Genomic DNA, 144,179 nt, shown 5'->3' with positions numbered 1-144,179 from the left:
TCATCTTGGTTGTCATTTCTTATAGCACAATAATAGGCCTTTATAATCATACAGCTTAGGGCAGCTAGTTGGCACAGTGGATAGAGCACTGACCCTGGAGTCAGGAGGACCTGAGTTCAAATGGGAGCCCAGACAGTTAACAATTGCCTAACTGTGCGACCTCAGGCAAATCACTTAACCTTAACCCAATTGCCTTGCAAAACAAAAAAAATGAAACAAATAAAAATCCCCAAGCAATCATACAGCTTGTTCAGTCATTCCCCAACTGATGGGCATCACTTCTATTTCCATTTCTTAGCCATCACAAAAAGAATTGCTATAAATTTTTTTTGTATAAATAGGTCCTTCTCCCTTTTTGGATAACATAGGAATATAGACCTAGCAGTGGTATTGCTGGATCAAAGAGTATGCACAGTTTTATAACTCTTTGGGCATAGTTCCAAATCAACCTCCAGAATGATTGGATCAATTCACAATACAATCAACAATGCATGAGTGTTCCAGTTCTGACACATCCCTTCCAACATTTTTCTTTTTTGTCATATTGGCCACTCTGATAGGTGTGAGGTGATACCTCAGAAATAACTTAATTTGCATTTCTTATCAATAGTCATTATTTTATATGACTAAAGATAACTTTTATGTCTGTCTGAAAATTTCTTATTCTTATCCTTTGAAAGATAATGATAACAATGATGATAATAATAATAATATTGATATTTGTCCTTTCTTCTCAGAGAAGACCATGATATCGGGGAGGTTTGAGTGAGAGGTTGCTGGGCTATGTCAACAAGCTCACTTTCTTCTCTAGAGTTATCTGGGTCCAGTGGCCAGATATGCATCAAGATAACTGGAGATGGCCCTGGATGTAAGGCAGTCAGGTTTAAGTGACTTGCCCAAGGTCACACAGCTAGTCAGTAAGTCTGAATTCAAACATTGCCCTCTTGACTCCAAAGCCAGTGCTCTATCCACCATCGAGTTCCCTTTGACCATTTATCAATTGAGGAATGACTTATATTTTTTAAAATTAAGTTACCTTTCTTGAAGCTATTACTGATACATTCCATAGAGCAGCCTATTGTCATCACTGCATCACTATTATCCAGTTGTAATCTGTGAAGTATTTCAGTTCTCTAGAACTCTATTCATTGCTATACTACAGAGTAAAGAATTGGAAAGAAAGGAAGATACAATGAATCACACCTCTATTCACATGACCTAACATCTTTTTTCCTTTATGAGAAGTGAAGGCTCTCAGGCTCAAAATTAGTCCCAGTAGGAGGGTAACAACTCACTTAGTCTCCCCTCACACACTGTTTTGAAAGAATGGCATTGGTTCTATATCATTAGTGGAGAATGCCCTGAAGGTTGCCCCTAGACTCAGCAACATTCAAAATGGCACCAACCAGTGTTGGCCACTTCTGTCAATCTTTAGAGACAGTTATTTAATTAAAATGAATGTTTCTCCCTTGAATCTTACACTCTATGTCAGCATCTTTGATTTGCCAAGATTTTTTTTTCAAATTTAGACAGATGGTCGTCTCTATTTGAAAGACAAGGCAAAAAGCCAAAATAAAAACTGCCAAAATGGCAGACTTCTATTAGAAAGGGAAGTCTGGGATTTCCTATTTTTGACATGTATTATCTGGGGGCTCAAAATAGTCTTCATTTTTTATGAGATTAGGAGTTCAAATTTATAAAATGCGCACTCATGCTTTGTTAAACCTCAAGCTAGAAACAATGTTTTTTCATGTGAATTGTCAGTTCCCACAAAAGGCCTTAATTTAAGGGATTTAGGAAAAGAATAAAAAAGGGAAAAGTTACTTTGAAGGTCACAGCCCTACCTAATTCATTCCATATGACCACCTGTCCTATGAGCAGGTGCAAAAAAGCCAATTTGGCCAGATTGCATGGAGGTATTTCATTTTGTGTGATTTTTTTCCCAATGAAGAATGTTTGTCCATTTGGACACTAGCAAAGAGAAATCTTGAACCTGATCAGAAGGAAAGGTCAGAACAATCTCTCTTAGAGAAAGCAAATTCACTGTATAAAAGAAGAGCTTTATTGGATTATTAAAATTCCTTGGAAAATTTAAGCCTCACCCCCCAATTATATATATTTATGTACATATAATTAGAATATATATTCAGATGTATATATACGTATATATGTTTATGTATTTTACATAGATACATAATGGTATAGTGGGGAGAATGCTGGGATTGGTATCAGAAAGACATAGGTTCAGTACATTTTATATTTTTACTGGCTGTCTATACCTGATCTTCTCTGTTCCAGATCTCTTTCTCCTAGCTTCCCTGGCTCCCTTCAGTTCTCAGTAAAAAAAAAAAAATCCCACCTTCCTCAAGAGATATTTTGCAAGTCTCCCGCTTCCCTCCCTACATCTCCCCCTTCTTTTAACTGCTAATGCCTTCTTTGAGATACTGTCTATATCTTGTTTGTATCTAGTGACTTCAATGTCCTTTCCCTCTTTAGTTCATAAGCTCCTTGAGGGCTGAGACTGTTTTTTTTTTACCTTTTTTTGTGTGTTCAGTGTGTAGCACATGCAGTATCTGACTTGTTGCTAGCTAAACATTAATAAATGTTTGATGTTAACTTGCCCAAGTGCCCAAGGTCACACAGGATTTGAATGCAGACCTTATGACTAAATCTAATGCTCCTTCCAACTTCATCCAGTCAGGTTTCACATTTTGAATTGTGTATCTAAACATATAATTTCATGACAAACCCATTATGATCTCAAGTCATAACTCTGACACTTTCAAGTAACATATCTAGGAGCATGTCATTTCAGCTTTATGCACTTCAGTATATTTATTTGTAAAAGTGAAATACTGATACTTTGTACTTGGAAAAAGCACAGGGGGAGGACCTGGAGACCTGGGGACTAGTCATGACTTTCACTAGCTGTGAAATTCTGTCAAATGTTAGGTTTAAAATGGACAAATTAATAATTTATCAATTAATACCAAATTCATTTCTGCTCTATTTTCTTCACAGGTTTCTTATAAGGTCAAAGAAAGTTCCATAGGTCTGAGAGTGCTCTGAAAAGATTACAAGTGACATGCATATAGCAAGTATTATTGTTAATAGTCATTAAAAATATATTGATATGATAATAAATACTTATTCCTCATTACTCTGAGAATCTATAATAATTTTGTAGATTGAGCCCTGTCCACAACTTAAAAAGATGACCTTGGGGGAGTTTCCATGACCAGTGTAGTGGTTGGTATATGCCAACATCCTTAGACCCATTCTCAGGTAAGAGGTATTTAGACTCTCCCTGGGTTTCGATTTGAGCTATTACCAGGTTAATGTCATAGCACTCTCCTGGCTATACCATAGAACATCCATGGTCATGTCTGCATTCCATGCAAATTCATAAAAAATTTCTTAAGGCCTGGGATTCATGAAACAAAAGTGTAGCCCAACCAGCTATATATATTTTTTATCACTTTGTGACTCACATCATTTGATTTTTTTTCCTTGTCCTCTAATATGAAGACATCTCACATTGGAACATCATTTTTTTTTACTTTTGGGCTATTAGAGGTGGCCTGTGGTGCTTAGCACTTTAACAGAAGCCTTTTGGACAACCTGCTGGTAGTGCTTTTATCATGTGTTGCTGCTTTAAATAAAACCAATTTCCACAACTATTCTGAAGTTTTGTACAAAGGACTTTACTCATGTTGTTTTTGGTAGATTAGGACTAGCTGGTTACAAATCTTCCAGTATAATTTTTGCCTTAAATGGAAGTTATTAGAGTGGAGTCTATACAGTGCTAACAAAACTAACTGAAAAGTGAACAATTTTGTCCAACAATTTTGTTTTCTGATTCTGTGACCCCAAGCTTTTGGTTTTTCTCCTGGTGTCATTAAGTACAGTCTACCCATAGGAAATGGTTTTATTCTTTATTCTTCCTAATTCATTTATTTTCTATAAAGATATTGTGATGCAGAAGTCCATTGGAGGGTTGTAAAATTGTACAGTAAGGAATGAGTTCCAAAGAAAAAAGAAGACTCTGCCACATCTGAGTTTTGAATCTTCTGCAACTCCAAATGTGATTCTTCAACAGGTTATGTTTAATTTAAAACAAGAGTTAGATTGTCCTGTTGATGGCAAATAAGCAACATGTAATGCTTCTGGCAAAGTTACCATTTTGACAACATGAAATTTTCCCATCCAGCTGGTCATTAGGCCTTTCCAACTGTCAATGTCTCTTGCAATCTGCTTTAATAGTAGCACATAATTAGCTTTATACAGATCAGAGGCATTGGGGGGTAATATTCCAACTCAAATATCAAAATCCCAAGAAAGTTAACTCAAAGAGACATATGTCTCCACCAGCCTTCATGACTTAGTCTTTAGATCTAGAGACTACAGCAGTTGATTTATGCAAAGAACTTGGAGTCCATATAAGAAAATATTGTAATTAAGTACTTCCTGGAGTTCTCAAAGAGATCTACAGGACGATGATATAACTATCAGTATGCTATTGATCTACATGGTTGTCTCCTGAAAATGTGATTTAACAATTAGAACATCGATGTGCCAAATATTCATGGAGAATAATGAATTGTGTTGTCAGGATATATTATGCTAAATTAGGACCCATGGTGACATAGAATATGACCAATAAAGTTATACATATGATATGCTTACTCTTACGAACTTCTATGTTTTTTCATGTGAGAAGAAAAATTCTTGTATTTTGTATATGTGTGTATGAGTTTGTGTGTGGATGTGGTATGTGTGGATATGTGAATGTGCACACAGGGCTGTCATTCTTAGTTTTAAAGTTAAGGAAATCAACATATTTACTTAGATTTCAAGGATCCTTTTTATCTCCTGGACTGGCATTGTGTGTGTGTGTGTGTGTGTGTGTGTGTGTGTGTGTGTGTATATGTATATATATATATATATATATATATATATATATATATATATATATATATATATATATATCAACCAATGCCATATATATATATATATGTATATATATGCATATATATGTATATATATATATATATATATATACATATATATGTATATATATGCTATAAAATCCCTGGACAAAGCCCTGGAATATGGAAGATTTATTTCACTTGGCTTTTCTCTCATGAAAGAAATAGTCACCACCGTGTGGGTCCTTTCTGAACCTTTTAAAAGCTCCTCTGCAGAAAACTGACTTGAGGATTGACAGTGGTTAAAGATTTTTGTTAAGTAAAAAATCTGATCTATGAGCCAGCAGATCTGTCTAGGAAAGGCTTGATGTTCAGTGGAACAAATCCAGGATTACAACTGGGTGTCTCAGCTCCTAATTTGACAGGACCTATGATTCCAAATTGCATGAGGCTGGTGATTTCACCATTCACCAAAGATTTCAAGACATCTGCTGACAGATAGGCCAATAACCAGAATCCATTGGTGCTAGGAAGGAAATGGCAGCCTAGGATTTCCATGAATATCTTAAGTGAAAAATGTTCCCCAATAAAGTTTGAACTAAATGTCAGAAGGGATTTCTTTATTTCTTGGGAGCATTTCATAAGCCCATGTTCTGTACCCAAGAGAATCGCCAAGAAATTCCTGACTAGTACTTCTTATTTTCCAGCAATTTATTTGAGTCCCTTGGTGATTATATCCCTTCATAAAATAAGACTGTGTTCCTGGCTAGGGATCTTTAAATATTTGCTTATAAAACTGTTTCTCTTCTTCTATCAGCCATATACTGCCTCTCAGTGTCTCCAGTGGACTAAGAAAACTTGAAGAACACCCATCTTTTCTCCTTTACCATAAATCTCTCACATTTGTCCAACACGTTGCCGTATATCATTTCATCAGATCCTCAAAACATCTCCGGGCTGTGAATAAGGCAAGTGTTATTTTTTTTTTGTTTGACAGATGAGAAAACTTGTTTCTCAAACTGTGACTTAACCACTTTCAAATAACTATAGTTAATAACAATATTCATAGGAACTCTTTATAGTGGCGAAGAATTAAAAATCAAGGGGATGTTCATCAGTTGGGGAATAGCTGAACAAATTGGGGTATATGTATGTTATGGAACACTATTGTTCTATTAGAAATCAGGAAGGATGGGATTTCAGAGAAGCCTGGAAAGACTTGCATGAATTGATGCTGAGTGAGATGAGCAGAACCAGAAGAACACCATATACCTTAACAACAACATGGGGTGATGATTAACCTTGATAGACTTGCTCACTCCATCATTGCAATGATCAGGGACAATTTTAGGGGATCCCTGATAGAGAATACCATCTGTAACCAGAGAAGGAAGTATGGAATTTTTAAATGAAGACTAAAGATTATTATCTTCAATTTTTAAAAAGTTGTCATATATTATGTAATTTTGCTATTTCTTATATTTTCTTTCTTCCTTATTGATATATTTCCTCCCCTCTCAACACATTCAGTTTTGATCTATGCATATCATGGAAACAAATTTAAAGACTATATCAGATTACCTTTTGTTGGGGGGAGGGAAGGAACGGAGGGGACATAAAATTGTAAAATTCAAAACCTTGCAAAAATGATTGGTAGTATATAATTGGTGTATATAATTGGAAAACAAATACATTATTCATATAATAAGAAAATAACTAGTTAGTAACAGAACTGAAACTAAAAGAACCCAGGTTGCTACTCTTTGGTAGGATACAGAGATAACCCCTCCTCCTGGATCACAGCCTTGATGGCAAAGGGGCTCACACGGCTCAAAGAAATTATGAGCTATGATAAATTAATATGACAGAAAAGGCATATTATAAATGTTGGAGGTGATGTGGGAAAACTGGGATAGGAATGCATTGTTGGTGAAGCTGTGAACTGATACAAAGATTCTGGAGAACAATTTGGAATTATGTCAAAAGGGTTATAAAACTGATCATAGCCTTTCACCCAGTTATACTACTACTAGATCTATGTTCCAAAGAGATGATAAAATGAGAAAAAAGACCCACGCAAACAAAAATATTTATAGCAGCTCTTTATGTGGAGGCAAGGAATTGGAAATTGAGGGGATGCCCATCAGTTGGGGAATACTTTCTTGAATTGATGCTGAGTGAAGTGAATAGAAACAAGAAAACATTGTACACAGTAACAGGAACATTGTGAGATGATCAACTATGATAGTAAGCTTTTCTCAGCAGTATAGTCATCAGACAATTCTAAAGACTTATGACGGACAATTCCATCCATATCCAGAGAAAGAACTTTGGAGTCTGAATGCAGATCAAAATATACTATTTTCACTTTTTAAATTTGTTTTTTTTTTAGTTTTTTCTTTTTCATGGTTTTTCTCTTTTTTTGATTCTTCTATTATAGCATAATTAATATGGAAATATATGTAACATGATTCTGCATGTATAATGTATGTAAGATTACTTGCTATCTTGGAGCAGGGGGCGGGAATGGTGGGAGGGAGAAAACTTTACAAAACTGAATGTTGAACTATGTTTACATATAATTAGAATAATTAATTAATTACTGATGTTAAAAGAAAAGAAATTATTAGCTATGCTATTCAGGATTATCCAAGGCTTCATAGTAGGAAGTTCTGACAAAAGGTGGTCCCCTGGAGAAGGAAATGACAAACCACTCCAATTTCTAATCCAAAAAAAAAAACCCTTCAACGGTACAAAAAGAACAGAAGAGATGACATTAGAGATGAACCCTTCAGGTCTGAAGGTGTTCAAATCTACTGGGGAAGAGCAGAGGACAACTATAGGTAGCTCCAGAGTTGGGCCAAAGCTGAATGCTTAACTGACTATGTGTCTGGATACAATGATGTGATGTCTGGTGTTCAAAAGAGCTACATTACATAGGAACCTGGAATACATGTAAGTTCTGTGAACCAAAAGAAGCTGGAAGTGCTTAAACAGAAGATGAAAAGATGAGACACATGCTCTTCTGTCTTTTACTATCTGTTAAAGTTTCTCCAAGTTCATGTTCATTGTTTCCATGACATTATTTCTCCATCTTGTCCTCTCCCATGCCCTTTTCCTTTTGCTTTTAATCCTTCCCATAATCAAGGTCTTTTCCAAAGGTCTTCTCATTATGTGGCCAAAGTATTTAAGCTTCAACTTCAGTATTGACTTTCCAGTGAATAGAATAAATTAATTTCTTTAAGTATTGATTGATTTGATCTCCTTGTTTTCCATGGGAGTTTCAAAAGTCTTCAGCATCTCCATTTGATAGTGTGGAATCTATGGCACTCAGCTTTCCTTAGAGTCCACCTCTCATAGGCATATAATGCAATGGAAAACCATAGCTATGACTACACGGACCTTTGTTGACAAGGTGATCTCTGCTTTTTCATATGCTGTCTAGATTTGCCATAACATTCCTTCCAAGGAGCAAGTATCTTTTAATTTCATGGCTGCAGTTGCTGTTTGCAGTAATCTTTGAACCCAAGAATAAAAAATCAGATACTGCTTCCATCTTCCATTTTGTCTATCTCTATTTGCCAGGAAGTGATGAAACATTTGCCAAGAACTTAGTTTTGATATTGAGTTTCCAACCTGCTTTTATACTCTACCCTTTCATTCTCATCAAGAGGCTTCTTAATTCCTCTTCCCAGAATCATCTCTCATGGACATGAGAGATGATTCTGGGAAGATGTCAGAGTAGGTTCTAAAATTCCAAGCTCTCCAATTTTCCTTCACAAACAAGTCAAAAAACACCTCAGGGTGAACATACAGTGACATAAAATAAAGAAGATTTTGAGCAGAACAGTAGTCCTCCTGGGACATCTGGTGAAGCTCTGAAGCAATGGAGGATGCCAACTGTATCCTGAGAAAGAATTGTGGAGTTTGAACAAAGGACAAAGACTATTACCTTTAATTATTTTTTTGATTTTTCAAGGCAATGGGGTTAAGTGGCTTCCCCACGGCCACATGGCTAGGTAATTATTAAGTGTCGGAGGTTGTATTTGAACCCAGGTACTCCTGACTCCAAGGCTGGTGCTCTGTCCACTGTGCCACCTAGCTGCCCCTACATTTAATTTTTTAAAAAATGTTATCTTATTATGTAATTCTGTTATATCTCATACTGTATGTTTCTTCCTTAAGGATATGATTTCTCTCTCATCACGTTCAACTTAGATCAGTGCATACTATGGGAATGACATAAAGACTGACAAACTGCCTTCTTGGGGGCTGGGGGGAGGGAAGCAAGATTGGGGGAAAAGTGTAAAACTCAAAATAAATAAAACCTTTCTAAAATTAAAAAGAGGAAGATCCAGTACTGAAGTTTGACTGAAATGAAGTATAAATACCTCCAGGTTAACTCCCTGAAATAGCAAGAGGCAAGCCCTAAAGGCAGCAGGTTGAAGCTAGTCTCTTACCTGCACCTCAACCACAGGAAATCTCAAATCCTAGACAGTAGGTAATAGTGTGTCAGAGGGGGCATGGGAAGGCACCTTTGTTGATAACAGACATCAGATCCAACTGTGCTGATGAAGCTGTCCTGAGCAAGGAGGAGCCAGCACTCATCTAGTGAGTGCATAAGCATTGGCATAGAATGGCTACTGGCTGTGAACTCTTATAGAACTGAATTTTCTGTCTTGGCCCCAGGTCAGAGGGGATGACTGAAGGTTATATAGCCACCAGAGGGTTCTCAGGAAGTAAGATCATTTCCAACACAGCCTGTAGAGGGGTCCCAGCTGTGGCAGGAATGTAGAGGTTGGGCCCAGGACAAAGTTCCTGAGGTCAGAGACATCACTTCCCATACCTTGGGACTATAGGTAAATATAATAATAAACTGTTTTTTTTAAATGAACAAGCAAAGGAGAAAAGAACCCAAAGGTTTAGTATGAGAATAGAGAAGACTGGGTGCATCTTCAGAGTAATATATGAAGGCAAAAAGCCTCTTCTACTCCAAAGAGTAATGTCAAATGGCACCGGCTGAAAAAGAATTCAAAGAACTAAAAAATGACTTTAAAAATCAAATAAGGAGATTAAGAAAAATAAAAAAAAATAAGAACAAAAGGAGATACAGAATCTTAAGGAAGAAAATGATTCTTTGAAGATTAGAATTGGGTGGGGTGGCTAGGTGGCACAGTGCATAAAGCACTGGCCCTGGAGTCAGGAGTACCTGGGTTCAAATCCGGTCTCAAACACTTAATAATTACCTAGCTGTGTGGCCTTGGGCAAGCCACTTAACCCCATTTGCTTTGCAAAAAACATACAAAAAAAGATTACAATTGGGTAAGTGAAGCTATAGGAGACCAAGAAATAATAAAACAAAATATAAAGAATGAAAAATTAGAAAAGTGTGAAACAACTCATAATCAAAACAACCCATCTGGAGAACAGATCCAGTAGAAAAAACATACAACCAATAAGATTACCTGAAAGCTATGATCAAAAAAGAGAATCTTTGTACAACAATACAGAAATAATTAAAGAAAAATTTCCTGAAGTACTAGAAGAAGGGAAAGTAGGAATAGAAAAAATTCACCAATCACCTGAAAGAGATCTTAAGAGAAAAACTGACTGGAATATCATAGCCAAATACCCAAATTCCCAGGTTAATGAGAAAATATTAAAAGCAACAAGAAAACAAAGATTCAAATGGGGCAAATAGAATTACATAAGATCTAGCAGCAGCTGCTTTAAGAGACTTCAGTTCTTGGAACATTACATATCTAAGTGCAAAAGAACTGGTTTGAAGTTCAAAATATCATATCCAGAAAAGTTCAACATAATCCTGAACAAAAAAATGGATATTCAATGAATTATCAGATTTTCAGGATTTTGTTGCAAAAAAGACCTGAATTCAATAGAAAATTTGATATACAAGAACCAAGAGAAGTATAAGGTAAACATCAAAGAGAATGAACTCAATAAGAACAATTTTTTTTTATTATCTAAAGTATTGTAAACTGTATGTACAAGTTTGTTATTAGTAATTGGGTAGTTTGAAGGAAAAATTGGGGTAGAGCTAAGTAGGGTAAGATTCTAAACAGTAAAATGATAAAGAAAAAAGATTTTTTAAAAGAGTTATACAAATGTGGTATGAGAAAAATTGATACAGAGGAATGGGGAAGGAGAGTTGGTAATTCTGGAAACTTATTCTCATCAGGAATGGGTTAAAGAGGGAACAATATATATAGTATGTATAAAAGCCTTTTAAATTTAGAAAGAAAGAAGAGAAGGTGATAGGAAAGGTGAAGGAATAGGATAAGAGGCTATATAGAATGGTGTGTAGATTAGTGTGGAGGTGTGGAATAGAAGGGTGTGTAGATCATTGGGGAGGGGGTACAGAAGTAAGGAATTTTTGGAAAGGTGGTAGATTAAGAAATTGGAGTGCAAGTTAGCAAGGAGAAGTAAAGTAGAGGAGTTAGAAGAGGTTGCTGTTTTCAGGAAATATTATAAAAATGAGAGATACACAAGCCAAATATATAGATATCAATGAATATGTATATGTATGTGAATAACTAAATATATGTGTCCATATATAAATGGGTTTATATTTGATTATGTATGTATATCAGTAGATCTACATATTTGTAAGTGTAGCTAGGTGGACAGTGGATAGAGCACTGACCTTGGAATAAGGAGGATGGGAATTCAAATCTGGCCTCAGACACTTGCCATTTGCTGGCTGTGTGACCTTGGGCAAGTTACTTAACCCTGATTGCCTTGCAACCAGGACTATCTCCAGTCATCCTGATTCCAGATGGCTCTGGAGGAGAAAGTGAGGCTGGGGACTTAGCACATCACTCCCTCACTCAAATCCAACTAATGTGCTTATCATGGCATCTCCCCTGATGCCATGGTCTTCTTCAAAAATGAAAGACAAACATGGGTAAGTCTGTATATAAAAAGTATACATATATATGTATGCATGCTTAATTGGAGCTGTCCTGTGGGGAGGAGAGGTGAGAACACAAGTGCACAGCAGAGAACACAAGAAAACCTACCAGGAAGCAAAGAAAAGATAGACAATTTTGAACATAATATATAGTATTTATTATATAGGTTTTTTGAAATGAAAAATTTTGCTTTATGTTGTGAATCTTCTCTCATGTTTTGCTGCATTCATGGTAATTTTTTTCTTTTTTGCATTTAAGCTTAAAATAAAAAAGCAAAGCATTCAAAAGCAAAACAGAGTTGGACATTGAATGAACAATGCAACAACAAAACAGGGACAAATCTAGTATAGATAACTTAAATAAACTAGTTCTATAGAATGTCGTGGGCTCACTCATTCTGTAGAAAACCTCCTGCATCAAAGGAATTCCAAGAAATGGAAGTGTATTATCTTTCACCTAGTCATCTCCTGTGCATTTTCTTCTCTACCTGAATGTATGCGGACTCTTTAAGCCCTCCCAGGAGTGACTATTATAGAGATCACACAACCTGGGAAATAGCTAAGGGTGTGTGTGTGTGTGTGTGTGTGTGTGTGTGTGTGTGTGTGTGTGGACAGAGAGACAGAGAGACAGAGAGAGACAGAGACAGAGACAGAGAGACAAAGAAAGAGAGAGAGACAGAGAAAGAGAAACAGAAGCAAGTCTATTTTAAAATGTATTTATTTTCATCCAAATGCACATGCATATTTCCAAGTTACAAAATTTCTCTCCACCCTCCCTCCCCTCAGCAGGGAATGGTCAGGTTAGCATTGTACATACATATTTTAGTAAATATATTTACAAATGAGTAATTTTGTCATGAGGAATTAGGATTAAGGGAAAGAGATACATAAGAGATAATTCTTATAAAGTGTTCATCCGATTTGGAAGAGCTATTCTTTTTTTCTGAGTATTTTCTTTTGTTTTTCTGACTCTGGATGGGGATAGCATATTTTAGTCCTAATTCCACATTGGGTATTCCCCCCAAAGGCAGTTAGAACAGGTGCATGTGTTATACTGTTGCTCTGGTGGCTGTGAGCAGGGTAGAATTAGGAGAATTGAGATTACTTTGTAAGTATACCCTTGAACCTACAGCAAACTGAAGGAAATGGAGGTGGCACAGACCTAAGGAAGCTGAGGTGGCAGAGAGTGTAGAGGCTCATATTGTTTGTGGCAGTGTGGATCAAACTGGAATGAGCTAGTAGGAATCCAACTTATGGTCATTGCAGTGAAACTGGACAAAACTCCAGTTCTATCTTTCCTTCTTATTCTGCTTCCTCAGAGCAAATACTGAATAAAAATCCATTAATCATTGTTGGGGTTTTAATAAAGCTTGTGTCCTTCCTTTTTGTCCCTCCTCAAACTGACTAGGAGCAAGGATCAGGATAGCTGATACTGCAAATTGTTATTTGAAAACCCTTTGTTTTATTGTTTGCTCATTTTTTTTTAAATAGTCTTTGGTTGAGTTAGTAAATCAAAAAAAACCATTAAGAGTGAATTGTTGAATTCTGTGAATTTGGAAGACTGTCTTTGAAGAGAATGGGTTCAATCCATAGGTTGAGAGTTCTCTGAGTTAGATGAGCAAGATTCTGTGGCTGTGGAACTCTGGTAAAATCATGAAACCTCTTTCAGCCTCAATTTCCTCATTTGTACTGTGGAGATAATAGGACTATGCCTACCTCATATAGTTGTTAGGAGAAAACTACTTTGTAAACTTTAAAGAATTTTGTAAATTGAAGCTCTGAATTTCAGTTAATGCTGACTTGATGAAAGAATTTTTTTTCATGGTTATGAATATCAAAGCAATCAAAGTCATTTCATTAACTCCTTGATGATGAAAATCATTTGAATTCCCACTGATAGGTGTCCACCTGAGGAATAGACATAGAAAGCAAAGAACTAGGCAGAATCAAGAAAAGTTTTAAGGCCAAAGAGAATTGTCATAAAAGGTAATGTTATAAGCCAATTAGGAGAACAAGGAATAGTTTATCTGTCAGATTTATGGAAAGGTGAGCAAAGAAGAGATGGAGAACATTATAAAAAACAAATAATTTTGATTACATCAAAGTAAAATATGTTTGCACAAACAAAACCACTGCAACCAAGATTAAAAGTTGGGAAACAATTTTTTTAACTAGTATTTCTAACAAATGACTCATTTCTAATATATATATATATATATATATATATATATATATATATATATATATATATATATATATATATATTTGACTGAGTTAAATTTACAAGAAAACAAGTTATTCCCCAATTGATAAATGGCCAAAGGATATGGAAAGGCAATTCTCAGATAATGAAATCAAATCTATCTATAGTCATATGAAAAACTGCTCTATAGCATAACTTGAGAAATGTAAATTAAAACATCTCTGAGCTATCACCTCATGCCTATCTGATTGATCAATATGAATAGAAAGGAAAATGATCAATGTAGGATGGGATGTGAAAAAACTGTAATGTGATCCAAACTTGCTGGAGAGCAATTTGGAATTATGCCCAACAAACAATAAAAATGTGCATACTATTTGATTCAACAATATGACTACTAGATCTATATTCTGAAGAGAATCATGAAAAAAGGGTAAAAATCACACAAATACCAAAATATTCATAGCAGTTTTTTTTGTAGTGACAAAGATTGGAAATTGAGAGAATGTCCATCAATTGGATGAAAAAATTGTGTATATGTATGGGATGGAATATTATTGTTATATAAGAAATCATGAGGGAGGAAATTTCAGAAAAGCCTGGAAAGACTTGTATGAATTGATGCTGAGATGAGCAGAACCAGAAAAACATTGTACATACTAACAATATGGGGTTGGGAAAGCTAGGTGGTGCAGTTGATGGAGCACCGGCCCTGGAGTCAGGAATACCTGAGTTCAAAACTTGAAAAAAAAAAACTAACATGGGGTGGTGATGATCAACCATGATGAACTTGGTCATTTCAGCAGTACAATAATCAAAGAAAATACCATCCATATCCACAGAAGGGACTATGGAGTTTAAATGAAGACTAAAGCTTATTATCTTCAGTTTGATTCTTGTTTCACATGATCAATATGGATCTATGTTTACCATGGTTATAAATGTAGAGCCTATATCAGATTGCTTTCTGTCAGAGGGACGTGTGAGGGATGGGAGGGAGGGTGAAAATTGTAAAACTCAAAACCTTGAAAAAAAATGATTGGTAACTGGTGCATGTCGTTGGAAAAACAAGTAAATAAAATATTTTTTAAAAGAGTAAAGGTAGGGGGTGGCTAGGTGGTGAAGTGGCTAAAGCACCAGCCCTGGAGTCAGGAGTACCTGGATTCAAATCCAGCCTCAGACAATTAATAATTACCTAGCTGTGTGGCCTTGGGCAAGCCACTTAACCTCATTGCCTTGCAAAAACCTAAAAAAAAGAGTAAAGGTTTCTTTACACCAAGAATGTTAATTGAGAAGGGAGTAAAAGGTAACATGCCTACGTCAAAGTCATTTTTATGATAATAATAGGAGGGAGGTTTCCAGTTTTATCTAGTGGTGCCTAAGTCAGAGCATATGATATGGAAAAGAAAGGCCCTTCTTTTCTGTGTCACAATTTGTAAACTAAGTATGCTATGTTTTTCAATTGTTACTTACTCAATTAAAGCAACTTAAAAAAGAAAAAAATTCAATTCAATTCAATAATACTTAGCATTGGGAACAGCTTGGTGGAGCAGTGGCTAGTGTACCAGCAGTGGAATCAGGAAAACCAGAGGTCAAATGTGACCTTAGACACTTGATACTTACTTAGCTGTGTGATCTTGGGCAAGTCACTTAACCCCACTGTCTTGCAAAAAGAAATACAAAAAAAAAGCCAAAATAATACTTAGCATTCACCATGTGCAAATAAAAAAAATTTAAAAGAACGAAAAAAGAAGAGAATTATAAACTTTGTTAGCTAATTTCCCAAATTCATTCCCAGTAAGGAAGAGGGATCTGAGTTGAAGTTCTGACTTAGTAAATGCTTCTATAAATTTTCTGTGTATTTGGAGTTATTAAATTAGAAAGCAAGCCTCATCTTATAAACATTATTTGCTTTCTTTCGAAACACATTCTATATGTTGAAATAAATTTAATCACTAGAGTGATGAGTCACACTTGCTTAAATCATCACAATATTGATTTGGGAAAAGCTATTTGATATCCAAGAAGCTTTCTGAGCAGCTTATAATAAACTTGTGCCCCATGGAAAAAATGGATGTTATTATACTTTCTCCATAAATATATCAAATTTCAAAGAGTTGTTTTCAAACTCGGCACCTGTAGATTTGTTTTGGGTTTTGAACTTTGAAGAATGAGCTTTCTCATCCTTAGAAAAGGGTTAAGAGATCTTGGCATGTTTGAATCATATGTGGTTATGCAACTATAACAAACTGCTTATCTTTCAAGTCTCTTGGATGCCCATGCATCACTCAGAAAAATTTTTTCGTTGGCATTTCGGCACTGAGTTTCTAAGTGGTACAAACATCTTAAGTGGCATAGCGCTGTAGAGTGACTACATCTGGGCCAAAATTTACATCAACAGATAGCACAGAGAAAGTTAAATGAAAGATGAAAAAAAGAATTACCTGTTTTGTGTCTAACTGTGTAATACTTTAAAGAAGATATGCTGGGGTGAGGAATGATCCATTTTATAGAAAAAATGATAAATTTATCTTTTTTACCCATCAGAATACCAAAAGATAATATGGTAATAAGAATACTAATAGCCAACTCTTCTAGAAGTGTAGACAAAGGTCGACAAAGTCCTTTGCATGCATTGTTTAGCCCATTACTTTTTTGGCCACTAGGGAATATACCTTTGTTGGCCATAGTTTGAGAAGGAATCTCTGCTAGACCTCTTCCCAGATTCAGTCCCAGCTTACAGGTCATCTATAAGACAAACTTGAAACCATCAGCCAGGTGCAATGGATGTAGAGTTGGGAAGGGACTTAGAAACCATCTGTTATAGGAGCTTAACTATAGAGTTGGATAGTTAGAAAGACCCCTAGAAGTCCTTATTTTGTCAGTGAGGAAACTATAGTAATTGACAGAGTTGGGATTTGAGTGCACTACCAGCCCACATACTTTTGAACATCTTTGAAGGTGTCAAGAACAAATCAAAAAAGGAGAAATTACCTCAGGACCACAGTTGATAAAGAACAACAATTTGGCAATCAGTTCATCAGTCCATCAGTAGTATTTCATGTATAGTGAACACTGTGCTAAACCAGTCCCTACCTCTATAAAGTTGAGGGAAAAAAGGACATAGCAAACAAAAAAGCACATACATCATGATGATGCTTGTCCTTCATTCTCGAAGAGGACTATGACATCAAAGAGGTGATGTCATGACAAGCACATGGATTGGATTTGGGGGGGGGGGGAGGCTGTGCTGTTACTGGCCTCACTATCTCCTCCAGAGTCATCTGGATCCTGTGATCAGATGAATCAGGACGATGGTGATGGCCCTGGATACAAGGCGATCAGAGTGAAATGACTTGTCTAGGATCTCACAGCTAGTAAGTGTCAAGTGTCTGAGAATGGTTTCTAACTCCTCCCCTCCTGACTCTAAGGCTAGTGCTCTACCCACTGCCCCACCTAGCTACCTACAAAATTGGCTATAGAATCATGTGGTTTGGCTTATCTATGCTTTAAGAATTCAGGAGAGGATGATCAAGAGACCTGGGACAGCCAGAGAAGGTTTCTCAAAGACTGTGGCCCTGGAGGGGAGTCTTAAAGCTTGAGGTGGATTCGAATTGACAAAGGGAATGTCATTCTAGATGAGAATAATGTGAGTGAAGACAGGAATGAACATGTTCTGTTTGTGAGTCGGTGAGAAATTGAGTCTGAGTGGATATATGTTGGGGAATAGGAGGAAATAACAGGAACTCCTCTTGAATAGTGTGTCCAGTGTTTGGGTCCTATCATATAGAATGTATGTTGATAAAATAGAGAATGTCAAGAGGATGGCAGTCAGGGTGGTAAAAGCCATGAGTTCTTTGAATTCATGAGGCACATTAAAGGCCATGTCACAGGAAGATCATTTGAAGGAACTTAGCGTCCTTAGTTTGGAGAAGACTCAGGATTGAACTGAGGGGTGGAGTAGGATATAAGAACTGGGTTCAAGTATCTGAAAGGCTCTCATATGCTAGGAAAACTGGACTTGTTCTGTCTGCCCTCAGAGGTGGCAATGACAAAGAGGCCATCTGAAGTCCAATGTCAGGAAAACTGTCCCAGGAATGAGATCTGGCAAATGAAGAAACAGACTGCATGGAGAGGGGACGGCCACATCTTCATAGGGGGTGTTGAGGTGAACATTTCTTGCATGTCTAGACTAGACTTGGAGGCTACTAAAATACCTTTTAGAAACTCAGATTTTTTTGATTCTGGGAAATAATTTTGGATAGACCATAGGCAGATCATAGAGGGCCTCGAGTCAAGTGAAGTAAGTTTTTTCTTTTTTCTTAAAACAACAACAAAGGGGTGGCTAGGTGGTGTAGTGGATAAAGCACCAGCCTTGGAGTCAGGAGTACCTGGGTTCAAATCCGGTCTCAGACACTTAATAATTACCTAGCTGTGTGGCCTTGTGCAAGCCACTTAACCCCATTGCCTTGCAAAAAACCCCAACAACAATACGAACAAAATTTTGTCATACAGGGATGGCTTATTTATTTCTAGGGGGAAAGAAATATTTAGCACTGAAGATGATATAATACAGAAGAAATATATATGTACATATATACTCTTATATGGGAGAGAAAGTGAAGCAAGAGAGCTTGGACTTGATTCAGTAGGCAAAGGGATGCCATTCAATAGTCCTGAGCAAGGGAAGTGAAGACATTTTTAAAGATAAATAATCTGGTTTAGAGAGGGAATGACTTTGGCCTGAGTTCCCTTTCCTTTGAGTGTCTCATTTATCTCACCAAATACACTTAATCACAGGGCAAAAGAAGAAAAATAAGAAGTGAAGATCCAGTAATATTATCTTATTTTCTTTGATACTATCATGCCTTTCTGGGAATCCAAAAAATATGCCAGAATAAAGACATATCACAAATGACATTGCCCATCCATGTTGTCATATCACAACAGTCACTAGTAGTCAAATCAGAGCTAAAGACCACCTTCCAGCTGTCTGAGAATCAAGTCTGAAGGTGCCAAGGTCTTACACTGCATCTTGGGATATCATCAGTCAGTCTGACTTTTGTCCTATCACAGGATTTTGCTGACGCTAGAAGAGAGAGTGATGCTGATAACTTTGAGCAACAGTGCCTCACTTAAATCCAATTCACAATAGTCAAGTCATCATCCTATGATATCATTGGTCCTCTGAAAAAAACCAAAATAACAACAGATTAACAGCATAGACTCTATGGAAAGAATAATTTCACCATATACAGGTTGCTCAGAATTTGCTTTTTTTCAGCCTCCATCTTTTACATACCCTGTCCCTCTTACTAGTTTATGCTCTCCACAGTGTCATCCTGATGGGTGGGTAGAATCCCAGATGATTTTGAACTCCTGTCTTCTTGACTCCAGCCACTCTATTCACTGAATCACTGAGCTGCTTACAGATAGAAACATTATTCATCTAATGGAAAAGTTTGTGGGAAATATCCTCATGATACTTATAAGATCTTCATAGTCCTATAATTCCTACTCAAGGAATTCAGTTCATCATTTATGGAATGTAATAACATATATATTAAGAGACTGCTCTAGATGCTGGGAATGCACAGTTGAAAATGGCCTAGTTCTTGTTCTGAAGAGCCTTAGATTCTATACATACTGTTAATAAGAGGATTATCTTACTACTTCTATGAAAATCTCATGCTTTTTACAAATGAAACACAAATTAATTTTTTCACTCTTTTACTTAGTTCCTCTAAACTGTGCATAGTGAGGATACTCATCTAGTCTAATTTGGCAAAAGCTTCTACTGTTACTCTCAATCTGTTAGTTATACCCTAGTAGGTAGTCTCTATTCCAGCATCTATTTCCAAATTACAAGAAGTAATATGCATTTTAATTGGATCCCTGTTATCTATCTGAAAACTGCAAATGAAATAATTACTTAACAAGATTTTATCCATTTTTAATGACTAAATTTTACTTTCAGGTAAAAAAAGTTCAGCACTTAGCAGCAATTATGAATATAAAAATACAGTCTAATGATGTAATAAAATACAGTACATAAAATGCTGCCGAAATATAACTGGTGGTTAATTAAGAGATAATGTCCATGGTACTGAAGAGTGTCATAGGATAATGGCCTCTTGGCAAAAATGTGAAGGTGTATGAAAAGCTGTAATTTCCTGTACTGGAATGTAGTCTTTAAAAATCACAGATTGATCACTGTTTTGGACCAATAGATGAGAATAATACATTGTAAACTCTTGGAGGGCAGGATCACTCTACTTTGTTGTCTTTGTCTCCCCAGTGTCCAATAATAGGGCCTGGGCACAACATATGCTCTTGATAAATGCTTATCAGTTGAATGAATTAATGACTAAGTGGGAATACCAGGAAGATGGCCATGTCCCAAATGGGAGGAAACTATGACTGGATGTGTAGAGGTGGAGTCTGTTCCTGTTCTACCCTTCAATTGAGTAACTGCTCCTCTTAGGACTCCACTTTCATGTGTAGAATGGAAACGCTAAGCCTTACTAGGCCTATTGGGCGACTTGGGGGAGGACAAAATTGAGATAAAATATGTGAAAGCTCTTGACTATATTTTATGAATTCCATAATTTGGGTTAAGGTAAACAAAAAATGGTGTTCAGAAGACTGGCTTAATGAAGTTATGTTTTATGGGTTTCAGTCAGATTCTAGTATAATCTTCATAATTCTTAATCATCTGAAATTATATTTCATAAATGTATATGCACATTGGGATGGCACTGCAGTAGGCTCTAATTGTTTATATGAATGAAAAGTAGGATGATGATGATGATGGTGGTGGTGATAGTGAATAATAGCAACTTGTCCCAAGATCATTTTTATCTGAATTCCATTCAAACAGATGAGATCAATGAGATAAAATGCCCCCCTCTAAGTCCAAACTATGTTCCATGTCTTGGCAAGGAGGAGAAAGAATAAAATAAACTAATAATTTTCATTGTACATTAAAGATTTTGTGTGAGATCACTGTAATAGTAATGAAGGCCTGGAAAGAGCCCTGAAACCTCAGATAATTAACTGGGCTTTGTCAGTACCTTCCACTGATTGGGTAAGTACCCTAACCAGTGTAACTACTTTTATGACTCTAAGAAACAGAAGGGCTGGCCAGCATGGCAGACTGACACTATTTGGAAACATCATGATGATCAGATTGACATAGAAGGCATCAAGGTAAGAGATGTGTGTATACCACAGGAAGGTAGGACACATCAGAATAAATCAGATTCTATCTACTGGAAATACTTTGGTGCAGATGACACTAGTGGACGAGTCTTATGTGTACATGCCATGGACTAGAGATAGGAACACTTTGATGATATGCTAGTTCTACAGCATAATGACTTTGGGAACAGATCTTACCAGTTATAGGATAAAACTTTATTGTTTTTGTCATTTCTATTTTTGTTCTAAGTTACACAACCACATTTTGTAGGTCATCTTGGAACAAATGTAAGAAATAGCTTCATTCCTAAACATATGTTAGATGAAATAAGACCAGAAGCTGTAGAAGAGGGAAAAGCTGAAGAATGTAGAGGTCACTGTGAAGGACAATTTGAAAGAGGAGCATATTTCATCACATCCCCCCATTTGGGAGCAGTGTGCCAGTCTCAGGGGATGTGTTGTAAAAAAAAGTCAAAATACCTAGTCTCTCCACAAATTACAGGTTTTCATACACCTTAACATTTTTGCCAAGAGGCCATTATCCTGTGAAACTCTTTGGTACCATGGATATTTATCCATCTTATGGGGCATTCATCGATAATTCTACCCACCTGTATCTTCCATGAGAACCAATATATTTTTTAACATTTCAAATAATATTTTATTTTTCCCAATTATATGTAATGACATTTTTTGTTCCATGTTGTATGTTGATCCAAATTGAATTTGATGAGAGAGAAATCATATCCTTAAGGAAGAATCATAAAGTATAAGAGATAGCAAGATCAGACAATAAGATATCACTTTTTTTTCTAAATTAAAGGGAATAGTCCATGGTCTTTGTTCAAACTCCACAGTTCTTTGTGTGGATACAGATGGTATTCTCCATTGCAGACAGCCCCAAATTGTCCCTGATTGTTGCATTGATGGAATGAGCAAATCCATCAACGTTTATCATCACCCCCATAAAGACAATTTTTGACATTTGTATTTTAAAAAATTTTGAGTTCCAAATTTTCTATTTCCATCACTTATTTCCCCTGTCCCTGAAATGGCAAGCAATTTGATATAGGTTATATGTGTGCAGTCTTGCAAAACACATTTCCATATTAGTTATGTTGTGAAAGAAGACACAGACACAAAGGAAATAAAAACAGACTTCATCAGTCCTTTCTCTGGAGATAATATTTACATCATGAGTCCTTTGCAATTGACTTGGATCATTGTGTCACTGAAAATAGCTCGTCATTCACAGTTGATTATCTACAATAATACTGTTACTATGTACAATGTTCTGGTTCTGAACATTTTATTTTGCATCAGTTTGTGTAAGTGTTACCAGGTTTTTCTGAAATCAGCCTGCTTGTCTTCCCTTAAAACACAGCAGTATTAGAATGGGGGCCAAGATGGAGGAGAGAAGACAGGCACAGTTCTAAAGTCTCCTGATCTCTTCCCCATCTATCACATGAAACAAACCTCTTAAAAGAAATCTGAACCAGGAAACCCAGAAAGAAAAGCCAGGAGAGGAAAATCTACCTCAGGATTTGTCTCCCGCAGCAGCCTTGGCTGAGTACCGGCAGGTGAGTCTGAGCTCCTAGGGAAGATCAGCCAGATCAACAGCTGAATCGGAACTGGGACTCTGAGAGCCCCAGAGCCGGACCTGCTGGATCAGCGGTGGGGCTGGACGAAGGGGGCTTGGGTCCGCGGGGAAGCAGAGGTGCTGGTGTTGGTGCTGTTCCCCTGGAGCTTTGGGAAGGGGCTGCAGGGAGAGGTCTGGTGCAGGAGAGCTGCAGACACCATCCCTGGGCTCCTCAAGTCTGAGAAACTCTGAGCCCACACCTCCATTACACTGAGGCCTCCTCCCAAACAAATGCAAATTACTTCTGCCTCAGGCCCAGGTGTGTGAGCAGAAAAACCAGCCCAGCTGAGGAATGACCTCAGGCCAGGGTAAAGCCCACCATTGATTGAAGGCAAAATAATTCAATAGCTCCAATTCCCTCCCTCAAGCAAAGGGAGAAGGCCTCCCAACCAAGGTCACAGACACCCAAGAGAGGGCAACCAGCACCTCCTACTGGCCAGCCAGAGAAACTGCGCTCAGTAAAGCCTTTAGAGATCCCAAGCCCAGGTGAACCAGCCCCCCCCCACCTCAAGGTCCTAGCATGATGAAGAAGGGACAGCAGAAAGGTGGATCCATAGAAAAATTCCTGGAAGGGAAAGACCCCAACCCAGTGAGACCTGGAACATCTGAGGAGAATACAATCTGGTCTCCAGCACAGAAAGACTTCCTTGAAGAAATAAGGAAGGAGTTTAAAAATCAACTGGAAAATTTGGGGGAGACAATTAATACCTTGCAATAAGAAAACAAAACCTTAGAACGTAGAATTGGACAAACACAAAAGGAGAATAAATCTCTCAGATCATCAATTGGACAATTACAAAATGAGAGTAATTCTCTCAGATCCTCAAATGAGCAAATGCAAAAAGAAATTAATTCTCTCAAAACCTCAATTGGTCAAATGGAAAGCTCTTTCAAAAGTAGAATTGACAAATTGGAAAAGGTTAATGAAGAAAATTCCTCCCCCCAAAAAAATAATGGAGTCTACAGAAACTAATGACTCCACGAGACAGCAAGAGTAAGTTAAACAAAATCAAAAAATAGAAAAAATAGAAGCAAATGTGAAATACTTCATCAACAAAACCACTGACCTCGAGAATAGATCAAGGAGGGGAAACATGAAAATTATAGGACTTCCTGAAAACATTGAAGAGAAAAAAAGCCTGGACTTAATATTACAGGATCTAGTGATGGAAAACTGCCCTGACATCATCGAATTGGAGGGCAAAGTAGTTATTAAAAGAGTACATGGATCCCCACCAGAAAAAGATCCTAAAATGAAAACACCAAGGAGTATTGTGGCCAAACTCCAGAACTATCAGATAAAAGAGAAAATCCTGCAAGCAGCCAGAAAGAAACAATTTAAATATCAAGGAGCCACAATAAGGATCATGCAGGACCTGGCTGCATCAACTTTAAGGGATCGAAGGGTGTGGAAGGAGATATTTCAAAGAGCACGGGAGCTTGGAATACAGCCAAAAATCTACTTTCCTGCAAAGCTGAGCCTTTTCTTCCAGGGAAAAAGATGGACATATAAGGAAATGGAAGAATTCCAAAAATTTCTGATGAAAAGACCAGAGCTAAACAGAAAATTTGGATATCAAACAGGAGGTTCAAAGACACATGAAAAGGTAAAAAAAGGGGGGGGTGGTAAAAGGAAAAAAATGCAATCCAGCAAGTTGAAACTGGCTATATCCCAGCATGGGGGGGGGGGGGGGTAGAGACTCTCATAAATCCTGAGAAATGTAACTCTAACAGAGAGAATATACCTAGCCAGAAATGATGGACATCCATGACCTATCCGTGAGACTGATATCTAATGGGATGTAACTGGCTTTAACTCCACTGGGGAGAAAGACTCTAATAACTCTCAGGAATTTTGACTCTATTCAACAGAATATACTGAACTAGAAGGGACAGACACTGAGAATTTTCTCTGACTTAGATAGAATGATCTAAAAAAAATACACTACCTCCCTAAAAAGGGGGACAGGAAAGAGACGGGAGGAGGGAGGGGATTGAATGGGACAAATCTCATTACACTAAGAGGTACAAAAAAACTATGGTAATAGAGGGGAAGAAGGGAGTAGAGGAGAAACACCTGAATCTTCTTCTCATCAGACTTGGCTTAAAGTCAACCTACACATACTCAGTTAACTTATAAAACATCTAACCTTTCAAGACGTAAAAGGGGAAAAGGGGAGGGGGGACAGAGAAAGGGAAGGGGAGTGGAGGAAATAAGGGGAAATAACAAAAGGAAGGGAAGGGAAGAGGGAAAGGGGAAAGAAAGGGGAGGGTGTGATATGGGAGGGCAAACACACTGAAGGGGGTGGTATTCAGAAACAAAAGCCTGGGGAATATGGATAAAAGGGGGGAAAGGAGGAAAAATAAAAACAGAATTAAGATAACACAGAGGGTAATAAAGAATTAGTAGTCATAACCTTGAATGTGAATGGGATGAACTCTCCCTTAAAACATAAGCAAATAGCAGAGTGGATTAAAAACCAGAATCCTACAATATGTTGCTTACAAGAAACTCATTTGAAGCAGAGAGATACATATAGAGTAAAGGTAAAAGGTTGGAGCAAAATATATTTTGCTTCAGCTGAAGTAAAAAAAGCAGGGGTAGCAATCCTTATCTCAGACAAAGCAGCAGCAAAAATAGAAAGCGTTAAAAGAGATAAGGAAGGAAACTTTATCCTCCTAAAAGGTACCATAGACAATAAAGTCATTTCAATATTGAATATATATGCACCCAGTGGGACAGCACCCAAATTCTTAGAGGAGAAGCTGAAATAATTACAGGAAGACATAGACAGCAAAACTCTACTAGTTGGAGACCTCAACCTCCCGCTATCAGATCTAGATAAATCAAATCATAAAACCAACAAGAAAGAAATTAGGGAGGTAAATAGATTGTTAGAAAAATTAGATATGGTAGACTTATAGAGGAAACTGAATGGGGATAGGAAGGAATATACCTTTTTCTCTGCAGTACATGGAACTTATACAAAAATTGAGCATGTACTAGGACATAAAAACCTAATGATCAAATGCAGAAAGGCAGAAATAGTGAATACATCTTTCTCAGATCACAATGCAATAAAAGTCATATGCAATACTGGGCCAAGGAGATATAGACCCAGAGCAAATTGGAAACTGAATAACCTCATCTTAAAAAATGAGTGGACCAAAAAACAAATTATAGAAAGAATTAACCATTTTATCCTAGATAATGATAATAATGAAACAACATACCAAAACCTATGCGATTCATTCAAAGCAACTCTCAGGGGATATATTATAGCTCTAAATGCTTATATGAATAAATTGGAGAAAGAGGTAATTAATGAAGTAAACATACAACTAAAAAAAATTAGAGAAAGAACCCCCTCCTCTATTTCCAATTCTTTGCCACCACCAAAAGAACAGTATATACATACATACATATGTATGTATGTATATATACACAGATATATATTTGTACAAATATGTCCTTTCTCTTTTTTATAAAAATCTCTTTAGGATACAGACCTAGTAGTGGTATTGCTGGGTGGCAAGCTATGCAGTTTTAGAGACCTCTGGAGGTAGTTCTCAATTTCTCTCCAGAATGCTTTGATCACTTCACAACTGCACCAATAGTGCATTAGTGTACTGATTTTCCCACATTCTTTCCAACATTTATCATTTTCCTTTCTGTTATATTAACCAATATGATAAGTATGAGGTAGCAACTCAGAGTTGTTTTAATTTGTGTTTCTCTAATCAGAAATTATTTAGGGCATTTTTTCATATGACTATAGATAGTTTCAATTTCTTCCTCTGGAAACTGCCCATTCTAATATTTGGAGTCTTTATCAATTGGGAACAATGTATAGTCATATAAATTTGACTTAATTCCCTATATTTTTAAGAAATGAGTCCTTTAACAGAGATACTTGCTGTAAAAATTGTTTCCCAACTTTCTGCTTTCTTTCTAATCTTTTAATATTCCATTGGTTTTACTTGTGCAAAATTTTTTAAATTTAATATAACTAAAACTGTCCATTCTATATCTTGTAATGGTCTCTATCTCTGGTTTAGTAATAGATTCTTCCCTTCTCCATAGATCTCACAGGTTAACTATTCCTTGCTCTCCTAATTTGCTTCAGGTAGGGCAGGTAGATGGTGCAGTGGACAGAGCCCTAGCCTTGGATTCAGCAGGACAGAAGTTCAGATTCAGTCTCAGACATTTGCCACTTACTTACTGTGTGACCTTGGGCAAGTCACTTAACCCTGATCGCTCCACATCCAGGGCTGTTTACAGTCATCCTGATTCATTTCTAGCCACTGGACCTAGATGGCCCTGGGGGAGCAAGTGAGACTGTTGACTTAACATAGCATCCCCTTCATTCAAATCCAATTCATCTGCTTGTCATGGAATCGCCTTCCTGGTGTTGTGGTCTTCTTTGAAATTGAAGGACAAATTTGCTTAAGGTTTCACCTTTTACATCTAAATCATGTACCCGTTTTGATCTTACCCTGGTATACAGTGTATATAGTGTATATAGTGTATAGTGTATATAGTGTATGGTGTAAGACATTGATCTATACCTATTTTCTGCTATACTGTTTTCCAGTTTTCCCAGCAACTTTTTTCAAATAGTGAGTTCTTATCCAAAAACTGAGTCTTTGTGTTTATCAAACACTAGATTACTATGGTCATATTCAAATGTATCTTGAGAGCATGATTTTTTTTAAGAAAGATTTTATTTATTTAGAGTTTTACAATTTTTCCCCTAATCCTGCTTCCCTCCCATCCCCCACAGAAGACAGACTGTTAGTTTTTACATAGTTTCCATAGTATACATTGATCTAAGTTGAATGTGATGAGAGAGAAATCATATCCTTAAGGAAGAAAAATATAGTATAAGAGATAGTAGAATTACATAGTACGATAATGGGTTTTTTCCCTAAATTAAAGGAAATAGTCTTTGGCCTTTGTTCAACTCCACAATTCTTTTTCTGTATAGAGATGGTAATTCTCCATTGCAGATAGACCAAAATTGTCCCTAGTTGTTGCACTGATGGAATGAGCAAATCCATCCAGGTTGATCATCACCCTCATGTTGCTGTTAGGGTGCACAATATTTTTCTGCTTCTGCTCATCTCATGAGAGCACAAACATTTTTTTAGTAAAAGAATTGCACCTTGTTCAAGGTCTTGACAGTGAACCTGAGCATTATGCAGTTGTATCTTTATTCTTTTTAGGTTTTTTTGCAAGGCAAATGGGGTTAAGTGGCTTGCCCAAGGTCACAAAGCTAGGTAATTATTAAGTGTCTGAGACCAGATTTGAACCCAGGTACTCCTGACTCCAAGGGCGGTGCTTTATCCACTACACCACCTAGCCACCCCTCATACTGTTATTTCTTTTAACAGTATTCTGGACTGAGATTGTTTCTAAGTGGTAAAATCCTGACCTTATCTCTAATTACTTTCTACTCCCCCCCACTTCTTTGACTTTTTTCAGTGTAATTATAATGCTCCTATTCTTCTTTTTTTAACTTTCTTTTTGTATGTTTATTCTCATTTTGTACATTTAATTTTTTTACATTAATAAAATATTCTTGTTTAAGAGTAAATAAAATACACCCTCCCCCATAAATATAGACTTGCTTGAGCGATAAAGTAAAGGGGAGAGGAAAAAAATTAAAATTAAAAAAATAATAGCAATAATTGTAGGTATGGCCAGGTGGCACAATGGACAGGGCACCAGCCCTGGAGCCACGAGCACCCAAGCCCACATCCGGTACCGTAGACCCAACAATCACCCAGCCATGTGACATGCAAGCCACCTGAACCCCACTGCCCTGCAAAAACCAAAAAAAGAAAAAAAAGACCCAAAATAAAACAAAATAGTAATAATAGTATGGATGGCTGGGTGGTGGACAGAGCATTGGCCCTTGAGCCAGGAGTACCTGGGTCCAAATCAGGCCTCAGACAACCAACGATCACCCTGCTATGCATCTCCAGGCAGGCCACCCAGCCCCATTTGCACTGCACCCCCCCCCAAATAACAATAATAATAAAAAATGTGCTTCAGTCTTTGTTCCAACACCAACAACTCTGTCATGGGTGGATCACATTCTTTAGAGTAAGTCCATCCCTTTTTTTCTATTGACTCCATTTTTACACCATATTTTATCTTTGAATTCAGCTTTCTCCTGTGCTTCAACTATAAAACCTCCCTCTACCTACTCTATTAGCTGAGAAGGTTCATATGAGTATTATGAGTGTCATTTTTCTATACAGGAATACATGCAGTTCATCATCATTCAGTCCCTCATATTTTCCCCTTCTCCTCCACTCTCTATGCTTCACCTGAGTCCTGTATCTGAAGATCAGACCTTCTGTTCAGCTCTTGCCATTCCAAAAGGAACATTTGAAATTCCCCTGGTTCATTGAAAGTCCATCTTTTTCCCTGGAAGAGGACATTCAGCCTTGCTGGGTAATTCATTCTTGGCTGCATTCTAAGCTCTTTTGCCTTCTGGTATATTGTATTCCAAGCCCTACGAGCTTCCAATATAGTTGCTGCTAAGTCCTGTGTGATCCTCACTGCAGCTCCACGATATTTGAACTGTGTTCTTCTGGCTGCTTGTAATATTTTCTCTTTCACTTGGGAGTTCTGGGACTTGGCTATAATATTCCGAGGGGTTGGTTTTTTGGGATCTCTTTCTCGGGAGGATCGGTGGATTCTCTCCATTTCTATTTTGCCCTCTGCTTCTAGAATATCAGGGCAATTTTCCTGTAGTAATTCTTTGAAAATGATGTCAAGGCTCTTTTCCTGATCGTGACTTTCAGGTATTCCAATAATTTTTAAATTATCTTTCCTAAGTCTATTTTCCATATCAGTTGTTTTTTTCAATGAGATATTTCACATTTTCTTCTGATTTTTCATTTTTTTGGTTTTGAAGTATTGATTCCTGATTTCTGGTAAACTCATCAATCTCCCTGAATTCTATTCTTTGTCTGCAGGATTTGTTCTCCTCAGAGAGTTTTCTTATCTCTTTTTCCATTTGGCCAATTTTGCTTTTTAAGGCATTCTTCTCCTCAATAAATTTTCGAACTGTTTTATCCATTTGACCTAAGCTGGTTTTCAGCATGCTATTTTCTTCAGCATTTTTTTGAATTCCCTTGACTAAGCTGTTGACTTCATTTTCATGTTTTTCCTGCATCTCTCTCATTTCTTTCCCCAGTTTTTCTTCTAACTCCCTCATTTGATTTTCAAAGTCTTTTTTGAGGTCTGTTATAGCCTGAGCCCAATTTCTGTTTTTCTTGGAGTCTTTAGATGCAGGAGCTTGTGCTTCCTCATCTTCATACTGAGTATTTTGATCCTTCTCAGGCTCATTTGCAAAATATTTCTCAATGGTAGTCCTCTTTTTTTCTCTGCTTCCTCATTTTCCCAGACTAAACCTGGTTTGGGGGTACTTCCTGAGCTTTTGGGGCACTCCCACAATGGTCTCAGTGTGTGAGGCTCTGTCCTTCCTCCTGGTCTGTGAATGACCATATATGCCCCCCTCTGCCACCGGGCTGAGGTGGTGGTGGGGGGCCCTGATATTCTATTGGGGTGGGGCTAGACTGCTATCAGGATCTGAATGTGGTCAGAGCCCCAGAGTGCTGTTCCAGGGGCAGAGGACAGAGCTCTGCAGTCTCTCTTCACTCCCCTCCCTAGGTTCAGTGGGCTCATGCCCTGGGGGCTCCTGCTTACTGGCTCTGCCTGCTTCTGTTTCCTGGATCTGGGCTGCTGAAAGACCATGCTGCTAGCTGTGTGCCCTGAGGGCTGGGCTCCATGTGCTCACTCTGGCAGAGGTCCCCCGCTGTTCCCCCATCTTGTGTACAGTGCTCCCCGGCGTGTAGCTCAGGAGACTCCCCTGCTGCTGTAAGCTGTGGCTCCCAGCGCCCTGGGGCTGCCTCCGGGAGGCTGAAGTTATTTCGCTCTGGTGGGCCACCGCTCTGGCGGGCCACCCCTCCGGCGGGCCACCCTTCCAACCCTGGGGAGCAGAGCCTTTCTGCTCTTTTCGAGGTTACCTTGAGTAGGAGAACAGCCTCAGGGATTCTGTCTCTCCAAAATTTAGTTAGAGTCCTTAGCTTATGAGTTTTGTAAGAGAGCGCCTAAGACTCGATTCTTTCTTGTTTCCATCTTGGCTCCGCCCTGCTATGTCGCTCCTATTCTTCTTAAAACCCCTCTTAATATCAAGTTTAAAAATATAACAACAGTACTCAAGCAAAGTCAAGTCATCTGATCAATAGAGTGATCCACAACAACATTATTCTACCAATAAACAAATAACAATTCTCTACCTCTACAATTCATCCAAAATACAACAGTACAAATCATCAGTAATGTCAGATATTAACCATCATAGAAAGAAACTTTACTAATAGAATTACATTCCACTACCATTTCAAACAGGCAATTGTTTAGTTGTATTTGGCATCATCAAATAACAAACATGAATATTTTAATTCACTAATATAATGGTGAATGAATGAAGTGGAAACTGATTCTTAAATTTAAAAAATAGGAATATACCATTTCAAAAGAATATAATTGACATTTTAAAAAAGACAGAAAAAAGCACACAATAAAATAGCAATCAAAACAGTCAAATGACTGTTTTCTTTCACTAAGAAAGAAAAAAATAGTGCATATAAGGAAATATACAATCACATGTCAAAATGGAAGGGAAACAAAAGGAAAAATCAAAAATTCAAAATCCAAATAAAGAAATTCAATATTTATTAAAATAGTCAATATTGCACTAAAATAAAAATGTAAAAGAAAAAATTATTTAGTATAAAAATTAAAATTCACAAATAAGATTGTGTAGCAATGCAGACAGTTCTGTAGAAGAGGAAATATTAGAAAGAGAAATATGTTTTTCCATTAAGTTATACCCTGACTAGGTCTCTTATATTGCTTAAGGCAATGACCAACCCTCATCCTATTGTTCGAATTTTTGAGACCTGGTCAATGAACTTTTATTAAAGTTCCTTGCTTCTTCCTGTCAAGAACTTCCCCCAAGCACAAGGTAAGCCCCTATCAACAAAACAATGGATCCCTGTCCTAGACTGGAAGAATTAAGTCTTTGAGCTACTTCCTCTCATCTTCCTGACTTTAATTCATCTCTGTTCTCTGAACTATTGGCCCTCCTTACATAACTTTTTAAAAGCTCACCCTGTACTCAGCTGAGTTTTTCATATTCTTTTGTGAAATTACCTGCTGTTGGGAAGCATGATCCCCAACTAAAATCTTTTGCCTCTATACCAGCCTCATGCTGGCTGACACTGACATTGAAACTACCACTACCACTACCACTACCACTACCACTACTACTACCACTACCACTACCACAACTACTACCACAACCACAACCACTATGAATCTTTCTTTCCCTTAGCTTATGCTAAGCATAGCAATATTTTTTTTTTATTTTTTGCAAGGCAATGGGTTAAGTGGTTTGCCAAGTCCACACAGCTAGGTAATTATTGTCTGAGGCCAGATTTGAACTCAGGTACTCCTGACTGCAGGGCTGGTGATCTATTCACTGCACCTCCTAGCTGCCCCTAAGCATAGCAATTTAAGTATACCTTTTTGTCCCTCAATTGTTCTGAGACAGTCTTTTAAATGAATTGATTCATATTTGTCTGAACCTTGAAACATTTAGCCAACTTTCCTGAGTGGGTGAGCATTAGCTCTAACCCCCAGAGGCCTGCTTCTCAGGTAAGCCATTTCTTGTTGCTTGTTTGTAAGCCACACTCTTCTGGATTTGGAGTTCCAGGGCTGAGTTGCCCTGTAAAATAAGGTTTTTTGAGTTTTCCCTTTTTGGCCAAAAAGGATATGTTGGGGAGCAGTACCCAGAGATCCTGTCTTACAAGTGCATTGAGGCTGGCCCAATTAGGAAGTCCTGCAGGAGCCTTCAGAGACTGGAGGTCTTGGAGGTCCCTGGACTGTTATTGTTCCCCCCCTCCAAGTCCATAACAATGCTTGGGCATGGGGGTAGCAGTCTCAGGTACTTCCAATGATGGGGGGGGGGAGAAGTCTGACATTTGTAAATAGTGCTGAATTTGGCCAGGTCCAACCCACTAGTTTGGAAAAATAACTGTGGGCTATTTTTCTGCTTCTAAGGTTTACAATTGCTATGGTTGTGAGTAACATCATGAATCAATCTAAAATTTGTTTTTAGGACCTAAAGGAAAGGGACAGCTTGAAGTCTTTTTTTTTTTTTTGCCTGGTCCTCCTGATTGTATAGGACTACAAAATTGCTGTGATTTTGCATAAAATAGATTTTTTTCCTGTGTTTTTATTTCCTTCTCCTTCTTTCCCTTGATGAAACAGAGCTTTCTTTTTTGCTTCCTTCTCTCACCAAGCTAAACTTCCCTCTGCCAAGGGGCCAGCTGGGTATAGCTGCTCTCTTCCTTTTTCTTTCATTATGATATATGTGTTTGTGAGGGAATTCTATCCCTCACAGCTTTTCTCAGAAGTTTTTAAAATAAGGTAATTGGTCTTGAAATTTTTTTTTGGTCATGTATGCTGTGAAAACTGGAAATTATGGTAAGAGTAAATTTTTTAAGTTATTGGATCTAAGAATGATATGTGTTAAAATCAATTTGGGGAATCCTTGAGAGGACTGGGCATAATACAAGTGTTGGTGTGACTAGATATGAGCCTAAATTATGAAATTATTGAGTTTTTCTGATCAGTCTTAACTGGCTTGATCTCAAAGGAATTTAAGCCATAGACATCCACTTTAAAATATCTTGTTTGAAGAAATTTGTGTATATTTTTCATTGTTCTTTCTCCTGTAAATTCCTCTCCCTCAATTCCTTCTCACATTCCATGCCATTAGATTGAGAGTGACTCCATTCACCCAATTCTCCAGTTCAGCTCTCTTCAGCTGGTGAGGACTTGATTCTCTGAGTCTCCCATCCCCCTACTCCCTGCGTTTGGACATGCCAAAGGGACATGAGTGTTTTGAATTTATGTAATTTGGGAAAAAACTACTTTAATTAGACAATCAGTCATTTTGTAATATTGTTATGGGTTTCTCAAGGTGGTCAGAAATGTCACCTTATATGTATTTCTCGCATAGGCCACTGCATAACTTCTAGAAATTTTTGCAGTTACTGGTAGTGGAGGAATGAGAGAGCTAGAGTTCTTTTTAAATATCTATATAATATTTTATTTGTAAATATTTAATTTGCTTTCCAAATTATATACAATAATAGTTTCTACCTATCATTTTTTTGGTAAGGTTTTGAATTTTACAATTTTCCCCCCACCCTCACTTCCCTCCCTCTCCCGCCCCCCACAGAAGGCAATCTGATAATCTTTACATTGTTGCCATGCTATGCATTGATCAAAATTGAATGTGTTGAGAGAAAAAAATAAAATATTAGAGATAGCAAATTTATGTAGTATATAAGACAGCTTTTTAAAAAAAAATTGAAGGAAATAATCTTTGGTTTTTGTTTAAACTCCACAGTACTCTCTCTGGATATAGATGATATTCTCTGATACAGATACTCTAAAATTGTCCCTGATTATTACACTGATAGAATGAGCAAGTTCATTAAGTTTGATCAATGCCCCCATGTTGTTAGGGTGTACAATGTTTTTCTGGTTCTGCTCATCTCGCTCAGCATCAGTTCATGCAAATTCCTCCAGGCTTCCCTGAATTCCCATCCCTCGTGGTTTCTAATAGAGTAATAGTGTTCTTCAGCATCCACATACCACAATTTGTTCAGTCATTTCCCAACTGATGGACAACTCCTCCCTCGATTTCCAATTTTTTGCCACCACAAGCAGAGCTGCTATGAATATTTTTCTACAAGTGATGTTTTTACCCTTTTCCATCATCTCTTCAGGGTATAGACCCAGTAGAAGTATTGATGGATCAAAGGATATGCATATTTTTATTGCCCATTGGGCATAATTCCATATTGCTCTCCAGAAAGGTTCGACCAGTTCACAGCTCCACCAACAATGCACCAGTTTCCCAGATTTCCCACATCCATTCCAACATAGATCATTGTCCTTTCTAGTCATATTGGCCAGTCTGAGAGGTGTGAGGTAGTATCTCAGAGATTTTAATTTGTATTTCTCTAATCAATAATGATTCAGAGCAATTTTTCATATGACTATGGATCACTTTGGCTTCCTCATCTGCAAATTGCCTTTGCATATCCTTTGACCATTTTTCAATTGGGGAATGACTTGTTTTTAAATTTGACTCAGTTCTCTATGTATTTTAGAAATGAGTCATTTTTCAGGAAAGACTGATAGTAAAAATTTTTCCCAATTTACATTTCTTTTGATCTTTCTTACAGTGGTTTTGTTTGTGCAAAAGCTTTTTAATTTAATGTAATCAAAATTATCCAGTTTGTTTTTAATGATGTTCTCTATCTCTTCCTTGGTCATAAACTGCTTCCCTTTCCTTAGATCTGACAGGTAAACTAGTCCTTGTTCTTCTAGTTTGTTTATATAATGTTGTCTTTTATGTCTAAATCATGTACCCATTTTGATCTTATCTTGCTATAGGGTGTGAGATGCTGATCCAATCAATGTTCTGCCATACTATCTTCTAATTTTCCAAACAGTTTCTATTGAAGAGTGAGTTCTTATCACAGAAACTGAACTCTTTGGGTTTATCAAATATCAGATTACTATAAGAATTTTCTGCTATCTCTTTTGACCTAGTCTATTCCACTGATCCACCACTCTGTTTCTTAGCCAGTACCAGACAGTGTTGATGACTGATGCTTTATAACATAATTTTAGTTCTGGTAAGGATAAGTCTCCTTCTTTTGCACTTTTTTCATTAAATTCCTTGATATAATTGACTTTTTTTTCATATGATTTTAGTTACAATTCTTTCTAACTCCTGAAAGTAATTTTTGGAAGTTTGTTTGGTAAGGCACTAAATAAGTAGTTTAATTTAGGTAGAATTGTCATTTTTATTATATTAGCTCAGCATATCCATGAGCAGTTGATATTTTCTCAGTTATTTAAATATGATTTTATTTATGTGAAAAGTTTTTTATAGTGGTTTTCATAGAGTTTCTGAGTCTGCCTTGGCAGGTAGACTCCCAAGTATTTTATACTGTCTGAAGTTATTTTTAGTGGGATTTCTCTTTCTACCTCTTTCTGCTGTATCTTGTTAGTAATATACAGAAATGCTGAGGATTTATGTGGACTTATTTTATATCCTGTGACTTTGCTAAAATTCCTAATTATTTCTAATAGTTTTTAAGATGGCTTTTTGGAGTTCTCAGTGTATACCATCATGTCATCTGCAAAGAATGAGAGTTTTGTCCCTTCCTTCCCAATTCTAATTCCTTCGATTTCTTTTTCTTCTCTTATTGCTAAATCTAACATTTTAAATGCAATTTTGAATAGCAGTGATGATAATAGACATTCTTGTTTCACCCCTGATATTATTGGGAATGCCTCTAGCTTATCCCCATTGAATATAATGCTTATTGATGGTTTCAGATAGATACTGCTTATCATTCCAAGGAACAATCTATTTATTCCTATGCTCGCTAGTGTTTTTAGTAGGAATGGGTGCTGTATTTTGTCAAAGTCTTTTTAGCATCTATTGAGATGCTATATGATTTCTGTTAAGTTTGTTGTTGATGTAGTTAATTATTGCAACAGTTTTCCAAATATTGAACCAAACCTGTATTCCTGGGATAAATCCTGCTTGGTCACAGTGTATTATCCTAGTGATTATTTGCTTTAATCACTTTGCTAAGATTTTATATAAGGTTTTAGCATCCATATTCAATAGGGAAATTGGTCTATAAATTTCTTTTTCTGTTTTGACTCTTTCTGGTTTAGGGATCAACATCATATTGATGTCATAGAAGGAGTTAGGCAGAGTTCTATCTTCACCTATTTTTCCAAAGAGTTTATATAAAATTGGAACCAATCATTCCTTAAATCTTTGGTAGAATTCACTTGTGAATCCATCTGTCCCTGGAGATTTTTTCTTAGGGAGTCCAATGATGGCTTGTTGAATATTTTTTTCTGAGGTAGGATTATTTAGGTCTTTAATTTTCTCTTCATTTCACCAGGGAAACATATTTTTGTAAATATTCATCCATTTCACTTAGATTACAAAATTTATTGGCATACAGTTGGGCAAAATCTGAGTTAATACTTTAATGTCCTCCTCATTGGTGGTGAGGTCACCTTTTTGATTTATGATATTAGTAATTTGGTTTTCTTCTTTCTTTATTTAATCAAATTAACCAAAGGTTTATCTATTTTATTATTCTTTTCATAAAACCAGCTTTCGGTTTCATTATTATTTCAAAATTTTCTTGCTTTTGAACTTATTCATTTCTCCTTTAATTTTTAGAATTTTTAATCAGTTTTTAATTTGTTCTTTCTCTCATTTTTAGTTGCATGCTAAATTCATTGAAATCCTCTTTCTCCATTTTATTCATGTAAGCATTTAAAGATATAATATATCCCCTAATAATTTCCTTGGCTGTATCCCAGAAGTTTACATGTGTTGTCTCATTATAGTCATTGTTTATGATGAAATAATTGATTGTATCTATAATTTATTGTTTGATCCCCTCATTATTTAAAATGAAGTTATTTAGTTTCCAATTAGTTTTAGGTCTATCTCTCCATGCCCCATTTTTTCATGTGATTTTTATTGCATTATGGTCTGAGACGAAATTATTTAACATTTCTGCCTTTTTTGCATTTGATTATCAGATGCAATCTATTTATTCCTATGCTCGCTAGTGTTTTTAGTAGGAATGGGTGCTGTATTTTGTCAAAGTCTTTTTAGCATCTATTGAGATGCTATATGATTTCTGTTAAGTTTGTTGTTGATGTAGTTAATTATTGCAACAGTTTTCCAAATATTGAACCAAACCTGTATTCCTGGGATAAATCCTGCTTGGTCACAGTGTATTATCCTAGTGATTATTTGCTTTAATCACTTTGCTAAGATTTTATATAAGGTTTTAGCATCCATATTCAATAGGGAAATTGGTCTATAAATTTCTTTTTCTGTTTTGACTCTTTCTGGTTTAGGGATCAACATCATATTGATGTCATAGAAGGAGTTAGGCAGAGTTCTATCTTCACCTATTTTTCCAAAGAGTTTATATAAAATTGGAACCAATCATTCCTTAAATCTTTGGTAGAATTCACTTGTGAATCCATCTGTCCCTGGAGATTTTTTCTTAGGGAGTCCAATGATGGCTTGTTGAATATTTTTTTCTGAGGTAGGATTATCAGGTTTTTATGCCCTAGTACATGGTCAATTTTTGTGTAGGTCCCATGTACTGCAGAAAAAAGGTATATTATTTTCTATCCCCATTTAATTTTCTCCAAAAGGTTTTATCATGTCTAGGTTTTCTAATATTCTATTTACCTCCTTAACTTCCTTCTTGTTTACTTTATGGTTAGATTTATCCAATTCTGAGAGAGGGACGCTGAGGTCTCCCACCAGTAGAGTTTTGCTGTCTATGTCTTCCTGTACCTCATTCAACTTCTCCTCTAAGAATTTGGCTGCTATAGCACTTGGTGTATACATATTTAGTACTGAAATTGTTTCATCGTCTATGGTACTTTTTAGGAGCATGTAGTTTCTTTCTTTATCTCTTTTAATGAGTTCTATTTTTACAACTGCTTTGTCTGAGATAAGGATTGCTGCTTTTTTTCACTTCAGCTGAAGCATAATACATTTTGCTCCAACCTTTTACCTTTACGCTGTATGTATCTCTGTTTCAAATGAGTTTCTTGTAAGCAGCATATTGTAACATTCTGGTTTTTAATCCACTCTGCTATTAGTTGTTTTAGGGAGAGTTCATCCCATTTACATTCAAAGTTATAATTACTAACTCTATATTGCCTTCCATGTTATTTTCTCTCCATTTTTATTCCCCCCCTTTTTCACCTTATCCACATTCCCCAGTATTTTGCTTCTGAATACCACCCCCTTCATTGTCTCTGCCCCCTTCTATCCAACCCCCCCTTTCTTTACCCTTTCCCTTTGCCCCTGCTTCCTTCCCTTCCTTCTGTCAGTTCCTCTTTTCCTTCCCCCTCTCCCTTTCCCCCTCTTAATACCTGAAAGGTCAGATACATTTTTAAAGTTAACTAAATGTGTATATGCTAATGCTTCTTTGAGTCAAATCTGATAAGCTTAAGATTCACGCAGTTTTCACCTCCTCCCCTCTTCCCTTCTATTACAATTGGTCCTTTGTACTGCTTCATGTGATGTAATTTATCCCATAGAATCTCCTCCATCCACCCGTCTCTTTACTGTCCTCCCTTTTTAAAGAGGTATTATTTCTAAATCATTCTATCAGAGTCATGGGTAAGTCATGAGTGTGTGTTACTTCTGGCTAAATATGTTCTCTCTAATAGAGTTACAATTCTTAAGGGTTATGAGAATCTTTCTCCCAGGTGGGGATATAACCAATTCCATCTTATTAGCTATCAGGGTTCTTTTTCTTTTCCCCTTTTTCTCTTTTCATGTATCTCTTGAGTCTCCTGTTTGAAATTCAAAATTTCTATTTAGCTCTGGTCTTTGCATCAGGCAAAGTTGGAAGTCTCCTATTTTGTTAAATGTCCATCTTTTTCCTGGGAAGAGAAGGCTGAGTTTTGCAGGATAATGAATCCTTGGCTGCATTCCAAGCTCTATTGCTCTTCAGGATATCATATTCCATGCCCTTTGTTCCCTTAATGTTTATGCAGCCAGATCCTGTGAAATCCTTACTGTGCCTCCTTAGTATTTAAATTGTTTCCTTTTGACTGCTTGCAGGATTTTCTCTTTTATCTGTTAGTTCTGGAATGTGACCACAATATTCCTTGGCGTTTTCATTTTGGGATCCCCTTTTTTTGTGGGGGGAGAGGGATCAATGTAGTCTTTCAACAACTATTCTGCCTTTTTGTTCCATGATATCAGGACACTTCTTCACTATATCCTGAAGGATCGAGCCCAGGAGTTTTTCTTCTCATCAGTGTTTTCAGGAAGCCCATTTATTCTTAAATTGTCTTTTCTGGAGGTATTCTCTAGGTAAGTTGTTTTGCAGATGTGGTATTTTAAATTTTCTTCTATTTTTTCCATTTTGGGGGGTTTTGTTCAACAAATTCTTATCTCATGAAGTCATTACTTTCCTCAGATTCCAATCTTTTCTTTTCTTTTCTTTTTTTTACAAGCATTTCTTAAAATTTTATTTTTAATTTATGGAATAAATCATTTTTATAACAGTATAATAACAAATATTTCAAATCAAACTGAAAATCTATTAGGTACAACTTGTTATTCCTTTTAAATATCTATTTAAGTCATCATGTAAATTTCTTTTTTTGGTATTTTACTTATAAAAACATGTAAAAATAATTTTTAATATTCATTTCCCCACTTCCTCTCCAACATTTGTCACTTTCCTAATGGGTATGAAGTGGTGCCTCACTATTGTTTTAATTTGCATTTTTCCAATCAATTAATAGTGAGTTGGGTATTTTTTCATATGATTATGGACAGTTTTGATTACCTCAACAGAATACCATTCATTTCTTTTAATCATTTAGCAATTGGCTATGACTTATTTTTATAAATTTGGCTCAGTTCTCTGTATGAGAAATGAAGCCTTTATAGGAGAAGTGCTTCAGAAATTTTTCTACAAATAGTATTGCCAATTGTATTTCCTTGCATCCTATTTCTCCCTGTTAATTCTATTCTCTCTGTCTTTTCCTCTTATCTTTTCTCAAAGGTGTTTTGGTTCTGAATACCCCCTCCCCAAATCTGCCCTCTCTTCTATCACCCCCCCCCCCATTCTCTTATCCCCTTCCCAACTTACTTTCCTGTAGGTAGTTCTATAACCCAATTGAATGTGTATATGTTTTTCTCTTTTCTAATTTCTGATGAAAAGACTAGAGCTGAGTAAAATCTTTGAATGTGTAACCAGGAGGAATTAAACAAAGATAGTCTGTTTACATTTGAATATAGGGAAATAATTGTGACCCCTCTCAAAACTATCATCTTGAGGGAATCACAGAGGGAATCTACATCTTAAAAGAATGGAAAGAGAAAGAAGATGAACACACTGGGGAGAAAAGTAAATAAAGAAGGCTAGAAAATTATCTAAAGGCAGCTTGATGACATACAGCTCTGGGCCAGGAGTCAGGAAAACCTGAATTCGAAGCTAGCTTCAGACACTTATTAATCGTGTGACCCTGAGCAAATCACTTAACCTATTTGGTTTAATCTACTGTAAAAGAAAATGGCAACCTAACGTCCAGAAAATTTTATGGAGAGTACTGGCATGCTGTGGTCCACAGGGTCACAAAGAATCAGACCGGGCTTTATCTGAACAACAATGAGGAAATTCTCTCACAAAATCAGGATGCAGAAGTAGAAGTTTATATAGAGCAGGATGAAGGGGTAGGTAGAAGTAGTGGTTGAGGCGTGACTCTCTCATCAGAAGGTTGGATGATTCTTTAGATCTGTCTTCATCAATCAATGGCTACTTTTACAAACACAAAATAGATCTTTTTGAAGCACGATTCCCAGAATCTTTTCTATTTTAATGCTTTTGGTACAGCAGAAATTCCAGAATGATCTACACAGGGAAAAAGCAAATCTTGCTCAGTTTAATTCCATTTTTTTTTAGTTTCTTCTTCTTCTTTTCTCAGTCTAATTCTAGAAACGATTTAACTGGCAGAAAAACGCAGCGGACAATTGAAGTGGGCCTCCACACGCAGTCAAGCTGCCGGGTGTGTGCCTCAGGCAGCCGTGGGCCCAGCTTGGGTCTTTGCACCTTGAAGCTCATGCTGACGATCCCCTCTATCCCGGCCTTGATCTCGTTGTTTTCCTCCACAGGCTTGACGCCCTTGGGTGTCCCCGTCAGAATAACATCCCCTTCTTCCAAGGCCATGATCCCGGAGATGTAGCTGATTAAGTAGGGGATGGAGAAGATCATGGACGACGTGTGCCCCTCCTGCCACAGCCGGCCGTTGACCTTGAGCCACAGATTCAGCGCTTGCGGGTCCGGGACCTCCTCCTTGGGCACGAACTTGTTGACGGGGCAGGAGGTGGCGAAGCCCTTGGCCAGGGTCCAGGGCAGCCCCTTCTTCTTGGACTCGCCCTGCACGTCCCTGGCGGTCATGTCCAGGCACAAGGTGTAGCCAGCCACGCGGTCCATGGCCCGGGCCCAGCACCACCGCCAGCTCCAACTCGTGGTGCAGGCAGCGGCTGTGTGGCAGCAGCAGGATGGGGCTGCCCTCGGGGGAATCCTTTCTTTAGAGAAGAATTTTCTTCATTTACCTTTTGCAACTCCTTTTCCAATTGGTTAATTCTATTTTTGACAGATTTTTTCCATTTGCCCAATTGTGTTTTGAGATAATTATTTTCTTTTTGCACTTTTCCAATTGCATTTTAGTTTTCTTGTTGCAAGATGATAACTTTCTCTTACATTTCTCTTCACAATTTTTCCATTTGATTGTTAAACTCCTTTCTGATCTTTTCTAAGACTTCTTTCTGGGCTGGAAACCAATTCATATTCTCCTCAGAAGTTCTAGATCTCTCTGAATAAGAATCTTTGTCTTCATGGTGACTTTCAATGTATCCCCCTTTATCCTGTCTTTTCTTCATTTTCCTAGGATTTTGGGTTGGAGGAGAACAGACCTTTGGGATTGCAATCCCTAGAAGCTTTGCTCACCAGGCTTAGTAACTCCAAATGGGTCAGACAGTAGAAGATGCCAGACACTTTCTCTAGAATGTCTGTGACTTTGATTAGTGGCCCACTATCTAGTCTGGTTCTGGGGATGGGAGGGTGAGGGGTGCAGCAGGATCTGGGTATCCTTGAACAAGATGAGCTACGCTCTCAGCCTATATAGTTAATCTCCTTAGTCCTCCCTCATTGCTGGGGAAGATCTGCTACCCACACCTGAACCTGAGGGTGTAGGGAATTGTTACTATATTCTGGGAAGGGGAGGGGAGGAGCCTCAGCTGGAAACATGGGGACTTCACTGAAAACACAGGGGTTCGTGGCCCTCGTCTTCCAGACCAGCCAAGTGGATTGATGTCTAGCCACATGCTGGAGCTCTCTCACCCATGCACTGGAACTCTCCTGCCAGCTGCTCACACAGTCAAAGCTTCCACTATGTTCTTAGGTTAGGCCCTGGGCCTCACCCCACTACCCCTGTGCTGGATCTCTGCTCTCTGCCCCAGCTCACCCACACTCCCCTGACACAAATCTTGTTGGTAGATGTTTTAATCTGGGTTTTATGGATTCAAATTTTGTGAATAGGCTTGGTTCATGTTAGATCTGAGGGAAAGCCAGGAGCCCTTAAGACAGTGCCTGGCTTCTGTCCATCACCTTGGCCAGAAGTCCCTGGGGTTCTTTTAAGAGGAAAATCCTCCTGAATTTAAAAAAAATAGTAATTTAGAAGAACAATGCCATTAAAAGTATGGTATATATAGTTCTTCCCTTATATGGAATTTAAGAATTTTAAGACTGTAAAACTTTATATGCATTTCACTATTTTGTAATTTAAAAATCTTTGGGAAAAAGTACAAATGAGTAATGTTAGAGTCAGCTTGTTATCTGGTAAGTCTCCACATGGAGACAGGATCTTAAGCATTTTAAGGAGTCAAAATGAGGTCTCCATGTGTTCAACTGCCTCTTGCTTTACAATTACTCAAATAGCTCTTGTACAAAAATAATACTAAGTAATTGAAATTATAAATCAAACTTCTATATCTTTGAGAAAATAGAATTAGGTGTAATTTATTTTGTTTTTATTTTAAGTGAAATTTAGTATTATTGTTATCCCACAATATTAGGAAACTTTTTAGTTTTAAGTGGCTTTTAAGCCAAGTTATGTGATTTGTAAAAAGAAATAAGGGGAACCATCCCCTGGGTCATAGTGGCTGTATACTGTTATACGTGCTTGTTATAAGGCAAATGTTATATGAATGCTAACTTCTTTTTATTATCTCTTTTATTAGATGTAATTACTTCATGACTCTACATGATTTATTATTAAGAAATCCAATGTATTTGAGACAATTTTCTGTAAGAAATTATGGATGTGTATTTAACAAAATTTAAGCCACCTGATTTGATAATTAAAAAATGAACAAGTTAATCATGTATTGTAATTCTCTAAAGTATCATAATATGAGAAATGATCAACTTCTACTTTTTATCTATATATGAAAATTGTGGAATTATTAACTGGGTTGTTGGAGTTACTTTACTTGAGTGTGTTACATGGATAACATAAAAGAAAATCTCACCTTGTGCAAGAATATCAGTGTTGTAGAATTCTGGCACAAAAACCTTACACAAAATGGGGGTGTAATTGCATAATTATGCTTGTTAAGCCTGTTTCATCTAAGCATATATTTATATAAGTTAACATGCCAAATACACAGCAAATTAATCACTGCTATTCTAATGTTGGACCATTTCTATTGCTATAGTTAAAATTAATATATTTTTATCTTTATTTGGTAAAATCCTGTATAATAAGAGTAATTTAATTAGGTATATTTCTCAGGCTTAAAAAAAATTGCTGGGGAAGCTAGGTGGTGCAATGGATAGAGCACCGGCCCTGAAGTCAGGAGTACCTCAATTCAAATCTGGCCTCAGACACTTAATAATTACCTAGTTGTGTGGCCTTTGGCAAGTCATTTAACCCCACTGCCTTGCAAAAACCCTAAAAAATTTGCACCTCCATGCTTTGACCAAGGGAAGGTGAAACTTTGATAATTAGGGATTATTATTTTTTTGCTAATACCTCTGAAGTCCATTTATTTTAGACATCTGTCCTTTAGAAGTAACAAAAAGAGAAATATTTTTTAAAAATTTAAATTTAAGAAAAAACTTGTCAAAGTCTTTTTCTGTAAAATGTTCATTTGGTGGGCGATAAAGCACCATCCCTGGAGTCAGGAGTACTTGAGTTCAAATCCGGACTCAGACACTAAATAGTTACCTAGCTGTGTGGCCTTGGGCAAGTCGCTTAACCCCATTGCCTTGCAAAAATAAAACCTAAAAAAAATTTTCATTAACTATGTCCAACCAACTCTAATGAGATGCTGGGGACCTTGTATATTGAAGTTCTGATTTTAAGATTGTTATTTTGATGCAAATTTTTTTGAGTCAATTTGAGTCAAGCTAAAACCTAAAACCTAAAACCTCTGCCTCTAAGGGAGGTGTGCTGGTGTGAGAGTCTATTATTTTTTTTTAATTTAAAATTTTGATGTTTTCTGGGTAGTCAGACCAAGGTATTAGCAATTGAATAGATGAGTGTTGTTTCAGAGTCTCTCCAACTTCCTTCCTATCCCCTTCCAACACCTATCCCCATTCTTTGTGAAGATCTTTTAGCATAACTAATACTGTAATAAATGACTCTGGGACTTTGAATATTCTTTTGGAAATCTGTGGTATGAGGTTTTACATATGAATAATATATTATAATGCCTACAGTGGGCAAGTCTAATTCTCTGAACCAGGAAATTTAGAAATGCCTTTAATTGAATTGGAATAATGTTATTAGAATATGGGCTGAAAGAAACTTAAAATATGTGGGAAAATATTTTAAAATCAACTATGCTACTTTCTTTATCAGCCTTGCTAACTTTGTTTTATAAGTGTTCTGTAACTGTCATTTTAGAGAACTGGTTTTCCTCTTTTGCCTGAAGTTAAGAGGAAATTATATCTATAACTATTTTGTTATCATTTATGGAAGTATTAAAAGTTATCAGCTCTGGAAAAGGAGTAAAATTTTCTGAGCTTCCTGTAAATCTACAGGTTTATGCATTTTATTTCTAATGATTTGTTCTTTATATCTGAGCAAATTTAAACTTGAAAATAAAAACAAAATATTTTTAAAATGAAATCTCTTCTGCATGTTTGAACTTGTACACTTTTCATTACCACTTTAAGAGCTGAAAAATAACTATCTAGCCCTAAACTAGGATTGATGGATTTGATATCTGGGGTAAAAGCCTTTAGACTATAATTCATTTTATTGAAGATTTGAATTCAGATATATTTCTCTGATGGATCATTAAGTCAGTGGTCTACCATTTGAAAAATGCCATTAACCACTCAGAGAATATGATCATGAATTGTTAATAGAGGGTCAGTGGGAAAAAAAAAACCAAAAGAACAGTCTTTTTTCTCAGCCCAAGGGAGGATCCCTCTGGCTTAAGGTTGGTTCCTATTATTTTCCTTTGAAAAGAAATGTTGCCTATCTACTTATTTCCGGAATCTGGCTATGAGATGGTATTATTCCTGCTTGGCTGATTGTCAGCCATGAAATTTACTCAAAATCAGAGCTAAGGATGTTTTATCCTACATCAAAGACTATTTTGATAACCATATCCAAGATTCTTCCCTTTATGGCAAATCCTAGTATAAAATAGATACCTTGATTCAATTACCAAATTACCCAATCTTTGTTGGGATCATGGAGATTGATTTTTCTCTATAATTTCCTGCATTGCTATTTTTTCCCAGGTCCCTCTTCCTGAGACTCCTGACTTTTCTCCCTATTGGCCCTGATTGGCCCCTGTTAATTAGTCTATTTGGCCCTTGTTACTGACTCCTGTTTGCATAATATTTTCACTTCCAAATCGTTCTTTGAATTTGTTTCCTGCAAATTACAAGTGATACATCTCAATCTAGTGGCCCAAGCTGAATATCTTCCTGTACCTGAACTTGGGAGCCAATGCCCATTGGCTGCTGCCTTAGTCAATTCTTAGAAGCTTGGATTCCTCCTCAAATGGGACCTACTAGTTCAGGACAGCTTTACATCCCCTTTTCAGCTGGAAGCAGATTCAGAAAGAAGTAGCTTTGGGAGAAGAAACTTTCATCCCAACACCCAAATGAATTTGGTCCTAAATTGTTTGAGTGGGGATGTTGTAGAGGAAATATTAGACAGAGAAATATGTTTTATAATTAATCTGTTCTCTCTGAACTATGTATTTTATATTGCTCAAGGCAATGTACCTACCCTCATCCCTGTTATTCAAGTTTTTGAAATGGAGTTAATGAACTTTTAGTAAAGTACCTTGCCCCTCCCTGGCAATGACTGCCCCCAGGCATAAGGCAAGCCACCATCAACAAAACAATGGATCTACCCTAACCTGAAAGGATTCAGTCTTTGAGCTACTATCCTTCATCTATATGTCTTTAATTCATCTCTGCTCTCTTGAGTTACTGCCTCCATCAGTGTATACATAATTGCCTCATCTCTCCTCTCTGAGCTACCCTCTCACCTATGTATGCCTACATATCCCTTATCTACTCAGATGAGGTTCTCATATACCTTTGTGAAGTAAGCCTGCTCTTAGGGAGTGTGATTCACCCAACTAAATTTTCTTGCCTCTTCCTTACTACTTATTCCTTCATCGTACCTGCTTTTGCTACTACCACTAGGGAATTTTCTTCCCCTTAACTTCTGCTAACCATAGCACTTTAAATAAACCTTTTTGTCTCTGAATTCTTCTGGCTCAGTCCGTCTTTTAAATGAATTCTTTCATGTTTGCCCAAACCCTAAAACCTTTAACCTGCCACATTTTCCCTGGCATCAGTTCCACTTAGGAGAAATAGAAGAGAAAAACTGGAATTGTATTTAAACTTTCGAACAGAATTTTAAAAATCATCTGAATTGATCTTCTATTTGATGCCCAGTGGTGAGTGCTGTGGAAGATGGTTTGGATGCTGCACACTTTTAATTCTCTGCTTTGGGGGAATTGCACAGAATTGATAAAACCTGTTTCCACCCTCTGGGTCCTGCTTAGGTGATTCCTTTCTCTTGAGATCTATATTACTCCACCCTCTCTCTTGCCTTGTGGGATAGAGAAAATAATCCAAAACCCCCCATGCAAAGTCAGTGGTCTGCTTAGAGATAATGAGATTAGCTCTAGAGGGCTTTAATCTAGACTCTAGTGCAAAGATCTCAGTTCCACATGGCTTAATTTTTCTGCAAAGCTAAAAAGCTTAAAAAACATGTTATAAATACAAATTAAAAAGTTGTTCCAACATCTCCAGGCTAAGACTTCTAAGATGGAAGGATAGTTTCCTGGACAGTAGATTTTGGCATTATCAAGTATCCAGACGTTTCTTCTTCTTCCTGTTCCCCTCCGTTTCCCCCCCCCTTTCCCTCCCCAAATCACATTCTTTATAGCAAAAAAGGTTAAAAAATCCCTCCAAACTCATGATACAATTACAATTATCACATATTTATTTAATAAACCATTGTTGAAAATGTAAATAATGAGGAAGTCAAATTATAAATATAAAAACTTGCTAAAACCAAAAGGTATATTAGTCTATTATCTTCATTACTAGTCAAATGTTGCTAAATGAAGCTTGAGAAAATAACAAAACCATGGTGACTGGGTCGAATACAAATATTTGTAATATAAAATCTCAACTGGGTATTCCCTGTAGCAAGACAATCCTTTTATACTTCTCTTAGATTCTCCATCACACTCATCACTGAGGCTATTCAAAATTTGTATATCCCTCAGCAGACTTCCCATGGTCCCTTTTGCTCCTCACAAACCTGGCTTCATATCCACATGAAGGGATAGCCCTTTGCTTTGCTAAGGCAAGCCACTTTAATATGCACCTTTGATTCCAGTCCACCCCATCTTCTTTGGCAAATTACCCTGTCTCATTCCTATATTCATCAATCTCCCTGTCTGACTGATTTCTTGCTTCTTACAAGCATGCCTATATCTTTCCTATCCTTAATAGAAACATTTTGTTTGGTCTTCTGCCTCAATTCTCTATCCATTTCAGTCTATCCTCTCCTCAGCAACTAAAGTGGTCTTTCTATAGAGCAAATCTGACCATGCCACTTTCTCTCCCCACCTCAATAAACTCCAATGGTTCCCTATTACCTTCAAGATAAAATATTTTTTTTAAAAAAACCCTTTATTTGACTTTTAAAGACTTTCATAACCTCATCCCTTTCTAGTCTTCTTATAATTCATTTCCTTCCATGCACTATCCATTTCAGTGATAATGGCTTCCTTGCAGTTCCTTGCACACATCATTCTATGTCTTGACATTTCATTTTCATCATTTATCCCCAATGCTTGGCATATGTGTCTTCTGGATTCTCCAGTTTTCTTGAAGACTTTGCTCACATCCCACAAACTGAAGGGGATCTTTCTGGTACTCCCAAGTGCTAATGATTTCCTTCTCATCCGACCTGGAATTTACCCTCTAGTTTGCTTGTACATATATAATTATTTTCACATTGTTTTGGTAGACTGTAAGCTTCCTGAGGATGAAGACTATTTTTATCTTTTTATATATCTGTAATGCCTAGCACAATGCCTACAGAGGAGGCATTTAATAAATGCTTATTGACTGATAATGAATAATTTGCTATCTGTTGTGAGCTCAGGAAGAGAGTAGAATAGCTTTACCATTATTCCAGTGATTTCTTTGAGAAACTACATTTCATTTACTTCCCACCAGAGTCTCTTCATAAACTGAACCTGTGACCTAGGGAACGGAAAGTACTCTGATCATTACTAAGTTTATGACTGGTCTCCTCATAAGCAATGATCTTCTTTGAGAATGAAGGAAAATATCATCATTGCTCTTAGCCCCTATTCCATTTCAGTTCTCTCTATCTCCAACTTTTTTCTTTTATATCCATTTCCATAGAGATTCTTTAAATTGCCATTATAACACAAATCTCCAGTCTCTAGTTCTGATTCCATAAAATCTTCCTCTCTTCCTTAACTAAAAGGAAATACAACTTCTATAGTCTTTACTACCTTGAGCCCCATGCAAGGTGGCCAGTCCAGAGTCTGCCAGAAGAACTGTTATATTTAATTAACCCAAACTTCAGAAGTAATACCTAATAATGAAATAGTTGGCAAAAATAAAGTTAATGGCTTGGAGGACTTTGAAAAGGAAATAGTCAGACTTAAATTGGAATTTTGAAAAGCCTTTTATGATTCTGATGACTCATCTATATGACTCAACCAACTGCTATATCAATCATTCGAAAACGGGTCATTTAAAAGAGCTGTTAAATGCTATAATCATCATGAATAAGCCATTCTTCTACTATATTTAACAATGAGGCATTTCAGGGCTTGCATATAATAGTACATGTTATGATTATTACCATGGTAGGGACCAAAGGAGGAATGGTGGATGAAATCAAGAATTACTCCTGAGGATAAACAGCAAAGACCATGATAACATAGTAAATTTGAGAAAATTGTTGAAGACCATGGAAAGACAACAGAAGATCATAGCAATATTTAGCCTTTATCCATTGTGGAAAAGAACACAGTATAACCCAATGATAGCAATGAAAAAGAAGCATAAATGTCATCTGGAAACAAGAATAATAAAAGTTCTATCAGTCAATCAATAGTTATTTAATACCTACTATGTGCTAGGCATTTTGCTAATCTCTGAAATACAAAAGCAGTCCCTGCCTTCAGGGAGCTAACACTTTTTTAATATTATTTTATGTTTCCAATTACATGCAAGGTAATTTTCAACATTCATCTGTTTTTAAGCTTTTGATTTCCACATTTTTTAGGAAACTAGCATTTTAATAGAGATATTACAAATATATATATATATATATATATATATATATATATATATATATATATATATACTAGTAGCTAGGAAGATCAAGGTAGGTTTTATGTAGAAGGTGGAGCTTAAGCTGAATTTCAAATGAAGGTAAGGAAGGAGTACATTTCAGTCAGGGAAGACAGGTGATGCAAAAGCATGGAGACAGGAGACTGAGCATCAAGTGTGGCGAATAGCAAGTAGGCCAATATAGATCACAGAATATATGGAGAATTACAAGTAGGTCTAAGAAAACTGGACAGGTGGAAGAGATCAAATTGTGATAAGACTAAAATGTCAGACGAGTTTCTATTAGATCCTAGAGGTAATAAGGAAGCACTGCAGTTTATCAAATACTAGTAATCCCTAGAAATATAGGTCAATTATATGTTTATGTGCTTTTTATACAAAGTGCTCACAACCTGTAATGTTAAAAAAGTTCTAAATAAAAGCATGAAAACAATATGCTGACCCAGAAGCAGAAAAAGTATGCCATTAATTTCTTGGGATGAAAATCATAATTCATTAACAATTTGGTACTTATTTAATACTATGTTTATTGATTATGAAAAAGTCTTTCACTCCTTTCTGTACTCATGTCTTAGTTATATACTGCAAATATGTTACACAGTTGCAATCATGATGACAAACTTAAAATATAAAAGATGTCATCAACAGAATAATATAAAGAACAACTGCCATAAAATGTAGCATTTTCTAGGGCAGGGGCAGAGTTGGTAAGGTAACCATAGGTGGGACTTGAAATTCAATAAATCTAAGAACATTTTAGCCATGAATTAATTAAATGTTTGACCAAATATATCCCATGGATGATGTAATAAATATTCAAATGGCCCTTGGCTTTCCTGTTCTAGGGCAATTTAAGTCTGCAATGGTTCTGCCTAGTTGAAAATCCATTATCTTCACTTTTGAAAAGAACTGAGTATGACTTTCAAGTCAAAGATGAAATGTTTCCTAAACATTATATTAATCACTTGATGTTCACAGATGATGCCGAGTTGTATGGCTCTGTTGAAAAGAACATTAGTTACTTCATTGAAAAGAACATTAATTACTTCATCTTCTTGAAACTTTCTCTGATGACGTCAAAATGTAATTTAGACTTCATAAATGTAACATTCTCAATGTATGCCAAGGAAGAATAGGGACTGAAAGGTTTAAACACACATTAAGAGATTTATATTTAGGACAGACCAATCTCTTTTTTTCCTTTTTTAAATTTATTTAAGGCAATGGGGTTAAGTGACTTACCCAAGGTCATACACAACTAGGCAATTATTCCATGTTGAGGTCAAATTTGAACTCAGGTCCTCCCAACTCCAGGGCCAGTGTTCTAACCACTGTATCACCTAGCTTCCCCCAGACCAGTCTCAACATACTGGTTTTGGGTATGGTAGAATGGAAGACAATAGAACTAGAAGGTGTCCAAAAGAAAACAAAAATCAAGCTTCATCACTCTCAGGCAGCTATAGAAAGCTTAATACTTTATTACCAAAAAGGAGGAGGATTGATTGATGTTCTCAGAGCAAATGATAAACAGGTCAAATACCTAGAGGAATACTTTTGGAATAAACAGACATCATTTCACAGAACAGTAGTATATATTGCCAAAGTGATTTATCTCTTAATGGTACCTATGAAATGGCTAAAATCCCAAAGTGTAAACAAAAGATCCTCCATGGGTTTCATCTCCATGCATTCTACTAAAAATATGTAGTCAAAGAAGCATCAAACAATCAGCTAAGTCATGCAGATTTGTTTATGGTAACTGAGAAATTTGTGATGAAGATACATAATCTCCAAATCTACGTGGCATGGAATGCATTAAAAATATAGAGACCTAGCAGAGGAGAACAAAATCAAAGGAGAACATTATGAAGTCTAGGTTTTCTTGGTGTCTTCTCTGTTACCAGAACTATACTGCTGATGTTTTCAGTAAGCTTCCAGAGGATGTGCTTATATCCTAATACTTTAATTACAGATAGTATAATTTTTGTGATTATTTTACTGACCTGTGCAGTAGTTCATACAACATTAAATATAAAGGTGTTATAGCAGAAGAGTAATTTGTCCTGATCAAATCAATTAACATGAACCTTCTAAAATTCCTACTCTATTGTATACTATTTTGTACTATATAACTTCATTTTATATTTCTTGTTCAGTCATTTCAGTCATGTCTGACTCTTTATGACTGCATTTTGGGGTTTTCTTGGCAAAGATTCTGTAGTTGTTTGTTATTTCCTTCTCTAACTCCATATTGCAGATGAGGAACTAAAACAAACAGGGTCTAGTGACTTGCTCAGGGTCACATAGATAGTAAAGGTCTGAGGCTAGATTTGAACTTGGGAAGATGAGTTTCATATTCTAAAACTTTAACCACTGTGCAACCTAGCGGCTGCTTTCTTTTTATATTATATATTTACATATATGTATGTATGTGTATATCTCTATATATGAATATTTATTTTATATATATTTGTATATTACCTTTCCTCATTTAATATTCTTTTTAGAAGACACTGTATCTTTGATAACTCTCTTTAGTATTCAGTATTCTTTCTTCAGTCCCAAGCACTGGGACAAGAGGAAGAAGCATTTGGTTGATGGTCATTTAAAAAGACTTCTGGGCTCCCCAAAAGACCTCTCTTTAATCTTTTGTTGTTACTCATTTGTTTCAATTGTGTCTGACTTTTTGTGAGCCCATTTGGGGTTTTCTTGGCAAAGAGAGTGGAGTAATTTCTTCCTCCAATTCATTTTACAACTGAGGAAACTGAGGCAAACAGGGGTAAGTGGTTTATTCAGGGTCACACAGCTAGGAAGGGTTTGAGATTGGATTTGAACTCAGATCTCCTTGACTCCAAGACCAGTACTCTACTCTTAGTGCCATCTAGCTGCCTCTTCTTTAATCTATTATTCCCAAAGGAAAACAACAAAGCAACAACAACCAACCCATCATCATCTACTTAGGATATAAATGTGAAAGTGAGATTGAACCTCTTAGTCCATACTGGGAATAAATAGATAGGAAGAAGGACTTTGAAACCCATCTTTTTCTGTGGTGATCCATCAGTGGTCTCCCTTTTTTATTAAAAAAAAGGCAAATAAGCAAAATTCGCTCACTTTAATATGAACAACCATTCATTTCTTTATGGCCTTTTTTTTCCCTACAGAAAACTCTGCTGGAGAGAACTGGCATGGTTTCAGGAGATGGGTCAGAGTAATTTTCATGATAATGCTGAATAATGCAGATGTAAGACCAAAGACACTGATTAAAGACCTTAAAGATGCAATAATGTCATCATTCTGGATTTTAAAAGTCATTTCCTAAAAAGTTATTGAAGCAATATAAAATTGCTATTTATGTTCATTCTGGCTTATTAGTTGAATGTGAATTAATAATGCATATTTATCTTACTCCCTGTAAAAGGTTTTAATATCAGCAATTATAATTGTCAAGATATTAAATTCAATTAAAGAGTCCAATGTGCTAATTTTTCCTTTAAGCACTGAAGTCATTTTGAAGTTTTCAGGGCATAAGGAGTCTTCCCAAGTGGGAAACAACTTTTTATGTAAACAGATCAAGACTAACCTCAAAAGTGAGCCAAAAAATGTCAATTTTGATTTGGAAAAAAATACTAATGGAGACAGCCTAATATTTGAATGATAATTTTATGGCAGAAAAAAATAATAACCTCATTGCATCTTCTGACCTCCTTAACATTACTTTGCTTCCCTCTTTTCCTATTCAAGGGACCCTACCAGATTTGTCCAGCTCTGCCACATCATCCTTTGCCATCCTAGGCCTGGAGAAAGGACTAGTTTTGATGTAAGAGGTCTTGGGGTGATTCCCAATTATTGGGATGAGCATACAGAGGCAAATCACTTCACTTCTCTGTGCCTCAGTTTCCTCTTCTGTAAAATGAGTAGTTTGGATTAAATCTGGAATTATTAATGTGGGGTTCATAGGGAGTCTATGGATAGTTTCAGGGAATCTTGAACTTGAATGTGAAAAAAGTCTCTAATCTTGAGTTTCCTTCACAATTCTGTGCATTTTATTTTCTTCATTTAAAAATATGATCTTGAGTAAGGGTGCATAATTGTTATTCAGTAGTTTTCAGTCTTGTCTGACCCATGTAAGGGTTTCTTGGCAGAGATACTAATTTGTCATTTCCCTCTCCATCTTATTATACAGATAAGGACACCGAGGCAGATTTCAGTGACTTGCCCAGGGTCACAAAGCTAGAAAGTATCTGAAGTCAGAATTGAATTCAGGAAGCTAAGGCTTCCTGTCTTCAAGTCCAAAATTTGATGCATTACAGTATCACCTAACTACCCAAGGGATCCATAGGTTTCACCAAACTGGGAAGGGTTGCATGACACAGATGAAAAATAAAAAATCCTTCGCACTTGATGATCTTAACAATTTCTTCCAGCTCGAAGTTTATGATCTTTTGGACTTTTTCTATTTGGGAAACACTGATGTATCCTTTAAATGTCAAATCACAGATTCATAGAACACCGTCACTTATTAAAACTCTGGCCTAACCAATTTTCTTTTCAGTAAGCCACTAGCTTTGGACCCCTTCCTAAATACCTGTACTGGATTTTTTGTGTGTTTGTTCTCCAGCATAGTTTGGAGACTTCAGTTGCAAATGAGGAAGAAGGGCAGACAAATCCAGTAGACTCATTGTTAAGCCCAGAACACTGTACTGTCATTGGGAAGGTTTGTGGCATGGTAACCGATTGTAGTGAGAAAAGAAAGAACAGGAGAAAATAAATGTAAATATTAGTGAACTCATTGCCCCTGTTGGTGTATTGATTCCATTCATCTTCTGTGATAGATAGGATGAGTAAGCAAAAAAATTCAGCTTCAAAGGCATCAATTGAACAGGACTAGGGGCGCAGTACAGGAAGAGAAACATGATAAATGTTGCTTCGTTAAAGAAGGAAAAAATCCCACAATCCTTCTTCATGAGGGAGTCATCATTTTTCTTCTTGTTCTTCAGCCATCTTAATAAGCATTTGATAAATGTCCATTTAGTTGTAACAGAAAAATCATGTTTAAAATCTTGGTTCATGGGTCATCTTTCAAACATTTCATCTTCATAGGAAAAAAAACTATCAGCTTCCTTGTCCAACTGCTTAATATCTTGGGTTTAACTTTCTAAACAGTTGTGGAGCAGTACTAGGAAATTTCATCGTGAGTAATAGCAAATTTATGGCAAAATAGTGCATAATATATATTTCCAGAGCAACATTGAAAACTGTTTATAGGAAAATGCTGCTGCTGATATTGGTCTCAGTAGATAGCACATTATTGCAACTGCATATATGCAGACTTAAGATGAAGCTATTCTCAGAGGGACTCCATGATATTCAAATATGGGGGTTTGTAAAAGTTGTAAAAACTGTGGGAAGAAGGTTGAGAATACAAATATTTACAACTGTTAGTGTGGCTGCCAGCTGCCATACGTATGCATATGGAGGCTGCAAGATGAATTGGAAGGGAGAAAAGTACAAATGCTGTTTCTCTCACTTTACATCTGAGGTGATTCATTCAATTTCTTGCCATGGAATAGATTGTCTCAAGCAGAGAGTTAGGCTGGAAGACATTTGTTTAATGAACATGAATTTTGACTAAAAGTAGAAAAGAGAAGGGGGGAAAAGAGGATAAGAGGGGGCGAGGTTTGATTTGTGAATTTTTTAAGGTGATTATTTTGGCCAGATGGAATCTATTAAAAAAAATATAAAGATAGAATGCTGTCTACTATCTGCAACTCTGTAACTTAACATTTGCCCCAAATGTATTCATGGAGATCTATATAGCCCAGAAGGAAGGAATAATGATGATGATTCTTAAACCATCCAAAAGGATTGATTCTGTGCTTATTATCTGCCAGGTGATCTACTATGCCCTCAAGGTGTTTCCATTTCTAAAGGAAGAGACATAAAGGTAAAAGGGTGAGGATCTATATTCATCCCACTTAATTAAGAGCCATCTCAAGAGAGACTCAATCAAAAGTAAAGTAGGTATTAAGAAGTCCTAAATGAACTGGAAAGGATCATAGGGATTTGAACCATTGGATGAAGGCAGATATCAGTGACATAGGAAATACCTTGTGATTGGTTGAAGAGGAATCAATCATGTCCCAATGGGCTATATATTAAAACAGCAACTAGTCCAGAAGTAGAAGTCTAGTGGAGAAGACTCCAAATTAAGGAGTTTAGGAACCCAGATCAAAAAGTCAGTCACTCTTGGGATGAGGAAGAGAGCATCAATAGTTATGTTACCAGAAATGCTGTACCAGCGGGAGACACCAAATACCGCTGGGAATTAAGAGAACACATGTAAAGGGCAAAATGAAGGTCTAATGAGAAAAGGCAACTGAAGGAGATAGAATTGACCACATTATAATTTCATGAACTTCCAAAGATCAGAAGACTTGGAAGTCCCATCAGCACTGGGAGTCATGTCCACTGGTCCCAGAATGAGAGTATCTATATTGCCTGGGGAAGATGATTTTTTTACCCAGTGTTCCTGGTTTCATTCTTTAGGGTCAAACAGAAGAGGTCTACTCTCTCTTCCACAAACTAGCCCATCAAATACTTAGAGACTATTGTTTTCTGAGCCTTCTTTGCTCCAAACTAAGCATCTCCATTTCTTTCAGCTATTCCTTTTATGACATGGGATCTGGGACCATAACTTGGTTGCCCTCTTCTACATACTGTCCTAGCTCATTAATGTCCTCTTTAAACTGTGATACCAGAACTGGTCACAATACTTCAGGTGAGCTCTGATGAGGGCCAAGGTTGGAGACACAATTCTCCCTATGTCTGGAAGTTATGTCTCATTCTGCTTCAGTCCAAGGTTAACATTAACTTTTTGGGGACTTATTCTGATCTTTCCATCCACTAAAATTCTCATATCCCTTTCAGAACATTTGCTGTTTATGAGAGGTATTGGGGACATAAAAACAATAATATTTGACAACTGATTGAATATGTGGGGTTAGGGAGGGTGAGGACTTAGGCTGCAGTAGTACCTTCTATAATATTAAGAATTTGGGGGTACTAGAGTGGGTTTAGAAGGAAGGAAATAGATGAAGATACTGAAAAAGAGATGAAGAAGGAGCTGTCACACAGGTAAGAAATTTTCAAGAAGACAGCTAAGTCATGAAAACCTAGAGAGGAGAGACTATCTAAGAGAAGAGTTAATAATGATGATGATGACAATGATGAAGGCTGACATTTCTGTTATGCTGTGAGGTTTTCAAAATGCTTTATATACATCATCTAATTTGATCCTCAGAACATCATAGACAAAATAGAATTGGCTGTTTGGGGAGGCAACGGATTACCTTTCTTTGGAGGTCTTAATAAATGGGAGATGGCCATTTGTTGAGAATGATATGGAGGGGATTCTTTTTCCAATACAGCATGGACTAAATGGCATCTGAGATCCTTTCAGCTCTGATATTTTGTGATTCCATGACTTTCAGATACAACCTAATTAAGAGAACATTTTCCAAAGCTGATATACCTTATTCTGAGCCTATTGGGCTGGTAAGAGAATGAACATCTACACCATTTGCAAAAACAATGACCTCTGTAGAATAGATATAGAATTCATGTGTTTAACTTAGACTTTCTAAGACAAATACTCCCAAGTCAAGGGAAAAAAGCTTAAGAGAAATATTACACATGTATTCTAATGACAGAATTAAATAGCATTTTTTACTTCCACATCAAAAAAATGTTTTAATGTTAGCTTTTGTTTTGGACACCATTAGCATTCCCTAATATCCAGCCTCCTCACTTCTTTTCAGCCCTCATTTATAATAAAGTCAATTAAACAAAATGAAAATGAATGGCAAAGTGACTGGACTTGCCACCATATGTACCATTTGGCCCTTGTAAGCCCCTACTTCTCTATCAATGTATTTGGAAAGTCTATTTCATAATATGTTCCCATAATCAAGATTAGACATTATGGGCAACTAGGTGGTACAGCACTGGCCTTGGATTCTGCAGGACAGGAATTTGAATCCAACCTCAGATAGAACACTTTCTAGCTATGTAACCTTGGACAAGTCACTTAACCCTGATTACCTCACATCCAGGACCATCTTGAGTTGCCTTGATTCATATCTGGCCATTGGACCCAGATGACTCTGGAGGAGAAATTGAGGCTGGTGACTTAGCACAGCACCTCCTAACACAAAACTAATTCATGTACTTGTCATGGTATTACTTCCCTGATGCCATGGTCCTCTTCAAGGATGAAGGACAAAACATTATTAGACATTATTATCTGAATGCTTTGATTTTTAGTATCATTTTAAGATTAACTTTGCAAAGGGTCAAATGAAAAGGGCCATTCCTGAAGAATATATCCTCAAATGATTATAAGGAAGATGAAGTATGTAAAGCATTTTGAAACCCTCACAGCATGACAGAAATGTCAGCCTTCAGGAAAGGGTACAGTATTTTGACCATTACCACCACCAAAGGGAAATGGAAGAAGGGGGAGACAGCCTTTCCATATGGAAACCTTTATCTGAAATGCAGCAAGACCTTCCAATCCTGACTTGGCCCTAATTGCTATGTGAGTGCCCACAAATCAATACTATAGGGGAAAAATTATCCTTCATTCAGGGCTTACTGATCACCATTAAACTTTTTAAGGACTGAAAACAGAAAAATATAATACCTTCCTACACACTGTTTCAGTTTGTTGGAGATGATTGGCTCATTAGGATGCAGACCTGCAAATTATCTCCGGTGGTTCTTAACAGCTGGAGACATGTTGTTTACCTCATGTAGACATGGTCTATGAGTCAATATACCCACAGAGAAATAGAACTACTTTGTGTTACTAAGCATGATCGCTAGTTATAAAAAAGCCACCATCTGATATTCCAAATAGCTTCCTATATATTTAACACAGTCAAACTTTTGAACTTCAAATCAGTATTTGGATCTATGCTGTTGCAGGCACAATGATTTACAGGCAAAAAATAAGCTAATGTATGAAAAAGGAATAATAATTAGTTATGTCTACACTGCTACTTGTGGTAAAAATGAATCATACACTTAGAGTTGGAAAGAGTCATCCAGAGGAGGAAACCAAGGCCCAGACAGTGGAGAGAGTGCTGAATGTAGTGTCAAAAGGCCTGAGTTCGTATCCTGATTTTGTTACTGACTTCCCCTCAGTTTCCTCATCTGTAACTATACTATACCCATACTATACCCATGAAGATCCTGTACCCATAACCCTTATTTCACAAGGTTGTAGGACTCCAAGCAATGCTTATATAGTGTTCTTCAAGGATTCAGAGTAGAAAGGGATCTTATTAGTGGATTTTTCCTGGATTAGGCATTGGACAATAAGAAGGTTTTGTGTATCAGAGAAAAACTTAGCAACAGTGTTTGATTTTAACCAGTGATCAGGCTAGTGAGTCATGAAGACCTGGATTCAGCTCCCTTTACTGATATAAAGGAGTTTGTGTGCCCAATGCCAAGTAGTTCCTCTTTCAGTGTCCTGTGACTCTTTTCAAGGCTGCCAGGGATGTAAACCAGGTCCCAAGCAAGCTTGGTGTGTTGGGTATGTTGCTGCCTAATGCAAGAGGAGATACAACTTTGCAGATGCTTAGGCAATGGCTTCCCCTGCATACCCGCAGCTTTCCAAGTCTTTCTCTCTCCCCTCCCTGGAATATTTCTGGTCTCTGACTCTCTGGAACCACTCTGTCTATCTTCCAAGAAGCTCTGGCTCCTACTCTGCCACTTGTTTATAGACTGACCAAGATTCTAATCTTGGTGGAGAGTTTTACACTATCAGTCCCAAGGGTCTCCAGGTCAATTATTGATTGGGTCAAAAAAATGTTAGAGCAGAAGGTGACTTTACAGATAATCTGTTTCAACTCCTTAATTTAACAGATAAGCACACTGAAATATAGAGAAAAGAAGTGATTTGACCAAGGTCACTCAGCTGCTTTAATATTCTCTCAACCATTCATTAAGATCCCTTTCCACTATTCCTACTGCTTTATTTTAAGTTGGACATTAGGTCTGCTTTATTTATTTATTTATTTATTTATTTGTTTGTTTATTTATTTATTTATTTATTTATTTATATCTGGACTTGTGACTTTATCTCCTCCTAGTATAAAAATCCTCTCCTATGATGCAAGTCTGTCTGTTACTTCCATTCTAAGAGATGACATGCTTATAGTCATCCAGCTAGGCTATTTCAGAGATAGAAGTTGAATCCAGACCTTCTGGCCCAACCCCTATCCACCATGGCACACTTTCACTCAGATATTTATGAGTCATTATAATTGAAAATCAAATCATGAAAAGCATTTTTCTCATAAATGAAATTTGCTGAAAGCATTTACATTTGTTTTCTGTATTGGTCCAAATAATTTATGTATACCATTTTAATTTCAGTCTCATTATAAGCACAGCATTTACTAATTTCTAGATTTTAGAGCAGTGGAATATCCAGTCCTGAGACTTTTTTTCTAATAGACTCATACTTACCTTTCTAGCCTAATGCCACTGTACTTCCCCCCTTCTGCTGTTCAAGCTTCCAAATTCAGCTAGGCATTAGCCCCTCAGGGCACATATTACCTAAGCCCAACCTGAACCCATTGCAGTAGCTGTATGGGATTCCCATTCCCACCTACCCACCCATGATCCCTAGATCACCTCATGGGGTTCAGTCAATAACCTTCTTTGATTCTGCACTCTAGGGTAACAACTGATGTTTAAGAAAATTATTTTTGATTTGGGTGGAACAGAGTGAGTCTCATAGGGATAAGCAGGAATAAATGGGTGGTGACAGAACATAGATTTTATTGTACTATTTCCTCCCCTCCAATTCTCTGCTCTTTCAAACTATCTTTTTCTTTCATTTAGCTAGGACTGGACTGCTGTGTGGTAGAGTGTATAAAGCACCAACCCTGGAGATAGGAGCCCTAGGTTCAAATCCTGTTTTCGATACTTTCTAGTTAAGTGACTTTAAGTCACTTAAACATTCCAGACCCCAGTTTCCTCATCTGTAAATTGACAGGGTTCCTTCTGACTCTGAAACAATGATCCTATGAATTGTATCATTGGAAGGGATAGCTTTCTCAATGAAATCACAAATTTATTTATTAATGGGAATATGTTAACACAGAAATCTGTTGTGTACAGTATATGGATATATGAATATATATATATATATATATATATATATATATTTACACATTGTGCTTATGTGTGCAAATAGTTTCAATCCCTTACATCTCAAGAAACTAGTTGTTAACATTTATCCCTATTAAATTATATCTTATTAGATTCAGGCTAATGTTTAGTTGGTCAAAATCTCCTTAGATGCAGAATGTCTCATTCAGTAGGCTAGCCATCCCTCTGAGGTTTCAGGGCTTATCACATTTGATAAATTTGACATTTATCCATTTATTTAAATCATTGTCAAAAATATATTTTAAAAAACCTAAGTCAAGCACAGATTGCTAGGTCTCTTCAATGGAGAACTCCTTCCAAGTTGACACTGAACTATTACTGAGTATTCTTTCAGTAGTTTAAAATCCATCAAACTGAATTATCACTCTTTGAGCTCTCCATTTAACAGAATCTGAATATATCTTATGGTGTGGCAGCACAGTAATATAAGGTAAAGAACCCTGGCCTTGGAATCAGAAAGATGTATGTACCAATCCTCCCTCAAACACCCATGTAGTTGTGTGACCCTGGGTAAGTCTAATAATCTGTCTGCTCTTCAGTGTTTTCATCTGTAAAATGGGCATAGTATTAGACACTACCTCACAAGGTCTTTTTGAGGTTCAAATAGAATATTTGGAAAGCATTTTGCAAAGTTCTATAAATAGATCTAGACAAATGTTAATGGTTATTAGAATGGTTCAGCCCACATCTCTATCTTTTCCACTTTTCCTATAGACTTTTAGTTTATGACATCTTTCTTAGAACCCTTCAGAAATTTATTCTCCTCAAATCTGGACTATATCTGACATCTCCTTTTCTTAAAATTTTTCATTATATTTTATTTTTTTCTATTACCTTCATTTCCAAATACATCCTATTCTCTTTTTTCTTATAGAAAAAAAATAAAAGAGAGAAAAATAAGTCCAGGAAAATTAGCTCACATGTTACCTGAGTTGGACAGTAATATGTAATATGCCCTAGTCGTAGTCCCCTATCTTTGCAAAGAAGGAAGAGGGTTGCTTTTTCTCATCTCATCACCAGGGATAAGCCTGGTGAATTCAGTTTTCGTTTTTTGTTCTTTCTACTTGCATTGCTGTAGTCCCTGGTTCTATATACTTCACTCTTCAGTTCATATTAATCTTTCCATGCCTTTGAATTCTTGTTGTTTCTTCTAGCACAGTAAGATTCTATTACATTCATGAATGCAATTTGTTTAGCTAGTCCCAAATCAATGAGTATCTACTTTGTTTTCAGTTCTTTGCTACCACAGAGAGTGCTGTGATGAATATTTTGGTGTATTTTGGACTTTTCTTACTCTCCTTGGTCTCCTATGGGAATATATATCTAGCAATGGAATATATGAGTCAAAAACTATAGATGTTTTTAGTCCTTTTCTTAATATAATTGTGAATTACTTTCCAGAACTGTTTGACCAAATTCACAAATGACCAACAGTCTATTAATGGAGCAGTATTTCCACAGTTTGTCCAGCACTGGCCATTTCCATCTTTTGTTATTTTTGCCAATTTGTTATGTAGAAGGTGAAACCTCAAAACTGTGTAAGAGTTTGTTCTTCTAAATACTCTTATTCAATCAGAGTCTGAGATGGAGTGGTTACTTCCCCTTCAAGTTCCCATCATTCCCATGGGAGGGGTCACCAAGGGGACTTTAAATGGATGACCTTGCCTAAGTCACTTAATCTCTCTGAGCCTCTGTTCCTCATGATCCAGATGAGAATAATGATATTTGTAATGCACACCTCACAAGGAGTGTTGTTTTAAAATCTTAATGAGATACATTTGAGTTCTTAATATTAGCTTAAAGGAATGAATATTGTAGGGGAATTAGGCTTATTTTGTTTGACTCCAGGGGGCAAAAGCAGGCAAAAAATGGACAGAAACTGCCAAAAGCAGATGGGGAATGGGCTTGTGGGAGGTGGAACCAAGGCAGGTTTTCCCTTCTCAGAGCTTTGTAACCAGCATGTATCAGTTGTGCTATCCTGGGGATAAGCCAGGGAGGGGGAGGGGCAGAATTCTTTTTCTGTTCGTCCCTGTGTTTCCTCCAACTCTGAAAGACTGTGGATGCTCTGATTTCAAGCTCTCTAGAGTTGGGAATTTCAGGTAGGGACTCTAGCTGCTTGATAGGAGAAATACTTTGGTTCAGGTCATTTTTTACTTACTCTGCTTACTTATTAATAAGGATGATCTTTCATACAGATGTTGTTTCCCTATATGATCAATGGATTTTTTTTTTATTTTTAAACATTTAACTTTGGTAATTGATTTTTCTTGTAGTTATCAAATGCATTTTAAATGTCAGAATATTTAAACTAAAAAGAACTACCAATAATAAAGAATAACTTTATTTTTACTTTTGAAATGAATCAGTGCAGGTATATATCTTTTTGTTTTTATATTTGCTTATTTAAATTCAAAATCTTATAAACTCTCTTTTTTGTATTATCGTTTTGCTACTTGAGAAAGAAGGAAATAAACATTTATTAAGGAAATAGAGGCTCACTGAAGGAAAAAGGAAAGAATCCATTGATTGAAGTTTCGTTATTTACTAAAGTTTCAAGACAGAATATCACAGAAGTAATGGGGAACAGTAGACTCCTCAGATTCAAACAGAAAGAGATGGGTAGTGAATATATAAAGATCCCTTCTGGTGCATATTGACTTAGAAAATTATACCTCAATGTTATGTATATTCCATTGAGTTTCCATTTATTTCTTTTATTAAATATTTCTCCAGTTACATTTTAATCTGATTCTGGTAGCACTGAGGAGGGTTATGGACTCCAGTGTTTGTCACCCTTGAGACTGGAGGAAAGTATGCTGGACACATTAAGGAAGATCTGAGTTCAAAACCCACTTCGAACATGATTTTTTTTAACTGTGTTACCATTGTAACATCACATAAGAGCTATAAGTATAGAGAGTTCTCCAAGACCGTGAATTATAGATGACCAATCAAATTACAGGTCATTAACTTACTTACTCTGTCTCATTGTCAGAATCCAATGGACTAATTCAATTCCAATATTTGAAATCAACCAATGAAGAGTACCTACAACCTTCTGAATTTATTGGTGTCATACTAAGAAAATCATAGATCCATCCCTTTCCCTATACCTATTTTTCATTCTGTTTGTGTCTTGAGTTAAGCCAAGAAGGCCCCTCTGTGGGAGCATTTGAAGACCCTAATGAATCATGCAGTAGTACACCCCTGACAAAGGTTGAGTTATACCACCCACTGATACATTACATTACAAAGCTTTTGTATAACTATGCTTTGGAATGGTAAAAATCCAATATTCCCTTTTAAAGAAGGAAGATCAGCTAGACTTTCTTAGTATGTAAATTGAATCAAAACATAATTTATTTAAAATGTATTGTTGTTTGACTGCCATATACTCTGACAATGTGAATATTAACTCTTTGAATTTCGCATTTCCTGTGCTTCCCACCTTTCCTTGGAGAGGAAGGGCAAAATATGGCATATGCTGTCAACCATGGTCACTGTGTGAGTTGGCTTTGAGGAGCTGTTTTTATTTCTTACAAAGGACAACTTTCTGGGTCATGGTGAGGGTCAGAGCAGAAAATTTGAAAGTGATTAGAATATAAAAACAAGAGCATCCATAAAACTTAAAATACAAAAATATGATAGCTGTTATTTTTAAAAAATGAATCTTTTGTCTCACTCCTCTCCTTTTCATTAAGCCATAGGGTGGTCACTGCTTCCAATGGCAATATTGTAATGAACACACTTAGTGATATTCATTGTTTTTCTATGAAATAAGCCTGGGTTTGCATTAATTTCATAAGGGTATATATAAGCCAAGTGAATCCAAAATCTATTCAATTTATAATAGAGCCAAGCTAATGTAGAGACCTGAATGTACTCAGAAACCATTGTTCTCATGCAATTCAAACTCAGCTATCCTTGAAAACACATTTTATATATTGTAATAGAACATAAGTTGTTTGAGGATCGAGTATCACCTATCTTTGCCTATCTCTCCTATGTGATACTCATCCATATAGCCTTCCTATAGATTTGACACAAGAGGCTCACTTAACATTCTGGGGCCTTGCTTATCTTCTCTAGACATTGCAAGGACATCAATGGAACAAAAGGTCCCTTCCTCCAGAAATATGTTGGAGTCAGTTGAAACTAGCCCCTCAGAGTTGATCATTAAATTTTTAGTGCAAACATTTATACTTTGGAAATAAGCAAATCTGAAAAACTACTTATTTATTGTTTTGTTGATTGTCCAGACTTAAGAAAGTGATGAAGATGTTATATCATGAAGATTAAACATTAAAGAACACTGCTATGGCCATCAGTTATTTCTTATTCTCACTTACTGAGAAAGAATAATGAAAAGCACTGTGTAAAGCGAGTTTTTGGCCCATTGTAGTTTGAGAGCTATTTTTTCCTGTAGGAGTAGTGTGGCAGAGTGAATTGAGAACTGTTCTGGAAGTCAGGAAGTTCTGGGTTCAAATCCCCCCTCTGATACTTAATGGGTGTTTGACCCATTATAGTACTGACATTATGGCAAATCACTTAACTTCTAAAGTCTTTAGGGAACTTTTTAAGATACTAAATAATCCAGAAGGAGATGACCTGTATTGGTAGAGGAATTTCCGTCAGTTCTCCAATAAAATCATGAATCCAGGCCCTGTTCTTTCTACTCTATTTGACTGTTGCCTCAATGATACCCTTAGGCATTTTGAATGGGATCACATTATACATTGCTTTAAAATTAGCTAATTTAAGTAAAATTCTGTACCAAGAATAAGAGTGTGCTGTGGTTAAGAAATCAAACACAATTCTGACTTTCTTTGGCTTATTTGATCAGAAGCAGTTATCTGTTTGGTCCTGATATTTGTTGATGAGTAGGCCTCAAATTTCATTCCTTTTGTTAACGGTAAGAAACTGTGGTCATGTGATCTTAACCTTTAAAAAAGAATATTTACTTAGAGTTTTGTAGTTTATGCACTGGGGATCCAATTTCATCATTTAAAATTGTTTTTGGCAAAAGTTAAAAATAACCACACTACTTAGCTAGTAACAGTTGCTAACCTCTGCTCTGGAAACTAAATAGGAAAGAAAATGAAAAAATGGTATTGTAGCAACCTGATCAGACTGGCAATTTGGGATAGTCTTGTGAGTTGTTTTATAACTTGTCTCTGTAGCAACCAATTTTGGGGAGTCCAAGAAAATCTTTAGGTGCAGACCACGTCTATTATGCCTCTTTTCACTTTAAATTATTACTCTGCTCTCTACCCTTCTGGGTTGAGCCTTTTGCAGTGGACCATATTTTAACCTCTGGCTCTGTTCCTCTATGCCTGGAAATCCTCAGGTAAGATAGTCTTTTTTTTTTTTAAATCTTGCTGCAATGGAGGGTGGGGTTGGAGGTGGAGAAGCTGGAAGGGAGAAGAGAGTTGAAAAGGAAAAGAACACTGTTGCTTATTAATAATTAGAAAACATCACACCAAGCTGATGTCTAGGCATACAAATATGTATAGCCAATATTTCTAATCATCCACTGCTCCAGCTGGCCTTCTCTAATGCCATAATTAGGATCTCAGCCCAGACCCCATGTAAGAGAAAGTCATGAGCATTTGAAATTGTGTCCAATTCAACCACCGTCCAGTTTTATACATCTGTTCATTAGAACAGAGGATACATTTTCACTATGTTGTCTGCAGGCCTAGATTTATTTTGTCCATCCAAAAGAACCTTATTATAGCCCTCCATAAAACAAAATTGAAGTCATCTCGATCAAAATTTAGATTTGAAGCATTAGGCTTGCACATGTATATTGTTTTGAAATTTGAAAAGTAGGCATTATTTTTCTAGACTTTTTGACAACATAGAGTCTTCTGTGCATTTTGATCCAGTGCTATAAAAACTGCATTTAATATTCTGTGAAATATTTCATATGTTCTCATGTCTGTTTCCCTTCTTCATCTGTAAAATGGGAATAATTGAGGCTGTTGAGAGATAACATAGTGAAAGTACATTGCCATTTGTAAGGTGTGATAGTCATATCAGTTAATGTTACAATTAACTCATTATTCTTTCCCTATTTTATATTGTTTCCATTCTGTCTACACATGCAGCTATCTTAAAAGTGGAGAAGCTTCTTGAAAGCTAGGTGGCGCCACAATCCTAAAGTCCTAAATTTGAATGTGGCTTCAGGCACTTAACTAACATCAGTTCAACCCTGGGCAAATCACTTAATCTCTGTATGTCTTATGTTCCTTATCTGTACAGTGGGGGTAATAATAGTGCCTATCTCCTGGGGATCCTAGTGAGAATGACATGAAATGATGTTTGTTAAGTTCTTTACAAATCTTAAAGGGCCTGTTGTTGTTGTCAGAAAGGTAGGTGTTTTAGGCAGGGATTAGCTTGGAACTATTGTTAGCATAGCCTGATTCCTCACATGATGTGCCCTATTCTCTTCTGATTCAATTTTTATTGAAATTATCAAGCTAGTAGATGGAAGGCTCTTTTAATAATGTGAGATCTTTAGTAATACAATTAGGATTAAGATCTCTTTTTTAAAAAAAATTAAATGTTTTATTTAAAACCTGGTATTAGCTCTCATCACAATAAACTAAATTCATTTCATAGCTTTTGCATTTAAATTCATTAATTTTAAAGCTTAAAATTTCATAAGTTTCTAATCGCTTTCTCTCCATCCCTATGTCTTCCTTCTTTGTTTACCCATTCCTTCTCATTCACTTTTCCTCTTATATGTTTATGGTTCTTGTGTATTTTCTTACTCTGGTCTACTCTTTGTCCCATTCATCTTATTTTATACAGATTTTTTTGCTGTTCCTTATCCTTGTTGGTTTTAATAGCATTATAATATTCCATTAAATTGATGGGGTTGATAGTTGGGGCTGAAGTAGATAGAGCACAGAACTTGGACTCAGGAATACACCTCATCCTGAGTTCAAATATGGCTTCTGACATTTTTTAGCTGTGTGACCCTGGAAAAGTCACTTTACCCTGCCTCAGTTTCCTCATCTATACAATGAGCTGGAGAAGGAAATGGCAAACCACTCTGGTATCTTTGCCAAGAAAACCCCAAATGGAGTCATGAAGAGTTGGACATGACCAAAAGATGACTGAACTGCAACTAAAAACTTGATGTACCACAATTTCTTTAACCACTTCCCATTTGTTGAATTTTAAAGTGACTTTTAATTACATATAATACTGCCATGAAAATATTTGAAGAGAGAACTCTTTTTTAAGCCATTGCTGTGCTACATAACACTTTCAGGATATATTCGTAACAATATACTGAGTGGGTCAAAGGTATGATAAACTTTGTAATGTTTACTATGTGTTGCCAGATTGCTCTACAAAATACATTCTATAAGTTCGTAGTTTCAACAACAGTGAATATGTAGACTGGTTTCTCCATGACCCTACCTGCTTTTGGAGATGGTTTACTTTTAATTGTATTTTCCAATTTGATAGATTAAGGTTAAAATGTTGAGCTATGAGGGATTCTGGGGGACGAAGGGAAGTAAGCATGAAAAAGTATGTTGAACAATGGTAGTAAATCAACAGTTCATACTAATTTCCCCAGCCTTCATTATTTACATGAAGCTTTGATTTGAAGGCCACTCTCTTTCAAGAGAACCTTGAACCATCTCACAGATATGCAGTATGTACTGAGCTGCTTGGAAGCTGTATATCTGAAGAGCATTTTGACCACACGGCCCTGTTTCAGACTAATACTAATAGGGTCAAAGAGGGAACAGGAGGAAAGTGGGTGTGGGGAGGAGGTGCTAAGTATATTTGTCAGAGTTGCCTGACAGGGTATGACATTTCCAGGGGAACTTCAAGAGTTGAGTTACGTTTTCAGGGGACACACTGACTCTGTCCCTTGGTGGGTGGCACGGTGAGTGGCAAATAAAGCTATACTTACTGAACAAAAACACTAAATCAATGCTAATTTCCTCAACCATCTGTTTACAGAAAGCTGTGACTAGGTTACTCTCCTAAAAGTAAAGTTTGGTGTATATCAAAGATAAACAGTGGCAGGAAGTCCCCAAGGTGTTCTCCATCTTTCCCAGCGCACAGCTGTAAGAGTTGGGGGACAAGCATGCCAAAGATGTCATTATTTCTCTAGTAATACCGTGTGTTCAGAAATTTTGGAATTTGGAACCATCAGAGGTAGAGGAAACTCAAAGAGCAAAAGAGCAATATACTATGGGCACAAGTGGCCATTGCATAGAATTCTAGTCAAGGATGCCCTTTAATTTGGGTAAAGATTGTTTTGTTTTGTCCTTGTGTCCCTAGTGTCTACCACAGAGAGTAGGCTCTCAGTAAATGCTTGTTGATTGAATTCATTGAAGATATTTAAGAGACAGAGAAAAAGTACTCTAACATTTAAATAAATCTTCCATGGAGAATTTCTGGGAGAATTTGGTCAAGAATCACACAAGAAGACAAAATGTGAAGGGATTGCAAATGATATTTTTGGACCAAGGTCTGGCAAACTCTGCTTCAAGGACCATATCTGGCCTATGTCAGGGAATACCCACATCAATGAATACTGAAACACTGAATATTCTGTCTACACAAAATCTAGATAGAAACATTTGAAAAATGTGTTCATTGTAACATGTACCCGCTGTTTGAAAAGTTAGGTGGGTGACAAATACAGATGTCATCCTCGGCGGGGTCTCTAATGGGGCACCTGCTCTCAGTCCTGTCCTTGTTAACTTTTGTTTCAGTCTTAGATGAAGGCATTGACTGTATGCTTACTGAATTGCTGGCTGAGAAGGAAAGTTAATATGTTAGATGAGAAAATCAGAATCCAAAAAGGTCTAGACAGGATGATGGAACAAATCTAACAAGATTAAATTTAATAAGTTTAAATGTCAAGTCCTATACTTAGAGCCTGAAGATCAATTTTTTCTAGGCATAGGACGCAAGCCTAGTCTTGAGAACAGCATTTAAGAAAAGGCTGTGGGAGTTGTAGTTGAGTCATTCTGTAAGCTCAAGAAAAGTAAACAGTGGAATAAGAGTGGGGCAAAGAACTAAAGTAACCTTAAGTGTAATGAACAGAAAGTATCTTGTTCAGATTAAGTTTGTAAATTGTACCGGGCTAAGGGAAAGTCCCCATGGATGAGATTCCAGAGTCACTCAGCTAATAAAGTGAACCCTGAATGAAGGAAGGTCTGTGGACAAATCACTTGCATGGTATTGGCTGATGGCCTGGTACCACATTGTATGCCAATGGAATTCACCAAGAGTACAGGCTCCAGTTACTTAAGGAGTGATTAAAGGGATCGGGACTGTTGAGGTGGGAGATAAGACCCAAGAAGGAAAGTGAAATTCATCTCCAGATAACTAAAGGGCTGTAAGAGGGAGTAGACTTTTTCTTTGGTGTAACAGAGACCAATAAGAGGAAGTGATAGGAGGGAGAGTCTGCCTTAGCATCAGGAGGACCTTCTAGAATTGTTATGAGGTACAAAACATAGAGACTTTATTGCAAATGGATGGTTGTTGAAAACTATCTTGGCTTGTAATTGGAAAAATGTGAAATACAATGAATTATTCAAGAATATTGTTAAAGGGATTCACATACCAAGTGGGACACTGATAGGGACTTGATGATTTCTAAAGTTCCTCCAAGCTATGATGTTTTAGAATGTTATGATACATGCATCAAAAATGTCTTTACAAATGTTTACCAAGTCCAGACATTCATTTAAGCCATCACCCCATATCTTTCCTCTTATTTTCAGTCAAACTACTAGAAAAAAGCTCTACACTCATTACCTTCACTTCATCTCCCTTGATTTGCTTCCTAGCCCTTTGCATTCAGGCTTTCAATCTCATCATTCAACTAAAATTGTGTTCTCCAAGATTTCTGATGCAATCTTGATTGCCAAATCTGATAAGTTCTTTTTTCCCCCTTCAGTGCTTATCTTTCTATATCTCTCTAGTGACCACCTTTTCCTTCTGGGTACTCTCTTCTTCTTTGGATTTTCATGACTCTCTTCTCTCTAAATTCTCTTACTACCTGTCTCATGATTCTTTTTAGGAAGGAACCTTTGCTGGTTCACCATCTATATCATGCTTCTTAACTGGAGGTCTTCCCTAAATCTCTCTCCCAGGCATTTTTTTTCTATCTTTATAATTTCTTTTTTGGTGATCTCATCAAGTCCCATGGATTTAATTCTCATTTCTGTGTAGATAACTATCAGATCTATAAATCTAGTCCAAGTCCCTACTGCAAGCTTTAGTTTTACATAACTAGCTTCCTATTAGGAACTTCAAACTTAATGTCTTAGAGACATCTTAAACTTAATGTGTCCAACATAGTCCTCATTATCTTCCTCCCCCCAAACCATTCCCTCTACCAGACTTCCACGTTTCTTCAAAGGCATTACCATTATTCCATTCTCCCAGGTTTGTAACCTTGGCATTATTCTGGATTCGTCACTTTCCCTCCCTCCATATATCCAAATAATTGCCAGATTTTGGCATTTCTCCTGACACAATATCTTTCACATCTAACTCCCACAGCTACTGTGTCAGTGCAGGACCTCATCATCTCTTGTCTAGACTACAATGACCTCTCTGCCTCTAGTCTCTCTCCACCCCAATCCATCTCCCATATTGCTGTCAAAGTGACCTTCCTTAAGTGCAGATATGATCATGTCATTCCCCTGATCACTCCAGTGGTTCCCCATTGCCTCTTCCATTAAATACAAAATTCTCAATTTGAGGCTTTAGAACCTTTCACAATCTTTCACTAACTTATTACCACAGCCTCACCATACTTTATTCTCCCTACAGTCCACACCCATGCCCAAGCTCTGCAATCCAGTCAGACTGGTCATTCTGGTCTTCACTTAAGGTATTCTCTTTCCATTCTCCTTGCCTTTTCAGTGACTGTCCTCCATACCTGAAATGACCAACCTCCTTACCTATGCCTGTGGGAATCCCTCTCTTCCTTCATGAAGCAACTCATGCTTTACTTTCTCTGGGAAACTTTTCCTGATCTCCCTGACTGCTGGTGCCCTGCCTCTTTAATTACCTCAAATGTAATTACCTTGAATGTATTCTGTATAATGTAAATATGTATTCAGTAAATACTTTATATATATAAATATACATACATGCTTTGCTTCAATAGAATGCAACCTCCTTTAGAGTAGAGATTTCATTTTTGTGGGTTCCTCAGTGTCTGGCATACTGCTTGGCATACAGTAGGGCTTTAATAAATGCTTGATTGAGATATTCATTCCTCTATTATGAGGGTATTTTCATTTAGAGAATAATGCCTTTTGTATTTTAATAAATGATGTCATAGTCCATCTTCTCAACTTTTCAAAATCTACCATGGACTCCAATGCACTGGAAACACATTGGGGATTTAAGACTTATATCCTGGGTTCTGAGTGTTGAGTAGTCAGGAAAGTAGGAAGGAATTTACTGATTAGTTTACTCTGAACTAAACTAAAATATTTCTCCTTGCAAACAGGGCTACCCTAAGGAAAAATAGAATCTGGTGGCATGCCCCCCCCTTCTTATGCTATTCCCTAGCCTTAATGCCAGGCTTCTGAGCTTTCTAAAGTAATAACTACTTAATCTGATTGCCCAACTAGTTTTTCAGGATAGGTCAGAAAACATCTATCCCCTCCCCGACACACACAGACCCTTTCTTCATATTGCGGTTATGTTGTCCTTTTAACTGGTACCTCTAGAGAGAATTCTTTCCCCCTTTCTTTAGTTTAATCCAAAGAAATGATTATAATGCTGGGAATTTCAGGCCAGGTGGAATGTGCTGCCAGACAAAGTAGTGGAGATTTTTGAGCTAAGTGGCACTCCTCCATTTATACTGTTTATGTTAACTTATAAGTAATACCAGTTCCTTAACACGTCTTCATTAAAGGTTTTCAATGGAATCTACTTGGGGTAAAGGGGAGAGGAAGGCATTGTTTATTTATATTTTCTTTCTGGGAACTCATCTCCAGTTTTATAATGGAAACTGATAGAAGACTGAGATCCATTTTACAGAAATTAGCTTTACAACTAATTTTTTCTTGGTAAATACTTTATGCATGGGAAATAATACTCTGTACAGCATTTTCCAGTGTTTATAAAATTTCCTCATTATCTGGTCATCAATTGCACATCAATATCAACATCTTAAGGATCAAGGTTCCAGATCTGGTCTCATTCCGACACTGTGATATACTTGGCTGAACATTGTGTCACAGTGTAATCCATTGCAGTCATTGCCAATGGAGATAACCACACAGTCATTCAAACCTTTGCTGTTGCTAAATTGCTCAGTGCAAGGTTTTGGTAGGCTGGCCAGGAGCCATCTCCAGTTAATGTTCAGGTTCTCCATCTGCCAGTATTTAACACTGGATGAGTATGAACCCATAAGCTAAATAGTGCTCTCCGAGCTAGGACTATATTGTAAGGGCAAAAAGAAAAAGTGCTCTGAGATTTAATTGAATCAAAAAAGGAGAAAAACAGCAAACAGGAAATTAGTTTAAAACAGAGGAGGGGGCTGAACCCATTTTATACAAGAGAAGTCTTTGTTGCTTAGCAACCTCCTCCTTCTTAGAGTTAGTGCTTCTTCAATAAGCATAGCATCATAGATAAAGAACTAGAAGGAATTTAACAATTATCTACCCCAACTATCTCATTGTATAGATGAGAAAACTGAGGCCCAGGAATGTAAGACAGCTTGTATGTGGCAGACCTGCAATTCAAACCTCATTCTTCTGCTTCCAACCTAATGTTTATATACTGTACCACACATGACCTTCAAATCACACATTATTGTGTTCTGTTGATATTTACAGGATTGGGTTATGAGCTGAAATGGGACATTAGAAATGATCTAATACAAGCCATTCATTTTACAGAGAAAGGAATTATTGAAGCTGGGCTTCCTTCAAGCCTGGCTTTCTGGCAGGACCTTAGTTCTTGCCTGGGAAGAGATAAGAAGCCCAGGGTGATGCATCAAATGACATAAGCAGTTAGAGCTTTGAGAATTTTCGTAGCCAAAAGGATTTAGTGAGATCTAAGAGCCATCATCTTCCTTCTGTGGTTTGTCAGACAAAATGACAGTGATCTCCTTCATGGTTTGGAAGGGTGAAAATAAAGCCAGGATTTCGACTGGTCTTAATATGATGAAATGAATTTAAAATTTTCCTTTTGAGTTCTAGAAAAATCACAAAATAGTTGAGTTTGAAGGGCTTTCAGGGGCCATGTAATCTTAACTGCACCTGACTTAGAATACTGTACTAAGTCATACAGAAAATATGGTTATCTAGTCCCTGCTGGAAGATTTCAAGGAGAAATAAGTTATTATCTCTCCAGGGACCTATCTTTCTCTTGGACAACTTGAGTTATATGGTCATGGGACCTAAGACCAAGCCTAAACTTTTCTCTTGACAGTTTCTACCTATTGATCTTAGTTCTACATTCTAGGGCCATCTCAAAACAAACCTAGTCTGTTTTTCACATCAGAGTCCTACAGTTACTTAAAGATGGTTGTCATGTCTTTCCTGACTCTTCTCTTCTTCGAACTGAGCAATTTATCCTTATATGACATGAACTACAGGTCCTTCACCATCTTGATTGCCTTCCTCTAGCCCAGGTGTGAAGAACCTTTTTTCTACCAAGGGCCATTTGAATATTTATAATATCATTAGAGGGCTATTTTGGGTCAAACATTTCATTACTTCACCCCTAAAAAGCTACTAGATTTATTGAATTTTGAGTCCTACCTGTGGTTGCCTTCCCAATACCAAACTAACGTAGCCCAGAAGCTGGAGGTTCCCTGCTCCTGCTCTACATACTTTGTAGATTACCAAGTCCTTCCCAAAATGGGCCTTGCCAGAACTAAACATAGTATTCCATTCATCTAGTCCTGGTAAGGACTTTGTCATTTTATTATCTTGGAGAGTTTCCTGGGCCAGTAAGAGGTGAAATGAATTGCCTACTCCACCACAGCTACAAAAGCATGTGTTGCAGACAAGACTTAAATCCAGAACTGGTGACTCTAAAGTGGACCCTCTGTCTACTATACTCTGTAGTCTTGTGGATCCACTGTAAAGATCTAGAGCCTGGGGTACTGGAAACCTCCAAGATCATGCTAGAATAGCCCCTGCTTTGAGGGGCACTCAAGAGCTGCTTTCCCAAACCGTTGTTTATCTTTAGATATTTTGGAATGCAAGTTAAGTGAAGTAATCCTTTACCAAGATCTTGTTCTAAAATCAGATATTTTACATCTGCATATATACCTGAGTCTAGTGTCCATGTATCAGGTTTCCCAACCTTATAGCTGAACAATTAAATTCATTTCAACAAATATTTGATGACATGTACACTGATCAGTAACTACAAGGTATTTGAAGTCCAGAGAGAGCATTATTAACAAGTCAGGGGAATCAAGGAATACTTCACAGAGAAGATAGCATCTGAGTTGAGTTTTAAAGGATTCTGAATGGCATGTGTAAATGGAAAACATTTTTCAAGCGAGCAGGGGAATCTGTGCAGAAAGGTCAAGATTGGAGGTGGAATGTTGAATTTGGGTAACAGCTTGGTTAGAACATAGAGAGTAATGTAAAATCATCCTGGAAAGATACCTTGGAGCCAGAGCATGGAAATCTTCCAGTTCAAAGACTTAGAAACCACTTACTATTGGTGAGTAGGTCAGGTAGTCAATAAACATTTATTACGTGACTATTATATGGCAGGCATTGTGCTAAGTACTAGGGATATAATGAAAGACAAAAATAGTCCCTGCCTTCAAGGAGCTTATGATCTAATAAGGGAGACAACAAGGAAAGAACTATATTCAAAGCAAGTAATTATCAGGATAAATAGGGAAAAAATTAAGAGGAGGAACTAGAGGGTTTGGGGAAAGCTTCCTGAAGAGGATGAGATTTTAGTTGGGACTCAAAGAAAGTCAGAGAGGTCAGTAGTCCAGCCAGAGAACTGAGAGACTTCCAGGCATGAGGGACAGGCAGAGAAAACCATCTAGAGATGAGAGATACAGCATTTTGTTTGTGGCACAGGTAGGAGGCCAGGGTCATAGGATTGAAGAGTATGCTTTGGAGAGTAAGGAAAAGAAGACTGGAAAAGTGGGAGGGGCTAGGTTAGATAGGTTTTGAATTGTCAAGTAGAGAATTCTTGAAGGCAATAAGGAAACCCTGGATTTTATTGAGTAGGGGGATAGCATGATTAAACCTGTGCTTTAGGAAAATCATTTTGATGACTGAGCAGAGGGTGGATAAAAGTAGGAAGAGACTCAAGGCAGGCAGATCCACCAGATCGAGGTGGAAGGTAATGAAGACCTGCACCAAAGCAGTGGTAATATCAGAGGAGAGAAGAGAATGTATTCAGGAGGTGTTGCAAAGAATTCACCAGACTGTGGCAATGGACTGGATCTGGGGAGGTGATGTGGTCAGGCCTGTAAGACAGGATGATAATTTTATCACCTCTATGAAAGGTGGATCATATTCGAAAGGTGAGATGGGAAGCCAGGATAACAATAAGGAGGCTGCTACATTAGTAGGTGGGTGCTATTGGGCTTTAAGGAAGAAGCGGGATGTGACAGATACTGTGATAGTAGAATGAACAAGACCCAGTAGGTACGGGGAATGTAGCAAAAGGAAAAATCAAGGATGACTCTGAGGATATGAATTTGTGTGAATGGGAGACTGCTACTATGGGGCATAAATAAGGAAGTCTAGAGGCAGGTCAGCATTAGGGAGAAAGGTAATCAGCTCTATCTGGAATATTTTTGAGTTTGAGATGCTATGTATGCATGTATGTATAAATATATATTTACATATATATTAGCATCTCGAACTCAAAAATGTTATATACATGTATGTCTGATGAGAAGTTGATAATACAAGAATGTAATTAAGAAAGAGATTATGGCTAGATACATAAATTTTGGAGTCATCTGCATAGAGGTGATAATTGAGTCCTTTGGAGCAAATAAAAACACCAAGGGAGAGAATATAGAGGGAAGATAGGACCCTGGATAGCTACATCCATATTTCTATTAAAGAGGAGCTAGATGACATTCCAGGAGAGAAAATTAAGGAATGATCAAAAAGGTAGGAAAAGAGCCAAGAGAAAATAGTGTTAGGCAGAGGGGAGAGAGTTTCCAGGGAGCCAGAGTAGTCAACAATGTCATGTTCATAAAGAGAAGTCAAGAAAGATGAGAAGCAAGAAAAAATGACATTGAATTTAGCATAGTAAAGAGATGTTGGTTACTTTGGAGAGAGTGGTTTCATGTGACTCAACCAAGAATGAGACTTAAAATTTCAATTCAATCAAGAAAACTTGTGATATTGTAAAAATCACTCAGACTAACCAATAATCATTTACTAGGTACCTATGATTTGCCAGTCAGTGTGTTAGTTGTTAGGCATAAAAATATTAGCTAAGCAAACAACTCCACTCTCAAGGGACTTCCATTCGAATGGAAGAGAAAATAAGAATTAAGATAAGAACGAAAATGAGAACTATGTATCTAAGTACATAAAGCATAGCTAAAGAGAACAAATATAAGGTAAACAGAACCAAGGTGGTTTGAAGAGACTACTGGAGCACTTGTTTTTCTGAGTTTAAATCCGACCTCAGATTCTTGTTAGCTCTGTGATCCTGGGCATGTTCCTTCACCCTGTTTGCCTCAGTTTCCTCATTTCTAAAATGTAAAATGAGCAGGAGAAGTAAATGGCCAACCACTCCAGTATCTCTGCCAAGAAAATTCCAAATGAGTCCATGAAGAGTCAGATATGACTGAAATGACTGAACAATATCAATAGCTCAAATCCAGGTCCCTTAGTGCCTTTGAGAATGGAAATCTGACTCTTTTTGCCTGTTTTCTCATCTGTAAAATGGGAGAATGGGGAAGGAGAAGGGATTGTACTAGATGATCTCTAAGGGTCTTTCCAGTGCTAAACTATACTCTTCTTACAGAATTTCAGTAAAAAACAACTGAAATCACTGGCCACCCCTTTAGAATTCAGCTGATCTATTTTTCCCTGCTTTTTCCAGCAGACTTGATGACATGGCAAATGAACTTTTAGTGTATAATCACTCTGACCTGTTTGCTGACTGACTCACATCTGGCTTTAGCAAAAGAAAATGACACCCTCGGTATCAAGGCCATTTGGTTACTGAGCCTGGTTTGATTCAACAGAGCAATCTGTTGATTGCTGTGATTCCATCTTTAAATGCAAAAGGAATACCTCTGTGGAGTGGGAGATCCATTCATTTTGGCTGTCTGGCTTCTCAGTGAAGACCACCCCATGATCAGTCCAGCTGGGACCATCTGAATTCATCAAAAAGATGTCTGGAATGAATGAATTGTCTGTGCATTGTGACTGCTGGCCCCACTGCTTATCAGTCTGCCCTGACTCATTCCAACACCCTCCCATGTATTGTTTGCTTTTTTGCCAATTTTGCTGTTAAGAAAGGGCAACTCTTTTATAAATGGCAATAATAACTCCATTAGCATGGCAAATATAATAATGTAAAAGATTCTGATTGCATTTGTAATGACAATCAATTTCCCTCTCTAATTACATTAATTATAGCATTACATACCTTTGCAATTTGCTCAGGATTGTACTCAATTAGGTTCCCGGTGTATTTCAATAAAACATTTTTGCCACTGTCATAAATCTTTGGAACACCAAATTGGGGAGATAGTGGCAACCGAAGATTGATCTGCTATGGTGGGATTCTGTAGGAAATCATGTCTTGTTATTGATTACTAAAAGAGTCATTAATTTATGAGAAGTAGGCTAGAGAATTTGGCAAGTTTAAAAGGGATTTCTAAATCATTTCTCATTCTCGCCACCTCTTTTCTGAAAACAACAACAAGATTTAAAGTGGTTTAATTTAGCATTATATTTAAAAAAATAGCACAAGCATCCCAAAGACAAGATGCCTTGGAAAACTGAGTATATGAGCAAATCAAAGCCAACAACGGCCAACTATTACCAGGCCACAGTAGGGTTGAATAATTGGGGTCTGACAATAATCTTTATTCTCTCAGAAATGTAACTGACAGCAGAAGCTCAACTATTCAGTCTAAAAAGCAGATGGTTGCCCCCAAGAATTACAGCAGTAGCAGCAGGTGAATAGCAGACCTGAGGATGATTGGGCCTTCCTCTGGAGGTAGAAATATTCAAGAGGTTATTAATACCGCCAGCCCTGTTTGCAGAGACTAATTGCAATGCTGAAGAAATCCTTATTCCTTGTTTTTTAGTGAAAAAATCCTGGAATTTCATGTGAGTTTGTGTGTGTGTGTGTGTGTGTGTGTGTGTGTGTGTGTGTGTATGTGTGTGTATATATATATACATATGGTTTTATTTAAATATATATCTATAATAAGGAATATGATTTATTTATATATTTAAAATAAGAATCACTATAATAAGAGATTATGTTTTGTATTGAATGTATTGTTTTAGTCACATCTGGGTTTGAAATCTGTTTTCTTACCTTGTTGTTATTTAGGGTTTTAAAGTACCTATGCCTAATTATATTAAATGACACATTGCCTACGGATTTAAAGAAGTAGCCTGTCTTTTCTCTCCTTCCTCCCCCTCTTGCCCTTCACCCCTTCTCTCTCTCTCTTTTCCCTCCTTTCTCTCTCTCTCTCTCTCTCTCTCTCTCTCTCTCTCTCTCTCTCTCTCTCTCCCCTCTTTCTCTGTCTCTGTGCTCTTCTCTCTCTCTTCTCTCTTTTCTTCTTCTTCTTCTTCTTCTTCTTCTTCTTCTTCTTCTTCTTCCTCTCTCTCTCTCCCTCTCCCTCTTCCTCTCCCTCTCCCTCTCTCTCCCTCCCCCTTTTTTTTTTAATCTGGAAAATGTGCTGGGAAGATTGTGGATTATTCAGTGACAGGAGGCTTCTCAGCTTTTCACCTACGGGTGAAAGATTTGAACCCCAGCATTACAGCCTTCCTGATAAAGAAAGGAAGCTGGTATTATTGTTGTGAGATTGTTATTTCTATGGTAACCATGATGTCACCAATGGCTGCAATGCTAAAAATCTGCCCATTTCTAATAACTTGAGCTGATCTGGGTAGGACAGAAATGTAAAAGGGAAAATTTTAATTAATAGATTTTAACTGCCAGATGCAGTGAGAGAGATAATGTCAGGGAATTTGAAAGCCTGAAATTTGGTTGAGACTCAAAGGAAATTTTGTATAAAATTGGGATTCTGTGCAAAGGCAGAACATGTTACTGATAGCAGAACTGTAACACAGAGTAAAGGAGATTTAAGTACAATAGAAAAGGTTCTATCCTATATATTCTAGGATTTCTTTATGGCTAGAGAGAGGGACAAATTATGGTAGAATCAAGGTTAAAAATAACAGCCCCATGTTGGAGGCATGAATAAAGTGGGTAACACAAAAATCTAGCTACTCTCTAAGAAAAGCATAAAGCAAAGTGTCAATTATGACATCAGATTTCGAGGGGTCCTTGAAATCCCTAAAGGTTTTTTATTCTTTTCCCACTATTAAGCACCTATATTCTTTTGCTATTTTCTCATTTCATTAATTTTATTGTTGTTCTTGTTTTATTGATGGCTTTGACTTTTAAATTTCATTGATTCCAAGATCTATCATATTCCCTTCTAGACTCTCTGACCATTTCTTTGTAACAAAGAGAAACAAACAAGTGAAACTGATGAAGCAATAACATCAGACAGTGCATGCAATATTCTGTTCCCACAGTCCTCCACCATTTTTTATGGCTAACTTTAACAACTGCATAGCATTTTGTTCATTCAACCCTTTTCTCCTAGGGAGGAGTCAACTTGATATCCTCCCTCAAAGGGAAGAGGACCAGAATACCCTTGGGCTTTGGTCAGCTGATAAGCAATCAATCCAAAAGTATTCACGAAGTACCTACTATGTGCCAAACGCAGTTTGTGGGGCGGCAGATACAAAGACAAATAACAAAACAGTCCTTACTTGCAATGAGAGCAAGATTCTCAGAGAGAGCCAGACCTCAATTCTCTATTCAATGATCATCAAAAGCTAGACCTTTGGGGATGAGCTGCCCATAATGAAACTATAGGGTAGGAAAAATTACCATAATAGTTTGGGGATCTGCCTTCCTGCCCCTCTGGCTGCCAAATGGGTGGGAGTCCTGAATGGAGCATGTCGTGGAGGTGGGGGAAGAGAGAGAGAGGTCAGGGAGAAGAAAGAGAGAGGTCAGAGGGCAGATCTTCCCCATCCTCTTCCCACCCCCATGTTCAGAAGCCCATCAGGGCTGGCTGATCCTAGGTTGGGGCTGTATAGTTTAGTTCCTGGGGTGTTTCTGAGAAGCAGCCCTGTTGCAGAGCTGACCAGTTTTCCAAACTAATGAAACTCATTGTTTTGTGTCTAATGTTTTAAATATTTCACAGGGGACAATCCTTCCCCATTAGATAGACATTGCTTGCCTCGCTCGCTCATATGCCTGCCAGCTCTATTACTTTTCTATTGTTATCTGACTACAGCTATCAACTACATAGACACTGGAGTGATAAAAAATGCATCCAGCTGACACGGAAGCTGGAAGCCAGCTGACGATGAGCTCTGTAAATCTCTGCCTTATAAACACTCTTCTCCTTGATAACATATTGAGAAAAAACAAAATAAGAATCACTCTTTGCACTACACTGACAACACAAAGTTGCTTGGTGTTAGGGAGGCAAAAATGCAACATCTCCCCAGAGATTCCAGGAAGTTGGATTGTTGGGTTTGTTTTGGGAGCAGAACTTCAAAGGGGAACATGCATGTGACTGGTCCTTGGGTCTAAAAGGGCCTCTCTGGGGTTAGATGTGAGGAAAGGGCCACTTGTGCAAAGAAAAAGAGATCTGAATGATACTCTCCACAGGAGTGGTATCCAGTTATTGTCATACTGAAGGATTCCACATATGTCATTGCACTGGTTAGTGGGAATATAGTATACTGGGCCTTGGGGAGAGGAAGTGTTCATCAACAGGGGTTGTCTGAAAGGACTGACTGCACAGTCTGAGAAGAGAAAATGTAATTTAAAAACACCTGACAACTACTGCTTTTGGAGGGGGTAGGGGAGACACACACACACAAACACACACACACACACACACACACACAGACGGAGAGTCTGAGACAGAGACAGAAAGAGAGAGACACAGAGACAAAGGGAGAGAGGCAGAGTCAGAAAACCAGAGGAGAGACAGCAACAGAAAAGCATAGAGAGACAGGGAGAGATGGAGTCAGACACACAGAGAAAGAGAAACAGAGATAGAGAAGGAGAGTCAGAAACAGATAGAAACAGAAAAAAGAGTGATAGACACGGGAGAATGAGAGAGAGACAGAGACAGAGCGAGAGCGAAAGAAATAGTGAGAGAGAGTGAGAGAGACTGACAGAGAAATACAAAGAGAGACAGAGAGAGAGAGAGACAGAGAGAGAGAGAGAGAGAGAGAGAGAGAGACAGAGACAGAGACAGAGACAGAGAGAGACAGAGAGAGACAGAGAGAGTCATAGTGTTGGCCCCAGAGGATGTGAAAATGGTAAATGCTGGTTTCTAGTCCCATCTCCGACCTATATTGTCAGTATGGTTCATTCTTGTCTGTCATTATCAAAGGTATAACACTTGACAAATCACTCTCTTTCTTTCCAAGAACTTCTGACCATTCTTTAAGACTATAAGACATGGATACTAATCTGCATTTGGTAGAATTTCCTCATCTAAGAGTTCCTCGGATCAATGAAATCACAGATGAAGGGTAATGGAAAGGATTAGAGATTATCTTCAAATAGGCATTATAAAAAGCTGTGAGAGAAGATGCCAATTCCAAAAGGGTTCTTAACCTGGCTCCTGAACAGCAAGATTAGGCCAGCAGTGGAGAGCCAGATCTAGTCCCTTTTCCCAGTCTCTCTCACTCTTCATCACTCTGTCCCTTTCTCCCTCTTTGCATGGATAAAGTAATGTGGCTGTTGTTACTTGGTCTACGCTCATATTTGGTCACTTGCTACCTTTTGACCTTGGACAAGTCACTAAACTTCTTGGATCTCAATTTCTTCCTCTGTAAAACGAGGTGGTTACCCTAAAGTGATTTCTAATTTATTTTCAGTTCATAATTCCATGATCTATTTTTTAGAATCTCTAATAGCTATCTCAGTCTGCTAAGGCAAAGATCCCTTAACCTACTTCCTCCTTCAGTATTCTTCCTTGTTAGCCTCCTCAAATCTATTCCCCTACAATCCATTGCCTACTCTACTATTCCATCATACTCTCTAGAAGATCTGTGTTTTTGTCAACAAATCCAACTTCAGCCCAACTATCTTCATGTCTAACTCTTTTCATCTTCTGATGATAACCAAAACCTGGCTCTTCCCATAAAATTGCTATCCTGCTGGCCCTCTCTACTACAGAATTCTCTTTCTGTCATAGACTACTGACACATTCAACATTGCTCCTCACTGCCACTTATGATCCCTTTGTGGCCATCATTCCCCTTGGAGATCCATTGCATTGCTCTTTATAACCTGGCTCAGATACTTTTCACAAACATCTAGCTTCCAACTTCTCTAAACATTTAGTATCCTACTCCCTATTCCATGTACTGTTCCTTATACTCAAGGCTTTCAATATGCACATTGATGTTGCTTTGATCATCTGGGTCTCCCAGTTTATCAATTCACTTGACTTCTATGATCTACTGTTTCACTCCTCAGCTGTTCACAATGATATTCAAGTCTCCTCATCACCTATAGCTGTGCCATCCATATGATTCTGACCTCTGAAATTCCTTTCTATGGACAAAACCTCTTATCCTTCTCTCCTTCCCTCCTTCTAAACTTATTATTTTTCCACCCTATAAATTTTTTCAGGTTGTTATTACATCTCTTACCAGTCTTTACTCCTCTCAAAGTTTTAACCCCATGGCTTACCAATTCAACTATCCAATGTCTTCTGCTTTTGAATCCCTTAGCCCCTTGGCCCTAACTCTCAACTTACTAAACCCCAATTACTTACTGGTTACTCCCACAATCCACCTTCTCGACTAGGTTCCCTTCAAATGCTTGTTATCTAATCTCAATGTAGTCCTCATTGTTGCATAGCAGTCATTTGATTCTTCCTAGATTAAGCATCCATTGCATCTATCTGGTTCTTCCTCCTCACTGGGTCACTAGCCTAGTCCAGACTATCATCTTTCCCATGGATTATTTTAATAGTCTCTAAAAATTAAATTAAAAATTGTTTTCAATATTTGCTCTGCCCCCATTTTTTGAAGAAGATATGCCTAGATTAAGTAACACAAATTCCCATCTTGGCCATGTTCAAAGTTCATTCCAAGTTCAATCCCTACTCTTTCAGAAAAGCGGCACTCTACATCTTCAGTCCTCTGGAATCTTGGCTGATATTTTTCTTGGTCAGAGTTCTTCAGTCTTTCAAAGTTGTTTGATTTGTTATTATAGTAAATAATTATTCTCTTAATTGGTTGTTCTTCTTTTAGCACTCTCCCTCTCCAATCCATCCTTTACATAGCTGTTAAACTAACATTCTTAAAATGCTCACTTACAAGACCATGTTACTCTCCAGCTCCAAAATCTTCAGTGACTTCCTGTTGTCTTTGAAGAAAGCACAAATTCCTGAGCCTGGTATTTAAAGTCTTCCATAGTCAGCATCTCTTTCATATTATTCCCTTCTATGCTCTCTGTTTCAGTCAAACCATCCAGCTCTCTACTCCCTGAATATAACATTCCATCTCCTGACACCATGCCTTTTGCAAAGGCTGCCCTCTCTGCCTGGAATGCACTCCATTCTCACCTCTGTCACTTTGTATCCTTAGCTTCCTTCCATGTTCAGCTTGTTGCCTGCCATCTCCTATGAGATTTCTTGATACTTCCAGTTATTAGCGATTTCTTCCATCTCAAATTGGCTTGTATTTACCTGAAAAAAATCAAACCATTTATATGGAAACAAGACAGTAAAACCATAGATATGCTAGAAAATTTTGATTGTCAAGCTAACTAGTGACATTATGAGAAAATGCTTTCTTTCAAATAGTGACTACTAAATAGTGTCATTATAATCTCTCTGAGGGCAGGGATCATTTTGTTTTGGCTTTTGTATCACCAGCAGTTAGTATAATACATAGCCAACTGGTGGCATTTAAATAAGCATGTTGAGTAAATGGATGAATGAAATTGGAAGAGTGGATTTGAATTTTGGCCTTTCTACTTGTAAGAATTTGAACAAGTCCCTGCCCTTCTCAGGATACCATTTTCCACATCTGCTGGGTTAGATCTTCTTTAAAATCCTTTGTACTGAGGGCAGCTAGGTGATAAAGTTGTCCTGGAGTCAGCAGGATCAGAGTTCAAAGGTGGCCTCAGATACTTATTACCTAGCTGTGTGACCTTGAGAAAGTCACTTAACCCCATTATCTTACAAAAAAAATCCTTTGTACTTTTTTAATTCCAAAGGGTTCTCTCACAATCCAGCCAGAAAGTTACTAGAACAAAATCACTTTAAAGGAAAGGAGTGTATCTAACTTTCACTTAAGGTGTTCAGATATTCCTGCATCCTCTTCTTTCTCCTCTCAATAATGGTTAGGTCAAATCATTGCTGTCTGCTAGAGGACAGTTGAAAGCCATATGGATTGACAGAATAAATTCTGTCATTTAGAGTAACAGAGAGCTTGCTGTACTTTCTTTTTTGCATAATAAATATGAAAAGATGTTTCAAATGATGGCTAAAGTGGGCATTTATCCATGTGCAGGACATATTCTCTAACTCCTCTGAGGCAGGAATTTGATGAACATATGGGCATTTGATGAACACATAATCATTTTATAAACATTTGTTTTGTAATGCACTCAGCAAAGGCACGGATTTGGTGGGGGGAGTGGGGAAGGGGGGAGTAAGAAGAGGGATTTTTGTAGTCCATCACTTTGAGTGTATTAGCTCATGGCCAGATTAGAAGCAGAAGTCGAAGCTGGACCTATCTGTTGAGCCATAACTGTTTATTTCAAGATGCCTCCCTGTTTTGATAGATATTTCAAGTAGTTGAATTCCATTTTTCACTCTCTCCATCTAGCTCCCAATATCCAAGTGCTTAAGATTCAGAAGTCAGGGCCAGGGAATTCTGATGACTATTTTAATATCATGGAAAATTTTAGCTGTTATTAAATAGCAAGCTGATCTTAAATTTTCTCAAGGTTTATGAGAGTAGTAAATGAAAAATGGGGCACAGATGAGATGTTTACTGGTCTCCTTCTCTTGAACACAAAATCATCCAAGGTGTGTATCATCATTAAATGTTTCATCCTACAAAATGGCTCCTCTCAAAAAACGATATGCTTTTGATTGATTCAGTACTGTCGGGAAAATTCATGATATTATATGAGTGAGAGCTCTATGGGAAGACATCATTAATGCTCAGGATGGATATTCTAACTAGAATAGAAGGGAATCTAGTTTCAGAAACCAGAATAGTTCAGTGGGATGTTTTTGGCCCGTTTTATTTATATTAAAAGGAAGGAAGAATCTTTCCCTTGAAAGACTGAGGTTAAGGGTAGCAAGCTAAGGAGGTTCATGCTAATGCTCCTTTTGGTCAGAGTTCTTTCTAGGATGGGCCAACTGGAGATTCATTTAGGGGTGCTGAAATTTTAAAGGGACATGCATGGTCTCATGGTCATGCTCTAGCCATTTCTAGGGTTGATGGAGATGACAACAGATGTGCTTTCTTCTATCATTCCCTCTGGTTCTTCCTCTGCTGCACCTCCTCTCATGCATTGGGCTTTTGGAGGTCATCCACTATGTTCTGGAGGCATGATGAAGATGCTTTGAAGGAATGGGTCATACTTTTCTTGGAAAATTTAAATCTGACTGCAAGCGTCTAATACAGACTCTAACTGATGGAAAGATGAAGGTCAAGGGGTTTTGGAGATGGGATAATGAAGTCTACTCACACTCTAGCTAAATTCTCCCACAACCTGGCCAGGTCCTACTGGTTTCTTCTCCATAGGTAATCTTCCAAGTCTCCAGCTATGGTTACTTTCCCCCATACTCCATACCTGTGAATTCCTTGTTATAACTCTACAGTTGGGGATATTTTGGGGCCAATTTGCTGAAGGTGAGACTGTTGCACCATTTTCCTGAGGGTCTTCTGGCTTCTTGGAATAAGTAAATATGCTTGTGAAGGTCTCATATGCTCTAATTTAGAGAATATTCTGAGCCAGAAAGAACCTAGAACCAACGGTATCTGATAGGGGGCTTCTAGTGCATCAAAACTATGCCAGCTTTTAATGAGTCTTGTCTGCTGCATTCCCTGGGTAGCTCAGAGCTGTGGGTGCCAGGCATATCCTTGCAACAAGTAATATCTCAAGGGCAGCAGTCTAGGTTAGCCAGTTTGGGAAGGGAGCAGGGATAAGATGGGGGAAGGTTGGAATGTGGGTCATGGTATGAACTAAAATGATAGAACTGAAAGTGTAAGAAAGAATAAAGAGCTTGGCAGCCTTTCATAAGGATAATTATGAGTATTCCTATATTCCCCCTAGAAGAATCCATCCCTTCTCTGACATCCTCTCTCCCTAGAACATGCTAACTCAGATCCAGTGGGAAGGAGAGACCCTGTGCAGAGGACAACTCTCTTTAGATTAGTTCCATGAATGAATGAATGAATGAATGATCATTCATTAATCACTTACTACCTGCCAAGCCCTGGCATATGCAAACAGAAAAGACAGTCTCTGTCTTCAGGGATCTCACATTTTAATATGGAGAAGCCTTCAAGACATGTGCATACAGAAGGTTCCAGTTTCAGATGTTATGGACCTTCCAGGGCTACAGCACTGTAGATGATACAACTTGGGAGAGTGAGAATAATTCCATCCCCTTGCCCCTAGGACTGGCTTTCTTTTTGATTGTGTTTGTAGCTCCAGAATTTATCAGACTTGGCACATACAAAGGGCTAAAATAGATGCTTAATTTCTGATTGACAAGCCTATGAAGGAAGTGCTCCATGTACCTTTATTCCCATTTTCAGAAAAGGGAAAGGTAGTTCAGAATGATTAAGTAGTTAGCCTGTGATTACACACAGAGAGACACATACACATACACATACATATCACACACATTATATGGCAGCATTTGGACCTAGGTTCCCCATAGGAACTGATGTTTTAGCTTATCTGAGTTAGCTATCCTTCCAAACTGAGAGTGAAGAACAAATATAGATCCTAGAATTTTATTTTATAGATAGGGAGACCAAGACTTAGAGAAGGGAAAGTGGTTTGTGTCAGGTTAGGGATAGGATTAGTGAGCAAGTTATTGTCCTGGAAGTCAATTTTCTTGACTCCCAGTACAATTTCTTTCCACCAAACTATGTTACCACAAAAATATTTCACAGGGGATAATCTTCCCCATTAGGTAGACATCACTGGAGAATTAAGGCAGTCAATTTCAGAGAATAGAGATCAGTCTACTCTTTTCTCTTCCTCAATATCCCTTGATTCTTCCACTCAAAGTCCAAGTTCTAGGCATAATTCTGACTTCAGGTAATGCTGAGAAAGAAAGAGCCATGGTCCTCTAATATTATCTCTATCTCTACCACAGCACTCCTCCCAACCTCCTACCCCAGGCTACTTTCTGGATCTGTTCATTTCCCCCTATCTACTTTGTCTTTCAAAAGTTGTGATATTGATTTTCAGGAGCAAAAATGAGTAGATGAGTAGAAAGGGGCCTGTTGTAGGCAGGGGGTTTAGTCAGAGCTAGGAGGGAGGATATGAGGTCCAATAGAATATTCTGTATTCACATATGGCCTGTATATTCAATGTACTCACATATGATTGTCTTTGCTCTGAAATGTTGAGGCTCTTACTCTATTGGTTCAGCTGCCCTGAAGAAATACAATTGAGGACAATTCCCTGGCTGCTGCCATTCTCCCCCAAGGAAGTTAGTCAAGCATGGCCCCAGGTATCAAGCAGAGCAAATAACCCCCACTGCCATGATAACATAGAAAGTGTTCCATTGAGGAGGAGGAAATCAGGATTTCTCAAGATGCACTGGCCACTTCCAGAACTTGGGTGAAAGGCAGCGGGCAGGGGACTGAAAGAAGCCATTGGATCACAGATATAGAGTTGAAAAGTTCCTTAAAGGGCCACTGAGCTAAGCATCTCCATTAACAGATGAGGAATGAGCCCCCAGGAGCTCAAGTGATCTGCCCAAGGTCACATAAACACTCAGAAGTAGAGGCAGAATTTAAATTCAAGGTTTGGTTTTCCAGTTACAGCACCCTTTCTACTGTTCCTTAGAACCTCATTGTTTCTCTTTGACTCAATTCTTACTGAAGGATGTTGAGGATGTCCACTGTGAAGTGGACCCTGCAGTTATTCTTTTTCTCATTTTACAGATGAGCAAACTGAGACTCAGAGATGTCTAATAATTTGTCCGAGGCATAGCCTTAAGAAGCAGGATGAAATACCGACATCTCTATAAGCCACTGTCAAGCTCTTTTAGCTGATGTATCACTTTTTGCAGTACTGCAAGTTGGTTGTATGGCATTTGTTTTTTTATTTACCTTTTTGTTGTCCTCAGTAGAAATCATAGTCCTCTCTTATCCCTACACATCTTTTTAAGGGAAAATAACTGCCGTAAGCTCCTTGAGGGTGGGCTCTTTTTCTTTATGTCTTTTTTGGGGTGTATGGCATGAAGTGGGCTCCTTCTAATCCACATTAGTTGGGTTGGGTTGGGTTAGATCTGATTGACTCCTATTGCATTGTATCGGTTGGATCCATTTAGGTCACCATGAAAGTCATGTCATGTTATCCTGCAAGAGTTCTCTCCTGACTCCAGTGGTCAGTCTGCATGGAATATTGTGCCATTTAATTTGCATTTACGGAGCATTGACCAGGTAGCATGAATATTGCATGCCATTATGTTTCAGCAACCTGATTTGCCATTATGACCCTAATGTTTTAGTGATTTAGAACCTCTAGATTAGGGAGGGTCCATACAAAGAGATTCAATTGACTATGGCATGGTCAATTTACTCTTTGAGATTGACTTAACAATTGCTTGTGTGGCAATCCATCAGAGGCAATGTGCTCTGGTCCAAATGGGTTATTAAAGTAGACAAAAACAGTGTATTGTTTATGGTTTAATCCTTTTTTTTATCTAGGCAACGTCCTGTGAAGTATCTAGAGCAGTCCTATGCAAAGCAGGACACTCAATAAATATGTGCAAACATGATGGACAAAGCAAACTTCCACAAAAGGCCATTGGAAATGAGCAGCCAGACTCTGCTAGAATGGAAGAAAATATATGGCATTTTAATAAGCCCTTTAATTTACATCTTCCAATTGCTGAGATATCTCAGATACCCCAAACTGAATGCAGAATTAAGCTAGGCACTTAGTATTTTAATGGTCTTTTTTGTTTATTTTCTTCATTATAATGGTGACATGCTGTATTGACACACTTTCATTTTGTAGTCTGGTCCCAATGGAGTTTCATTAGACTCATTCCCTCTGTAATCTCACATCACGATGGCATTTATAACAGAGTCTCTACAGATTTCTATTTAAATTATCATGAGATTTTTATGCATTATTTATGTCAAAATCTATCCTGTCAAAATGCATATTTTTGGGAAAAAAATATGGCATTACTTTTATATTTATAACACAAAACTATTCTACAAAAGTCCATTTACTTGGAAACAGAGTTTCTGACCAGTGAAAATGGGTCCATAATTTGGAAAAATTATTACAGTGGCTATTTGAGAGACACATGTTGGAGTTGAGAGAATAATATATTCATATTTTTAAAGAACTCCAGAAAACAAAATGATTATAACTATGTAGGTAACCCCTTGCTCTACAAAGTCAGTCAAAAAGAATGGGACACAAAAGGAAGGAGATATTAGAGCCTGAAAACTCTAGGCTTATAAGCATGATTTGATTCCAGGCAAAATGCTAGAAAGAATTATAAAAAGGATGGTTTGTGAGCATCTACAAAGGGAAGCAGTAATAGCAAGTATCTAGCAAGAATCAAAAGTAGGTCATGACAGATTTACACATTTCTTTCCTTTTTTGACAGTATTCTTTGTTAGATCAGAGGAATGCTATACATATAGAGTATATCAATAAGGTATAAGACATAGTCTTTCATGGTACTTTTATGGTCAATATGGAGATATTAGAACAGGGAAGGAGTTCTTAACCTTGGGGTCTGTGAGTTTATTTTAAAATAATTTTTGATAACTTTCAGTATAATAAGTTTCATATATAGTCATGAGTATTTTGTTTCATGCATTTAAAAATCCATGTTTCTAAAAAGGAGTTGGAGGGGTCCATAAACTTCACCAGGTTGCTCAAAGGATCCATGATACAAAAAAGGAAAGATCCGTTGGGTTAGAGGATAGGCAGATAGATTCAAAACCAGTTAAATGCCTGGTCTCTAAAGCCAATTTTAAGTCTTAAGAACCAAGGAATTAGGATTAGAAATGGAATTGGGGTTTATGAATAAAAAAATTGCTATGGGTGAATAATTGGAAATAAAAATAGACAAACAAGACAGTCTCAAGAGGATGTTATTGTAATAAGAGACTACAATACAAGGCAGGGAAGGGTTTACCTGTAGGCCTAGTGAAAAACTCTTGTGGTCTATAGGCTGCGGCACAAGGCAGCTCTCCAGGGTCATTTCCAATGATAAAACCATTTGAATTTTTGACTTTGTACCATTTGATAGTGCCAACAACATTGGTTTTCAATATTACACACACACAAACACACACACACACACACACACACACACACACACACACACACAAAGAGAGAGTTGCCACTTTGCAACTCCAAATGGACCACTCCCCTAGATGATGGTTAAAGAGGCCTGATCAGTGTAGTTATACTATGTTTCTTAGGCACATGACCCTGGACTTCCTTTTCTTAGATTTGAGAGGAAATGAACATGAATGGTGGTCTCTAATAGATTGCCCTGGAGATTTGTCCTAAGTTGTGAACTATATAATATCTATATCAATGATTTGATTGATTATATAAATGACTTATTTATCAAATAAGATCACAAAAAAGGAGGAGTAGCTAAATTTTATCTGACACATTCAGAATCCAAGATCTCAACAAGTTGGCATAATGGATGATATTTAGTAGCAATGGATGTAAAGTTCTGTTTGGGAATGCAAGGAATCCATGTACTAATACAAGATAGGAGAACAATGGCTGGACAATAAGTTTCTGTGTCAAAGATCAGAGAGTTTAAGTAGACTGAAAAGGTTCAACATGGGTATTTAAAAGTAGCCAAGGAAGAGGATAACCATTGGTCTTTTGGAGAATGGAGATTGTCTTCAGTACTCCTCAGAGTCTGGAAGGCTGGTCATAGAGTCTTCTCTTATTAAAAACCATAATGGACATGTGACAGAAGAAATCTTCAAAGAGTTAAAAATATCCAGAAATTTGGTGTGCATTCTAGAGCATTTGCAATTTCCTCTATCTTACTGTGTGAAGGTCCAGTGATAACTTGCTATTAGTCACCGAGGTCAAAGGGAAAAGATACAGAGGAGGAAGAAACCCTCAAAGCCCAAACCCCAAAATGCTCATGTCTCAAAACTGTGCTATGTAGATAAAGCTCTAAGTAAAAAGAAGCTGAAAACTTTATGCCTGCTGACATGTGATTACTCAGAAAAGGAAGCACCTAGTCTGACTACTTCTGTTAAGCTGTCCTCATAAGAAAGTCTGACAATGACCTTTCAACCAGCAACATGCTTGGGTTTACAGAGTTAGCTTCTTGAGGTAGTTGCCAATTAGGATTTTGGGATCTTTTTTTCCCTAGTCTCTCTGCTCCATTCCATTTGAGCACCCAGTCCTCTCTTTTCTGATGGCATCCCAGTGCCTCCCCCCAACCCCCAATTTTAGCACAAGCAAGTCATCTAATGGACACCATGTCTGTGACTTCTTATGAGTCTCACCTCACCTAGTAGTTCATGTCATTTCCAAATGCTTCCTATGCTTTTGCCATGAGAGTCAAAAAGCCAAGAGAATTTTCCTGCCCATCTCGGTCACTGATTATGAGTTTTGGTTCTTCAGAAGAGAGTTGTGAAAGAGAGTTAGAAGAGGTGTAAAGATGCACCTGACTTGCCACTGTAGTCCTCCAATGAATGTCATTTTTCCATGGATTGCTTTGGCCTACTGGAAGGGGTTTTAGGAAGAGCAGAGACATACTATAACTGGCATCTCTAGTCCCTGATAAGCAGCATGAAAGGTGTTCTCAAATCCCCCTCCCACTTTTTACTAGAAACAAATTCAGGCCTTGGAGCTCAGAGTATAAGTTCCCATGATAGAAGAAGACATTGGACAATATTCCCATGGGATATGAGGCAGAAACATTGGGAAACAGGATCCGGGAAGACAGAGGTTCAAGGACATCATAAGCCATTGCTGGGGAAGCTATCCCTAGAGGAGGGGTATGGGCATCGCTGTCCTAGAAGAAGGATATCTGAAGGAGGCAAGAACCTTGTCTAGTGTTTTTTAGTTTAACTTATTATTCTTGTTAATTAGATGCTAAGCTCAGTTGTTTCTATATGATGAAGGCTTATAAATACACTCATAGTTGGACTACCCTTAGCCAAACTTCAAAGAGTTCCACCTTAGATCTACCTCCAGTAAGCTAATTATATACCCCAGGCAAGGTATACAGATGTGCTCCCACATCTCAATAGTATAGATGGCAAAAGAAACCCAAATATTATTTCATTACTTCTTAACTTTGCCTGCCTTACCCTCTTTAGAACTCTGAACAGAAATACAATAAATCCATAGATCGACCCTCTTGGCATCAAGTCACCTTAGGCTGCTAGTCTCCTTCTGACTTCACAACTGTGCTCTTGTCCCTGATCCCTTACCTTCTCTGTTGGAACCAATCTTACAGCTATATGGACTTGTCCCAGTAACTGAGGCCTCCATCTTGCTTCTACTATGTTCACGTCATTGGTCATACCTTCCTCATCCCCTCTTTGCAATCAAGAACTGGAGTCCTGTCTTGTTTTAAGTAAGGCAGCCTTTTCAGGGATAACAAATCCTAGGATTTTCAACATGGAAGGGAGCCTAGTCAAATGAGAAAAAGTCTAAAGCACTTTGTAAACCTTAAGTGGTAAAACTTAACACATTATCTAGCATATAGTAAGAGCTTAATAAATGTTTGTTGATTGATGTAATGAATGCTCATTACTATTATTCTTATTAATAATAAACATCTACTTGCCCCTTCTCCCCTAATATTTATAAATGAGACAAGGAAATGAAGTCTAGGACATCCTGGGACCAGGCCCCAGACCTGTTGCCAGCCATGACAGGGTTTTTTTCATTGCAGATGCTAGCCAGCACAGAATGATTTAGGCTCTGTAGGCTCTGAACACCAGTCTTGCTGCTACAGTCTCTTCCCACTCCAGACCAGCCAGATTCAGCTACCAAAATGATCTTCCCAAAATGCAAATCTGACAATGTTCCCTTCCCTTCCCCACCCTTTTAAAATTCAATGACTCCCTTGTGCTGCCTCCAAGATCAAATACAAAATGCCTTATATGGCATCCTAAATCTTTCATACCCTACCCCTTTCTTACTCTTTTAATCTTCTCTAGTTTACTCCCATCCCATCCACTATGATCCAGGGATACTGGCTTCCTTACTCACAGAAGATAATCCATCTCCAGACTCCAGGCATTTTTACTGATTGTATTCCGTGTCTGGAATGCTCTCCCTCCTCATCTCTGCTTCTTTTCTTCCATGGCATGCAATTTGGTTAGTAATAAGTATTGATCTCTCATTACATACACTGTCTCCACTCATTGCTGCCCAATTTTCCTGATGTCAAGGACCTGTATTCCAAAGTTTTTTTTTTAGGTTTTTGCAAGGCAAACGGGGTTAAGTGGCTTGCCCAAGTCCACACAGCTAGGTAATTATTAAGTGTCTGAGACCAGATTTGAACCCAGGTACTCCTGACTCTAGGGCCAGTGCTTTATCCACTGCACCACCTAGCTGCCCCTGCCCAAGTTTTCTTATGCTCAAACCACTTGACCCATTTTCCTCCTAACCTTCTGGGACCTTTTGAGATTGCTTATACCTCTCTAGTGAAGTCTCACTTTTGTCTTCATACCTAATTGGCCCCAGTGCTGGCAAAACTGGCTTGAGTAGTCCACTGTTTTGGGTTTAGGTTACAGGTGTGGAGGTTTAGTATTTTTTAGAGAAGGGGAGCTTCCAGACCCTAGGTTCTGATTTAAGAGTCATGTAGGACCTAGGAGATTACAATTTGTTTATTAGATAATTTATATCATCAATGTGGCATTGCTTCTCAATTCCATGCTTTTGGAAATTATTCATTATATATTTTGAATCCCCTAAAACTAGCACAACACAATTAGAGTGGAAAAGCAAGTGGTTATTAGCTGAATAAGTCTGGAATACACTGGGGTCCCTTTGTGTGTATGGTGCTAGGTTGGGAACTTTTGAAATCTCTGAACCTTTTCTGCCTTTGAAAATTCCCCTGGTGTCTTGATGCCAGACCCATTCATTTTCTCTAGTCCAATCCTAGGGTCCCAGGAAAATGACTTATGATGGTAGAGTCCTTTTCTCAACATTACTGTCAACCAGAAAAAAGAGGAGGAAAAAACCCCAAACATTGAAGCATTCCAAATAAATTCTTTTCCAGCCGGGAGCTCCTTACCTAGGAAAGTTTTATAATCTATTATAGAGTTTCAAGAGTAAATCTAAAACTGCCATGAAAGTGCCTTTGCACTGCAAAGAAAGCCTTGGGTAAACTTCTCATGTGCTTCCAAATTCCCTTTACTCAATAAATCAGGTGAGGGCTGTGAGATTCACAAACTCACCAAGGCAAGCAAGGATGGTTTGATTTTACTCTTGAATTAAAAATGAGGCCCTCCATGGCCAAGAAGTGCAGATCCTGGGAAGGAAGCTCTTTTGAAAGCAATCAGAAAGGTAGTGTTGCCTAATGGAGAGAACAAAGTAAGGGGTTGTGGAATCTTCCATGGTGCCTTGGTTTATCGCTTATGCTGAGTATGGCACTTAGCTCTGTGGAACATTAAAAAAAGTTTAATGAAGTCTTCTGGTTTTTTATATCATAGTTATTTCTAAAAATAACCTTTTACTTCTCTTGAAACCCTCCCTTGAGTATGTAAGGGGGAACTTAAGCAAAAATACTTGATGTGGTGACCTCATATGACCATGGAAAAGGCATTAGAACTTGGTAGTCCCAAACATCTCTGATGAGAGAAGAGAAATATGTTTCATAATTCTTGGTTTGTCAATTATTCAGGGTTTGACTTTCTTTGAATTGTAGTTGCAACCATTGTGCATATTCTTTCATTTCTATTTATTTCACTGGGCATAATTTTGGACAGATATTCTCATGTTTCTCTGAACTCCTAATATTCATAACTTATTGCACCAGAATATTCCATTACATTTGTGTACTATTGTACACTCAGTCAGTCCCCAAAGTTGTTTCCAAATCTTTGTTATCATAAAAGTGTTGTTATGAATATTTTGGGGTAGCCTAGACTTGTTGTTTCTGTCTTTGGGCTCCTAAGATTATATTAGCAAAGAGTTTCTAAATGTAATGCCACACAGATATCTAGAATGATTAGGTCAGTTTTCTGATACCCGAGACTGAAAATACACTTGCCTTTTCTTCATCTGACTTCATGGTTTTTAAGGAATAGCAATGACTATCAAATGTTTGGACATTCAATTTTCAAAGACCTAATGCAACTAAAATAACAGCAGGTGATTGAAGGACTCCTTTGGGGTGGTAAAAAGTAGGGTTGAGTAGGGTTGTACCACATGTAGCCTCCCGACACTGATGTTTAGCTAGTCTCCTTAAGTGAATAATTAAGTATATCTCAGAACTATTTTTTTGACTGGTTGGATAGGAATTGGTATGCCTTTTGGTCTCTCTCCTTGGATCCTGGACTATGTTGGTAAGCATGTCAAATGCCCTTGAAAAGAGGCATGTACATGATCAATTACATGGTCTTGTTAACCCTGAACCCGACTCTTTGATGTTCATGGATTCAAACATTAACAGGCAGACACACACACAAACATACACACACACACACACACACACACACACACACACACACACACACAGATTTTCTCTCCTTTGCCCCTTATTTGGGGAGAAAAAAATGGCAGCTGAGGTCTGTGGTATTCTCAATGAACATAATGTGTATTCTATTTTAATAGCATTTTATGGTCACCATTTTTTATTAATGCATGCTGAATACGCTCTGCTTTTTATTGTGAATAACCAATAAAGGATAGCAGTAAAAATAGTCATAACACTATACCACTTTCTTCCATACTTTTATCTCCTACTGTAAACTTTGATGCCGCTCAGAAATGCAATTAAAGTAAAATGAACTCACAAAGAAAACATTTAGACCAATGACAGCAGCCAGTTCAACTCCCTATGGTTTCTTTCACTGGGTGTGTTAATAATAGTTCCATGTTTGCCTGGCTTTTTTAAAAATAGAATCTCCCCTTCTTCTAATGATCTAATAGCAAGGATTAAAAACTACCCACACATTTTGAGAAGATGTCTCGTTGACATCTGGACTTGGGGGGATTTGATGAGAAATGTTCATTTCTCATTGAGAGAACAAAAGGCTAATCTGAGATGTCAATACTACACTCATTCATTCAACATACACTGAGCCATGCTATGAAGGAAGTTAAAGGTTACTCCAGGTGGAGGTCAGAGAAAAGTACATTCCATAGATGGGTGACTCCTGAAGATAAAACATGGAGGCTGGAGATGGCAAATGCTATATGGAGAGCAGTTAGCAGGACAAGTTGAGTAACCTGTGATAGGCAAGCAATCCATAAGCAGTTAAAAAACACTTATTGTATAAGGAGATGGGGATGCAAATGCCAATAAAAGGAAAAACAGTTCTTGCTCTGTCTATGAATGGAAGGACCATCCATTTTGAAAGGGAAGTGAGCTTCAAGGTCATCCAATCCACCTCTTCCTCCTCCTCCTTCTCCCTCCATCAGTGAGCATTTAACTGATTCATCCCCAGTCACACAAATAGTAGAAATAGGCCCTGACATCATTTACTCTTCTGGCTTTAAATCTTTGTAGGGCTTGGGACTTAATAAATGCTTGTCAATATTGCCTCTGTTACAAATTAAAATTAAAATATTTTAAAATATTTTTTGAATGTGACCTATATCTACTAAATTGTTGTTAGGTGTTGCAGGGGAAACCAAATTGACACCAGGAACATTGTCATTGTTGTTGCAGTTTAATTGAACTTCAACTTGGTTTCCTCATTGTAAAGTAAGTGGGTTGCCCTTTAGATGACTTTTTTTGGATGTTTACATTTTCTTTATATGAACATTTCTTTAATTTATTTATACATTACTAAAATAGTCTTGTTGTAAGAGTAAACATAATCCCCCCTCCTCCCACAAAAATAAAAAACAAGTGAAAGGAAGAGGAAAAATGTGCTTCAGTCTGTATTCCAATACCATCAGCTCTGTCTCTGAGGTGGATCACATTCTTTATCATAAGTCCATCAGAGAAGTTACTTCTGTATTTGATGCTGCTGATTGTAATGCCTTCCATCCATTTCTCACCACTACCAATTATTATATTTTCTCTCTCCTTTCATTTGTCCCTTATCAAAAGTGTGCTGTAGGGGGCGGCTAGGTGGAGCAGTGGATACAGCACCAGCCCTGGAGTCAGAAGTACCTGGGTTCAAATCCGGACTCAGATACTTAACACCATTTGCCTTACAAAAACCTAACAAAAAAGTGTGCTGTAGGACAGCCCAGTGGTACAGTGGACAGAGCATTGGCCCTGGGGCCAAGGGACCCCAAGTTTACATCCCACCCCAGTGACCCACCATCCACCCATCCCCGTGGTCCCAGACAGGCCACCCAATCCCACCTCCTTGCAAAAAGTAAAAAAGAAAATGTGTTATATCTGACTATCTTCTTTCATGATCTACCCTCTGCTCTAACCCCTAACTCCCCCCTTGCTTGCCCCATCCCCTTTCTCCTATCCCCTTTCTCTCCTTTTTCTTCTAGATTTCTATGCCCTATTAAGCATGTGTGTGTATGTTGTTTCCTTTCTGAGCCATTTCTGATAAGAATGAAGGCTTCCTCAATCCCCATTACCTTCCCCCCTTCCATACCATTGCAATAACTACTTCTTGACTCTATTATATGAAATATCTTAGTCTATTCTACCTCTTCTTTCCTTTTTCCCAGTATATTTCCTTTTCACCCATTGACTCTATTTTGAAAATATATTATATCTCCAAATTCAGCTCTCTCCTGTGTCTCGATTATAAAAGCTCCTTCTAACTGCTCTAATAAATGAGAAGGTTCATATTTGTATTATCAGTATCATCTTCCCATGCAAGAATACATGCAGTTCATCATCATTAAGTCCCCCAAAATTTACCCTTCTTGTCTACTCTCTCTATGCTTCACCTGAGTCCTGTACTTGAAGATCAAACTTTCTATTCAGCTCTGGTCATTTCAACAGGAATATTTGAAAGTCCCCTGTTTCTTTGTAAGTCCATCTTTTCCCCTGGAAGATGTTCAGTTTTGCTGGGTAGGTGAGTTTCAGTTGCATTCCAAGGTCTTTTGCCTTCTGGAAAATCATATTCCAAGCCCTATGCTCCCTTAATGTGGATGCTGCTAAGTCCTGACTGCAGCACCACAATGTTTGAATTGTTTTGTTCTGGTTGCTTGTAGTATTTTCTCTTTGACTTGGGATTTCTGGAACTTGGCTATAATATTCCTGGTGGTTATTATTTTTGTATCTCTTTCAGTAGGAGAGCAGAAGATGCTCTCAATTTCTATTTTGACCTCTGCTTCTAGGATATCAGGACAATTTTCTCTTGTGCATCTGTTTTCCAGATCCGTTGTTTTTTCAATGAAATATTTCATTGAATTTCACGTTTTCTTCTAGTGTTCATTCTTTTGATCTTGTTTAATTGTGTCTTGATTCCTCACAAAGTCATCAGCTTCCTGTAGCTCCATTCTACAATTGAAGAATTTGTTTTCTTCAGAGAGCTTTCTTATCTCCTTTTCCACCTGGCCAATTCTGCTTTTAAAGATATTTTTCTCCTCATTAACTTTAATATATATATTATTCAAGGCAATGGATTTAAGTGACGTGCCAAAGGTTACACAGCTAGGCAATTATTAAATGTCTGAGGTTGAAGTTGAACTCAGGTCTTCCTGACTCCAGGGCCAGTGGTCTATCTACTGTGCCACCTAGTAGCCCCTCCTCATTAACTTTTTGAACTGTTTTTTTCCATTTGACCTAAACTGTTTTTAGAATGATATTTTCTTCAGCTTTTTTTGGATCTCCTTGACTAAGATGTTGACTTGGTTTTCATGTTTTTCCTGCATCTCTCTTATTTCTCTTCCCAATTTTTCCTCTACTTCCCTTCCTTAGTTTTCAAAATCTTTTTGAGCTCTGAAATAGCCTGAGACCAACTCTTATATTTCTTGGAGAATTTGGATGCAGAAGCTGAAACTTTCTTGTCTTCTGATTATGTGTTTTGGTTCTCCATGGGACCAAACTAATTGTCTATGGTCAGGTTTCTTTTTTCTGTTTACTCATTTTCCCATCCTGTGCCTGGTTTGAGGTGCTTCCTCAACTTTTGAGCATTATTGGGATACCCTGCAAGGACCTCAGTTTGTTCAAGGTCTTATGTGATGCTCTGACTCCTCTCCTGCTTGTGCTCAGTCTATGGATGGCAATAGGGGGGCCCCAGACTGCAACCAAGGTCTGAATATGGACAAAGCAAAAGAGTCCTGTCTCAGGGCCAGAGGAGAGACCTTGACAGTCTCTCCCTACCCCCTTACATTTCATGGGCTGAGCACTGTGGTCACAGCTGCCAGGCAGCTCTATGCACCTGCTTCCATTTCCTGGGATCTGGGCTACACTGGGAGCTACAGTTCCACTGATGGCTGTGACTGCCCTGAGGGCCATACCAGCTCCCACACACTGAAGTCGAGGTTTCCGTACTGATCTTCAAAGTTGTGTTTTGTTCCCTGGGTTGCCAGGTCAGGAAACTGCTTCTACTTCCAGGAGCCAGCACTCCCCACGATCCAGGCACAACAGCCCAGAAGACTGGAGCTCCTTCACTCTGGCATCATAATTCTGGCTGTGCTGCCCCCCCTTTCACCCCCGTGGAACAGAGCTTTCCTAAAATTTTTGCAGGTTACCTTGGGCTGGAGAATTGTCTCACTGGATCTTGCTGTGGGTTCTGTGTCTCGAAAAGTTAGAGTCATAATTTTAAGGTTTTTGGAATATTTTTTAGAGAGCTCCTGGGAAAGACTATTCTCATGCCGCCATCTTGGCTCCACCCCTAGATGACTTTTAATGTGTGATAGAGCTCATTTCAGTTTTAGATCCTATATTCTACAGTCTCTGCCCTCAAGGTGTGCACAATTCAGTGTGCCTGTGCTGGAATAAGATATATACCAATGAACACATTCCTGCCTGGCATACTGCTTTGTGCTAGTCTGAACCATAATGAGGGATATTTGCTTCTACAGCAGCACAAATATTTCCAGAGAAAACAGCATAAAATAAAAAATAGGCCTTCAAGACAAGGTCCTGGACCTCAAGGAATGTGAATCCTAGGACATAACAAGACTGCACTTTTAGGGAGGTCTCTGGATGGATGGGCCAGAGGAGGAAGGAAGTCACCTGGTAGCTTCTGATTTCATCTAATGACTCTTCCTAATTAGATCCTAGTTCTGTGACTTCTTTTGCTAAAGGGCTGCAAAAGCAAATGCCAACTGACTGCAGTCTAGTTACAGCTCTGGGCTTGTATTTTCAGTTGGATTCCAGATATCTTTGGGGAAACCTACTATCTTATGTTCCTTTGGAGTCTTCACAGTATATAGTAATATTGATTATATATTCAACCCTCAAAAGAGATGTTAAATGAATATCTTTTTTTTTAAGTGGACATTAATAATCAAATTATTTTGCCCGAACAGAATTAGCATTACCAAACTACCTCTGCTTCTGAAGGAGAAACAACAACACAGGACATAACATATTACACATGAGCTTATTTTCTAGGAGTTCAGGAATCAGAAAATGTGTGTGTGTGTGTGTGTGTGTGTGTGTGTGTGTGTGTGTGGTATTAAGAGCGATCTGTATGTATGATGCTATGCCCGTAGAAGTCTCTGATATGATTCTTATAGGGTTTTTTTTTTTTCTGAATGAGGTTTTGGTTCATTAGAAAGTGTTCTTAAAGAATCTCATTATTTTCTTTGAATTTGGAAAAAGAATGGGTTGTTTCTCCCCCATCGGATCTCCTAATCTTAGCACTTCTCTGTCTCTGAGAACTTCCTATTTGTCTAGTTGCCAAATGAATAATTCATATTTGTAATAAGCAGAGGTTGTTGGGAGAAAGGGGATCTTGCTTCTGATGATCCTAAATTGTTTATCAAAACCACCTCCAAAGTGTTGCCTTGATTTTCTTATTGACTAATTATGATTTGAACATGTTTTGGCACTAGTATAGAGCAGAGGATCTGATTGCAGTTGCCTGGTACTGCAAACTTGTCCTTTCTTACTATATCTATGCATTTCCTTTGTTTTTTTTTTTTAAATACATGGTCTTTGAAAATGCCAGCACTTAGTGTCTATATGGAATGCCTCTCTTTCAGCAAAATTTCAACAGCAGGCAAATATCTGGGAGGGGGTGGTGGTGTGGAATGAAGTCTTACTTTAATAATCATTAATATGTGAGTGAGACCTTCTGGCTGTTTGGGAACATGTGTGAAGAGAAGCTAAAAAACTACAAAGGCCTAAGTAAATCTTCATAAACTTTAAAATGATGAGGAAAATTGCCAGGGTGGGGGCAGCTGGTGGTGCTAACAAAATCAAGTGACATAACTTTATATTTGGAAATTGACTTTTCATTATTTCACCTCTTCTTTCTGATTCCTGCCACTTCAGCACCTCCCTTCACAAGGTAATAATGGAAGCTGGCTCCTGGGGCCATTTGAAATTTTATGCATGACTAGGGTGTCTCTGAAGAGAACCTTCTCACTACACATTTACAAAAATGTGGTTTAGAATCTGTCTTGTTGAATGAGGCAAATATTGGCTTGACATTTTAAGACAATGGTGAAAAGCTCCCTTTTTATGTTGACTTCAAACAGAAGTGAGTTCCTGAAGTTTGAAAAGTTATACAAGTCTGGTCTTTGGTTTCAAATGAAGGACTGGAAATGTGACATAGTCTAGACTTGGAGAATCCCTCTTGATGAATGTCTTTTTCTCTAGGTGGAAAAGGGGCTCTGTGCTTGGAATCTGATGGGGTTTAAAAAAAAAGAAAAATAAATGGGAATGCTTTGGGATCAATCCTATAGCATTTAAGTGGAAAGAATCCTAGATTGGGACACTTGGGTTTTCAGCTTTGCTCTCTGACTGTACACGTGGGTGAACCTGAGAAAGCTCTGATTTTTTGTGCCTTCAGGAGAGGCTGAAGGTTAGCTAAGCCATAAGCCACGCCATCCCTAACCAATCTCCCCTGTGACATAGCTGACAAGTGGTCATATAGTCTTTGTTTAAAGCGCTAAGGTGACAAGGTGCACACTTAACTGAGGCAGCTCATTTCCCTTTTTCTTCCATAAGTTATTGTTGCTTCTAGTTCTGTCCATGGAGGTCAATGAAAATGAATCTTGGTGCAGGCCGGAGCCAAGATGGCCAGGGACTCCCGGGCTCCCCAGTTCTCTCCCAAACCTCTTCAAACAGCTTTCAGGAACGGCTGGAGCCAAACTGAAGAGTGGCAGGACCCACAAAAAGGCGGAGGGGAGCCATGTTCCAGTCCAAGAGACCTTGGCAGGTCGGGGGAGGGGTCTCTGGTAGGGTAGGGTAGTGCGGCTGCGCAGGCTCAAAGGGCTCGCAGGCGCAGACAGCTGCCCAGGAGCAGGAGGCGGGGGCGCCCGAGGCCCTGCAGCAGGGGCCGCTTCCAGCCCTCTCTGCCCAGAGTCTACCAAAGGCAAGTTGGTGGGGCAGCGCGGCAAAGGTGTGCCGCCCAACGCGGGAGGGGAGGCCTCAGCAGCGCCGACCAGGCCCCGGATATCTAATGGGCTGTGGCAGCAGCGGCTTCCAGAGCTCTCAGCCCAGGGACAGTAGGGGCACGGTGAGGGAGATTGTAGGGGTCGCTTTGGCCATCTTGAGGTTTGGGTGCCAGGCCTGGGTGGCAGGCCTGGGAAGAGGAGGAGCAGTAGCACACACCTTGCTGCCCTGGGGAGCAGGGACTCCCCACCTCCGACCCACACACAGTTCCAGGGCAGAAAGGAGAACTTCTGGGCATCACAGACCCCAGCACAGGCCAGGACAGTATTGAAACTCTTCTCCTTAGACCATGCCACTATGGTAGAACAGAAAACTTGGACATACTTAGAAGGGTCTCTGAAAACAGGTGCCAAAAAAGCCCCAAAGCTTGGTACAGTGAGCTTACCCCTCTCTCCCCAACTCCCCTTCAGAGCCTTACCCTGCAAAGGCCTCATTTCTCAAATATGGAGAACTGAGTCATCTTTATAAAAAATAAGTTATTCCCCAATTGAGAAATAATCAAAAGAAAGACAGTTTTTGGATGAGATCAGCAATGCTATCTATGGTCATATTTAAAAAATATTCTAACTCACTACCAATTGGAGAAATGCAAATTAAAACAAGCCTAAGATCCTACCTTATACCTTATTGAATGGGTTAATAGGGGAGCACCTAGATGGCTCAGTGCATAGAGCACTGGCCCTGGTGTCAGGAGTACCTGACTTCAAATCTGGCCTCAGACACTTAATAATAACCTAGCTGTGTGGCCTTGGGCAAGTCACTTAAACCCACTGCCGTACAAAAAGAAACCTAATTAAACAAAAAAGAATTGGTTAATAAGATAGAAAAGGAAAATAACAGATGTTGCAGGAAATGTAAGGAAAATAACACATCAGTGCACTATTGGAGCTATAAAATGATCTAACTATTCTTTGGAGTAATTTGGAACTATACCCAAAGGGCTATAAAGCCATGCATATCCTTTTTAGCAATGCCACTACTAAGTCTACATTCCTGAAGAGATGAAAAATGAGATGGAAAATGACCTATATTTATAAGGATAATTATAACAGCTTTTTTCTGGTGGCAAGGGACTGGAAATTGAGGAGACAACCATCACTTGGGGAATGGCAGAACAAGTTGTAGTATATGGTTGTGTTGGAATGCTATTCTGCTCTAAAAAATGATGAGAAGGGTTCTCTTAGTAAAACCTGTAAAGACTTATGAGCAGAAACAATGTGTACAAAATAACAGCAATGTCCTAGGTTGATTAGCTGTGAATGACTTAAGGCCTTATAATAAAGAAGACTTTCCAATGCCAGAAAAAGAGCTGATAATATCTGAATACAGATTGAAGCATCCTTTTTTGCATAAAAAACTGTAGCAACATTGTATGATGTACAACTTCAATGGACTTAGCTCCTCTCAGCAGTGCAGTGACCAAAGACAATTTTAAAAGACTTGTGATGGAAAAAGCCATCCATGTGCAGAGAAAAAAAAACTATGGAGTGTGAATACAGACTAAAGCATGCTATTGTTACTTCTTAATACTTTTTCAAGGTTTTTTTTGCTTTTAGTTCTGATTCTTTTCTCACTTCTTGACTAATATGGAAATATATTGAGCAAGATTGTTGAATGATGTTGAATTGTTTATATTCCTGCATGGGATTTATCAGATTACTCACTCTCATGAGGAAAGGGAGGGAAGGGAGGTAGGTAAAAAATGTGGAACTCAAAAGCTTACAAAATGATAAATGTTGAAAACTATCTTTACATGCAATTGAAACAATAAAATAAAATAATTAAAAAATAAATCTTGTTTCTCTTTCATGAGGTAGCCCTGCAAACATTCCCACTTGACTCTATCTCCATGCCCCAACCTTCTTTTCTGCAGACTGAAAACCTCCTCTTTCTTCAGTTTGAATATAGATTGATCTTGTAGCATGATCATCTCAGATACCCACTGAAGACTCTAGCATTCTTTAAATCTAAGACTCTTAACATTAGATTTATTTTACATTATTTAATCATTGCATTTGTGAGTGGGTAAAGTCAAAACATCCACAATTTATATGAGGACATTTCATTATAATTTAATTTGATATATATAAGATTTGGAATGAATCTATCTTTAGAATCAGATTCATTAATGTATGGAGAAGTAAACAAAGATGATAATAAAAAGGTGGTGACTGCTTTTGGAATGCTTGTAGCTAATATCTAAATTCATTTAGCTAATGGATTATAGAAAGGTTCTGTGACACAAGATAAATTCATGTAGAGTTTCAATTCAAGGTACAGCCATCTTAATCCCAGGCCCTGTGGTAATCTGCTATGCTCCATAATTTATAAGGATTCTTCTGCCACATTTCAAGGCTGACTAGGATCTCATTCTTCCCATTTTGATAGATGAAATTCTGTTAATGACCCAGAGGCAAGAGACTATCTTATTATTATTTTTTTCATCAATTAATTGATAAATCTTTATTAAGCACCAAATATTATACTATCCTCAAGTGCTGGAGATACAAAGAAAGGCAAGACAGTTCCTGTCCTCAAGAAGCTCACAATCTAATTAACTTTATTCTTAATATTATACATATTACATGATAAAATAATTGTTTTAGTAGGGAAATTGTAAGCTTATGTTTGTTTAGCTCACTGAAAGTATCCTTAGTACAAATCCAGTAGCAGATCACTCTGCCTCTACCTTTGCAGTTCTTCCTAAATGGAAATAACCCTGGTTTAATTCATTAATTGGACCTGTATGGAGTTACCTCCCCTCTAGCCAAGTGTTTTATTGCCTTTTGCTCTAGTGCACAAATGAATTCATGAATAAAGTCTTAAACTTCATTTTTCAGTTCATGTAGTTATAAAACACAAGATTTCTCTTTTAAGGTGACTTCCAGTTTTTTTTTTTTTAGATTTTTTGCAAGGCAAATACGGTTAAGTTGCTTGCCCAAGGCCACACGGCTAGGTAATTATTAACTGTCTGAGACCGGATTTGAACCCAGGTACTCCCGACTCCAGGGCCAGTGCTTTATTCACTGCGCCACCTAGCCGCCCCAATTTACAACTTTTACTGTAACCTTATCTATTCTTCTAATTCACCTCATCCTTTCCTCAGATGATTTTGATTTCTTCTGCTAGGTCTTTATATTTTGTAAACTTTTTATTCCAAGTAGCTTGGAGATTGTGAGTAATTAGTAAATTGATATTTATTAAAACCTTATTCTTAAGGTTTTTATGTATCAGTGTTATGTCTGGGCAATTATTGACAATAGTTCAACCTGTGATAATGCTTTAGTTTTGATACAATCTATGCATTGTATTCTCCAATACAATTTGGGGTCCATGTTTGTTTATATGTATTTGTTTTCTGAAGGTTCATAAAAGATAGTGAACTTCTGACGTTTAAATTTAGCTATTAAACCATATCTTTCTAGAAACTTAGTAGATGCTAAATTTTCAGATCTTGAACAGTTTTGTTCAAGTATTCTCAATATAATCTGCTTTGAGTCCCAAATTCAAATTCAGGTTCCTTATAGATAACTTCTGTAAATTCTGGTAATAACTCATTCCTAAACTGCCATCATAAATTTCTCTCATTTCTATCAATAAATATGTGTGCATCAATCATTTGTTTAACACTTCTTTGTCAACATATTGATGACTGACTTCATGTGAATGTTGCAGGGTCTTTTGATTACATACTTAGATCTTAGTTGTTTCATGTCTTCATCCAGAAGTAAACCATTTTCTTCCTTGTATACTCTGTGTCTAGCTCAGTGCCTGGTACAGTAAGTATTAATAAATATGTACTGAGATTGTTAACAAAATATTTATAGGAATGCTCAATGTATTAGTAAGAACTAGAAATAAAGTGACTGGGAAACTGGCTGAACAAATTAAGCTATATGAGTTTCACGGAATATTTATTTTGCCATAATATGCAATGAATAGGAAGAAATATGAAAAAAAACTTATATGAACAGATTCATTAAAGAGAAATCAAAATCAGGGGAACAGTGTAAATAATAAGTAATCAACATTTATGGACAATAGAACTCTGATTTTGTATCATGCCTATTCTTCATTTCAGAAAGTGAATTGTAAATGCTGTCAGAAATAGTTCTGATTTCCTTGGGATAATTTTGGCCTGAGTTTTATATTTATTTTTCATTAGATTTAATAATTCATTTGCTTTATCTTGTCTATAAAATATGCCAACTATATCAATATTTTGATATTTTTTGTTTTGTTTTTTAGACAAAGCAAACCTGAGCATGGAGCAAGTCTGATTTTTTTTTATCAAACAGCAATTAAAAAATAACTTTTCTTAAGAAAGGAAGGCAAAGGGGAAGCTAGGTGGCACAGTGGATAGAGCACTGACTCTCGAGTCAGGAGTACCTGAGTTCAAATTCAGCCTCAGACACTTGATAATTACCTAGCTGTGTGACCTTGGGCAAACCACTTTAAAACCCTATTGCCTTGCAAAAAGTAAAAAAGAAAGAGCAAATGAGGGAAGGAACAAAACAATAATTAAGCACTGACTATATGCCAGCCACTGCTTTACAAATATTATCTCATCTGTTCCTCACAACAACCCTAGGAGGTAGGCACTATTTATATGCTCATTTTGTGGTTGAGGAAACTGTTCCTTAGTGAATGGTACCCACAAAACTTCTGAGTCATAACCTTTTAAGTATATTTACTACATATAAAACTTAGTAGTGTTCACAAACAAACCTCATACTTTTCAGAGAAAGAGAAGACATGATCTAGTAGCATGAAAATGCTAAGACATCCACATCTTTAAATGTTATTGAAAAAGTTTTTATCATTAACAGTTAAGATATTAGGAAATGAACTTGTAGGGGAAAGGCTTATTAATTTGTTATAATTCAATTTAGCAGTTTTTCTTCTTTTGTTATCTCTATTTGAAGTAATCTTTTCAAAATAAACATTTTTTTGTGATGTCATTACACTTACACACATGAATTTTCTTTTTCTCCCTTAAGTAATTATTGGGCCATTGGATTTAGAATCTTAGAGATGATCTAGTCTAATCCTACCCCTCTTATTTATTAAATGGCTTTTCACATGAATGCACTGCTATATCAGTGATTCATTGTTTAAAACCAGAAATTCCACAGAAGGCACCCTTTTTAGGTAGGTTGATAGGTGATAAAATCACGTGATCTCTATGGAAGGGCAGTCAACAGATGCAACTGGCCAAATCCATTGAATTGTACAAAATGAATGAAGAGAAGTAGTACTCATCACATAGTTTGGATGAGTTCTCATCAGTTGTTTAGATCATCATAGCTTACCTTATCAGCAACTCTATCAAGTCAGTGAACCTGTAAGAACCAGTAGCAATCAGGCCAGTGATCTGATTATGGCTACGTGCTTTCATTTAAGTGTTAACACCGTGATTAGTAGTGGTTGCCAATTAGAAGACTATTACAATAATTCAGTAAGAGTTGATGAAGATCTGAATTATAGTTCTGATTGTATTGATAAAGAGAAGAGGACTGATGTGAGAGGTATTGTTGGGATAGAAATGATTAAATTTGTCAAATGATTAGTTATATGGGATTAGCAAGCAAGAAAAATCATGGATGACATTAAGATTATGAGCCTGGATGACTGGAAGGATAGTGATGTTCTTAATAATAATAATAATAAGGCTCAGAAGAAGAGTGGGTTTTTGGAAAAAAATAGAGTTATGTTTTGAACATTTGGTATTGCAGATGCCTATAGTACAAACAGTTTGAAATATGAGGAGAAAATATCTAGAAGAGAAATGATAGTTGAGGATTTAGCAAAGGCCATGAGATTTAGAAATTGAGATCATTAGCAGCTTTGGAGAGAGGAGTTTTAGTTGAATGATAAGGTAAGAAGCCAGACTGCAATGAACCCAGAAGTGAGTGAGAGGTGAGGAAGTAGAGGGAAGAGTAAGATGTCTCTTTCTAGGAGTTTGGCTGAGAAAGACTGGAGAAATGTACTATAATAGCTTCAGGGGATGGTGGAATCTATTGAACATTTTTCAAAAATAGGGAAGATTTGGTGTTTTTGTAGGCAGCAGGGACAGAAGCAGTAGATAGTAAAAGATTAATGAGGAGTGAAAGTGATATATAAAAATGATAGCTTCAAAATTTATAGTCTTTTAAAGAATAGGTGCATGTTGAAGACTAGAGAGTGGTATGTTGGGTACCCAATCTTCTGGAGATGGTAGTGGATAGGATCAGGAATACATGTCAAAAAGAAGGGTTTCCTCTTCATTGATGACTAGTCAGGAAGAGATAGTAGGGAATGACATCAGGGTGTTTTGAACTATAGAAGACAGAATAGAGAGTTAATTTCAAATAGCCTCTTTTCTAAGTAAAGTAAGATACAAAGTCTTCAGTTGAAACAGTAGCTTGCTGTGTGTGATTTGTATAACCTTGCATTAGTGTTTTACTTTACAATCCCAATTCTGTTTCCTTAACTATAAAATGGAGTTGGACTAGATAATCTCCAAGGGCCCTTCTAGCTCTATATATCTATGATCCTGTGAAATCTCTTGGTGTGGTATTAAATCAAATTGACTATTATTACAGAGCTACTATGGATTTTTGCAAATGCAGTCTTCATATGACAGTGAATCTAGGAATTCTTCTCTTACAGAGTTTGGATTTTGCTTCTTGAATTCTCTTTCTGTAAGCTCTTGTGTCTCCCTCTGTATCTTCCCATTTGGTTCTATGTCTTAAGAAAAAAAAATTCTCTGTTGGTTCCTAAAGGAATGTAGCCCCTGATGAAGGGGCCCACATTAGTTTGTCCCCATGGACAGTCAGACAGTCTAGGGAACTAGACTAAACTGTAATATGATTATGTGGGTTCACTGTCTTTACTGACTCCTTGCCCCCAAAATTAGGTTGTTTCAAGATAGTGACTCTAGGCTTCAAATACAATCACCAGTGAGAAAGTAGGTATCCTTATACAATGAAGAAAAACAGAGGAAACTAGCAAACTATGTCCAGATTTTTCCTGTCTTTATTTAAAAGATTTCACAATAGAACCCATGTGTTCCTTAATTACTTAATTGCTGGACATCACCCAAGCTAGAGCAAAATAAACAGCACACATCCCTGTAGATTTCTCAGTGAGGATGATCAAATCCCATCTCAGTCAGAGTTGTTGAGTCAAGGCACCAAAAAAGAAAGGGGAAAAAAGGACGAAGAATTGACTAATTCATTGAAAATAGTAAAGAATGTAAAAAAAAAAAAACAGATGTAGCCTATCTTCTTTATATGAACAGGAAGTGTCTAGAGGGCACAAACAGTCTGTCTTGCAACACTGTATAATGCTTTGCCCATATGCTGGCTATTTGGGGGGAAGGGGCTTCCTACTTGTTTTTCCTTTTTTCTTCTCAATTTTGGAGAGTGAAATATTTTCTTGTTTTGGAAAATAAATGGAGCTGGAAATATTCTACATGAAAATGATTATATTGGGAGTTTGCATAATTAGACAAAAATGAAGGTATTCTAGTGACAGAATAGGGGGCACCTTTAAATTTCCTCTCTGCAATATTACATATATCTGAGCTTCTCTAATATAGAAAACAAATATTTGGTCTCTGGGTCTTTTTCCCCTGTATCCATTAAAAATTCTGAACCTTAAGGAGGAAAAATACTGATTCTGAGACTTCTTAAGATCTAGATTGATTTAAGCTTGAGACCTATTCATTTTTTATCCTGATACTATACCTTGGGTTGACTGATGTTGAAAATCCTGTTTGGGGTGAGGCTTTGAAAGTTTTCGGGTACATATTCCAATACTCATTTCCAGCTCTGTTTCAATCAGTATTACAAGTTATAAGAAAAGCACATTCTGCCTCTGCTTGAAACTAGCATTCTTCCTTCCTTCCTTCCTTCTGAGTCCTCAGTTACATCACTCTGCTGGGGCGTCTGCCACCCTTCCAGTGCAGTCTAGAGGCTATTTCTCAACTAAGCTATTTAAAGGCCTATCATCTGGAAGAAGGATTAGCCTTATTGTGTGTATCTCCAGATGGCAGACCTAAGCTCCATGGGTAGAAGGCAGATTTCAGCTCAGTATAAGAAAAAAAAAACAAAGAAAACTGAAAAAAACAAGCAAAAAACCAAACCCTAACATTAGAGCTGTCTAGAATGGCCTGCTGCATGAGGTACATTCCCATTTAATAGAAATATTTAAGCAGAGTCTTCTCAGGGATTCCTCCTTTGTATAGAGAGTTATAGGGGGTAGCTTAGAGATCCCTTTTAAGTAGAAGTGTTACTGAGCAAGTTGCTTAAACCTCTTGGGAAGTCAGTGTCCTCACATATATAAAGAAGAGTTAAGACTAGGTAATTTCTCAAGAACTTCTCTAACTCTAAATCTGTGAACTCAATGGAGGCAATAATAGGTACCACAAGGGAGGGAGGGAGGAAAGGAGGAAAAGAAGGGTGGTGGGAGGGAATGAAGGAAGGAAAGGGAGGGAGGGAGAAAGGGAAGAAGGATTTTTATTGTTTACTGTGAGTCTGGCACTGAACTCAGTGATGGGGATGCAAATATAAGCAAAGAGATAGTCCCTTTCCTAAAAGAACTTATATTCCAATGGGGAAAGTCAAGATGAAGGTTTGCTGGAGTCATGATTTTGAAGTGCAGAAAATCAAGAAAAGGGTTTGCCATAGTTGGAATGAAGAAGTTCAGAGGTTTTAGGTAGCTACATGCCAAGTCACTGTCAAAGTGGAATTATTCAGAAAACATATGAAAGGGTAAAAGATGTGAACAAGTAAGACTTTTATTGCTGCTGTGAAGTGACATATGTATACAGTGTATGGATAGAAAAAATATGCTGGTCATTGATCATTTAATATCTTGAACTCACTACAAGATTAACTAAATAACATGTCAAGGATTTGAGGTAAGCTGTTGCAAACTTCTAACTCCACCTGAAATGGATGGCATCTTAAATGAGACTTCAGAAGATCTGAGATGGAGAGAAACAATGAATGAAGAGACCTATGTGAGTAATGAATATGAAGATAGATATCTTCCTTTCATCAATAAAAGATGGACAGTGCAAGAGCCATCAATGACTGGGAAGGAAAAGCATGAAGATTATAGATGGTTCCCTAACTATGAAACTAATATAGTCATGATAAAGTTGAAGACCTGGCAGATATAGTCCCCTAAAAGTATCATTGTGACCTCTGACCCTCTGGGTCTGATCTAGACCTCAAAAACAACTGTTTCTGGGTAGTTACACCTGTGGTATAGACCAATCTCTCCAGTTTTCCTCTCCTCCCACATTGAGCTTTAAATATGGATTGAGTCTTTTTTTTAGATTTTTTTTTTGGCAAGGCAATGGGGTTAAGTGGCTTGCCCAAAGTCACACAGCTAGGTAATTATTAAGTGTCTGAGGCCGGATTTGAATTCAGGTACTCCTGACTCCAGGGCTGCTGCTCTATCCACTGGGCCACCTAGCTGCACCAAATGGGCTGAGAACAAGAGTGCATATCTGCAGCGTTTATGGATATGACCAGTTCCTTTGATACTGTCAGTTGTCAGGTTTTGGGGAAAATTATGTTAGAATTTGCTCAGAGAAGTTCATCAGTGTATTGTACATCAGTTTCATGATGCCAAACTTGCCTAAATTTTAGATGGTAAATGCTGCTCTCACGGTTTCCCAGTTACCAGTGGAGTGAAACAAGACTGTATCTTTGCTCACATGCTTTTTAACATGATGTTTTCAGCTATTTTATCAAACAGCTTCACTGAGGATGAACATGGCATCAAGGTCAGCTACCTCACTGATGGTAAATTTTTCAACTTGAAAAGACTACAAGCCAAGACCAAAGTGGAGGGAATATTGGTGCATGATTTTCTGTTTGCAGATGATTGTACACTCAAGTGAAGCCTCTGAAACTGAGATGCAGCAAAATATAGATCAATTCTTTGCTGCTTTGGCTAATTTTGCCTTAACAGTTAACACTCAGAAAACACAGGAACTCCACAGCTTCCTCACCATTCATATGTAGAAGCATTGGTTACAGCAAAAGAAGTTTTGAATACTGTGAATATAGTATTACCTTGGCATAATACTTTCAAGGGAAATACACATTGATAATGAGGTTGACATACGCATTGCCAGAACTAGCTCAGTGTTTTGGAGACTGAAAGAAAATGTGGGAAAGAAGAGTTATTAAACTGACTACAATACTGAAGGTCTATGGAGCCATTGTGCTGACCTCACTGTATGCCTGTGAAAACTGAATAGTCTACCAGCTCCGTGCCAGGAGATTTAATCTATTTCATTTAAATTGTCTTGGGAAGATTCTGTAGGTCATCTGGCAGGATAAAATACTAGACGTTGAGGTCCTTTTTGGAGCTAAACTACTAAACATTCAAACATAACTAAAGAGCATAACTCTAATGGACTAGCTACGTTGTTCAATGTCAAATGTATGCTTGCCAAAAAAGACTATTTTATGCAGAATCACACAGGGCAAGCACTCACAGAAGGGTCAGAAAAATGATATAAAGACATTATCACAGTTTCTTTTAAGAACTTTTGAATTGATTGTGCAGCATGGCAGTCACTGGCATAGGATCATCAAGCATGGTGTGCCCTCATCAAAGAGGGTGCTATCATCTATAAGTAAGGCAGAATGGAAGCAACTCAGGGGAATCCTGAGGTTGGAAATTTTAGAGAATCCATCCTAGGTGTTCACATGGACTACTTGTTTCTGACCTGTGGGAGAGCATCCCAAGCTCATATTAGTCTGAGCAGTCACAGTAAGACACACTGTAAGTTGTTTCTAACATCATGATGTCTTTTTAGTCAGAACCAGCAACCAATTTAAGTAGTCAGCATTTCAAAGGGAAGCACATAATAGTTGATTCTACAGTGAAACCTTGACTCAATAAAACAACTGAGTTTGCCATCAAATCAGAATTCACTAAGAAAACTATTGAGTTTCTATTGGAATTTCTTTCTCTGAAGGGCTTCTCTGAATACTATTTCTCCTTATTTGCTCTCCTTGATATGTCTACTTTGTTTTTGTAAGTAATATTTTATTTTTACCCAATTACATATAAAATAATTTTGAATATTTACTTTTTAAAATTTTTAAATTCCTCCCCTCTCCTTCCTATTCAGTAAACAAAATCATGCATATTATGCATGTGTAGTCACAAAAATATTTTTCCATATAAATCATGTTGTGAAAGAAGACACAGATAACTCCTCCCCCCACACACAAATAAAGGTGAAAAATAATATGCTTTGATCTACATTTGAACTCTTAACAGTTCATTATTTAGAGGTGGATACTATTTTTTGTCATTAGTCCTTTGAAATTATTGTATTGCTGTGTATAATGTATAAGTAAATCATTCACAGTTGATCATCTAGAGTATTACTGTTGCTGTTTATAATGTTCTGGTTCTGCTCACTTCACTTTGAATCAATTTGTGTAGTCTTTACAGGTTTTTCTCAAGTCATTCTGCTCGTCATTTCTTTTAAAATTTTTTTGTTCATCATTTCTTATAGCATAATAATATTTCTTTCCAATAATATGTCAAGACTTCTTTAACCAGTCTCCAATTGATGGATAATCCCTTCAGTTTCCAATTCTTTGACAGTACAAAAAAGAGCTGCTATAAATATTTTTTTTACTTGTAGGTCCTATTCCCTTTTTTATGAGTTCTTTGGGATGCAGACCTAGTAGTGACTCTGGAAGAGAACGTGAGGCTAGTGATTAGCAGAACACTCCCTTACAGAAATCCAATTCATGTTCATGTCATGGCATCACCTCCCTAATGTCATGGTCTACTTTGAGAATAAAGGACAAACAACAGCAACATGGTATTTCTGGGTCAAAGCATAGCTCCAAATTGTTCCCCAGAATGGTTGGATCAGTTCACAACTCCAACAGTGCATCAGTGCCTCTGTTTTTCCACACCCCCTCCAACACTTATAATTTTCCTTTTCTTTCATATTAGCTAGTCAGTAAGTGTGAGATGGTATCTCAATTTGTTTTAGTTTGCATTTCTCTAATCAATAGTGATTTAAAGCATTTTTAAAACAATAAGTTTGGTTAGTTTTGATTTCTTCATCTGAAAACTACCTGTTTGTATCCTCTGACCATTATTAATTAGGGAATGACTTGTATTCTTATAAATATGAATCACACCTTTAACTATGTGAAAAATGGGGTCTTTATAAGCCACACTGGTGGTAAAAATTGTTTCCAAGCTTTCTGCTTTCCATTCAATTTTGTTGCTTTAGTTTTAGTTGTGCAAACTCTAAATAATATAATCAAATTAACCATTTCACATCTTGTAGTGATTTCTCTTTCTTGTTTGATCTTAAATCCTTCCCTTTTCCATAGATCTAACAGGTAAACTATTCCTTGCTCTTCTAATTTGTTTATAGTGTCATACTTTATGTCTAAATCACATACCCATTTTGGCCTTATTTTGGTGTATGGTATTTGATGTTAGTCTAGACCTAGTTTTTGTCAAACTGCTCAGTTTCCTAGCACTTTTTTCAAATAGTGAGTTCTTGTCCCCAAAATTGGTATCTTTGGATTTATCAAACATTAAATTACTATGGTCATTTACTACTGTGTATTGTATTATCACTCTATTCCACTGAGTTATCACTCAGGTTCTTCACTAGTACCACATTGTTTTAATTACCACTTTGCAATAAAGTTTGAAATCTGGTACTGCTAGGTCACCTTCCTTCACATTTTATTTTCATTCACCTTTTGTTCTTCCAAATGAATTTTGTTATTAGTTTTTCTAATCTATACATAATTTTTGGTAGTTTAATTAGTATGGCGTTGAAAAGGTAAATTAAGGTAGAAGTATGATTTTTATTATATTGGTTAAGCATATATATTAACAATTCGTGTTTTTTAACTGGTTAGATCTGACTTGTGTGAAAAGTGTTTTGTAATTATGTTCATATAGTTTGTGGGCTTGAGTTAACAGGTAGACTCCCAAGTATTTTATATTGTCTACAGTTCTTTGAAGTGGAATCTCTCTTTCTTCTTCCTGCTGCTGAACTTTTTTGGTAATATATAGAAATGCCAGTGATTTATGTGGCTTTATTTAATATCCTTAAATTTTGTAAAGTTGTTCATTATTCAACTAGTTTTTTAGGTGATCCTTTAGGATTCTGTAAATAAATCATCATATCATATATAAAGAGTAAAAGTTTTGTTTGCTCATTGTTTATTCTAATTCCTCCCCTTTCTTTTTCATTATTGCTATTGCTATCATTTCTAGTACAAAATTGAATAATAGAGGTGATAATGAGCATTCTTGCCTCACGCCTGATCTTATTGGGAAGGCTTCTAACTTATCCCCATTACAGATAATGGTTGCTGTTGGTTCTAGATAGATACTACTTATCATTTTAAGTAAAACTCCATATATTCTCTACTTTTGAGTGTTTTAATTGGGAACTAATATTGTATTTTGTCAAAAACTATATTTTGCATCTATTGAGAAAATCATATGATTTCTCTTGGTTTTGTTATTGATGTGATCAATTTTGGTGATAGTTATCCTGATATTGAACCAACTGCATTACTTATAGAAATCCTACCTGAGCAAAATGTATGATCCTTATTTGATTTAAAATGTAATATTTATTAGGGAAATTGATCTACCATTCTCTTTCTCTGTTTTTGCTAAGAAATTTGGTAGGACTCTTCACCTAATTTTTCCAAATAGTTTATAGTAGTATGGCAATTAAATATTCTTTAAATGTTTGGTAGAATTCACTTATGAAATCATCTGCCCTGGTAATTTTTTCTTAGGGAGATCATTGATGACTCATTCAGTTTCTTTTTCTCAGATTAGGTTGTGCATTTCCTATTTCCTCTTCTGTTAGTCTGGGCTGTTTATATTTTTTAATTATTCATCAATTTTTGCTAGATTATCAGATTTTGGGGGATATATTTAGAAAATAGCTATTAATAATTAATTTCTTCTTCAATGGTACTGAATTCACACTTTTCCTTTTTGATAATGGTTTTCTTCTTTTTTAAACCAAATCACCCAATGGTTTTTATATTGTATTGTTGCTATTTTTTTCAAAGAATCAACTCCTAGTATTATTTATTACTTAAATGGTTTCCTTACTTTTAGTCTTATTAATCTCTCCTTTGACTTTAAGGATTTCTAATTGAGTCTTTAATTAGAAATTTGTTATTTATTCTTTTTTCCAGTTTTTTTAATTGCATGCCCAATTCATTGATATGCTTTTTCTTTATTTGATTGATGTGATGCCTCATAGAATCATTAGCTCCCATTTCTAATTTTTTTTATTGAATTTTTGTACTTCATTTTCTATCTCGTCAATTTTAATTTTTAAGGATTTGTTTTTTTTCCAGTGGATTTTTGTAATTTTTTTTCTGTTTGTCATATTTCCTATACAAAGCTATTGATTATTTTCTTATAATTCTTTTGCGTCACTCTAATTTCTATTTTTCAGTTTCTCTTTTGACTATCATTCAGGTGTTAAAATTATTTTGGGACTCTCCTAGGAGTTCTATTTGTTCCTTGAAACCTATTCATATTTTCCTTTGAGGCTTTCATTGTAGTGATTTTTGACATTTTTGTCTTCTTCTGAATTTCTTTTTTGATCTTCCCTGTTACTACAGTAACTTTCTATGGTCATGTTCTTTTTATTCATTTTCAACTTCTCTTGAGACTTTTAATTTTGTGTTAAAGTTGAGTTTTCCTCCTGGGTAGGGGAAATACTGACCCAAACTTTTTGTGGATGGTGGTGACAGGGGAATGGGGGCCCAGTCACTGGTCATGCTTCATGAGAGTTGCTACCTGCACCAGCATATAGATTTGATGCACCTTGAAATGTGGGATTCCTACATTGGTCTGCTTCTCTGGAGGGTGTGGGAGCCTACTGCTAGCCTGATGTTCTAGGGGTCTAGGGCAGAAGCCTAACCTCTAACCTAATGCATTGGGACTCCAGGTCTTGTTGCTGACTTGCTCAGAAGTTGCTTACACTGGACTGTGTTCTTTTTTAACTAGAGAATAGTGAAGAGTATTCCAGGTTTGAGGGATTGATATTGAAAAGTTATGGAAGAAGGAGATGGGCTCTGAAAACTATAAATGGCAGAGAAGATCCTGATCGGTACTGATAAAGGGACTTTCTTTCCTGGGGAATTCCTTATACAAGTGAAATCTCACTGGTCCAGTACCTCCCAATTGATGATTTTAGTCTTTAATCTGTATTTTTGTCTCAAGAATAGCAAAGAATAGTAAAGAATAGTATTTTTACTCCTCATTGGTCAAAACTAGCAGGATTTAAGCATAATGTCTTCAGTTATATGCTCTATATCAGCTCCAGAACACTATTTGGTACTCTTCTGATAATAACCAATAACTTCAGCAATGATGAACTGAATACATACTGACCCCTAATCAGCATTCCATTCTTTTTTACTAATTAGAGAAATATAAGGCCTAGGTAAATGTTGTTAAAACCTCATCTTAGTTAATAATTTTCCTTTCTCCCCAGATTTCAGTTTGCTGTCCCTTACCTCCGATCCTTAGGTAAAAAGTGCTGTTGTTGAACAGTGAAAGAAAAGATCAAAGCTAGGGAAGTTTGGGGGAAGAAGAAATAAAGGGTCTGACTAATCCACAAACTAGATAATTAACTCCTAACTACCTAAAGTATAATACTTTGGAAAAAAGCAATAATAATAGCCATTATTTAAGTGGAATTTGAAGGTTTGCAAAACATTTTTTTGTATATTTTCTCCATTGTATATCCCCGTGAGTGCTACTCTTCTTCTACTAATGAGAAAATTGATAATCAGAGAAGACAAGTGATTTGCTTGAGGCCATATGTGCTTGGCTTTTCAGAACTTCTATTTTCTGTTTAATGGTAAATTTTTAAGTTGCTGTTTTCTAATTTTTTTAGAAAGACCAATGCATTCATTTTTTATTTTCTTTTTTGTTGATGAAAGTATTAGGAGATACAAATTCCTCTCATGAACTGCTTTAGCTGCATTCCAAATATTCTGTTATGTTGACTCATTATAGAAATTTTCTGAGATAAAATTATCTATTGTTTCTATAATTTAGTCTTTGATCCACAAATTCTCTGGATTATATCATTTAACTTGCATTTAAATTAGAATTAATTCTTACTCTCTTCATTAATTAAAAAAGTTATTATTGTGTTCAGGAAAAGATATATTATTTCTGGGTTTTTTATTTGTTTATGAATTTTTTTATTCCCTGGCACATGATCAGTTTTTTATAAAAGTACCATGCATAACTGGGAAATATATATACTTCTTTTGGATCTCATTCAGGGATATCCAAAGGCTTTTCATATCTAACTTTCTTAGAGTTGTTTATAGATTTTTAACTTTATTTCCTTCTTCCTTCCTTCCCTCCTTTCTTTCTTCCTTTTTTTTCTTTCTTTCTCTCTCCTTTCTTCCTTTTCTCTCTCCTTTCTTTCTCTCTCCCTTTCTTTCTTTCTTTCTTTCTTTCTTTCTTTCTTTCTGCCTTCCTTCCTTCCTTCCTTCCTTCCTTCCTTCCTTCCTTCCTTCCTTCCTTCCTTCCTTTCTCCTTTCTTCCTTTTCTCTCTCCTTTATTTCTTTCTTTCTCTTCTTTCTTCCGTTTCTCTCTCATTTCTCTCTCTCTCTCTCTCTCTCTCTCTCTCTCTCTCTCTCTCTCTCTCTCTCTCTTTCTTGATGTCATTTTAGACTTGTATAGGTATGAAATGGGTTGGTGAAGTCCACAGTTTCCTTTTCTGTTTATTTCTCTTTGTAGTTCAATTAGCTTTTCCTTTAAGAGTATAAATGTTATTCCATTTGTTGAATATATGTTATATTTCAATGTTATTTCATTTTGTATTATCTCTTTAGGTATAATATATTTTCCTTATTTTTAAGTCTATTTTTACTATTGCTTGTCTTGAAACCATAAATTACTTTACAACAATTGTAGAAAAATACAGGAATATGCTAGTAAAGTCCTAAAAACTGGGTCTCAAGAGGAAAAGTATAAGCACACACAATTTTAATTGGCATTATTAACACTTTCTTAAGTCTAGACCATCAACAAAACAATAAATCAAGCTCTGATTTCTAGCAATTGAGATTAAACAGTTATTTCTCACCACCTAAAGTTGAATTCAGGACATCCCTAGGTTCATGAGATATCTTCTCTTTCATGATTGTGTACTCTTCTTCCATATTCGAATTAAAAGAGACACCTCTTCACTTCTTCCTCATTTTCCCTCTAGTGTTTTCTTTTTCTTCTCTCCATTTTCCTTTCTTAAAGTCAAGAAGATAAAACACAACCACCCCCAAGCTTATTTGTCTTTATTTTCTCCAAGACCTTGAGGAAGGTGTGATTCAGAAGGAACAACCATTCTCTTTATTTCTCTTTAGAATACAAGCCTTTAGAATTGTTCAAATATGTTTGCTTTCCTAAGTTTCTCTTCTCTGTTTGCATTGCAAAACTCACCTCAGTTCTGAGTTTTTCATTTTTAAGGTTTTAAAGTCCTTTATTATATATTCTGTTAAAAGTACATTTATTCACCTTTAGGAATATATGTAGTTTTGTAAGCTAAGTCATTCTTGGTGGTTAAGTCTCTTTTGTGTTTTATAATACAGCGCTGTTTGCCAAGTACAGAGTAGTTGAAATGGAGAAAATAAACTTCTACAGATAGAAGCTGCAAAGGAAGGAAGAAGTGGTAGCTGAACATAAGAGAAATCAGATAAAAATTTTGCAAAAAAAAGACATGGCTTAAAATTATAATTGTTTGGGGCCATTTAGTGTAGGGACAAATATCACTACACATTTTAACAGGTCCTGATGAAATTATAGCACAAGAAAACAACAAGCCTGAATTATCAAGAACAATACGCTTTGTTTTTTAGGGTAGTATGCAAGACATTTAAGAGAGTTTTCAATCCCAAAATGTTAAAATTTAAAAAAACCAAAAAACTACAGAGTTTTGACATGCAGAGGAATAAATCCTCAGCTATTTGGAAAAAAGCAATACAGCATTATTAATTTTTTGAGGATCCCTTAAAGTTGAAGATTTTGTAGTAGAAGCATGAGAAAATCAGCTTCTTGTTTAGAATGACAGGTGGTATTAAACCTAGAAGATCCAAACTTCCCCTTTGTTGGCTCTTCATTTTATCCTTCTGTTCATTTCTCTTTGTATTCCTAAGGAATGTTAACATAGTGCTTCTCTCCTAAGTGGAAAGAAATGAGCACAGAATTGTACTGATTTAAACTATTTCCCAAAGAGGAGGGGAGAAAAGAAGCATATCTCACCTTGAAAAATACTTAAGAAATGGAAGTACTTTCTAGTGGAATTTGAAAGACACTTTAAAAAGTGGTGCTGTGATAGCTGCTTGCATGATTTTTTCCCTGGGTCAATCCTACTTATAACATTGCAAAAGCAGAATACCCTATTGAATATTCATTACTTCACAAGAAGTCTGGCTTTTGCTGAATCCTAGGAGAAAATGATCCAGGATGAAAGGAATCTCTCTCTCTCTCTCTCTCTCTCTCTCTCTCTCTCTCTCTCTCTCTCTCTCTCTCACACACACACACACACACACACATACACACACACACACAAACACAGACACACACACAAACCTGAAAGGTTGTGTTCTGCCCACAACAGCTAGCCTCACTATTTAAGAATTAGCTCTATGAGACAAGTTATGTTATCCTACCTACTGGGAGAAGTTGAGGCGTGTGTATGGGTAGAGTTTGGGAGCTCTGAGCTACTACTGTAGGGCTCAAGTTGATTGAGTTTCTGCATTAAGTTCATTTCAACTATGGCAAGCCTCTGGGATCAGGCAATAGAGAGGGTTGGACTTGAAACTGGAAATGCCCTGAGTCTGAACATTATTGTAGACACTTATTTCAGCCTCAGTTTTCTCCTTTGTAAAATGAGGGCTTTAGATTCCAAGAACATGTAAAGGCTATAGACCTTCCAGCTCTAAATCTGAGATTGTGATTCTTCCTCCATGTGACAGCCATTTAAATACATGAAGAAATGGATTCAGAGAACTTGCATTTCAAATCCTAGCTGAGCTTCTTACTGGGTGACCCTGGGCAACTAATTTAACTTACCTCAGTTGCTTTTCCTCATTTGATAAATGAGAAAGTTTTTAGATGCCGCCTTAGTTATCCTCTGCTGCAGCTATTAAACCTAGAAGATCCAAACTTCCCCTTTGATGGCTCTTCATTTTATCTTTCTCTTTGTTTCTTTTTGTATTCCTAGAGAATATTAACATAGTGCTTCTTTCCTAAGTGGAAAGAAATGAGCACAGAATCGAACTGATTTAAACTATTTCCTAAAGAGGAGGGGAGAAAAGAAGCATCTCTCACCTGCAATGTTGGGGCTTGGTATCAGGAAGACTCGTCTAAATCTGACCTTAGACATTTACTAGATATGTGACCTTGGGCAAGTCATTTAACTCTGCCTCAGTTTTCTTTTCTGTAAAATGAGTTAGAAAATGAAATGGCAAACTACTCCATTCTCTTTGCCAAGAAAACCCCAAATGGAGTAAAAATTTAGATGTGACTAAAAATGACAGAGAAACAATAATAGGTCCATTATAGAGTTAAATCTTTTACAATTCTTTGATTTTCTATTCAAGGTTAATCCTCCCATTCCTTTTACTGATCTTAATATGACATTGACTCATGACATTTCATCATAATGGTGGTCATCCTCCATGTGTTCTCCACCTTATCAATTCCCTCTCTAAAATGTCACACCCAGACTTGAAGACCATATTATTCCAGGCCACATGAGTCTTGAAAAACTCCTGAATATAATCTAAGCCTAATTAAGACATAAATGAGAAATATTGAACAAAATAAATAAAAATACAATCAAACATAGATAATGTTATTATGTAGTTTTGTAAATCAATATGTAACCAAGAGTCTGTTTCTATTTGAGTTTGATACTACTCCTCTAGACAACTATTATTTCTTAATCCTGGAAGCTCTTCTTCAATTAATTAGTTCAAAATCCTATTTGCATTTGGAGGGGGCCATATTATACTCTTGATTTATGGTAACTTCCCATCATCTACTACCCAACAAATGGTTGAAATAGAATATGAAAATAGGAGCAAATTCAGAGTCAGAGAATTTTACAGTTGGAAGGAACCTCAGAAGTCATCTAGTCAAATCCATTTATTCTTGTTCAACTGTTTCAATTGTGACTAACTCTTCATGACCTCAATTGGGATTTTCCTATCAAAGAAATGAGGGACTTGTCATTTTCTTCTCCAGCTCATTTTATAGCCTTTTTTTCAAGGCAATGGGGTTAAGTGACTTGCCCAGGGTCCCACAGCTAAGTAATTATTAAGTGTCTGAGGCTGGATTTGAACTCAAGTCCTCCTGACTCCAGGACTGGTGCTCTATCCACTGTGCTACTCAGCTGCCCCTCAGCTCATTTTATAGAAGAGGAAATTGAGGTAAACAGGTTAAATGACTTGCCCAGAGTTATGCAACTGGTAGGAGTTTGAGGTCACATGTAATCTCCTTAAGATAAGTCTTCCTGACTTCAGGCCTGGTTCTCTATCCATTCTATCCACCATCTAGCTAAAAGTCTTATCCATACCTGATCACAAATTTCCTTCATCACACCTGTCATGTGTTCCTCCATCTTTTCTTTGAAATCCTCTAGCAATGGAAAATATGCTCTCCTAGAAACAGCCCATTACACTTTAGGGTAGCTCAAATTGACAGGACATTTGTCCTTCCATGGAATCTCCTCTTTTCTTTATGTTGTTATTTGGCCTTTGAGTATTTTAATGATCCAATTGATCCCACTGTTTGATTTTCATCTCTGGTCAAAATGATAACAATTGACCAAGTGAATTGATCTTCTTTCTCTAATGAGTCTCCATTAAGGAGGCCTAGGAGGATAGAGGGATTTGCTCTCCCTGCCCTTCTCCCCTCCCTGTAGCATCTTCCTTCCGAGATTATCTCTCATATACTCTGTATTTATTTTGTATGTATATAATTGCTAGTCTCCCCCATTAATTTTAACAAGCTTCTTGAGGGCAGGGACTCTTTTTTGCTATTCTTTGTATTCTCAGCACTTAGTTTTGTAAGCACACTGGCAACATTGAAAGCATTTAATAAATACTTTCTAATTGATTCCATGAACTGATCATATATTTGTGGTGGTGGAAGGGACAAGAAAATTCTCCTTGAAATTGGATTGATGTTCTGTGGTATTTTTGTTTTTAGTTAGTAGTTCTTGAAGCAGGAGAGATAGAAGCTAGGACTCACAGCTCAAAGGCCCACCAGTTCAGAGAAAAGAAAGATAAGTTATCTCAAAGTAATTTGTGCTTCTTTCTGACCTTTTGTTTTCTTTGGTGTTGATGGTCATTAAATGACAATGCAAGCCTGAGGCATCCAGCTGCCTTGCAATCAATGGAACTATATGTATACTCTATAAATTGGACTAAGCTACATTTTTCTTTACCTGGTCACTGACTCAGGCCAGACTCTGAAAAAAGTATATTTTTGATATGTATTTATTCTTTTTTTTTGTTTTTTAGGTTTTTGCAAGGCAAATGGGGTTAAGTGGCTTGCCCAAGGCCACACGGCTAGGTAATTATTAAGTGTCTGAGACCAGATTTGAACCCAGGTACTCATGACTCCAAGGCCGGTGCTTTATCCACTATGCCACCTAGCCGCCCCAATATGTATTTATTTAAACACTTCAATTCCATTCAATAAATATTTGTTGAGTGACCATGTGACAAGCGCCATGTGATACTATGATATAAAGACAAAAAAGACCAGTTTCTGCCCCTAAGAAACTTGCTTTGTTTTGGAGGGAAACAAAATATCTACTAGTAAGGGTATATAAATATATACAGAGGAAATAGGAAATTTTTTAGGGAGGAAGACCATTAACAGTTGATCGTTATCCTTCTTTCTCAAAGAGAACCAAAATTACTTTCTATAGTATAGAGTGTCCACCTTTGACTGATCAGACCAGAGTGAGTTTAGAAGGCTCTACCACAGGTCCAGCACAAATAGTTTGTATGTAGATTTAAAATGGAGAGGTCTCTAAATTTGCGTATGTCATGCTTTTTTTTAAGACTAGTGCAATTTTGCTTCTCATATAAAATATACCTTCTTTGATGCAGGCCTGCCACGTTGGGCAGGACTGTGCCAGTGTCTCCCACATCTCCCAATTGATTCAAAAGTTCTTCAGAGAGACCTCAACCTCGTATCACTTTTTCTGACCACCATGTGAGTAGCCTTGTGTGAGTACTCCATAAAATAGTCTTTTAGAAACATACATTTGACATTCAAACAACATAGTCATCCCATGAGAGCTGTGTGTATACATTTGCATTTTATAAAAGTCTATATAAAATATACGTGTGTATGTTTATATTTTATTTCACATGGGCTTTTGGTTGTTAAAGTTATGCCTTGTGTTTATTTCCCTTAGATGACCTGGTATTTCTCAGTTCTGTTTTTTTTTTCTTTTTCTTGGGTAGAAGTTAGAACACACCTGTCAGTGTAGGCTGACAGACTTTCTCTCCCTGACCTTTTCTGACATACTTTTGACTGGGCTGAGGTTTTTCTAACTTCTCATGCTGGGTTTAGAGCACATCAGCTCTGCCCCTTTCTCCAGTCTAGAGAAATTACAATCCAAGTGTAGCCTTGTTGTCATGGGTTGATTTAAAATAGGCCACCTGTTTTCATTCTAACAGTCTATCAGAAAAGGGCTAATTAACACTGATCAAAATGAGTGAATGAATTCCCTTCTTCATCTTGCTTGCTCTCTCACCCCATGCTTGAATCCCCCAACATACTCTGAAAATGTGGTTGTCATTGGAAAAAAAAGAACCATTAGAGTTCATTGGGTCTAATGGAATGAATTTCCTTTTCTTTCTTTTTTTTTTTTTTGCTGTATGTTAATGCTCTAACTTGTCCCTAATGTAGGGATGTTATTTAAGTATTCTTCAGTAACAGGGAACAAGAACCAACGGACTGGCCAACCAATCATATGTTAATCCTGGAGATCTTTTCTGTTCCTCAACTTTTATTGAAGGAGAGATCTTTACTGCAAGGAGACAATTGTCATTCCAGTGTTTGGAAACATTAGAATTTGCTCTGTATTATGCCCAGTTGTGCTTTCAATGAACAAAGATAGATTCATTTAGAATTTCTTTGAATCCAGTGGCACTGACAGACAAGGGTCTTTGTATTCTGTGATTTAGTCTTTTCTCTGCCTAATGCTTGGTTGTTGTCAGGTAATCACCAATATGCAATCAAGTCTGTTATTGCCTAATTATACAGGTTCCATAATTGAAAATGCAAATCCTTGAAAAATATGTTTTTATTGATGATATTTTGAAATGAATCTTTTTTGTCCCCTTGACTCTCTTTAACAGACTTTCAAAATACTCTACAAATAGTCTTTCATAAGACAGCCAACTGTGGAATAATATTGTTGAGGTGGTTCAGTTGATGATGCTCCTTTAGGGAAAGATGTCCCAGATTCATACTAAGCTTGCCCACCCACATCGCTGAGGAAGTACCTTCAGCACTAACTAGTTTTCTTGTTTTAAATATCTAAAAATGAAAATATAGAATATAGATCTCTGTTAATAACTTAGCTCCTTGGGAGCATGTTGTAATTGTTCAGGTATCTCTATTCAGGTTCTGCTTCAGATTGTGCAATTATGGGCATGTCTTTGGTTTCTTCACATATAAAATGGGACTATTGAGAGGAGCAGAAAGGACTAGACTTAGGGAAGCTCTTAGTCATTGACTTTAAACCGTTGAAAGTTTGATGGTTTGACAGGACTTTTCTGTGACGTTAAACCATGTTCAACTTGTTAAGGCCAGTGTTTCAGAAGATTACATTGTATTACGCTGAAGTTTTTCCAAAGTTGAAGTTTTGGTGGTAGATAAATTGACTCAACAAAGCATCTCATTTCAATTCAGTTTCCTGTTTATGAAGGCTTTACTATGTAGAAGGCACTACTGAGCCTAAATAATACTGAACATCTAAGAGCAAACAATTTGCAGTTAAAAAGGGAGATTTGGTATAGGGTTATGGTGCCATGTAGAAGTAACTGGAAATTCTAACATGGAAGAAAGTCAGTGTGTATATATATGTATATGTATATTTGTGTGTATATCTGTATGTGTCTGCGTGTGTGTTGGGGGGAGTGTTGGGGAAAGGCAGATACTGTGTAGTATCCAGAGGCCAGCATGAGACATTGTGGTGATTAATCTTGTTGCTGCTGACATTGGATGCCTCTCCTGGTGTGGATCTCCAGGTCATATAGTGTATAAGTTGCTTGTTTCTGCAAAAAGGGCAGTAGGGACCTAAAGGGATCCTGGGTAGATGGAGCAAAGACCTTGTGGCTCTGTGATAGTTTTAACTATCTATTTGCTTATTTTTTAAGTAACTACTTCCTTAGTGTCAGAGCAACATAACAGAAACTTGTGTGATACAATATATCAGATGGAAGATAATGTAGACTTCAAAAGGGTTTGGTTTTCAAGAGTAAGTTTATTCTCAATATTATGTTGCCATTTTGAACACTCATGTATTTTCATAGCATAGTCCTCTGAAGTCCTCATTAGGCAGCATAACTTCAATATATTAATATTGGAATAAAAGTGTATTTCTCCAAGTGGCAGTCTGTTACTACACTGATCCCAAATTGTCCAAAGTAGAACAAGGTGTCACCTGAAGCAGGAGACATTTATTTATTTATTTAAAGATTTTATTTATTTTGAGTTTTACAATTTTTCCCCTAATCTTACTTCCCTTTCCCCACTGCCACAGAAGGCAATTTGCCAGGCTTTACATTGTTTTCATGGTGTACATTGATGCAAATTGAGTGTGATGAGAGAGGAATCATATCCCCAAGGAAGAAACATAAAGTACAAGAGATAGCAAAATCAGACAAGAAGATATAAGTTTTTTTTTCTAAATTAAAGATAATAGTCCTTGGTCTTCGTTCAAACTCCACAGTTCTTTCTGTGGATACAGATGGTATTCTCCATTGCAGAGAGCCCCAAATTTTCCCTGATTGTTGCACTGATGGAATGAGCGAGTCCATCCAGGTTGATGAGTTGATGATATGCATATAATGCATGTCATCCAACACCCTGTGTTTCTGTTAGGGTGTACAGTGTTTTTCTGGTTCTGCTCATCTCACTCAGCATCAGTTCATGCAAATCCCTCCAGGTTTCCCTGAATTCCCATCCCTCCTGGTTTCTAATAGAAAAATAGTGTTCCATGACATACACACACCGCAGTTTGCTAAACCATTCCCCAGTTGAAGAACATTTAACTTGATTTCTAATTCTTTGCCACCGCAAACAGGGCTGCTATGAATATTTTTGTACAAGTGATGTTTTTACTCTTTTTCATCATCTCTTCAGGATATAGACCTAGTAGTGGTATTGCTGGGTCAAAGGGTAGGCACATTTTTGTTGCCATTTGGGTGGAGTTCCAAATTGCTCTCCAGAAAGGTTGGATGAGTTCACAGTTCCACCAATAATGTAATAGTGTCCCAGATTTCCCACAACCCTTCCAACAATGATTATTATGCTTTCTGGTCATATTGGGCAGTCTGAGAGGTGTGAGATGGTACCTCAGAGAAACTTTGATTTGCATTTCTCTAATAAGTCATGATTTAGAGCATTTTTCATATGACTATGGATTGCTTTGATCTCATCTGTAAATTGCCTTTGCATATCCTTTGACTGTCAATTGGAGAATGGCTTTTCTTTAAATTTGACTCAGTTCTCTGTATATTTTGGAACCATTAGTTGTAAGCATTGTTTCCCAGTTTGCTACATTTCTTTTGATCTTGGTTACAGTGGTTTTTGTCTGTGCAAAAGCTGTTTAACTAAATGTAATTGAAATCATCTATTTTGTTTTTAGTGACTGAAACAGGAAATATTTAACAAAAGAAATAAAAAATCCAATAAAACGTAGATGATAATACATGGTTTTGTAATCCATATGTACCTACAGGGATCCTTACACACAATTTTGTGATCCCTGCTTCTATTTGAGTTTGATCCACCACCTTTCTAAAGAGAAAGGAACGTCACCTTATCTTACCTCTGTTAACTTTTTGCTGGGTGATCTTAGGCAAATCCCCATCACTCTCTGTGCCTCCATTTCTTTCTGTAAAAGCAAGGGATTAGAATCAAGGGTTTCTATATTCTGTGAGCTTCCAGGGCATTTCAGTTTAGAATTTTTACTCCTTTGTGGGTGCTGTGAGGGCAAAATTGTCTAACACTAGAATTTAGTATGTTTCACTATCTGTCTGTGATACTTCAGTCTTTCAAGAGTCCACTTTGGTTCAAATGAATTGGGATACCTTTGGTCTTTGACCCATAAGAAAATAGAGCTCTAGCATTTAAGCTGACATGCAAAGTGTGTCAGATAGACCTAGGGAAAAGTAATTAGTTGCCTGTTCATTTGCAAAGCCTGGATGTAGACATTGAAAGGGAAAGAAAGAAGGTTATTGCTCAAAGTTATAGACCATATGTGCTATAATTAGAAATAGGGACTAAATGAAGTTATTTATACAACCAAAAATGTACTAGGATCACAAGATGGGTACACTATATGTTTTCCTATGGTACTGATAATGAAAATTCTGTTAAGCCAGCGGCTGTGTGTAATATAAATGGAGACAAAAGGAAATAACTCCAAACCAAACAAATTCTCTGGAGCTTTTCAAGGAGATCACAAGGTGGGCTTGTTCATTTTCAGGTGTGCTATTGCACTGCATTGGGGAGAATCCAAATGAGTACGGTGCATACTTTGATATGGATTATGGTGGCTGTTGTGTTGATTGCATTTTTGATCTTGCTGTGTAAAAATATATTGTGCACAGTAAATAATAAAAGGACTCTGCCTTGGGTTGTGGAATAGCAGCGATCCAAGAGTCCTGATGTCAAGTTAACTACTCCATATACCTGCTATGGAATTGTACTTTCTTCTCATTGTCTGTGCCACCAAGGAAGGGTTCTTTGTCCACTCTGTGGCATCTTCTATAATGTGCAGGACTCCTGAATGCTAACTACCTCATATTCTTTCATGATTTGGTGTTGTCTTTTGGGATATAACAAGCAGAATTGGCCCTGGGTACAATCATGGAACAATTCTTTGTCTTGGTTGTCTTTTCAACCTACCCTTTCAAGGTCTTTTCCAGTGGGTATTTCCCTCCATTTCTTCACCTATTCTATGTACCATTACTGCAGGATCTTATTCCTAGCTGGCTGTCAATCCCCATAAGGATATTAGAGGATGAGGCCTCATGAGGAGACCCTGGTCTTGCTTACTTGTATTTTAATTCAATTAAATACATAATACATTCAGAGTACTGTATTGGGTAATCAGAGTGTTCCAGAGGTGACTGAGGTCCAGTGTCTGTCCTCATGGTGCTAACATTCTCTAGTGGAGATAACAGGCACACAAATCAAAGAATAATGGCATCACTGGGTTGGACAAGACCTTGTGTTTAGTTCACTCTGTACTTGAATACCAATTCTCTTTGTGACATCTCCAAGGGGTGCTCAAGAAAGCGTCCCTTAAAGACTTTTGGTGAGGCAGAAGTCACTTTCTCCTGTGGCCTGCTCTCCTTTTGGAGAATTCCAATTTTGAGTTTACAGTGAGTGAAAAATCTGTCTTTTTGTAACTTCTGCCTATTGTGGCTCGCTCTGTCCTTTAAGACTAAACAGAATAGTTCTAATCTATCTTTTCTATGACTGGTTTTCAAATGTTTGCAGGCATGTTCTTGCTTCTTTCCTTCCTCCAGGTCTTCTTTTCTCCAAATGAAATATCCCCAATTCTGTTAACCAAATAATCTCTTCATCCAGAACCATAGTTTTTGGTTCTGAACTGTAGCCTTCTTTATGGGATTCTCTTCTCTATGGTAAGATAACTAAGTGTCTCATAAACTTACTACTCTTAGGTGTAAGATGAAACCAGAGAGAGCTAGGAGGCATGGTGGATAGCATCCTGGATATGGAGTCAGGAAGACCTGAGTTCAAATTCTTCCCTAGACACTTGCTAGGTGACCTTGGGCAAATCACGCAACGTCTCTTAACCACAAGTTTCTTCAGCTATAAAGTGGGGTTAATAAATAGCATCTCCCTCCCAGGGTTGTTGTTAAAATCAAATGTGATCATATTTGTGAAGTGCTTTCCTACCTTAAAGTAGTTTACTTATGCTCATTATGAATTTCTCTTTGCATCTCTTCCGGGCAAACCTATGAACCATCCTTCCATATAGCTGGAACATTTTCCTATATTAAGTTTGATTTATGATGAAAATTCCTTATAAAAGTGGCTTAGCTCCTTTTGTAATGTATCAATGTGTTGAACTTTAGTCAAAGTTCTCACCTATAGAGTAGCAACATCTAGAATGATCTTTGCCTTACCTGATATCTTAGTACTTTGATGCTTATTCTAATTGGAATTCCATTTTTGTGTTGCGCTAGGTCTCAATACATCTACTGGATGAAAAAGATCCTTGAAGGAAGGGTCCCTTTTCTACTTAATTTACCTCTGTTGGCTTTCTCTCTATGCAGGAGACATTTAATAGGTTCAGTTATTGTCACTCCAAGCCAAATGATTCCTAGCTCTATATACCAAGCTCCAGTCTGTTTCCTGAACTCCATCCCCTCATCACCAAGTGCCTACTAGGCACTTCAAAGTAGATGGTCCATGGGCCTTAAGATAGCTTCAGCATTTGTTTTGCTTACTGTTTAACTGTTCATAATATTTACACTTAAACGTTCATATCACACTGCACTTTACGATTGCACGTGATCTCATTTGATCCTCCCACCAATCATGGGAGGAAAATGGCAGAATTCTTTTTAGTTCTATTTGATAGATGGGGAGCTGGGGCCTAGGGAGGTGATGTAACTTCATCAAGGTCCCACAGCTAAGACATAACAGACATATGCCTCAAATTCAGGTCCTCTGACTCCATATATAAGATAGACTAAAGTCCTGAAAGATTTTGCAATCACATTGAGTTTCAGTTAAACCATTCTGGCCCCTCTCCCATTCATTTTTCGGCCTAACAGGCATCTCCCATTCAGAGTCGTTTTTGCATATTAATATTCATTCCTTCTACTGGCTTTCCCTCCTCTTTCAACTGATGTCTTATTAGTTGACATAATGAAAAGAACGAATTGCCTAATCAAGCTTTTTATAGTACTAAGAGCGGAGGAAAGATTTTAAAAAATAATTATATGCATATAATGCATGTCATCAAAATCAGTGGCATTGTTAATGAGAATGAGCTCACAGCATAGTCACTTGGGGAAGAGAGTAACTATTTCTTTCCCCCCTGATCATCATGCAGAATGTAGAAACAAACTAGAAGAGATGTGGACCGTCAGCAACTGTAAAAAGAAAGTTTCCCATTTATAATAGGATTAATGCTATAAATATCAAAATGTGGCTTGGCAGCTGCTAACTCAGACTTTTGGACACTGTGGTGTATGCCGAGAGGCGGGCACTAAGGGCCAATGGGCTGCAATTTGCTTATTGTCTTCTGATGCGCGTCCATGGGCCATATGGCCAGGGGCTTCCTAGGGAGCAAATTGGCCATAATATGCTACTAGCGTGAGGATAGGCTAGTAAAAGTGTATCTGCACGGTGGAACAATCTCCAAAGATTCTGGCATTCTCAAGATTGTGGGACTTTTGAGCTAATTTATCACAAAGTATCTCCTCCACTCTCCAGGCATACCATTACTAGTCAGGTGGGTCTTTGACTTGAGTTGGAGTGCCAGAGTCATTTCTCACTGTTTACTATGGGGTTCAACTTGTTTGAATTCAATCAAGGGGAGGAAGTTTCTTTTCCTTTCCATTGTCTGGGCAGTTCTAGGGAAACCTAGGAGGACATGGGAAATCATCCTTTTCTTTTACAGATGATAAAAATCAGTCTTAGAGAAGTTCTGACTTGGCCAAGATTACACAGGTAGGCAAGACAACAAGCACTTATTAAACATCTATTATGTACCAGCTAGTGGTCTAAAGCTCTACCATATTTCCCCATGTATAAGACACACATTAATTTGGAGGGTCTGAAATTTGAAAAAAAATATATATTACATAAAGTTACTGAACTCAAGTTTTACTCATCATAAAATTCCTACAACTCCTCATCTCTGTTAAAAACTCCCATCCATGAGCTTGTCCTCATCTGTGTTGGATGAGGTATCACTGTCTTAGGAGAGACTCTATCTGCTCTCCTGCCGTGCTCTGGTCTGTGGTTGACCACAAGCACTCCCTGCACAAGTCTGAGTTGTGAATACATGCTCAGTCCATTCAAATTCATGAACCTGAAGCACCTGTGTGGTGTCCTCCTTAGAAATCAGTCACTTCTTTTTCATCAGCAATTCTTCTGGCTTCCTGCTGAACCATCTTTGTGGACACGGGAATTCCAATGACCCTTTGCTCTTCAATCCATCTCTTCAATTTCCTCTCAAACTCAGGCCATTTGACTGACTTGATTCTCATGGCCTTCTTCTGCTGGGGCATTTTCAGTCAGGTTTCTTCTTCCTGTAGCCAGGCTCGGATTGTTTTCTCAGTTGGAGGAGGATCAAACTGGCATTCAGCAGGATGATTTCCATTCACTTTGGCAAACTGGATCATTTTGAACTTGAATTCAGCACTGAACAAAAATCTTTTCTGAGCCATTTCTGGGCAGATATGGCAAAACATCACCTAATATACAAGTTCCGAATGCAAAACAATGAGTGCAAAGACAACAAGCACAGAAAAGGTGAGAAATGCAAATCAAAAAAATCTACAGGTACTGCTTAAGACAGTCCCGGTTGTTAGAACCCAATTTTTTTGAAAGAGGATGCATCTTTTACATGGGGAAATACAGTACATGGAGTTACAAAGAAAAGTAGGAAGTGCCAGAGACAAGATTTGAATCCAGATCTTCTGATACTGAATTCTTTCCACTGAACTAAGGGACTCCCAGATAATAAACAAGAGAAAACAAGGCATAATAAAAGCAAATGTCCTTAATGTAGAAAATAGTAACTGGTCTATTCTCTATAGCATATATGTCACTAGTTCTTTCCCCCCCAGTAGGATGGAGTCCTGTTGAATCCTTCACACTATTTGGACCATCATGCTTGTTAGATAACTGGTAGGGTCAGGAATACACTCTATGGTCAGAGTACCAGAAGGAGTCAGCTGGTTCAAAGGAGGATTGATTAATCCTCTGCCCTTTGCTTCTGCAATTCGGTGGCTGAACTCAGCTATAATAAGGAAAACCCCAAACTCAAAGAAGAGGAGGCATGGATAGTCTAAATTAGAGCCATAACTGGGAATTCCACATCTTAGGGCAACTTTTTTTAACTGATCAAGGAGGAAGATAGAACCCATGGGATGAATACTCTGATGAAGCTGGTATAAGCTGCCATCACCACTGATCCCATGTAGTAATTGGGTCTCCAGACCAAGTGACTCACAGTCAATGGACATTGATTGGCTGTGCCTGTTGAACTAGAACAGTGCCATAGAGACGAGGAGAGGTTTTTCCTTCTTTTCTTTGCCTTCTATGTTTTCCCTGACCTATTGGTACTCACCATGTCAAAACCCTGGACTAAAACCCTGGTGTCCTTGTACCAGGTACAGCTTATCAATCCCCCCTACCCCCAAAGCTGTGCTATTTATTGTTGTTTTGACCACTATCTTGATACTTGTGTTTAGTGAATGAAAACAGTGTGCTTCTTGTGTTTTTCCTTAGGCAAACAAAGCTATTTTGCACAAAGTAAAACTCAAGGTCAAACAGCGTGGTGACATACTTGACTTTTATGGCTCTCAGGAAATTATTTGAAATGAAATTTATTCAATTGTCTCCAAATGAAATTGATTCAATTGCCTGTAAATACAAACTATTGGGCCAGTCATCTTTATTTCTTTTGAATACTAAATCCATGTGTACTCTCTTAGGCTGTAGCTGCAGTTCTGTAGTCTGTAATCTCTCAGAATGGCCACCCACACTTGCTAATGGCAAGTACTCTGGAGGAAATGGGTTGGTAGATTTTCCTCCTTATTAAGCACCACCTCACATAGATCTCCACTATATTTTTAACCAGTGAGTTGTGACAAGTCGGCAACACATCTTACACCACCTAGCTCATCTGTGTGTTATTTAAAATTGTGATGAACAAATCAATGGATGTTTGCATTTGCCTGAAAGATGATATTAGACTTATCCAGACCACTTGGGCTTGATAACATGAGCTTAATAGCTCAATCTCACAAGAACAATTTCCTTGGGAGATCTGCAGATTGTATGTCTGAGTTCTTAGCTGCATATCTTGTAGGAACTGCCTGTGGCTTGGAATTCATCTTGGCCTCTCCTGGCAAAAAGATGTAGTCTGTGTGATTGCTCATTCACTCACTCCCTGGGCTCTGCACATACATACATCTTCACTTGTACATAATGTTAATGGATTTGTGACATGTTGGATTCTAGTATTTTTTAAATGCTTGTTCATGTCTATCCATTCTCCTCTCTCTAGCTCAGACTGTAAAATTCCAAACAATAAGGACCATATCTGATTTTTCATTTTCATCAACCTTAGTGCCAGTACCAGCCAATGATCCCAGAGTGCTATGGGACTGGCAATATCAAGAGGTACAGGGCATGATAAAATCTCATTGAAAGGGAGGGCAGACGAGACAGAATCATCTCAGCCCAGTTGTCCTCTCTCCTCCTCTCTAGGCATTAGCCTCACTAGGTTCTTCCTATGGGTTGGTACAGTCAGGGAAGCTATTTCAGAGAAGGCAGATCTCAAGGTAGGTCATGAAGAGAGAGCAGGCTTTAGACTCACAGAATGAAGGATGTAGAACATTCCATTTAAAGAGAATGATATGACTGAAGGCTTATCAGAGCTGCTGAACCAGGCAGGCTCTTAGTCAATGTTTATTGATGATATTCCAGCAAAACTTTGTAGTCCCCCCTATCACTTAGCACAAGACTCTGCCCCCATGCTTAATATATATTGGCTGAATTGAATCAAGTTGAATGTTTATAATGATTTTAGACAACACACTGCAAGAAAAAGACTGCTGGCTTTCAGAAGACTGGAGTTCTCATCCTAACTTCTACTCAACTACTTTTGGGTCAGTCATTTTTTTTATGAACCTCAATCTTTTTATCAGTAAAACTAATATTATAATTCTTACCCTTCTTGCTTCCCACAGTTAATATTAGGATCAAATGAGATAATTTATATTTAAGTACTTTGCAAATCATAAAACTTTACAGAGATGTAAAGCCTTCTTAGTATGATTCTCTACAAAGTCCTACACTGATGCCTCATCAGGTCATGGTAGTGACCTTGGCTTCTCAAAGACTGTCCCAATATGGTGTATAATAGACCAAGTTTACTTTACAAGAACCAACCTAGGCAAATACTGGACCAATCAGCTGACCATTGAGTGATGGTTTCTTTGACCATGGAAACCTATTAGATGAAGAAAAGAATGAAAGGACTCCTACTCTGGTGTAGTCTCCTTTCATTTCACAGAATCACAGAGTCTTCTAGGAATCCAACCTTGGGGTCATCTTTTACTACATACTTTCTTTCCCTCATCCCACATTTTAAAATCAATTGCCATATCTAGTCATTTCTAACTCCACATAGCTCCCATTGATCTCCTTTCAATTCAAATAGATGCTATTCTGGTTTAGACCCTCATCACTTCCTGCCTGGAAAATTTCAATAGCATGTCTCTACTTACTCCATTTCATATTCCACATGGCTTCTAAAAGATCTTTTCTAAAGTATAGCTCTTATTGTGTTTCTCCTCCATTCCATATATTCCAGTGACTAACTCTTTCCTCTTAGATCAAATAATATTTCATCTCTCATTTTTTTAAATTTTTATTTTTTGAAAGTTTTATAATGCATACAATTTTCAGTATAGGACTTTTGTTGTTTAGTCATTTTTCAGTTGTGTCTAACTCTTCACGACCCCATTTGGGGTTTTCTTGGCAATGGTACTGGTGTGGTTTGACATATTCTTCTCCAGCTTGTTTTACGGAGGACGAAAAGAGGCAAATGGTGAAGTGATTTGCTCAGGGTTACACAGCTAGGAAGTGTCTGAAGTCAGATTTGTACTCTCAAAAGTGAATCATCTTGACTCTATGCCTAGTGCATTCACTGCATCACTCAGTTGCTTTGTCTGTATGTGTTTGTACATTTACACATGTTTTCATGTATACATGCATACATGTAGTACATACATACATGTGTATAAATATGTAGTTTATTGAAAATATATTGAGGATACATACTCAAAGTTATTTTTTGCCCACAGAATATGTGACCAAAAAGATATACCTCCATCCAAGAGACCTTCTAGTTTCAAGTCTGTGAACTTAAAGTTTAACTCAATAAAAAGCATAGGCAGTAAAATCTTGGAGTCTTCTGTGGCACCATTGGTAAGAATCTATCTATTGTAATATAGCATTCTGGGTGATTGTTGCCTCTCCTCTGAGATCCTGCCTCCTGTTTCTCATCTTCTTCTTATGAAACTGCCCTTGTAAACTTGTGCCACCTAGCAGTCACAGTGATCTTGTTATATCCTTTCTCCCAAATGAATAATCCTGTCAAATGGATGCCTGATGCTTTTCTTAGTCCTTGTCCAGATAATAATAACCCCCTAAAAAGACAGATACCTAACTGTGTATGGCTTAATTTTTACAGATTTTATTTTGGCTTTCCAGAAGCTCTTTCGAATTTTCTTTATCTCTACCCATTTCAGACATCATACCCCCTTCCCTTCACAATCAAAAACCTTTAGCACCAAAACACTCACTAATGAAGAAATACAAAAGAATACATCCCCAAAGTGCTAAAAAGAAATCTAAGCCAGAAGCTGAATAGGACAGAAGTTAGGGCCAAGGCTGAGGGGGATTAACTGACAGGTCCCAGGTCGCATGACTCTTTCCATTTTTTCCATGACATCCAGGCACCAGCCATTTCTTCCTCAGTGCTGCAAACTAGACACATGATTTTTAGCAAAATTCCCTTACAATCTGAACAAATCAGAAACACCATGGAGTTCATTAATATGGAAGTTATGTCTAACAGCATAGTTCTAGCTTGCATGTGATTTTAAGGGACATTTTCCTCTTTGTTAACTCAAACAGAGATCTGTCAGGTGCAGAAGTTTTAAACCAAAGTCTCTGTGTTAGGCTAGGGTGGAGCAGAAGAGGATCCATTAATTAAAGGTCTGTCCTATTCAGCTTGAATTTAACTGAGCCTCCCTAATGTCATTTAAAGGGCTGATCTCATCTGTCAGATTGAAACAAAGGACTAAAGAATCCAAGTCTTTCAAGGGCTCAGGTCTCCCATCCAGCTCCTCCTTCCTCTGATGACCCAGATCATCACTCCATTACAAATGACTTGTTGACCTAAGTCTTAGATGATGGTCAGGATAATAAAGTTGAACCATCAGTCAATCAGCAAACATTTATTAAAGGCTTGGGGTGGGGGGCAATCACCCTGCTAACTATGGTAAGACAAAGTGAAGCAGTTCCTGCCCTCAGATTGTTGACAATCCAATAAGGATGGAAATCAAGGTTCATTCAGATAGATCCATGTAAAGGATAGCTACAAAACCAAATCACTGCTGGGAGAGGTAGAAACAGTAACAGTTTGAGAGACTGAGGCAAGGCCTTGTGTGGAAAGTCATCTGAAGGAATCTAGGGATTCTAGCATTAGCAGCACCTACAGCCCTTTATGATTTTAGAAAAGCTCTACATATATCACCTCATTTGAACTTTGCAAAAACCCTTTCTAGTAGGTGTGATTATCTCCATCTTACAGATTAGAAAGCCAGGACTCGGACACATTAAATAATTTGCTCAGACATGGAGCTAGGAAGTGTCTGAGGGGAGATTTAAATGGCCTCTCCATCCATTTGTACATATCAAACTTCACACTGCTTTGGTTATGGAACCTTCTTCTTGATCTCTCCTGCTTCTATCTGAGGATATTCAATTTCCTCAACAATTATGCACCCCACCCCACTCCATTCTCCCCCTTTGCTGAATGCTGATAAGGTTTCTGGTGAAGCCTCCTAGCCCTTTGTCTGTGCTTCCACCCCATTCCCTTAAAAAAAAAAAATCATTTTGACTAATTGTTTTCCAGAGTGAGATACCTTCTTATCAGTACCCTCTAGGTTAGTTAAATCTTATTTCCCATACCTGCTTAAGCTGTGCTTTTTTTGTGTGAGTAGATAGAGCTGGTAACCTAGTGAGAAGGCAGAATGGCCTTGGATGGACCGTGGGGAGCAGAGAGAATAGAATGCCACTGAGCTGAGCCAGGATGGCTGTCTCCATCTTTTGGGATATGAATAGAGAAAGAATATTTCCCCACCAGCAGCAGGTCAACCACCTGGATTGAGTTTTTCTCCTACCTGAGGGAGATGAGCTCCCGTACTAGGTTCATATTTTCAATGATTTCTTAATGAGTTATGTCAGAGCAGAGCTGGTGATATGACCAGCCCGATAGCAGGACTGTCTAAGCAGAATGGTTAATGATGTCCGCCTTGCTAGTTGGGCTGTAGGACATTGCAGATTGAACAGTGCCAGCCATTAGATGCCAAATTCATAATAAATGGAACAGTGCCACCTTTTGGACAAAAAGGAAGAGGAAAATGAGTAGTAAAATTATGTGCAAGTCATTTTGAGAACTTTTTCTACTGACATGGTTGGGGGGGCAGGGATGAGGCTGGAAAGAAGTTTGGGGGGGATGGGAGCCTAATTCTTCCCTCTAATTTTTTTTCTTTCTATAATACCTAGAGTTTGACTGTGTACAGTTGTACATTACATAGAATGTGGCATTTTAAGAGGGAATGGATTATATTACATTCTAATTATATTTGTCAGAGGCATGAATTACGTATGCATTATGCAGATATGAGGAAGGGTGCCATGGTTACCATTGTGCACTTTGAAACTTCTTTTCTATGGTGACAATTAATCTAAAGTCATATTTGAGGGAGAAGAATTTTGGCCAGGAATCATTAATACTCCATTTGAAAGACAAAAACCAGATTTGGCAATGCAGCATTGGGGTGGGGGGGGCACAGGGAAGGAGAATCTCTCCACATTGAACAAAAATGACTTCTTGTCATTCAATCAGGGCCACAACTAGGGCAAAGTTACTAGAGTATTATCCAAGGGTGATAAAATTTAGAAGGTGCTCCCCACTTCTTTCCAGTAGCCACACATAATAGGACTTCTCTGTCTTTGTCCCCTTGTCCCATATACAGAAAAAGGTCTTCCTCATGGTTATGCTTTCTATTTCCTTTCCCCACCTAACCTGTATGATATGCTATTCCTCAGTAACTGCAAGTAATTAGAATTTTACTAATGGAGCCCATCAATTGACTAAACTTATTGTTTGTGGGATTTTTTTCCCCTGCACTTGTCACTTGCCTTTTTTCACCTAAACAAATAAGAAAATAAGAAACAAGCAAGCTGGTAATGGGGATTTAGCAACCCCCCCATAAAAAGAACATTTCTAGGGTATGTTGAAGGGTCCTGCCTTATATAACAATTGCAGATATTCTGAGTAGTGACCCAGAGGCCTTGCAATATCCTGAACCTTCAAAGAAATAAGTAAGAATATCCATTACATAAATATAGTAGAGCATAAAAAAAACTTTGTAACAAGATTATTTTTTCGCAAACTGAATGGAAACAAAAATAATTTTCAACTTGATCCTGAATCAAAAAAAATTCATTTGAATTTCAGTAGAAAACTCTAGAGATACAATACTTTAACCAAAAGTAGTGAATGGCAGATTTCCACTAAGGCAGTCCAACAGAGACTCTACATAGAAATCACTTTAATTCTCTAAATTAAATCAGTCTTTACATTAATACTCTTGATTTCAATGTAAAGCAGATATGGAGGAGGATGTTGAAAAATACATTGGAATTTAAGGCTCAGGACCAAAAAATGGAAAAGAACAAAGATTTGTAGACTAAGCAGAAGTCCCTTACCTATATATTGTCAACAGGGGATTAACATTCCTCAACAATATCATGATTAATTCCTCCAAGAAGAGACTTATTGTGCTTTCAGGGAGCTTGTTTAACAGTCACTGACTAGATAATGAGTTGCCTTTTATACTCCTGAGACTTTTTGGTACACCTATTTTGCTCATCAACCAATATCTTATTTTTATTTTTTGGTCAGGTTTTATGAATTTTTTTGAATGATGCAAACTGTGAATGCTTTGTATAAAAGTACATGAACATATTAAAGTACATAAGGCCTGTATCTGGAGGGGTCACTGGAGTTTTCATCTATTGGTAATAAATATGATGCTGTCTGTTTAGAAAAATGGAATCAGACTTGCATCAAAGAGGAAGGTGGGAAAGTGCTTTGCTCATAATTAAGGCATCACTGTGAGCCAATAGTTGTGGATCTTATCTGGACCTGCTATTTTTCACTTTTTCAAAGAAGCTAGAATTTCAAACACTTCCTTAACATAGTTATTTTATCATTCATTTTACCCAACTTCCACATTTATTGTATTGACCTTCCTTTGAGCATAGAGATGGATAATAGTTTTTTTTAACTCATTATTCGGGGGGGGTCTCTTCTCTAATTTCTTTCCTCAAGGTTTTACAGCATAATTTTTCATTGCTTTTGAGCTATTTTTATTATTTTGTTTTATTGTTTTTATTATTGTTGTTGCTTTTACTGCTTTGACACCATGTATTGTCTTAAACTTTTGTCTGCTTTTTTCTTTCAATTGTTGATTATCTGTTTTTCAGATTCCTTTTCCTGTGTTTCTTTTTTCTTGCCTTTGATTGAACCACAAAGATGGTCAAGTGTTATCCTGGCTGGAGATGTTGTTAATGATCTTCCAGTATAATTTTGCAGATCTTCAGGAATTTACTCAAGTGAATTTATTTGGAACTTGTCCTTAGAAATATTCCTTGATAGCTTTACATTTCCTTCTATGGTCCTTACCAAGATGATAGCTTCAATAGAAACTGTTGTCTTCAGGTCTCAAAATCCTTTTTATATTATCTGTGGAATGTTGTGGGAGAATGTGCTCCCTTCTTCTGGTTATCATAGAAACCAACTTGTT

At 37.4% G+C, this 144,179-nt stretch overlaps 1 protein-coding gene across 1 annotated transcript; it reads right to left on the bottom strand.

Moving 5' to 3' along the window:
• Positions 1 to 41,582: 41,582 nt before the first annotated feature.
• Positions 41,583 to 101,856, bottom strand: LOC141498687 (oxaloacetate tautomerase FAHD1, mitochondrial-like). The gene is given in 4 exon segments (XM_074201849.1): positions 41,583 to 42,102; positions 42,104 to 42,190; positions 70,441 to 70,588; positions 101,730 to 101,856. Coding segments are annotated over 4 exon segments (882 nt in total).
• Between the last annotated feature and the right edge of the window lie 42,323 nt (positions 101,857 to 144,179).

The sequence above is a fragment of the Macrotis lagotis genome, chromosome X (assembly GCF_037893015.1).
Source record: "Macrotis lagotis isolate mMagLag1 chromosome X, bilby.v1.9.chrom.fasta, whole genome shotgun sequence".
NCBI lineage: Eukaryota > Metazoa > Chordata > Mammalia > Peramelemorphia > Peramelidae > Macrotis > Macrotis lagotis.
The sequence above is the reverse complement of the archived record's forward strand: the minus strand, read 5'-3'. Positions and strand labels throughout refer to the sequence as shown.